Source organism: Taudactylus pleione, unplaced genomic scaffold (assembly GCF_031769625.1).
Source record: "Taudactylus pleione unplaced genomic scaffold, aTauple2 ptg000037l, whole genome shotgun sequence".
NCBI classification, from domain to species: Eukaryota; Metazoa; Chordata; class Amphibia; order Anura; family Myobatrachidae; genus Taudactylus; species Taudactylus pleione.
Genome location: NW_028284439.1, coordinates 10,268,059 through 10,412,237, shown reverse-complemented (window position 1 = coordinate 10,412,237; position 144,179 = coordinate 10,268,059). Strand labels below are relative to the sequence as shown.

The following is a 144,179-nucleotide window of genomic DNA, read 5'->3' as shown; positions in this document are numbered from 1 at the left end:
AATGTTGCTTATTGTATATTTTGTAACCGTTCGTGTTGTTTCTTCCCCCTCCCCACTGTTTCCCACATAACTCTTAAATAAAACATAATTAAAAAAAAATTTAGGATAATACAAAAATCAGTTTTACCAAAAAGTTTAAAAAATATATGAAGGACATCTAGGAAAATTGGTAGCAATTGTGCACATATCACTGCACCAAAAAGTGCTACTATTCATAGCAACCAAATAGATATTTAAATGTATTTCCTACAAATAAAAATACAGAGCTGGACTGGTGGGTACAGATTACTGCAGTGTTGTGCAATTACCAGTGCTCTGTACTTCACATCGCACCTCTGATGCAGACAACCAGGAGATGAGATACAGCATAAATCAACAATGATTAGGAGTTACATAAACCATCTCTATCTGTGGCTGTTACAGCGACATTACTGCTAATGAGAAGTAGAATTGTCATAATTCCCTATTATATTATTAAATATAATCATGATATGAATTTTGTCATTATCATTAACCCTTATTGCCTTATAAGTATCATATATTGGAGCTTTCAGCTTAAATTAAACTAGGGTGGGTCAATAAATTACACCATGTTGGGAAAAGCAGCTGTTTATCAAGTTGATTGCAATCACTGGATGACCCTCGGCTGACGTACAAGGAAAATTAAAGACATTGCATATGCTGTGCACAAATTTACAGCAACATCATTTATTACATGCCAAGATCACTCTTCTTCCGCACACAGATTAATTTCATTCTAGGCCCTACTGCCAAGATCCAAATTAGAAAATGAAGACGAGTGACTCCATACGGAGACTTTGTGGTTTGCATTCATTTCTGTAACACAATAAACCCTAATTGCCAGCAACATAGTTATTGCATGTTAGCCTGCGAAAGCTCAGGTCTTGTTTTCAGGACAGAACTGGTAGAAAATCAAGATTAATGTGGTTTATAGTTTTCTCTTCTCATTAGCAAATTGTTTTAGGGGTTCTTAACATGCACAATAATGCAAATATCATCTGTTCTTAAGGTATTATTTTGATTGTGCCATGCAAAGAAAAATCTAATTGAATTTTGCAAATGAAAAAATATTTTTCAGTACTGTTATGATATTGGCCCTGATTCAGAGCCGGACGCTCTGACCAGAGCGCTCGCTCTGAATCAGGGCCCACCTCCGTAATTATGGAGTGTCCTCCTGGACGCTCATATAGCTGTGGGTCACCACCTACAGCCTATACGAGCGTGCAGGATGATGGTCGCGATGGTCTTGACCATCGCGACCATCGCCAGTGTGAGCAGAAGCCTGCGGTTGAGTTTCTCAACCGCAAGGCCAGGAGTGATTTTTGCTCTATCAGAGCCAAAATCACTCCCACTGACATCACTAGTGATGTCAGTGGGGTCGGCTTCTGACGGTAGGCGTTCCCTTGGGAACGCCTACGTCTGGCAGGCACGCCCCCGGCACGCCCACCAAAGGGGGCGTGCTGTCAATCAACATCGACAGCACGCCCCCTTTGATCAGACACTACGAGCGAAGGAAAGTCCTTCGCTCGTAGTGTCTAGCGCATGCGTACGACGGAGCTCCCTCCGTCGTGCGCATGCGCAGTGCACACCATCGACCCACTTGCGAGCGGACAGCCGCTCGTGAGTGGGTCTGAATCAGGCCCATTGTCCCTTATGTTTGCTGTAGTTAGTAGTGCTTTCTAATAGCACTAACACATCACTGTTGCCAAATATGTATAAATGACGGTAGTAACAGTGACACCTGCAGACTATAAAAAGGTACAGCACCCTATAAAATAAATTGGTCAAGTTTTGATTATAATCTTTCAATAATTTATCACTAAGCAATAAAAGTAATAATAGTAATATATATGTAATATTGCTCTTTATTACTATGTAATGACTGTAAGATTAAGGGTAAGTTAAAAGTCTTTTTTAGTACCATTTTATATAAATGTAAACATTTTACTTATTATGTTTTAAGTTTGTGGTTTAATCTATAATTCTCTATGTTTTCTACACAGGTGTGTGCTATGCTGAATTTGGAGTGCGTGTCCCTAAAACCACAGGATCTGCCTACACATACAGTTATGTCACTGTTGGTGAATTTGTGGCGTTCTTCATTGGATGGAATTTAATCCTAGAGTATCTTATTGGTACAGCGGCAGGAGCAAGCGCCCTTAGTAGCATGTTCGATTCCCTTGCAAATCACACCATCAGCCACTGGATGATTGAGAGCGTGGGGACTTTAAATGGATTGGGTAATTTGTTATCTACTGTACAAATGCATTTGTATATGATCAAGAAACTTGAATAATATTTACACTAAATGTTGTATTTATTAGCATCACTTTTAAACATAGTTTTTTTTTCCACAGGTTACATATTATTTGTTGCTTATGTCTGCTTGGAATGGAAATCATTTTCACCTTATTTTCCTGTAAATATACGTTTCAAGGACACAATCATTAAGCTATAAGTACTAGCTACCATATTGCTTTCTTGACCAAAATTAAATTAAACATATTTAGACTTCAATATCGGCAAGCAGAACATAACAGAAGATTTTGATCCAATACTAGTGTGTGTGTGTTTGTGTGCGTATATCAGTGACGTGCGGTGAGGTCAATGGCTGGGGGGGCACACATGGAGATGGTGATGGGAGCCTGTCTCACCTCTACTCACTGTAACTCTCTCCTCACTACACTAAGCTTCAGGGGGGGATTCAATTGTTTTATCACAGTGTTTTTTCCCGTGATAAACGTGTTTAGTTGTGATAAAATTTAGTCGCTATTCAATTGAACATTTTTTGGTCGTGATAATTGTGATTTATCACGCCTAAATTTCAGCCGATTATTATTATTATTATCATTTATTTATATGGCACCACAAGTGTTCTGCAGCGCCTTACAAAGTACATAGGCAAATAGGTTGACTTACAGTACCATACAATACAGGATATGGATAATATACATTGCTACATTCGCGACCATAACACCCAGATAAGCAACAATGCAAAGCAACCAAGTGTTAGGTGCCCTAGTGGGGAGTAAGAAGTAGATGAAAGTAGAGTTAGGAGAAGCACAAGAGGGTAGAGGGCCCTGCTCATAGGAGCTTACATTATAAAGGGGAAGGGCAGACAAACAGGGATGACACAGATGGGGTAGGCAGGTAGGAAGGAGTATGTAGCAGCAAGTTAAGATGAGAGCCTATCTGTAACATGGCCAGGGCTATTCATTTGTTGTAAGTTAGGCGTGATAAAAAATATTGGTCGACCTATTTTTCACTTTATCTCCTGTCAGTTCTCACCACCCCTAGAGGGTGTTAGTCTTGAATAAAAAGTATGTGAATATTAGAATTTTATTACTAAGCAAGGGACAGTTTGCAAACTAGTTGTCGCTATCAGCTGCAGCAGCCGTGAGCAGTCTTGCACTGAAACACAGCACAAGCTGTGTGCTGAGCTGCTTTGAGGGAGGGGGGCGATGCCGGACCCGGGCCCTACCGGGCCCCTCTAGCAAGCCTGGGCCCAGGTAAACTGTACCCGCTCCCCCCCCTCTCGGCACCCATGGATTCACTTGTAAAGTGGCAAGTAGTTTACAAGCTGTCCCTTGCTCCCAGAATGAGACCTCACAGACAGGGAGAGACCTTAGACTGCAGAGTGGAGCCAAAGAAGTAATCCATCCCTGCGGTGGTACAGATTGTTTTAAACAGGTTTTCTGCAGATAGAGCGACCCTGTATCCCTATTGGACACACCACCGGGCAGTCCCCCCCCCACCCACCCCCACCAATGGCACCCCACTTACTATATTTCACTACCACTGGATTATTACAATTGCTAGTTCTGAGTTTCTCTACTATGTTTCAGTGTTTGGGGGTCCTATTTATTACTAGAGGCGATACATTTATGTGCATATGCAAGCAGGCCACTCATCTGCATGGCCGTGAAAGTGCAAGCATAGGCTATGAGAGAGTGATCCCAAGGACTTTTTAGCCCATTTGTAATAATGACTAATGCCAACTATCGGGGAATCAAGTCAGTCTTTAGTAAATTGCAGTGATAAATAAATCACAAAACTTCTGTTTTTCAGGGGTGAGACCTTTAGCAAATAGACCACTTAGTCATTAATTTCCTTACTTAATACAGGTTGGAAAATGAAAGCAAACATCTGATCGTCTAACGTTTTTCATTGAGCCAGTTCCACAAATGTCCACCAATACTGTTTTTAAAATAATGATTCATTGCCCCACCATGAAATGACTCAGGCTGTCACTGCCAACTTAAGTTGTTCAGCTTTTCTGAAAATCCCTCTCATCATGTAACTGGTGTCATCTGTCACAATGCGATAGATAAATGTAATAAAATATATAATAGAAGCTGACAAAAGGGCAAGCAGTTATTTTCTGACATCAGTATGTGTTTGCAAATGTGCACATTTTAGTACAGAGGGATGATACATGGGCTGTAGAGAAACAGTGTCTGCAAACTGAAGGTCTGAATCACCAAATGATATTACTCACTCTTGTGACTCATAATAAGAAGCTCTTTGCTGGCACAACCATCCTTCATTATTTCATCAAATGAGCAGAGCGTTCAACAATATGAGGCTCATTTTCCTTACATCTTGGTTTCCATACATCATAAAAGTCTGCACACTTTAGTTTCCCTATGTATTTTTTAATCTGCTGTTATAATTCTTTCAGGCAAAGGAGAAGAATCCTATCCAGACCTTCTCGCCCTGGTCATTGCAGTGATTGTGACAATAATTGTGGCCCTGGGAGTAAAGAATTCGGTTGGATTTAATAATGTGCTGAATGTAATTAATTTTGCAGTGTGGATCTTTATTATGATTGCTGGTTTTTTCTTCGTCAATGGGAATAACTGGTCACAAGGGAATTTTCTACCCTATGGATGGTCAGGGGTAGGTGGTTCCAGATATTTTATTAGTTACCTTGTGTATGCTTATGGTAAAGAAATAATATATTAGACTAACAAAGTCATTTAGAAACAATGTATCATCTGCCTGTGTGTTGTGGTCATCTGTATGGTCCTGTTGTTCAGCCTGAGTGCAGATCTTTCCAATCAGGCTTCTCAAATGTGCTCGGAGCAAATGAAAGGATGAGTTTCTGTATGAACAACATTAAGCAATGTAAAGAATCAGTGGACATAGAGTATACAATTCAGCCCTAAACCTTAATTGTTTACATTAGCGTGGCTTATTGTGGTTTGCTTTATCAAACCTCTCAGATTTATTTATATTTAATATATGATTACTCCCCTACCTTCTCCTCTTTTACTTGTTTCCTCTATTCAGGCTCACATTAGTTCTTAGTATGTTTTTCCCATTCTCCCCACTTCCCTCAATTCTTTTTCCCCCCCTCTGCCCATCTCCCTCACTCATTTAATCTTACCACAGTAAACCCCTAACCCATAAATCTTTCTTCCACATTCTCCTTCTCATCTTGTTTCCTCACCTGACATATCATTCAACACTTGGCTCTGTTTTATCCCCAAGCTGCACTCCTGACCGCCCTTCCTTCCAAATTCTCACTCCTCTCGTACCTACAATCCTACAAACCTTATCCACGTGTCCCCACTTTCCTCTCTCCCCAGCTTGCCATCACCAAAACCTGTTTCTCCCTCTCTGACCCCACTTCTCGAGCAGTCTCTGTCCTATAGGACACTCTTCAACAACACTATCAGATTAATTTATCAACGAGTTTTATCACTCACAACGGGTGATAAAACTCGTTGCGTATGATAAATGGTGCTCCAGCCAGTCAGCTCCCAACTGTTATTTTTCAAACAGATGACAGTTGGGAGCTGATTGGCTGGAGCACCATTATCATACACAAAGAGTTTTATCACCCATTACGAGTGATAAAACTCATTGATAAATGAGGCCCTAAAGGTGCGTATCCACTAGGCGATTAAAAAGGCAGATTGAACGATAATGACATCGTTACCGTTCAATCGTTTGCTAATCGTCCGCAAATCGGCCATGTAAATGTCAAAAACGACCAGTGATGCGTGTGCCCGCTGGTCGTTTTTGACATCTATCATCGCCCGTACATGCTGCTCAACCTGACGATCACGTCAGGTTCAGCATGTACGGGGATGATGGATGTGCCTACACTGAACGACTGAATGTTCAGTGTAGGCACATCACAGACTGTGAAACTACAGCATGATTACAATGTCGTAATCGTGCTCTTGTTTCACAGTCAGGAAGTGGATACGCATCATAAGAGTCAGAAAAGGAAGCAGCATACATATCCTACTGTTTTTCTGCTGCACTTTGTAGATATGTCCCCCTGTGCCATTTCTCTTCCCCTTCAAAATCCACTCTTTCTCAAATCCTCCTTCATTTCTTCTTCGGGTTCCATAGGGTCCACAGGAATTACCTTGGGATATATAGTTGAACCACGTCCATTGCACCAAACAGCAAAGCTTTGGAGCTCCCAGCATGCACTGGTCCTCCTCCCTATATCCCCCGCCCCCAGCCACAGGCATTCAGTTTTTCATTTGGTGCGCGACAAGACGCATCTGTTATACAGTGGGACTGCTAAGCAGTCCTTAGCTTTCTTTTATGTTTTCTTACCTTTTATGTTTTCTTACCTTAAAGTTATGAGACTTCATGAGTTTAGCGGTAATGGTGCCAGGTTGGATGCTATACTGCAACGCCATCTACCTCCATCGATGGCCGATACACCAGTTCGCTGTATTGCCCTGAGTGTTTTCGGCCGGCCTCAGCATGGCTTAGCTGGCGGCTGGAAGACGCTGAGGTCCTGGACTGCGGTCGGGCAAATGGTTTTGTCAGGTAAGGATTCCCCTCGGGGAATCGTGCGAACAGTCCCCAGCCTTGGGTGTTGAGACGCATCACAGGCCACTGCCTGTGAGAGTTGTACTCGTAACACAGACGATTCCTCACCACGGCGGTCGGGGCCTTATTGACTGTTGCCGGGGATGGGTAGCAGGACGCACTAGTGCGCACTGGTCGGCGTCTTGCCACTTTGTAGTGCAGCGTACACGGCCATCAATAGACGCAGCTTAGGGGAGATTGGCGCTCCCCCGGCCACTCCTCCCCCCCAGACGCTAACTTCCGGCTAAAGGATTCCAGTGTCTCATATAAATTACCTCCTCGTGCATGAGAAGCGCGCAGTTTAGCATTTGCTCAGCGGCTGCAGCAGAGTTCTCAGAGGTTTGGGTCAGTTTCTCTGTATACCTCTCCCTTGGGTTTGGTATATAGCATACTCTATATCCTGCCGTCCCCCACCGGGGGTTGGTTTAATTGATTGAGTACACATTGCTGACGCAGTTGCGCATCTTTTATGCATTGAATGTGACTGTGTGCCAGCTGTTGTATGTACACTGCCTGTGTTTCATAAACTGTCAGGTATTACTATTCCTGTGCTTCCCCTTGTCCTTTTGAAGGTAGGGTGCGTCACTCATAGTAAAAAGACAAATTACTTTGTATTGCATTGTTCTTTCAATTATGTCAGTTGATAAAGAACTAAGGACCTCATTCAGAGTCGGTCAGAGCGGCCGCACGGTCGTACGCCACCGATGTTTGCTATACTGCGCATGCGTAAAGTTCGCAATGCGTGCGCAAACTAGCCACTACGATCAGAAATTTCTCTCTCCTTGAACACAGCCAGGTCGGTAGTTTGAGTGACAGATTGAAGCGTTTGTGGGTGGTAACAGGGGAAGGTGCTTGAAAACGGGGGAGTGGAGATCCGAACGCAGGCGTGCCTAATTATGCGAACGGTGTTTTATGGGAGTGCATACAGTTTATGGGAGTGCATAATTAACAAAGTAGCGTCATGGCACATGTGACATGGGAGGTTTTTACACTGACATGATCGTAGAGCTTAAGAGAGGGTATGGTCAACCTTAAGTTCCGATGGTTCCCGATGGTCTCGATTAATCCTTATATGCCCGGAGATGACGTGCAATGCGTACGAGAAGGGGGCGTATTTTTTATCCCCTTGGTCGGCCAGCTACCGATCCGAACTTAGGGACGCAACTTGCGAGGGAATCATTTGCATATCCGGTCCCTTTTCCCGTATGACCGTCCGGCCGCTTCGACCGACTCTGAATGAGGTCCTAAGTGCTTCAGTGCTGGTGTTTTGTAAGTTCTGTGCTACAGGCGTATCAGAACAGGATATGAATCTAGAAGGGTTCTGTAAAAATTGCAGTAAACAGGTGCCTTGTGGGTCTGTTACTACTGCAAATCCTGTAACAGCGACGGAACCTTCTTGGGTGGCTGTCACTCCAGAGGCACTGTCGTCCCTAATAAACAAGTTGCAGAGGGGCGGACTCCAGCTATGGAGTTACCTCAGGCTATGGGATTCCCACAACGCGTTCTCCCTATGGGGATACCCCCTATGAATGTTGTTTGGCCTGGGGCGGGAGGCCCCAGTCAAGGGGTTTGGACCTCCCCTCAAGGGCCTAAAAAAAGAGGGCATAAGAGTCATCATATGTCTCCTCCAGAATCACACCCGGTTGATTCATCAGAAGAGGAGGCTCAGGTTTCTGAGTCAGGCTGATTGAATGATAATTACCAATCCTTGGTGGATGTTCCTGCCATGGTGAGGGCAGTGAGGTCTGTCCTCAATATACAGGAGAAGGAGGTCCTACCAGCATCTACAGAACTTTTGCCAGTGTCATCAGACACTGGCAAAAGATTATTTTCCACACTCAGGGCAGCTAACAAATCTTTTTTCTGAGGCATGAGAGACCCCTTGCAAGTCTTTTTCGTCTACTAAAAAGATTGCTGCTAGGTACCCATTTGCACCGGGAGCGTGTAGCAAATGGGAGGTTCCCCCCACAATAGACGCTCATATTACTAGAGTGGTTAGGACCATTACATTGCCTATCCCTACGGCATGTTCCCTAAAGGACAATGTGGATAGGAGATTGGATAATTATCTCAAGATGATTTTTTCCCTGTCAGGGGCAATTACCAGACCATCCATGTCGATAGCCTGGGTGGCTAAAGCAATGGAAGATTGGACCAAAGCTTTGGCTGAGATGATTGTAGACCCAACAAGAGAACAAAGGTTTTTGCTGGGTCAGATACAGGAGGCTTCTGTATACTTGGGGGAAGCAGGCATCGATGCGGGTATAATGGCATCGAGAGTGTCGGCTAACTCAGTGGCAGCCCGTATTACCATATGGTTGAAACCCTGGTCCTACAGGGCCCAAGAAAGCGTTAGAATCCTTGCCATTCACAGGTAAGGTGCGTTTTGGTCCAGGTTTAGATGAGATTATGGCATCTCTGGCTACACCAGGGTCGGCAGAATTACCGTCTACCTCTACGACCAGAAGACAGTGGCCGTCTCGGTCCTTTCGGGCGCAAGAGACAAAGAAACAGTCCTCAGCTAAGAGACAGCAGTCTCAGAGAAAGGGACCACCCAGGAAGTCTTGGGCAAACAAGCGTCCAACAGCCAAACCAGACAGTAGGCTGATGGGGCGGGCCTCCCCCTGGAGGATGTCAGGGTCGGAGGCCGACTGCTACAGTTCTCCCGGGCCTGGATTCAGACGACCACGGATACTTGCGTACGGGAGATGGTAGTTTGCGGCTTTGCCATTTCTTTAAGAAGCCGCCCCCCTTGGAGATTCATGGTTACGGATTTGCCAGGGGACCCAGTCAAGTTTGGACCTTCTAAAAGCAGGGGTAGTCGTCCCAGTCCCTTTGATGGAACAGGGAAGGGGTTACTACTCAACCTTATTCTTTATCCAAAAGCCAAATGGATCGTACAGACCCATTTTAAATCTGAAAACTTTCAACAAGTTTGTCAGGACGCCAAAATTTCACATGGAGACTTTACGGTCAATGATGTTGGCAATGGAACCAGGGTACTTCGTGGTTTCACTCGATATGCAAGATGCATACCTGCATGTCTCAATCACAAAATCCCACCAGAGATGTATCAGATTTTCAGTAAACCAACGACATTTTCAGTTCCAGGCTCTACCTTTTGGGCTAGCCACAGCTAGAAGGGTGTTTACGAAAGTAATGGCGGTCATGACGGCCTATCTCAGGCATCAGGGAATCAGAATCCTGCCATAACTGGACGACCTTATACTTGCTCAGTTGCAGGAGACATTACTGTGTCATCTACGGATAACGGTAACTTGCCTACAGGAGCACAGGCGGGTGATCAACTGGAAGAAATCCTCTCTATCAACAACCCAGCAGAAGATACACCTGGGGGCAATACTAGACTCTCAGCAACAGAGGATCTTTCTGCCGGAGGACAAAATTGGGATGCTCCAGGCACGAGTACTCAATCTATTGAGCAGTCAGGTAGTGTCGGTCTACTGGCCATGCAGTTGCTAGGCTCAATAGTAGCCATGTTCGACATGGTGGCTTATGCGCAGTTCCACTCCAGAGTCCTACAACGGTGGATCTTGGTGCAGTGGGACGGTCAGCATCATCAACAGATGATTCTGATCGTGCCGGAGGTTCATCTCTCCTTAGCCTGGTGGCTGGAGCTGACTCATCTAAACAGGGGTCGTCTGTTGTGGATCCCAGAATGGGTACTTCTCACCACAGACTCATGTCTCAGAGGGTGGGGAGCAGTCATAGGTCAGCACACTTTTCAGGGAAGGTGTGCAGACCTGGAAAGTCATCTGCCAATAAATGTGTTAGAGCTCCGGGCAGTGCACAGGGCGCTCCTTCAAGCACAGGACCTTCTTCAGGGCAGACATGTCCAAATTCAGTCCGACAATGCGATGAAAGTGGCCTATATAAACCATCATGAAGCCCAGCGGCGAAGAGAGAGGTGGCATCTTCCGGGGATAACAGCTGTGTTCATCCCAGGAGTGCTCAATTGGGAAGCAGACTTCCTAAGTTGCCAGGATATACACGCCGGAGAATGGGCCCTTCATCCGGGTATGGGTCCAGGAGACAAGAGACCCCTCAGCAGCCTTCGTGGACGCTCTATTGGTAAGATGGGACTTCAAACTGGCATTCCTGTTTCCTCCGAACTCCCTCCTCGCAAGGGTGGTCAGGAAGTTCAAACAGGAAGGTGGCAGGGTGGTGCTAATAGCTCCTGCCTGGCCCAGGAGGCATTAGTTTGCAGACCTGAAGCGTCTGTCAGTAGACAGTCCATTTCCCCTGCCTCTACGACAAGACCTGCTAATCCTGGATCCATGTCGTTACCAGGATTTACCACGACCGGCTTTAATGACTTGGCTCTTGAGTCTTCCGTGTTAAAAGCCAGGGGGTTTTCTTTGTCGGTGATACAGACAATGCTCAGGGCACGGAAGCCAGCCTCTGCGCACATATATCACCGGGTTTGTTTTTTTTCTGTGGTTTCATAACAGGAAATATGACCCTAAAATATTTAAGGTGGCTAGAGTGCTGGAGTTTCTCCAGGCCGGAATGGATTTGGGTCTCCGCTTGGCCACCTTGAGAGTTCAGGTGTCAGTGTGGTACCAGTGTAAAATTGCTTCTTTGCCGGATGTCAGAACATTCATGCAGGGGGTGCTGCGCCTGCAACCTCCTTTTCTCCCACTGGTAGCACCGTGGGATTTGGCTCTGGTTCTCAGGGCACTTAAAACACATTCCTTTGAACCTTTGGATAAAGTAGAGTTGAGGTGGCTGACGGCGAAAACACTGTTTCTGCTGGCCATCTCATCAGTTCGTAGGTTGTCTGATCTGGTAGCTTTGTCATGTCGCTCCCCGTACTTGGTGTTTCATCCGAATAGAGCTGTCCTCAGGACCAAGGCGGGTTATCTCCAGAAGGTAGTTTCTCATTTTCATATTAATGAGGAAATTGTGGGGATGGCCTTCCAGTCTTCACGCCTGTCTACAGGCGAAGCTTTACTTGATGTGGTCCGAGCTCTCAGGATTTATGTGAACCGAACAAAGGCCATCAGGAGAACAGACTCATTGTTTGTCTTATATGGATTCCACAAGAGAGGCTGGCCAGCCAACAAGCAGACATTGTCTCACTGGCTTCATATGACCATCTCACAGGTCTATACGCAGACGGGTTTGCCTGTACCTAACAGGGTGACAGCCCATTTAACTCAGTCAGTAGGACCGTCATGGGCAATAAGACAGGGCGCCTCTGCTGAACAACTGTGCAAGGTGGCCACCTGGTCTTCTGTGAGTACGTTTATAAAGTTCTACGCTTTTGACACGTACACCTCCCAAGATGCTTCCTTTGGGCGGCGGATTTTCCTATCTTCTCAGGAGCATCCCAACCCCTAAGGACTGCTTTAGGATATCCCAAGGTAATTCCTGTGGACCCTATGGAACCCAAAGAAGAAATACAGAATTATGGTATGAACGTACCTATTGATAATTCTTTATCTTCGAGATCCATAGGGTCCACAGGGCACCCTCCCTGACACACCTGGCCTTAGAGGGACCCTATTCTTAAGATTATATATCATAAAATTCCCTCTTCGTATGTAGAGTGTTTCTGGTGAAATGTTTCTTCCTTCTTCATTCTCTGTCTCCTTGCCGCGAGGCTTAGTCACATACTGAATGCCTGTGGCTGGGTGTGGGTGATATAGAGAGGACGACCAGTGCATGCTGGGAGCTCCAAAGCTTTGCTTTTGGTGCAATGGACGTCGTCCAACTATATTTCCCAAGGTAATTCCTGTGGACCCTATGGAACTCAAAGAAAAATAATTATCGACAGGTATGTTCATACCATAATTCTGTATGTTGCAGTCAACTGTCATCTTCCCAGTCACTTTGCTGCCCTCTTGCTTGCTTGTCACCCTCCCGCACCCTGTTTGATTTCTATTTCACCATTTATAACCCCACTGACTAGGTCACCGCCAAACTCCTTTCCCTTTCTTCTCTTTTGGCATCTGTCAGCTTCCACTCCCACCCATTGCTGAAGTAATTTCCTTGATCTCATCTTACTCGCCTCTCTGATTTTTCAAACTTACCCTTTCTGCTTTTCTCACTCCTTGTACGGCTTTTGTAATCCATATCCACATGCTCCCAGTGACATCTTGTTACTTTTAACCCTGCTTTCTTTTCTTCCACACTTGAAACACTTTTGTCAAAATCTGTCTGTTCCTTATATCTGCATTCTTTACTTGACACAACTGCACCTGCCACCACTAAACCCCAGCCATGATACCCCAAAATAACCTGTCACTTACTAAAGTCCTCCTTTGATTGCTGCTAGAAGTCTTCCTTCAAAATGTATTTCTCCCACTTTGTTTTATCTTACAGCTGTGCCATTTTGGTCACTAAACAAATCTTCAAGTCTTTTATTTTAACCCCATTTGCTACCTTCAATCCTTTTCTGCTGAGCCCCTCCTCCTTTTCTATCCTGCCTTAAGACCCTAGACTTTGTCACCGACCACTCTCCTCCTACTAGGCCCAATTACTTTACTCATGTCCTTCCCCTCTACCAACTGTCTGTTCTTTCACCATTCTTGGGGAGAAGGCACATAATCCTTTGTCAACTCCGTCCCCCTCTTCCTGCCCCAATTAACCCTATCCACTGTCATCTTCTTTTCTCCCTTTCTTCAAAAGCTTGCCTGCACCTAGCCTGCCTCCACTAACACACTTCACTTGTCTTTTGCACATGCTCTTGTCACTTTGTCCCATGTATAGTAGGCTGTCATGTCTCATGTATTCTCTTCATGGATCTCCCAACAGTACCAAAATCTCAGCAAAAACTGAATTCATCCTCTTCCCTCCTAGAGTTTCCAAATGACCACATATCTTTCACTGTGGACAACTCAGCTCTGTTATTAATGTCCACTGCCTGGGTGTCAATTTCACCCTGTCCTCTCTCTCCCACCCCATATTTAATCTCTCTCTCTCTGTCACGTTAACCTTCGAAACATAAACATAACCAGGTTAATATCTGTTCTCACCTTTAACACTACAAAAATGCGTCATCCACTCTCTTGTTATCTCTCCCCTCAACTACTGCAATCGCCTCCTGTTTGTCTCTCTTCCCTTCCATACATCTGCAATGCAACACCACCCAGGAACACCCATCACTTTACCGCTCGATTTCTGATGCTGTCTGAGCCAATTGCAAAAGCAACTTTGTGTGTGTGTGTGCACGCAGGATAACTCATTCGCCGTCAGGGGAGAGTCTGAATTTTTGCGCAGTAGTAAATAATTGCTCAACTAGATGAACATTGACATTGCGTGCAGTGTGCGTCCAACTCAGAATCAGGCCCTACGTCTTCTGATTCATTTTACTCCACAATCCCCCCTGTGCTCTAACAACTGCCCCCCCTCCCACTGATCGTCGTCCCCCAGTTATCCCAAACGGTTCTGTATTACTGTTAGACATTTACAATGACAACATTCATTATGTCGACATGAGAATGTAGAATGTGAGAATGTAGAAATGGTCATAATGGCGACATTGAACATGTCAACATGTTGATAATGTTGAAATTGACATTTAGCATATCGACTCTGATTTTATATTGACAAACTGTCATTCTATCACTAACCCTAAGGGTAAACCCTAATGCTCACCTTTACCCTAACAGTAACCCCAATGTCACCCCTAACTCCAACGCCACTCCTAATAGTAACCCCAATCCTAATGGCAACTCTAACCCTAATTGCAACCCAAAGCCTCATGGAAATGTCGACATTCTGTCAATATTGACATTTTGCAGGTGGCGACATAATCCCATAATTTTAACAATGTCAGCATCATCAAGGTAGACCTTCTGCTGTCAACATTGTGAATGGTGACATCTTGACTGCATACCCCCAAACCCACTTCCAAGAGATCTACTGTGCAACTCCCTGCATATGATAGACATTTCCAAGCCAATCAGACCCTTCACCAGTTTCCAAAGTTTAAAACACTCTTTAATAACCTATCAGTCTCCCACGTACCTCTATTTTCTCTGTCCAAACCTGCCTCTGCTCACATTCCCACTTGGTGTAACACCCTCTTCTTGTGTCACCCTCATTCTTCCCTGTCACAGTGTAAACCATAACAAGCAGGGCCCTCTCTCCTCCTCCTATTCTTGTCTGCTCCATTTTGTCTAATTGTGCATCCTTATATCTTATTCTTTGCATATTCTGTACAACACTTGTTTAACTATTATGTATTATGCTAAATCTCATGCAAATCTTACATTTATGCTTCTTGAGTGTTCTGTATTTTTGCCTTTGCTTGTAGTATATTTTGCTTGTTGGTCCATTTTGACTTTGTACTATGCTGTATGACCCCACTGTGTAGCAGTGCAGAATTTTGTGTCATATAAACAAACAATAATAATAGTAATAAATATCTATGGATATAGTAGGAAAATTTTAAGTTAACATTAAATAAAATGAAAACTTTTTTTACATTGTGATCTCTGGGAATTCAGGGCAAATTAACTATAATTCCTACACCAGCACCTTATCATAGTGCATTCCCTGTACATATACATTCATAGTTACATAATTATGTAGTTAATAGGGTTGAAAAACACAAAAGTCCATCCAGTTTACCTGTTTTTTTAATACATATTAAGAATGTTGATTCAGATGAAAGCAAAACAAAACCTGATGTGTGACAGTTAACAATTTAACCTCAAAGGAGGAAAAAAGCGTCCACCCTTATCCAAAAAGAGACAGCAGGATAGGTTCATGGGCCAGTCACCCCCATAATGCACTAATTGTAACTACATACTGTATTCCATTTATTGCAACAAAGGCATCCAGTCCAGTTTTAAATAAAACTATGTTAGTGAATTTAGAATCATCACATCATTGACCTAATTTAATATTGTATCCAAAGCAAAACCAAATAACCACTTCCTACCTATGCTGATAGTGAAACCATCAATATTCCCTTTGCAAATGATGACACCTTATAAAAAAGTTTATTACACAAGTGTAACCCTTCAATTTTGTTTATTAATGGTGCTGCCCACCTCTGACCACTCTTCATTCATAAAAACATTGCAAATGACAGGGCCTAATTCTGATATCTGGTACACCACTTGAAGCATTAGCCCAATCTGCATATGTTCCATTTAAAACTACACCTTTTTCTTCTATATTTCATATAGTTCTTTACCCATATGCATATTTTTTTTCTTTAGACCTAGTACTCCATCTTCTCTACCAGCCTGTTATGTGGAAGAGTATTGGACACCTTAGCAAAATCCAAATATATCACATTAATTGGGTGACATATAGCCACATACTCCTATATATCAAGTGCTGGCTGTCTTTTGACATATATTTTGCCTTTATCAAGGGCCATGAATAAACCATGCATACAGGTTTGTGTTTATGTTGTTCTATTAGACACTGGATGGAGAAAGCAAGATGTGTTTTATGTCACATCAGCATTTGGCAGTTACTGGGATACAGTTAAACAAGCTTTATTTTGAAAGTCATTTGCTGGGAAATTTATTGCAGGTGTTCCGGTAATTCGGTGTTGGGTCATGCTGGGTGGTGCGATTACATTTACAGTAGAAAGTAAAAGAATAAAACCATAACCACAAACTCCAATGCTAACACTGAATTTAAACACTCATTCTTTGTCAGTGTCTTACTGGGGAACAAATATAATATATATATATTTTATGCTATCCTCAACCCCAGCTACTCCAGGATGTGCCCACTTTATTAGTCCATCATTGGAATATTCACAGCAGCACATAGAATTTTAAGAGGAGAACGTGTTGATCTTCTAAGAGGCAATGCCCATTCGTTATGTTAGTGGGGGCAGGGGTGCATGTGACAGAGGCTGTAGCATTTATGTTTGAAGAAGGGGAATGAAGGTGAGCAGGAATCCACAGAATGAGAGTTGGGTAGTTTATGGTAGAGGGTTGTTATAAGACTACAACCTCAACAGAGTAATAGTGTGAGATTCCTTTAAAGCTGGGTACACATTAGACAATATTTTGGACGATCCGACCGATCGTTCAGATATATTGTCAATATTGTCTAATGTGTACCCACTATATTGGGCCATAGGTGCTCCCATTTGGTCATAAGTCGCATTGTCAGCTCTGCCCTACATGCAGCTCAATCTGGCGTTGCGACTGTCCACCCCATGCAGCGGGATGTGGCAGGGGACGACATATCGGGCGGTCGGGCACCGGATTGTCTAATTGTCTAATGTGTACCGACAGCCCGATATGTCACCCATCTCCCGTGCAGTTACCCAGCTTAAGTTCAATGTAGGACGATTGTGGTGTTAAACACATTTCTAGATGAAATACAATTCATGCATCCAACGTGTGTAAAAAAATGCTGCGGGGCTCATGATTAGGTAACTGGTGGCTCCCCTGCAAACTTACAGCTTGTTTTTTATAGACACATTTGCACTCTCTGAGAGGAGCATCCAATTAGCCGCGATAATGATAAGTTTTCACCGATAAAAACTTTTCGGACCCATCGCACGAATTTGCCGCTTATCGCATGTATGCGCGCTTCCATTTATTGTGCAATCCAATTACAAAACCGGCGAAAACACATTCGCACGATAATTCTTGCAGGGATGACAGATGAAAAGTACAGGTGAAAATGGGGAAATCAGCCTATACCCTAAAAATTTGTAAACTAAAATTGGGTTACAGTATAGAAGTATTTTACTGGCCATAATCAAAGGGTTTTGAGATCTTAAATAGTGTCAAATGGCTGTTATATGCATTTTTCTATAATAGTAAAAAAAGCTAGAAATGATTTTTTTTGGCCAAAGGTAATACTCTAAATAAATTAGGGGTGCATAAAATGGGGGTAAGTATATTTTTGAGTAATTTAAAGAAAAAAATACACCTGCTACAATGCAATATTTAAAACACCTGCCCCATCCATACAGCCCCCCAAAATACCTAACCCACTAATTTGTATCCATTTTCCTGCACTTTTTACTTTTTCACACCAAAAATGTCATGTCGTTATTGGCCCAAATAATCGAATTAAAAATATATTTTTGTATAATTAGTCATTAAGGGGGGTGTCCAAGGAGTTCTGCACCAAGTCCCAACATTTTAGACCAAAAATGGGGACTTTGCACAACTTTTCACCTACTCAGAGATGGTGAAAACTATTCGCGAAAAGAAGACTTCGGACCACGGCTAATTGGATAGCACGATAACCATTTTTGGAGAAAAGTTTTCACAAGTGAAGACTTTTCGTCGAAAAACGGGTTATTGCAGCTAATTGGATACCCCTAAATATCCTTAAGCTTTCATATCTGTTAACAAAAACAAAAATCTACTAACTTAAAAACTTAAAGATAGACCTGATGAAAAAAGTCTGTGGCAGTAAAACAAAACCATGAACATAAATGCAAGTTTATTCGCTCTGCACTCAGTTTTCATGATACATATGCACCGTTTTGAAGAAAATAAATTGATAACTTATTTATTTGACATTAAGACACTTTCAGGGGTATTCAATATGGGAGCGATAACATCGTTTTTGCGTTAATATCGCACTTTTGACTTCATTATCGCAGGTTTGACTTTTACACCGTATTCAATTTCAAAGACTTATCGCGGTTTTGAAAAGTCTTTGATAAAAAACAGGGATAACTTTTCACCATTGAATAGGTGTCGAAAAAAAGTGCAGAATTGGGGTTTAGGGGTGCAGGCTTAAAAAAAATAGCCTGCACCCCTAGGAATGACATTTAAAAAAGAGCTGTGTCAAAAAAAGTAAAAAAAAAAAAATAGGGACACCCTAAAAAATTATTTTAAACATTGGGGTGAAAAAAAAAAATGGGAAAAAATTGTTTAACAATAGGGAAATAGGTTCAGGGCTATTCTGCAAGTATGCGGCAGATGTTTTCTAGAATAGAATTATAGCGGCAGGTGCACAAATGCAGAATTTTTAAAAAATTACTTTAGGGACTTAAAAATATGCTAGTACCCATTTTCATGTACCCCAAATTTGATGGGACCACTTAAAAAAACGAAAAAAATAACCTAAGTGCTCTTCTGCATCACTTATTCAATGTCGGGAAAAAAACACCTGCTGCGGCTATTTAAATCCCCGACTTTCAATTAAAGGCAAAAACAGGGGTACCCATAGTGCTCCCCCATGTTTTTACAATTTTAGGGGGGTCTTACAATTATTTTAAGGAAAAATTCGTAACTTTCCGCAAATCCAACTTCGGAGTTTCCCGTTTTCGTTAATTTTATATTGAATACGGGGATAAGCGGGAGCGCGCACCATACCTTAACACAGAAAAAAACTCCGATATGAAACGTTAACTTCGACAGTGAAGTTAACGTTTCATATTGAATACCCCTCTTTGTGCTTTACAGCCTAGATACACAATAATAAAATACACATTTTATGATTTATTTACACATTCATTTCATGTATTGCAGGTGCTGCAAGGGGCGGCCACGTGCTTCTATGCCTTCATTGGCTTTGACATCATAGCCACCACTGGAGAGGAAGCAAAGAGCCCTAATACCTCTATTCCATATGCCATCACTGCTTCACTGATTACCTGTCTTGTGGCGTATGTATCTGTAAGTATTACACAGTACTCTTATTACTCTGTACTCTTGTAGTGCCTTTAAGAACAGAAATTGTATGGCTATAATGCCTTGTGGAGAAGTTACTAATCTACAAAACACTGAAGTTGTCGTAAAGCCAATAATCAAAATAAGGCTCATTTACCAATTTCAGAAGTACAGGTCTGTACTGCTCCTTTATTGGTGCAGATATGCCAACCTTACTGCCTAGTGCATTTCAAGCTGCACGTCCTCTTACCAGTTCTAGGGACTCCCTCGCACAAAAATCAGTCTGTACCTAGCTTGGCGGGTTTGTAGACCACTAGAAAATGTGCATTGTGGGAAAAGTTTGTCTCCTAATATTGTAGGACCACACCCTTTGTTTACTATAAACGTTCAGGGGGGGGTTTGTTTTCATTCATGTTTTAAAGTAGTTATGATATGTAATAAAGTAAATATCTAGGGTTTTCTGGATACGATTGTTTTTGTCTTTCACCACACTCCCATTGTATTCCCTTCTTCAATTCATTGTTTAGCAGTGCTCCACACAGTGACTGTAGAAAGAAGTGCTTTGTAATAATGTGTGTAACTGTGTGACATTCTCACAGAGCCACAGCAGTCATTTACTGTTTTCTGTCTTGTCTTTGTAACTAGACATCGATTTTCAATTAAGCTGTGACTTTATATTATTAGGCAGAGTATATCATTTTTGTTGCCTGGGATACGACTCAAAGCTATTTTCTGGATACTACTGAATAGAATGCACTCAGTATTGTGTCGTACATGCGAAAACTGAAGTGACTGATCCTGATAAAAATAGATGGCTGATAGCTACAAAGACAGACAAAAATATAAAACAATCTATTTAGCAAAGTTGCAGTGGGGTCATCAAAGAAGATAATTATACCTCCCAAATGTGCCTGTTACGGTTTGTTACATTGCCTGTGATTTCAGACCCTATATATTACATATGTATTAGTGGCTGTATTGTTTGTAAGTAATAATATGTATCAAACGGAAATTTTGATATTCCAGAATACAGTATGTTTAATTAAGCAGTGATTTATTTGTCCTAATTACACTGTCATTTGTCTTTTTTTAGGTAAGTGTTATGTTAACATTAATGGTACCATACGCTATGATTGATACAGAATCACCACTGATGGAGATGTTTGTACTACATGGGTTCTATGCTGCTAAATATATTGTAGCCATTGGATCTGTAGCTGGGCTCACTGTAAGCCTGTTTGGGTCTCTGTTTCCTATGCCCAGAGTCATTTATGCAATGGCTGGTGATGGGCTATTATTCAGGTTAGTAATTAAAACCTGTCTGCTTACAATGTATCTATTCCGACATTCACCCTAAAGTTTGTCTTTGGTATTTGTAGGTTTTTGTCGCATGTCAGCTCCTACACAGAGACTCCAGTGGTGGCTTGTATTGTCTCTGGATTCATGGCAGCCCTGCTCTCATTGCTGGTCAGTCTTCGGGATCTAATAGAAATGATGTCTATTGGGACTCTTTTAGCATACACCCTTGTGTCTGTGTGTGTGTTGCTATTGCGATACCAGCCTGAGAGTGACATTGACGGCTTTGTTAAATTTATTTCTGAAGAGCACTCTAAGAAGAAGGAAGGGATCCTTGCTGACTGCGAGAAGGACGCCTGCTCTCCCATAAGTGATGGAGAGGAGTTCACTGGTCCTGCTTCAAACACATGTGGAGCAAAGAATTTGCCATCACTTGGAGACAATGAAATGCTGATTGGTAAATCTGACAAGTCTACCTATAATATAAACCATCCAAACTATGGAACAGTTGACATGACATCAGGTATAGAGGCGGATGGTTCTGAAAACATTTATCTTTTTAAGCTGAAGAAGTTTATAGGTCCAAGATATTATACAATGAGAATACGTCTTGGCTTGCCTGGAAAAATGGACCGTCCAACTCTGACCACTGGTCGCACGGTGACAATCTGTGTCATATTCCTTTTCATCCTGATATTCATCTTCTGCTCCTTCATAATATTTGCTGCAGATTATGTGTCTGATCACGTGTGGTGGGCTGTCCTCTTAGTCATTTTAATGGTACTACTAATCTTTGCATTGGTATTTGTTATCCTACAGCAACCAGAGAACCCCAAAAAACTACCCTACATGGCACCATGTGTCCCATTTGTTCCCGCATTTGCCATGCTTGTCAACATTTATCTTATGCTGAAGCTGTCATCTGTTACGTGGATTCGGTTTGCTGTCTGGTGCTTTGTAGGTAAGACTTTTAGTGCATTCATTTTTATATCAATGCAGTAATCCAATTCCAGCATTGTTCTATCTTAAATCATGCATGTTATTGACCTGATGAGCCAAATAATAAACTTGATGGTTGGACAGTATGTCTTTTGCATGGCTAACCGAGTAGCCACACTAAGCAAAGGTGCACATACATGGTGCGATACAGCAGCCAATCCGACGGATTGGTACGATTTGGCTGATATATCGTAACATGTATGGGAATAATATCGGATAGTGCGCGCACCTGTGGGATCATACATCGCACCCTCAGATCTTACTGCAGGTTCAGTCGATCTGGGGATGCAATGTGCGATCCCATTCAGCGATATGCGGGTGGGGGAGGGGGGAGCTGGCATATCGGGTCCTTGGCCACCCAATCACACTGTGTGTGGGTATCGCCCGATATGTCGGACGTCGGATCCCCCATCGCGTCGCATGGTGCATATCGCACTGTGTATGGCCAGCTTAGAGCATTAGTATCAGTAATATGAGAAAATGCTATGATAGTATTGATAACGCAATGTATTCTAGATTTATATATGAACCTTACTTGTTATAAGAAGAAATGAAATAATCACACCTATACAGATTCTAAAATAAATGACAATGCTTACCTAAAGACAGCGTAATTATACATGTATTTTGCCAGTGCAGACTTACAACAAAAGATATAGATTATATTAGCAGCAGTAAGAAATACTTATAAAATAAACTTGTGACACCCAGTGCAGCATACCAGTCAGCCAATTTCATACATACGTACGGCAACGGCACCAGCACCTCCAGACTCTCATTGTGTGCTCCCTCTCTCCTCTGTCTCCGACTGCTCTAAACATTTTTTTTTTTATTGACTACCCTCGTAACTCTTGGCAACTCACTTGATGCCATACACAAGAAATGTCTTTCTGTTTTCTTTTCTCTCTGCTGCAAAAGTAAAACTCCTTTTTTTTTTCTCACCTTCATCCAAACAATCATTACCATCCAGGTGCTTCACGCACCATTCCCCTGTACTCTGTAGTATATTGCAGGCTACAATCAACCTCTGCACATTCAAATCCCTTGCTCATACCCTCTATATCACTTACATGAACTATCTTCAATCCCATACAAGTACTTAGACAATGTTGGCCTTTCAAAAAACAAATAAGACAAACTTTTTTTTCTCTTTCAAAATTGTGACATGTCTGTCAAAATAAAACCCTAAAAAAACTACCCTATTCATGTTACCTGTCTTTTCGTTATCAGGTCAAACACCTTTCATGTACAATCTGACCTAGTTAACAAATTTGTACCTATACTGTGCTTATCTGCCCTTCGTTATCAGATTTAGCACTTTCACATCAATATTATCTGGTTATCAGATATCTGCAGATTGATTTTACATTATCTAGCCACGTGGACGTCTCTTCTTTGGCTATAATATTACCCATACAACTTCCACATAAACAAATTCACGTCTCTCTACACACACCTTTCAAAAAAGACAATAAAGAAAATCCCCAAAAAAACACTTATGTCACCAATGCCTATTCCCTCGACCCCTAAACATATATCTGACACATAAATCTTAAACAATATTTCAAATTATGGAATAAACACCTCAAGTTTACAATATATCATAACACATCATCAGAAACTGATCTATGTTAATCAAACTGTCTGCTAAATCTAACACAGCAAAATACATACAATTAAAACACATATACTTTAACCACCTAATCAGGGTTTTTTTTTATTAATAATTTCAGAAATCAATATCTCAACAAAAAGAATAATGCAAAGACAATCATTTAACTTGCAAATTTAAAGACTGCCAATATTTTATTCTTTAACATATTTCAGTGCATGGGAAGGAAAAAAAAAAACACAGCAGATACCATTTACTTTCCTTATCTACTCGGCACACTTCCCAGACTGAGAAGGAGGGGAGAATCTTCTGCTCCCAGCGCCATTTTCTAACTGGCTGTACTCTACACTTATTATCATACTATTAAAATAACGGGGAAAAAACTTCTAACAAGAATAAATAAATCCAAAACACTCATTTAATACAGCACAGTTAACTTACCACCATTCAAAGACTGAGGGAGAAAGGGGAGGAAAAAACAATACTGTACGATTTATAATAATAATAATAATAATAATAAATAAAATAAAAATATTTTATGAGAAAAATAACTCACTCTCTCCCTCCCTCACTCACCCCCAGCGGGCGTTAACTGGTGTATCTTGCTGGGGCCTCCAAAATTGATAACGCAATGTGTTCTAGATTTATTTATAAGCCTTACTTGTTATAAGAAGAAATTAAATAATTCACACCAATACAGATTCTAAAATAAATGACAATGTTTTTACTTAAAGACAGCGTAATTATACATGTATTTTGCCAGTGAAGACTTACAACAAAAGACATAGATTATATTAGCAGCAGTAAGGAATACTTATAAAATAAATTTGTGACACCCAGTGCAGCATACCAGTCAGCCAATTTCATACATACGCACGGCAACGGCACCAGCACCCCCAGACTCTAATTGTGTCCTCCCTCTCTCCTCTGTCTCTGACTGCTTCCCCTCCCTCTTTCTCTCATGAGCTTTATACTATACTTTCTACTTCAGGGTCCATAGGGTATCCACAGGATACCTTGGGGTATAGGTGTGACGTCAGTCGCAGGGCACCAAAGAGTTAAGCTTTCAGCCTCCCAGGATGCACTAGGTCCCCCTCCTATACCCCGCCCCCGGGCCAAGGCACCTCAGTTTAGTTTGGTGCCCGGCCGGAGTCGGGTGCACCTGTTGGAGTGGGGGCTAGAAGAGCCCCTGAAGCTTTTTCTTCATGCAGCTGTGGCTGCACATCTGGATGAACAGCATGGACAGTCAGTCCTGACGTCCATGCTGTCTTCCCTACACCCCGCCGGTACCAGAACGCCGGTACTGATCCGGGGATGCTGGTGGGCGTCTGGGGTCACAGCTAGCGGTGACCCCAGATGCTCCGGACCATGGCCGGATTCAAGGGGGACAGAGGTAAGCAGCGGGGTCCCGCGGTGGGTCCCCGCTGATCACATGGTCCTAAGTCCCCAGGCAGGGGGCTCCCTGGGGACTGGCTGCAGCGTGGAGCCAGGCGACCAACCTGCGCTTCCACTACCCCCTGGGACAGCGGACCGCAGCAGAGCGGTAGCGCTGCGGCGTCCCAGGGGTTAAATGCATGCCAGGGGAGCGCGCCTTCCCTGTCTCACAGCCGGCGCCTCCCCCGCTGCACACAGCCCTCTCTGCATGCTGCCGACTGGTCCTGTGGCAGCGCTCCTCCCCCAGGCCAGCCTCCTCTCTGCTCCTCGGCGGCCATCTTCTCCAGAACGCATGGTGAACGCTGCTGGAAGCGCTGGACGGAAGCATCGTGGTCTGGGTCCCCCCGCATACCTCTCCTCCACTGTGGCTCAGGTCTGTGTATGCAGCGCTGTGTCCTACCAGGCCCTGTGTCTGTGTAGTTGAGTAATCAGCGCTGTTAGTGCAGGAATTGTTATTTCTCTGCATTGTATGTGACTGTGCTAGCGCTGCCTGTAACTTTTCTTCTCTAAACTGTCAGCTTTATTACTGTCCCTGTTCTTCTGCTAAAGCCCTTGCGGTGCGGTGCTGCAGGGTGGTCTCTCGCCTATTTAATACTTAATTGGTGAGAGAGGTCACATACGTGGTGCCATCATGTCTGAAAGTGATTTTCCCCTCCGGCTACAGTGTACCACGTGCAAAGTACCATTAGCGGAGGGGGAGGGTAGCGCGGAGGGCCTTTGCCGGCGGTGTTTGTCCATGGCGCGGCCTATTACGGTTACAGCACCGGTACAGGAGCCGTCCTGGGCTTGTTTCGCTCAGGCGTTAACAGCTTTAGTGGGCCAGTTAGCTCCGCAGCCCGCGTTTACTCCGATGGGTTTGTCCCAGCAGTCTGTGGTGTCGTCACCCATGCAGGGGTTCCCACGACAATTGGTGGTACCCCACAGTCTCCCTATTTCCCCGCTCCCGGGTTCTCAGGAGCCAGCGTGGGTTAACTCCCTGACGAGTTCTGTACAGCACTTGTCGGATGTGTTGCAAGGGGAGTCTGTGATGCGGCCTCATAAAAGGCCGGTGGCGTCTCTGTCCGCTCCTTATGAGGATGACGAAGGGACGTCTGATGATGGGGAGATTCTGGATCCTTACGATCAGGAACCTCTCCATACTAAGGACGCTGATGCTAAGTCCAAAGTATATATTCCTGGACTTATTCGGGCGGTCCGCACAGCCTTGGTGATTGATGACGAAGTTCCCCCAGCGGCTAAATCTAAGTATGCCTTTTTCAAAGATGTGAAGGGCGATGCCACAGTCTTTCCTCTTTCGGGTCAGTTGGTGGACCATTTAGAGGAGGCGTGGAAACAACCTGGCAAAAGATACCAGCCGCAGAGACGCCTGGCGGTGGCTTATCCGTTCGCGGATAATTATTTTGCTAAGTGGGAATCCCCTCCACAGGTGGATTCTCACGTGACCCGTCTTGTCCGTAGTGCCACATTGCCGATGCCATCCATGTCCTCCCTTAAGGATGCTACGGACCGCAAGGTAGAAATCTGCCTGAAGTCCGCTTATTCCCTTGCAGGGGGGGCAGCACGGCCGGCTATGGCCATTTGCTGGGTTGCCAGAGCGATGGAGCGCTGGGCGGATTCATTAGAGGCTTCTTTTGAATCCGACTGTCCGGCCGAACAGGCGGAGTTGATTGGCAATCTCCGTGATTTGGCCACCTACATCAACGAGGCGGCTCTAGACATTAGTACTCTGGTGTCTAGAATTTCTTCAGCAGCGGTAGCTGCTCGTCGCACCTTGTGGCTGCGATCCTGGAAGGCGGACGCAGATTCCAAGAAAGGTCTGGAAGCGTTGCCGTTTACCGGAGAAGTTCTCTTCGGTCCGGATCTGGATAAGATTGTGGCCACGCTGGCGGCAGCCAAATCTGCTTGTCTCCCGTCGGCCGCTGCTCCTTCTGGTTCGGGACCATCGTCCTTTCGGTCATCTAGGCCCAAACCACAGTCGTTTCCTCGACAGGCTGGCCCTAAGAAATCGGTCAAGCCCCGGAAGCAGGCATGGAGTACCAGACGTCCGGCCCCCAAGCCAGATGACAAGCCTGCGGCCTGACGGTCCGGGCCTCCCTTTGGGGGATCCCAGGGTGGGAGGCCGCCTGCTACAGTTCGCCCAGTGTTGGTCAACCACTACGACAGACACTTGGGTTCTGGAGGTAGTTTCCCACGGATACGCCCTCTCCTTCCGGCACAGACCCCCGGCTCGCTTCTTCACCACGGGTCTCCCATCAGACCGGAACAAGGCTACGGAGCTGCGGAAGGTATTGCACACTATGCTCCAGGCTGGAGTTATAGTGCCTGTTCCATTCTCCCAGAGGGGCCAGGGTTTCTATTCAAATCTATTTTTGGTACAGAAACCCAATGGGTCATATCATCCGATTCTCAACCTCAAAGCACTCAACAAGTCTTTGCGGGTCCCGAAGTTTCGGATGGAGACCCTACGGTCCATCATTCTGGCGCTGGAACCTGGGGACTACTTGGTGTCATTGGACATACAGGACGCTTACCTGCATGTCCCTATTCTTTTGCGCCATCAACAGTTCCTCAGGTTTGCAATCCGCAGCGACCACTTCCAGTTTCGGGCGTTACCTTTTGGCCTGGCAACAGCACCACGTGTTTTCACCAAGGTGATGGCGGTCATGGCGGCTTCTCTGCGGCTGCAGGGAGTCCGCATGTTGCCGTATTTGGACGACCTGTTATTGGTGGCAGGATCTCCAGAGCTCCTGTTACGCCACTTGGACCTGACCATTGCACTGCTGCAACGGCACGGCTGGCTAATCAACTGGCAGAAGTCCACTCTAATCCTGTCTCGGAGGATTCTGCATCTTGGAGCCTTATTGGACTCGGGACAGCAAAGGATCTTCGTGACGGAGGACAAGATCTCTGCTTTACAGTCAAGGGTGCGCAGTTGCCTGCACAGCCGCCGGGTGTCCTTACACTCGGCGATGAGGTTACTGGGCTCCATGGTGTCGGTGTTCGACATGGTGGAATACGCCCAGTTTCACTCCAGACCTCTGCAGCACCTGATCCTGTCCAAGTGGAACGGGCTGACTCAGTCTCTGAAGTCCCAGACGATTGTGCTCACCCAGGAGGTTCGCCTGTCCCTTGCGTGGTGGTTACAGACAACCCACCTCAACAAGGGACGTCCGTTCTGGGTTCCAAATTGGGTCCTGTTGACAACGGACGCCAGTCTTCGGGGCTGGGGAGCAGTTTCGGGTCCACACTTGTTCCAGGGCAGGTGGACGCCGACAGAAGCGGAGCTTCCAATAAATATCTTGGAACTCCGTGCGGTCTTCAATGCTCTCCAGCAGGCACAACGGTTTCTCCAGGGTCGCCCGGTGCAGGTCCAGTCGGACAACGCTACCACCGTGGCCTACATAAACAGGCAAGGAGGAACTCGCAGTCGGGCGGCTCTCGTAGAGGTCTCTCGGATCCTGGTTTGGGCGGAGCGCAATCTTCCGGCCATATCAGCGGTCTTCATCCCGGGAGTGCTAAATTGGGAGGCGGACTTTCTAAGTCGCCAGGACGTTCATCCGGGGGAGTGGTCCCTGCACCCGGACGTTTTTCAACTACTGGTGGACAGGTGGGTTCTTCCAGAAATCGACCTCATGGCGTCCCGGCACAACAACAAGTTGCCGGTGTACGGGTCTCGCACAAGAGACGAAGGGGCGTCTCTGGTGGATGCTCTGTCCGTCCGGTGGATGTTCCGGTTCGCATACCTGTTCCCTCCGGTCTCCCTTCTTCCACGGGTAATCCGGAAATTCAAACAGGAAGGAGGGACGCTCCTGTTGATAGCTCCCGCGTGGCCCAGACGGCACTGGTTCTCAGACCTTCAGGGTCTGTCCGTGGACAGTCCTCTGCGGTTGCTGCTACGACCGGACCTTCTGTCTCAGGGTCCTTGCCTTCACCCGGACCTGACTCGGCTGTCTTTGACGGCGTGGCTGTTGAGACGGCCATGCTGAGGTCCCGGGGGTTTTCCAGCTCTGTGGTGCGAGCTCGGAAACCGTCTTCCGCGAGGATATACCATCGCGTGTGGCATACGTTCTTCCAGTGATGTCGACCGAGAGGTTATGCACCGTGGGAGTTTCGTCTGTCTCGGATTCTCGCCTTCCTGCAAGCGGGACTAGATCATGGGCTTCGCCTTGCTTCTTTGAAGGTACAGGTTTCGGCCCTATCTGTCTGGATTCACCGTAGGATTGCTACAATCCCGGATGTGCGCACCTTTATGCAGGGTGTTCTCCGCATTCAGCCGCCCTTTGTTCCACCTGTGGCGCCTTGGGATTTGGCTGTGGTCCTGAGGGCTCTCCAAGGACCGCCGTTTGAACCACTGGGCTCAGTGGATCTTAAATGGCTAACAGCTAAGACTGTTTTCCTTCTGGCCATTGCTTCGGCCAGATGTGTTTCTGAGTTAGGGGCTCTTTCTTGTAGACCCCCTTTCTTGGTTTTTTATGGGAACAGGGCAGTACTCCGCACTCGGCCCGAGTTTCTTCCCAAAGTTGTTTCCCAGTTTCATGTTAACGAGGAAATAGTTGTTCCGGCCTTTAACTCACCGGGTCTTTCCGTGGGTGAGGCCTCTTTGGATGTTGTGCGGGCCTTAAGGACTTATGTTGACCGCACTTCTTCGTTTAGGAAGTCGGACGCTTTGTTTGTCCTCTATGGCTTCCGTAAAAAGGGTTGGCCTGCTTCAAAGCAAACTTTGGCAGCCTGGATCCGTATGGCTATTTCTGAAGCTTATCTTCATGAAGGCCTACCGGTCCCTCCTTCTCTGAAGGCTCATTCCACTAGGTCTGTGGGTCCTTCGTGGGCAGCTCGACGTGGTGCCTCGGCAGTTCAGATCTGCAAGGCTGCTACGTGGTCTTCTGTCCATACCTTCGTGAGGTACTACAGGTTTGACACCTTCGCCTCTCAGGATGCTTCCTTCAGGCGGCGGATTCTCCTTTCTGCACAGGAGCGTCCCCACCCTTAAAGGATACTGCTTTGGGACATCCCCAAGGTATCCTGTGGATACCCTATGGACCCTGAAGTAGAAAATATGAGATATGGTAAGAACTTACCCTTGTTATCTCTATTTCTACGAAGTCCATAGGGTTCCACAGGACTCCCGCCCTGTCGCACCTGTGCTGCAGATGGGCTTTGCTCTGGTCACCGGTTTTCCGTCTCCCTCTGGTGAGAATGTGATTCTTGTATGTGTACAGATCTTTGTTCTCTCTCTTCCTTCTCCTCCTCCGGCCTATGGCTTGGTAACTAACTGAGGTGCCTTGGCCCGGGGGCGGGGTATAGGAGGGGGACCTAGTGCATCCTGGGAGGCTGAAAGCTTAACTCTTTGGTGCCCTGCGACTGACGTCACACCTATACCCCAAGGTATCCTGTGGAACCCTATGGACTTCGTAGAAATAGAGATAACAAGGGTAAGTTCTTACCATATCTCATATTTTTTGGCTATATCTCCAATTATCCCCAACATTTTGAATATTAATTTATTACGTACTAGACCCTAATTGTTTATATGTCCTAACCAAAATATTGACAATATAATATGTTATCTTCTCTTTCTGTTCTCATTTAGCCTTCAGCTCCTGCTTCTTGTAGACCAAGGCTATCTGATTTAACTCTTTTTATTTATAAAATCTGAGACTTGCTGCCTCCTCGTCTGTACACGCTAAATACTGACATTTTAAAGCTACAATTCTTATTGCTAACCACTAAACAAGATGGCTGCTGCATCAGACACAGGATTTGCCTACTTTAAGGGGATAGACAAGGCCCTATACGCTCTAGGCTGAAGCCATTCGACAAATACGGTCTTCTGCAACTCACACAACTAATTTATATATTCTCAATTATTTCTATACATTCTTAATTGCAATAAAAGTAATAATGATATACATAAGCATGCATATACTGTATTTGTGAATTGCTGACGAGATGTGTACAGTCCGCATATTCCTGTGTTATCAGTATAAAAAGTCTGGTCTTCTAGTTTTGGAACGACTAGGAGGCTGCTGTAATGTGTGTGTGGGTGGGTGTGGGGTAAAATTGTTTAGAAAGGTTTAGTTAAATACTGTTTAAATGCTTTTTGTTTTTTAGTGATTTTGTTATTTCATTTTGCTCTGTATTTTACACTGTAGCTTATTTATTTCCAATAGCATTGGACTGTCATTTCTTCATCTTAAAAACTATTCACAGCATCCAATCTTCGGATGTCATGAAGCAGCATGAGCTATACAGCTCAATGTGGGATCACTGCTGTCCTTCATACAGCTATCTGTTGTATAGAAAGTCAGTGCTAATGAGGCAGGAAAGGAAGTGTCGGCTGTATATCACACAAAGGAAGACAGAGCAGTTTGTGTTATGCGCATTAACAATGTAAGAAAAGGGGAATAACCTACTGCCAGTGATATGTATGACTAGAGTTGAGTCATTGATAGAGTAAATAAATAAGTTATGGTGGAAGGGTAGGCCTGTATGAGAGGTCAATTTGGCAATAATAAATAGAATCCAGATAGAAAATGTTTTTATTGACAAATACAATTTATAATACATGTCATAGAAGATTGGTAGATTGATAACGGTATATTTCATCTCTCTGTAATAGATACTTGAGGAGCAAGGTGAATGCAATAGAATATAACAATACATATAGGCATAATGCAGGCACTACAGTGTTTACACCTTGTTACATGGTAATGCAGGATGTCTGTAGTAGTGCTCTGCTAAATTCTAATGTGGATGGGAGCAGATCAGCACGTGAGTCGCCCACTCTCACCAATTTATATGTACTAATAGGATCATCAACCTTATCAAGTACCCCTTCTGGGACCAGGGTATTGGTTGGAGTTTGGACAACTGAGACATCAGGTACCCTGCTGTGGTTTGGACATTGGTCATACTTTCTGAAACCACAGTCGAGGTCAAGACATCGATTTCGTTATCTGAGGTTTATCCGGCAATAGAAAAAACTGAACCCTTGTGTTAGGGTACGGGTATATCTTTTGAAAGTATAGTACAGCAACAGCCTTGAGGACTGGATCACTTGGCTAGCTGCGGCTATGAGGGCTAGTAAGTCTTTGCTTGTTGGGGCCTGTGGGCAGTAGAACAAGATGCGGCCTTTGGGCCGTGTAGCAGCCTTGGCAGGCTGTGGCCTGTGGGCCGTAGAAGAAAATGTGGCCTTTGGGCCATGTAGCAGCCTTGACTGGCTGTGGCCTGTGGGCCGTAGAACAAGATGCGGCCTTTGGACCGTGTAGCAGCCTTGGCAAGCTGGTAAGCCTGTCCTTGTTGGGGCCTATGGGCCATAGAACAAGATGCAGCATTTGTGTCGTGTAACAGCTTTGGCAGGCTGTGGCCTGTGGGCCATAGAACTAGATGCAGTCGTTGGGCCGTGTAACAGCCTTGGCTGGCTGGTAAGCCTGTGCTTGTTGGGGCCTATGGGCCGTAGAACAAGATGCAGCATTTGGGCCGTGTAGCAGCTTTGGCAGGCTGTGGCCTGTGGGCCGTAGAACAAGGTGCGGTCGTTGGGCCGTGTAACGGCCTTGGCTGGCTGTGGCCTGTGGGCCGTAGAACAAGATGCGGCCTTTGGGCCATGTAGCAGCTTTGGCAGGCTGGTAAGCCTTGGCTTGTTGAGGCCTGTGGGCCATAGAACAAGATGCGACCTATGGGCCGTGTAGCAGCCTTGGCAGGCTGTGGCCTGTGGGCCGTAGAACAAGATGCAGCCTTTGGGCCAAGTAGCAGCCTTGGGTTGACACAGGCGGTGGTACACAGGATTGCATACTTAGGACGCTGGATTGTGGCCTGTGCCGCCGGGATGACACAAGCGGTGGTACGCTGGATTGCGTACATTGGCCGCTGGTTTGCGGCCTGTGCCACCGGGTTGACACAAGCAACTGGACGCTGGATTGCGTACTTTGGACCCTGGATTGCTGTCTGTGCCGCCCAGTTGACACAAGCAACTGGACGCTGGAGTGCGGCCTGTGCCACCGGGTTGATACAAGCTGCTGGATGCTGAACTGTGCACTCTGGACACTGAGTGCTGTTTGTGCCATCTGGATGACACAAACGGCAGAGCGTGGATATGCGGACCGTGCCGCCTAGATGACACAAACAGCAGGTAGTAGATATGCGGACCGTGCCGCCTAGATGACACAAACGGCAGGTAACAAAAGTAGACAGGAGAACTGGGTACTCGACTGGATAACAAGAGACAACACCAAAACTGGAAACACGTGAAACGCTATCGGCATCAGAGCAGCGTTCGCGCCAGAAGGAAATAGCCTCAGGAACCAATCCAGAACAGAGCAGGGATGATGAACAGTTGATGGGAGGAGTTCAGCGAACGGTCCCTCGGCGTTTGCATGAGTGGCTTGTGACACCTTGCTGGTATGAAGAGAGTTTTTATTAAACCGATTCCCCAATTTGAGATTGGGTCCTCTAGTAACGGGACCCCAATTATAAATAACTGGCTCCTTTTGGGAAACCTCAGCACCTTTGTTGGGAGTAAGTCTGTGGCATTAAGAAGCATACTAGGCGAGTTGCTGATTTGAGGCCTAGGACTTTGAGGCTAGTCATCTTTTCTGGACTTGCATAAGGAACAGTCTCCAATATAATGATCAGCACTCCCACAGTATAAACAAAGGTGATATTCCCTACGCCGCTGCCGCTCAGCTTCACAGAACCGGGGTTCTCCTTCCTTCTGAACAGAGGATGGCATTGCAGAAGTAGGGGGAACAGAGTCCATCACCTTTTTAGTTTCTACTGAGAAGGATGGAGTATTTTCATAGTCTGGTAATCTCCCTAAAAAATTTGTACCAACAAACTTGTACTATTCAACAATTTCTGCAACTGTTCTGTCTCCCAATGAAATTCCTGCAGCAACTCAGGATTCGTCACTTTAAAAGATTGAAGGAGTCTTGAACAGTTTAATATTGGGGTGCCATAAAAAAAATTTCTCCCGAGGCGGACTGTTGCTCTGAGTAGCTGTGTGCAATGAATCCTGGGAGGCTTGAATTATCTGCTGCTGCAGCACATCCACGTAATGACAATCCGAGAAAGTCCTGTAGCAGCAACGTTTGCATACTCCCAAGGTTCAGGGTTTTATTTGCTGGTCCCAGATATGGATTCATAACTGACTGGGCAAGACCTGGATGGATTAGACGGGACTGAGACCATACTGAAAGCACTCCAGTAGCGTCTGTTTGGCCGGTGATAATGTTATGGTCCTCGCACGGTTGTGTAAGACCTCTCAAGCCAACGAGTGGATCTTCCACCAATAACAGCCACCCGTTGTTCCCTTAGTGTTTTATACTCACACTGATACTTAGGTGGCCGCCTGGATATAAGCCTCCAGCAGTAGAGGCTTACACAACTGACAAGAAACCGCAGGACTGCTGACTACAAACAAGGCAGAACTGAGAAGTGTCAGTCCTTCCACTACTGGATCTAGCTGGAGTGAGGCTGCAGGCAGATGATTATTAGTACAGATGTAAAGGACAAGGTGCACAAGCAGCAACATATGGTGTTGATCTCAGATATGTCTTGGGACTATGGTGCAGCTAGTCTGCCAGCAAGGAGCAGCTAGACAATGAATACAAGCTGTGGAGCAGGAGTGACATGGACTGTGATATTGCAGGATTTACAGACAAGGACTAGACAGGTAAAATAACTGATGCGGCAGGGCTGCGTTACAATCAACGATAGGACAGACAAGAAATGCACTATAATGTGGCTGGGCCACTGTCTGAAGTAACTGACTAGGTCCAAGGTGCGAAAAGAACAACACAGTGCAGCCTTGAGGGCCGAGGTGTGACAGGAACAACATGGTGTGGCCTTGAGGGCCGAGGTACGACAAGAACAACACAGTGCGGCCTTGAGGGCCGAGGTGTGGCCTTGAGGGCTGAGGTGTGACAAAAGCAACGTGGTTCGGCCTTGAGGGCCAAGGTATGACAGGTAGAACACAGTATGGCTTTGAGGGCTGAGGTGCGTCAGGAATAACACAGTGCGACCTTGAGGGCCGAGGTGCGGCCCTGAGGGCAGAGGTATGACAAGCCACTGACTGAGCAGACAGGTGAACTCAGGAGAGGTTGGAACACAGGCTGTAGGCAGCGAGGTAGAGAACCAATGCGGCAGGGCCGCATTACAGTCAACGTCAGGACAGACAAGAAATGCACTATAATGTGGCTGAAGCAATGGCTGAAGTAACAGACTAGGTTCAAGATGCGGACTTGCGGGCCAAGGTGCGACAAGAACAACACGGTTCAGTCTTGAGGGCCGAGGTGCGACAAGAGCAACACGGTGTGGCCTTTAGGGCCGAGGTATGACAAGAACAACACAGTATGGCCTTGAGGGCCAAGCTGTGACAGGAACAACACGGTGCTGCCTTGAAGGCCGAGGTGTGGCCCTGAGGGCAGGTACGACAAGCCACTGACGGAGCAGACAGGTGAACACAGGCACAGCTGGAACACAGGCTGGAGGCAGCGAGGTAGAGAACATTGCTGGCTTGAATCGGCTTGACACAGACTGACGTAGCTAGACTGAACTGCAGTTTGGAAATGCCCCGAGCTGTGGAGATGTAGGCTGTGGTTGCAGAAGTCACTGCTCCGGGAAGTCCCACCAGCAAAGACGTGAGCAGATGGAATCACAGCAGATGACCTCAACTTCTAATCTGGCAGACAGACACAGGAGAAACACTCTCAGCATGCAGGAACTGCAGAACAAGGTGAGACCAACTAGAAATCAGGCTTCTGAGCACAGGACAAATACATACTCTGGAAGTCAGACTATATCACCTGCAGGAAGTGTAGGTCTGGCTGTAATTTATCAGAAGCAGGGACTAATTAGCACAATCCTTGCAGAAAGCCTCCCTAATCACAGGATAGTATGCAGCTGATCTCTGCACACAAACTGACAGGCAGGAATGCAGCAATGAGCTGCACACAGACACAGAGTTCGGGCTACCTGTAAGAACCAGAACTGGAATCAAGGCATGATGCAGTGTCCCAGTCACCTAATATGGCCGGAATCTGCCACCAAGATGATCCTCTGCCACGGATTATAACAGCGTGATGAACACGGATTTAAAACTTTGATTCATCCATAAGACCATCTTCCAGTCTTCAGTAGTTAATGTTTCATGGCCCAGGTAAGCTTCTTTTTCATTGCTGCAGATCAGCTGTAAGTTCTTATCCCATTAGTTGTTACCTGAAAAAGCCCTTTTTGAAATTTACATTATTTTCAGTTTTTGCTAATCTAAATTTTTTAATTAACTTTGTACTATTTCAGGTTTTTCACTGGACATGAATTGCTTAACATGCAATAATAACTGGAAAAAGTAAGGTTTTATAAAACATTTTATTGGTAATCTCTTTTGAACATTTATATTATATAGCAACACTAACCTCATACCCCATAGACAAAGTGTACGACCAGCACTCACAGTTTCAGTAAATAATGGAAGGCTTTATTCAGTATAGCATCATAATACAGGCAATGACAGGGGGACAGATGCCCAAAACCAGTTTCAACTGATATCTGTACGTCTTCCCCAAGGGCCTATCCAAACAGTAAACAAAGAAGCCAGTATATATAGTCAAAAAGGGCACTAAAATAATTCAATTACCAACAAATTGCCCACAAGTTGGGAATCTCCAGCCAAACCTGCCACAATCTTATTGGCTGCTGGGCTGTCAGCGGGGTGGTCGGGACCAAAAGAGCAGAGGCTCCAGTGCAGGGGTAGCCAGACTTTTGGACTCTGTGATCTACTTTCAAAACAAAACCTTTCGTGATCTTCCATGCCCGAAAAATGGGCAAAATAAGGGGGCGTGGCCTCGCAGCAAGGATGTGGGGTCTGTCCTGCTGAAATCACACATAGTATTCCCAATTCAAATTACTCCACACAGCAGCACAATCTTATTCACATTACACCACATAATAGTGTCCCTTATTCACGTTACAACACACAGTAGTGCCTCTTATACACAGTGCCCACTGTAGTGCCCCTTATACAATGACCACTGTTTTAGAGCCCCTTATGCAATGCCCCTGTTTTAGAGCCCTTAATACAATGCCCCCAGTATTAGAGCCCCCTTACGCAGTGCTGCCAGTAGTGCCCCTTATGCAGTGCCCCCAGTACTGGTGCCTCCTCCCAGTGTAGAACAGGCCACACTCCCCTGTGCAGTACTTACCTGTCTTTACGCTTGACACCGCTCTACGTTGTCAGCGCTCCCGCTTTCACTCCCGCAGCCGCTGACTGGATCTAACTAGATCCAGCAGGCGCGCAGGCTCCTCACATCGCAGGTGACGCGGGTGACGTCATGACGTCACCCACGCACTGCGTCACTGGGATTGCTGGCCTCTGAAGCTTCAGAGACCAACGTTCCCAGTTGCTGTAGCAAGTTGGTCACGATCTACCAGCAGGAGCTCCACGAGCTACCGGTAGATCGCAAATGACGTCTTGCCCGGGCCTGCTCCAGTGTGTAAAGCCCCAGGGAATCCCAGTCAGTGAACTGTTTGCAACCTGCCGTCAGTCACAACAGGGGAGCAGCTGACATGCAACACATAGCACAGCAAAAACCCTGCAAGGCTGAAGGTGTCTACGATGAAAAACAGAACATATAGCAATCATCATAAAAAAAAAACATGATGGAACAATGCAGAATCAGTGGGAAATGGAAAAAAGGCAGAAAACATGGCATGAAAATGCACATGGTAGAAAACATGTATGCAAAAACAGCAAGAAACAGCGAGGTCAGTGGATGGGCTGGACACATAGGATAGAAAACACAGCAAGCAATTGTATCTGGCAGAAAACAAGCTAGAAAACATGGAATGCAAAAACATCAAAAAACAATGTGGTCAGTGGATGGGCTCGGCAGCCACATAACCTTACTATATATATATATCTATATATATATATATATATACAGTCGAGTCAAAATTTTATGACCACCTCCTACATTTGATGCCGGCAGAGCGTAGCCCATGAATTACATCACGTACCGTGCGTTGGTATGCGATAGGCAGTCTGCACCCATATCACTCATTGCTGTGATGGGTAAGAGGGGCAATTTATCTGAGTTGAAAAAATGGATGATTTTTGACTTTCTGAAACTGCGCAGTTTGTGAGCTGCTTGCGTGCTGATGTGGTGAAGGTGTATCATGACTGGACAAATGGCACCATTGCGAATAACCGATGTGGAACTGTGGAGCACCACATGCCATTGATGTGAGAGGTGAATGTCGTCTACGAAGGTGCGTGAGGGCCAACCAACACACTACATTGGAGCAGCTCACCAGCAAAATGAACGACAGTTCAGTGAACCCTGTTGCATATGGGGCTCCGAAGCAAATGGATGGTAACTGCACCTATGCTAACTAAGGTGCATGGGCGGAAAAGGCTTAAATTTTCACGCCTGTATCAGAATTGGTTCTCCGCTGATTGGCGAAGGGTTGCCTTCTCCGAAGGGTCATGTTTTCTGCTACATCAAACGGATGGACGTTGGCGTGTCATTGCTGGAAGAACACATGCTGGTGGTGGCAGCGTTATGATCTGGGGAATGGGAATGGGATCTTCCAGCAAGACAATGAAATGTCCGACAGTGGTTGGACGAGCACGACCAATACTTCCAAGTACTTCCCTGGCCACCTAATTCCCTGGACTAGAACCTAATTGAGCATCTGTGGGACCACCTTGATCGCTGTGTTCTCTCTATGGATACTCCACCACGCACCCTACAGCAGCTGTGGGATGCACTGCAGCCAGCATGGATCCAGATACCTGTGCCAACCTACCAGCACTTTCTTAAGTCACTCTCTAGCTGCTGTCCATACCGGTTACTCTGGCTATTAGCTGGTGGTCATAATAATGTGACTCAACTGTATAATATATAATATAAAATAAAACTATTATGTTATTTACAGTTTTTTACCAGGCAATACCTATGTATTCATTCAAGTCTAGTATAAACAAGACTACAGAGTTTAAATTTAGCTGCTCCTTGTACCCCGTGGAGCACAGGCTACCTTGTAAAGGGCATGGATGTCTCTTTTACATCTCTTCCAATGTGTTCAATTCAAGTTCACAGGTGTACATAGCAATTAAATATGCAGTTCTCTTCTGTAAGCATTTCATCTCTTTAATACTTTGGCTTGCAGCTGTGAGTAATGAATTTTGCATGTATAATGTTACATAAAAGAGCAATGCAAGTAAATTAAGCAGTTAATACATTATTTTTCTTTAGTTACTAATACTCTTCTTGTTAGATCATTTACTCACAAAACAGGGACCATCATAGCAGATAGTTGCAGTTATAATTGGGCTGATGCAGTCAGCACTCACCATGACTTGGGTGAGATAGAACTTCATTAAATTTCTATGAGCAGAACCTTGCTCATACCATCTGGAGCTGCTAGACCCGAGGCTTCTCTGCTCCACACATAAAGAGATTTCTCCAGTATTTGTCATGCATAATTAATTTGTGCAGCTATCAGTGATACAATAATTTAACTTTACAATCAACATATAATCCCCCTGATGTGGCCAAATATTATGATAGCTGTTTGTCATCAACAGGCAGATGTATGTGCTTCTAAACCAAACTCTACTTTTGTACAATGAAAGAAAACATGAGAAGGGAAATGAGACACAGAGGGTTCTTCAGGTTAATCTGCTCTTGTACTTGCACAGCTCAGAGTCTGGATATCTTCCAAAGGTTCATTCATTTAACATGCATGCAGTAACCAGAGACGAAATTAATTTACTTGCACATAACATCAGACAGTGGAGCAGGCAGCTCATAATAAGGTTGTTTTATTGGGTCAAGTTTTTTGTCCCATTCACATTCTTAGACAATATAAATGACTGCACTTTATTTATATAGCACTATCATATTACGCATATTGCAGAGAAAGTATTCATTCAGATTGTTCCCTGTCCCAGAGAGCTTACAATTATATTTTGCTATGACATGCACACACATACATAACGTGGACGATTTTTTAGGAATGAGATTCAGGGGGTATGGGCAGCGCCAAAGGGCACCCTGTAACTATAGCCTAAGGAGATACAAGGGTTTTCCCAACCCGTAGGGTACAAACTGAAATACAAGAGGACTCTCTGGCGCTGCGAGGGTACAAACATATAACGTGTGTCTATTTTACAGTACTGTAGGCATTCCCTTACTCACCTATCTAGGGAGAACACATATGTATCTGGGAGGGGCCACAAGGATGTCACAGATTAATAAAGTAGAACTGGTAAACTCAGAATAATAACCAGATGTTTATAGTGTGATGCGGTCAATATCCCGACCATTGGGATTCCGGCGGCCAGAATGCCGACGACGGAATCCCGACAGTAGTCAGAATACTGGTGCCAGGATCCCGAAGGTAAGTACTTGGGTTAGGGGGAGGATTATGTTTAGGGTTAGTCACTAGGGGGACGGTTAGGGTTAGGCACTAGGGGAAGGGTTAGGGTTAGGCACCAATGGGGGAGGGGGAGGTTAGGTTTAGGCCCTTGGGGGGGGGGTTGGTTAGGTTCAGGCACCGGAAGGATTAGGGTAGGGACAGGGGGAGGGTTAGGATACCAACCAACAAAGTGTCGGTATTCTAACCCTCTCAGGATGTCGCCGTCAGGATTCTGACTGCAGGATCCCAAACGTCGGCATCCCATATATCTTCCGTTTATAGTATAGGAATAACCCATACAGGTTTAAAAATTATTTATTTATTTATTTAATAATGGCATTTTTAGAGTACATTAATGTTCTGTACTGGACAAACATGCTATTATAATAACAACAGCTTTACTATAACAGGCAGTCAGGGTGCAGATAAGCATAATGTTTATGAAAAATCATACAGCATCAAAAAATAACATATAGGCATAAAATCATATAGAGCAAAAAATAAATTGAAACATCAGAGTAAGATTATTTTTCTCACTCATAGGTGAAAGTGGTTGCCTTTCACATCTCCTGGCCAATTCCTCATTCAGTCTTTTACTGCTTGAGGAAGCGGACAGGAGCCGTGAAATGTGTTCAGGACAGAACAGTAATGTATTATAAAAATGCCATTTATTAATAAATAAATAATACATTTTTAAATCTGTTTGAGTTATTCCTATGTTAGAAACATCTGGTTATTATTTCCGAGGTTGCCAGTTCTACGTTATTAATCTGTGACATCCTTGTGTCTCCTCCCAGATACATACGTGTTCTCCCTAGATGGGTGAGTAAGGCAATGCCTAGTTACAACTCTGTGTCATAGACACATGTTTTATGTTTGTGCCCTCCCTGCTCCAGAGAGTCCTCTCGTGTTTCATTTTCATAGAAAGCCAGTTAACCTGCCAATATGTTTTTGGTCTGTGGGAGGAAACCTACATAAGCATAAGGAGAACCTTATAAATTACATTTCTATGCTGGAACACATAACAAAAATGAGGCAGATAAAGAAATGAGGAACAAACTATGGATTAGCATTGGGTTCAATTTGTTCTTTTTCTTAATATGTTTCAGATAAGACTTTTGATGACCCGTTTCAGTCAGGACACAGTGTAAACATTTCTAAAAACTGGTGGACAAGTATCTGTGCAAAGATGGTCTATAATCCACAACGGACTGTCCAATATTAGTTTTAATTTTGTAAGCTGTACTAGACAAACAGCTGTTAAAACCTGATTGGTTGTTACAGGTTAAATTACCTTTTTGGCTCAGTGACCTGTGCCAAAGGTTTAATAAATGTGTCTGCTGTGTGAGATTCAGATGCTACCCTGGATAAAATGGCAAAAGTCTGATACAAGTGAGCTGTACCATGCGTAACGCCGCACAGTGTTCTGCGAACCCACCCCACAGTGACAAAAATATTAATGCTAAGTGCCCAGTACACTATAAGAGACTTTGCGCTCAGCTAAGGTGCGACAAAGATGTTAAATTCATAAATATGTATTAAAGTCTGGCTTTGCTACACGTGGCATAACATTTAAGTCGTCCTATGTGTATTCCGCCACATGATGCCAAAAGGATAGGTGTATCAGGACACATCTGTATTTTCCATTTGGGTAAGACACACTTAAAACTAAATAATTGATGCAATAGTTTAATTTAATGAATTCATATCCAATGTTTAATAAATGGGAAAAAGTAAGAGAAAAACAAATATATCCAAGGTGAATTGGGTCATGTGAGAGACCTGCAATTTGTAGTTTCTTGAAGGCAGTGAGTAAGTTCAGCAACCTCAATTACATGTCAATATACACTATTATAGATTGTACTTCACCTGTGTGACATCTGAGTAAATGTCTGCATGTATAAGTGTATAGACTGATAACAGTGTACCTTACAACAATAGAAAAATAATGCATACTGAAAGCAGAAAGTAGAGGAAATTATCCCTTCCCATAGAGCTTAGTAGATGATGGGAGACACAATAATACAAAAGGCAAGACAACTAGTGCTGCAGTTAGTACTATGGCTAATATAGTCACAACGGAGTGGTTATAAGCAAGAGACTGCCAGTTTTGATGCATGTATTTCCAGAGATGGCTTAACAGAGATTTGCAGAAATTCTAAGTGGTTTTACAACTATTTATGTCATATGTATAAATGTTCTAATCAGCATACCACCATTAGCCTCATCACATCCTCCTAAGCCCCTCTCTCTGTGGTTATTTAGGTTTGCTGATATATTTTGGCTACGGTATGTGGAACAGCACCTTGGAAATTAGTGCAAGAGAAGAAGTTCTCCATCAGAGCACGTACCAGCGGTATGATGTTGATGACACATTTTCAGTAGATGATGGCTTCTCGTACCCTCCAGAAGAAGAAAAATCCCAGGACTGGGGAAGTGCAGAAACAAAAGGCACCTACTATCAGCAGACGTCGGAGGCACAGGACAACAGCCGAACAAACAGCAGATCCAAATCTAAAGGGAAGCATAAGCAGGACATTGATGCGCTGATTGCCAATGAGGAATTAGACTACCCAGAATAAAAGTAATGCATTGTGATTGCAATCCATCTGAGCTGTGGCCTAGAAGACGACAGCTTCCAGGCCCTGCGTAGGGGACTCCCTTCTCTCTCACACAGTGTGCTCTGCTGCTTACTAAGTTGTAAACAAGTGTTTAACGTTTTGCCGATTTTCATTTTCATACAAGTTTGGCTTAAATTATTTTACTATATATTTTTAAGTCATTACAATGAACTTAATACAACACATCACAGATTAAAATGTTCTATTTTTGTTCTCATGTATTCTCTAGCGGCTGCATTCAGGATTTAGATATATAGTTAAAAAGTTTTGATGGCAATATGGTAGTGACATATTAATATTTATACAGAAGTATTTGTATAGTTAATAAACAAAGAGGTTCAGTATCATCTATTGCAACAAGAAGTGAAAAGACAAGGTGCGGCAGACACAGAAGTACAGATAGGCACCAGGATAGCAAAAATTATATTATACGATTATGTGTAAAGTATATACACAGATACACAGTAGAAGCACCAAAGAAGGAAGCCATGCAAAAAACACTAATATAAGGTTATTCATTAAGCTGTTACAGAAAAATGTTGGATAGAATGGGGATTGGAGCTTTTTACATCCACATTAAAGAGTTGTGGGGACAGTAAATTATAATGGGTAATATTAATAGGCAGGAAATGTATAACTGAAGGTTCCATGGAAAGCAGGTGGTGCACAAAGAATTTAGGATCTACATAATTGCTAACTGTGACAAACACAGGATTTGAGACAGGAACATTCCAAAATGTACTTTATATTTGGTAAAAATAAATTGGATTTTCATGGGCATCAAAACCCATGGAAAATTTCTGTATATGCTTAGCATTATGTATGCTATTTATACAGTATGAAGCCATCCTAGTATAGTATGGTTTGAATGGAAGGGGCTTTGCATACCAGTATTTCTATATGGTATAGTACTGCATCTTTCTATTTGTTCCTTACTTACTGACTTCTGCACAAAAGTTTTTGATTTGGGGGATAACATCCCTTAAATCTCCCAAATAAATATATATTTCCCAAATAATGATAAAGCCACCAGTGCTCGGCATAAGTAAATAAGCAGCCTTCAGGTAGATCTAAAAATAATACATCATGTCCTTTATCTTATATAACTATATACATGTATAAATTAGATAGATTATAGTTGTCACTGCTTTATTGCCACCATAACTACATAGAAACAAATCATGAATGTCATAGGACACAAAAAACTCTGTGTGCCAAATAGTTAAAACTTAACATACACAGTGTTTTTTATTATCATTACATTTCAAAATCCATTCTATTTAAACAAGAGGAAACTATAACATTGTATATAAATATTTTAGGTAAATATATTGGGCAGTGGCACCATATATTCTTGCTGCACTTTGATATGAATAGTAATGTTCTTTTGGGTTCCAGTATCTCTACAGGAGGTATGTTATTACATGAATTTGGTAAGAGAGTAGTTATAAAAGTAATCTGATGATTACCCTTACAAGGAATGTTTCCCTCAGGTTTGTAATATAGGATTTATTGATGATATCCCTGAAACGTAACATCTCAGTAGCTGTGCAGTTTTAGATTGTTATTGTCACCCATTATTAAGCCAGTACTTAATTATTATATTTATTAAACTGGAAACAAGCCAGTGTAAATGGAAGGAACCTGGTCTTTTACTATTTTCTGCATCCAGATAAAGTTGCAACATGCCCCTCATCACTCATGGCTACCCAAATTCTAAAAGCAGCTTAAAGCAATTCTAAAATATTTTTACATGGCAGAAAGTTTTTTGTTATCTTTTTAAACAAGGACATTGTATTTAGATTTTTCAGTTTTCTTTTCAAAAATTGCTTGTTTCTATACTTTTTATTTTCACAATCAAACCTATTTAATGCTGTTAATATTACTAGAATGTTTGTGGATATTGTGTTATTTTCACCCCATTATTATGTAGTGTCTGTAGTGATTAATACCTAAATACACTATTAAAGGATGAAAGTGTTATAGGCAAGACAGAGTGTACAAAATTGTAACCTTGCCCACGGTCTATTCTATATTGAGATGAACATACAGTATATATGCTATATAGTCAGAGTTATTTTGTGTCACTTCTTACTGTATGAGAAATAATGCATTTAAATGAATAGGTTTTAAGCAGCTGCCAGTCAGATCATTGGTCATTGAATAGCATATAACATCTTTGTATGATTTATTTTTCATAGCGACAATGTGCTTAAGGTGTACTCATCCATAAGCATATTTTGTGGTCTGCACCAATATCGAGCCTATTGTCCAATCACACGACTCCTGCCTTAGTGATGCCACTTTGCCAGAGTATGGATTGGCTGCATTCCCTAAAAAACAGGTTAAGCCAACAAGATACATTAGTTGCCTATGCTGTGCAGGTGTGACAGGTAACATCAATGTTGTATTTCTGGGGCTAAATCACACATTTAATAACCAAGGCAAAAATTGTCTGTTAGTAAATGTGTAATTTAGCCCAAGAAACACAACATCAATTTAGATCAATTTGAGATTGCTTAAAATCGATAAAAATCCATTGAAATTGACATTTTGTAAATTTACCCCTAAGAGCTGAATTCAATGAGCCGCGAAAAGTGCCGTTTGGAGAAAAGTTTTCGTCGATTTGCGCTTTTCGCCTGTTTTCTACTTTTTTCCATAAATTCCAGAATGTTTTCACCTACACGAAAACTTTACATGGAAAAATAGGTGAAAAAGTTTCTCCATATATAGGCAGGTGAATTGGAAGTGCAAAATCGCTATTTTGGGGTGCAAATGTGGGGATTTGATCCAGAACCCTTTGGACACAACTCTAATGAATAATCAGTTAAAAAAACGTAAATTTTTTTTTAAAATGTAAAAAGTGTTGGAAAATGGGTAAATAAGTGGGGGGGCCTGGTATTTTGGGGGGCTAAATGGGTGAGACAGGTGTTTTTGAGATTGCAGGAGGCTGCAGCAGGTGTATTTTTAAGGTTTTTTAAATCTTAATTTTAGAGACATCAAAATATACTAGTACCCATTTTTATGTACCAAACAAATTTAACTACGGTAGTTATTTTTCAGAAAAAACATTGCTTTCGATCATTTTTCCACACATATGCAAATATGCTTATAACATCCCTTTGTCTCAAAATAAGTTCACTAAATATCTGTTATTAGGGCTACTACTACTATTCTATATTGATTCCCAGGGTCACTAAAGCTTTTTATGGGGTACAGGCTGATTTCCCCCCAAAAAAGATGTCTTTTTCGCTAGTTTCGCTTTGTAAAACAGTCGTCTGTCCGCGCTTTCATGTGTTTTACAATTGAATAGAGTGAAAAGCGGGGACACACATTGAGAAAACATTGCGTCAAAACAGGCGAATGAGGCAAATTCATTCCGCTTTTCGCCAGACGGCACTTTTCGCAGCTACTTGAATTCGGCCCTGAGTGTAAGGAAGAGGTTTACTTAGCAATTAGCACATTTTTTATTTCCCAGACTGTAGTAAAATAGGGCAAAGAGTAGAGATGAGTAAACTTTTTATAACTTTTTGGCCAAATATTTGCCTATTTCCAAATGTGCCGCAAAATTTCTCAGGTTTCACCAATGGAATATGTCCTTAAGTGTCTCAAGTCCTTTCTCAAACACCCCACACAGCAGAATGGATGACTGTTCATCCCAGCTTTATCCATGAGCCAAAAAACTCAAAATTCTACCCCAAGACTCAATTTACCAAATGTCTACTTATATTTCGCTCTGTAGCGCAATGTGAAATTATACAAAAGCTTTATTGCATATATTATGTATACCTATGTGTGTAACACCTGTACTTTTATTTTAAGAATTATCCTTAAGGGTATATGGGTACAATATGATAGGCTATGTGCAGCATGACATGTCTATGCATTTATCTTCATCTTTAATTGTCCTATTTATTTTTCATGGGAACCTTTGACATAGAGGAAGATTGGTTGCGTATAGTGATGTCTGGTGATAAAGAACAGTTTTTTAGAAGGGGAGATGTTGCCCATAGCAACCAATCAGATTCTAGCTATTATCTTCTAGAAGGTGCTAGATAAATGTTAAATCTAATCTGATTGGTTGCTATGGGCAACATCTCCACTTTTAAAAACTCTCACTTTAGTAAATATACCCCTTAGAACCACTGTGCTAGAGCACCTATAGGTGAAGTTATGTTTAACAAATAGCGAGTATGCATTCTATCAATACATGCTCACTCTACAATTCACAACTACGTAAATCACAGATGTGGGAGAAGAGAGAAATATATATACATGCATTAATCTTATATAATAGAACAATATTTACATTGTACTTTCCTCTACATCACTACGCATTAATTAAGCCTAATCCTAGGAAAATCAGACTGTATAGAATAATAAGTAAGATATTTAATAGATTAATTCACAGAACGCAGATTGATCCTTGCTCCATTTTATCAGTAATATGATATGTAAACCCTCTTCTAATGTTTAAAAGATGGGAACTGTCACCTGAAAATATGTTTCTAACAATACGTATTGAACTAATAACCATGTGTGCACTATTTTGTTAGGCTGTGTGCTATTCTGGCTTTTCTTTTAGTCTTAGGCAACGTGTATTGCTCCTTTCCTGTGGTACCTTCTGTATACTGTAGAGCCAGTGTGATCACTGTACGCGTATCTGCTAAAGACATATTGCCATCTGCCTTGCTTCTACACTTACATCTGCTTTGTGGATGTCAAGATGTTAAATTATATTTTCATACTTAAGGATCAATCCAATTGTTCGCGAAGGGTGCGAGTCAGGCTGCCGTCCAGTGCGGTTATTGTCGCGATGACTTGCACCCACGAGATCATCGCAGACAGCTGGTTTGAGCCAATAAAACACTAGGATAAAACACTTGGGTTAGATTTACAAAAAAAATCTAAAAATTAAAAGTGGAGGTGTTCCCAGTGGCAACCAATCAGATTATAGCTGTCATTTTTCTGGTACTGAAATATGATCACTAGAATCTCATTGGTTGAATTGAACACCTCCACTTTTCCTTTTTGGAAGATTTAGTGAATATCTCCCTAGGCCTTTATTTTCTAACATACAGTAAAAGTTCAAACACATTTCCAGAGTTTCTCCTAGTTTTTAATAAATATGTTGCAAGTGAAAAGCCAGTCAATAAAGTATTATCTGATATTCCATTTACATTAAAATACTAAATTAAGAATCAGTATGTTTGATGTTTCCCTGCTGCCATGAATGGAGTATGGATTATTTAATGTCCTTTTCCAGGAAACAGGAAATCAAGAGAAACATAAAAAGAATGTTCCATAGCAAGATAATACATATTTCCATCCAGTCTCTTAAATTGTAAATAAATGGGCATTAAAATGCATGTATACCTATTTTGTTTATACTTGTAAGTGTGTCTTTATCAGTACTCCTTTAACAATTACAAGGGATGATTAGCAACTAGTGATAGAGGATAACTGCCAACCTAAAAAGCAGAGGACCAACAACGTGTAGCTCGAAGAGAGTAAATATAAGTATTTGTCCCATGGTACAGTGGTCCAAATACATGTTTATAGTGATAGGTCAATATGTGAAGAGATGCAGAGGAAGCCAGTCATGATGGATATGTCTACCTGCAAGATCTAATTATAACCATTGCCTTTTTCAAATCTGTTGTATGGTGTTCCATATGGGCCAGTGATAGCCACACAGATTCCATATACATAATCCATGCATCATCTCCAAGCGACAGTGAGTCGGCTGTACCTATGCTGTAAACGGGACCTGGGTCGGATGATTGACCTGGGTACAACCTTGCTCGCTACTGGTTTGGATCGCTGGGTCACTGGACCCAGGTTATTTTTCGAGGACCTTTTTCCACTGATACCTAACCCGGGTTGAAACGGCAATAACCTGGGTTATTTGGCCAGTGTAAAAATGGTATAAGTTGCCATTGACACCCTTCAAGTATCTTCATGTAATCATGATGGTGCTGCTCTACTACAGGTCACGAGAAAAACAATACACAGTATAAATAATTAAACCCGCTCTGTCCAACTCATCCAACTTCATTATTTTACTGTAGGTAGATGGTAAAGGCCATTAAATAAAGAGAAAATAAACAAATGTACATAAATCCATGTCTATGTTACATCATACACAATGGTTACCTTGGCCTATGGCTAGGTTGGCTATATAAATAAATACAGCTGTTTATGAGTTGTCAATTTTAACTGTAAGATATGATACAATTAATATTCACATTTTTACTTACAGAACAACAAAACAAAATGCACATTTCATGGCAACTTTTTTTATAGTCACACTGTATATTATAAATGTAATTTAGAGTACATATTATAAGAACTGAGAACTAAGACATACATGTGCCACATCATGCACACACAAATAACCAACATATTATCTGCCTTATCTTGCTATTGGCTAAAATATGTAAATTATTAATCATGTTCACTGAACCCTGCTCACAATAAACTATTTGTTTCCTGTACTAAAATGATTTGTCACATTGCATTATTAGATGGTGAAGTTAAAGTCTCTTCTAAGAGCCAATGCTTCTAAAGGTGGCGAGTGGTGGTGCTGCCCATAGCAACCAATCAAAGTCTGTGTATCATTTTCTAGAATGCATATTAACATCTGATTGATTGCTATGGGCAACACTACCACCACTTGTCTGTTTTAGAACATTTAGTAAATCTGCCCCTAGGTATTTAAAGAGCTCTTCTACTTGCAATTAGGGTGGTGGGGGTGAGTGGAAGAAACTATTAATCTCAACACATTCTATTGCAGTGAACAAGAGTATATATATTAGACAGTGTTAGTACAAATTATAGTGGGTATGTGGTTATTGGATACAATAAGACCTATTTCCATACCCATTTATATGCTTTTAATAAAGGTTAAATCTAGTAATCGTATGCCTAAGAGAAATGGAGCCATGGCTGCTGGACATATGGCACCAGTTTGGAGGTGGTTAGGTCATGATTAAGGGGTCTATATACTAAGCCTTTACTATTTACTAAGCCTTGGATGGAGATAAAGTGAACAGAGATAAAGTTCCAGCCAATCAGCTCCAAACTGCCATGTCACAGGCTGTGTTTGAAAAATTACAGTTAGGAGCTGTTGTTTGGTACTTTACCTCTGTACACTTTATCTCCATCAAGGCTTAGTAAGTAGACGGGGGTCCTGCAGTTGCATTTGCTCCAATAGGTATAGAATTGTCATCCGCAATGTCAATTGTGACTAATCTGTCACCTCCATATTCTCCTTCAGCTGATCTGTAGCATTCTTCTCCAGCCTCCAGGAACCTGTAACAAGCACTATCATTGTGATTGAGCATGTGTATAGGGGAGAGCACAGACTAGTGACAGTGGTGTAAGCATTGGAGGTCTGAGTGTTAGCAGTGAGGTATTGGAAGATGCTGTTTTTGACATGGTATAGACAGTTCAGAATGGAGTGAGGGTTTACGTTACTGGCAATGGAGGTAGAGTCTGCTTTCTATAGGTCTGCTAGTCAGTTATGTGTTTACTGTCCACTTTTAATTACTGTCCTGGCGGGGACCCAGCAGTGCCTGGAAAGCTTCACTGAAGCCGGAAAGGCTGCTGCCAGGGCCACATTGCTGGTAATGAGGGCCGTATCGCTCTCGCCATGACAAACAGTGGTAGTCTTAGATTACAGCTCTTTATTAAATATTGAAAAGATAACAACCCCTTTAGAGAGTGCTAAAGGGGTTATGTAGGGCCCTTAGGTTCTTCCTTGTTACGTCATTTTGATCTTATTTGGGGTGGACAGTATAGAGGCCAGTACTGTTATGTAGGAAATAGCACTTATGAAGAACTGACATATGATAGTATGGAAGGTTGTGGTTAGAGCTTATGGGCCTGACTCCGAGGTATCTCAGATGCGGCTGCAGCTGTGTCTTTTGCCAGTGTATGTCTGTGACTTATGCAAATGATGCTGCAAAGCCTTTCCTTGGTTCACATCTGTGAGTATGAATATGCAAGGACTGAGGTGCTCACTATGAGCGTCTGTAAGATGCTGTAATACCGCATGGTGCATCTTAGGACACCAACATCAGCCACGTCATCGAAAACTTGCACCAGCCTTATGGCATGTGCAGATCTTCCGCCTAAGTATGGCCTTTGGTTGTGTTTATTTGGTTGTTTATTGGATGATTTTTTTTTCTAATTGTCTTGTCATGTAGTGTTCTTGACACAGAAGAGAGACAGAAGGAGCTGGGCCAGGGGCGTATCTATAATGGGTTCAGGGGGGCCCACACTGCACCCATAGTCTTATACTTACCTCTCCATAGTGTTGCTTTGCATGTCGAACCGGCCATCTTGCCAGTGTCCTGTGCATGCGCAGTACTAATGTCCCCGGGAAAATGGCGCCTGCACTAAGCCAAAATCTACAGTGCACTGCGGGACCACCTTAGAGAGAGGAGGGGGCCCGCACTGTCTGCAAGCGGGCCCCCTCCTCTCTTAAAATGCCCTGGAGCTGGGCAAATTCTGTGGTATTACGGTACATCCTTTTCACAAGGTATTTGTTTGCCTCAGGAATGGTCAACACTCATTATTATTTTGGTTACCCTGGAATGCTAAGTTGAATGAATTGCAATCATTGCTGGGTCAGCTGCTTGTTAGGTAATGCCTGTGGGAAGGGCTTTCTGTAGTCCCTGGTCACAGTGAAAGTCAAAGATCCTAATCATTACATTCGAGTATGCAGGCAGACTGTGTAGCTTTAAATTCTTTATATTTCTTGATTATTTGCAATACTTGTGTTGGCTGCAAAGTAAGTATTCAATTCTATGTGCTAACTGGGCAGCTGGTACACTAGGTTTCAGTGCCTTCTTTCTGGGTGAATGGTGTGTGGGTGCTTGGTCCAGCTTGATTTGCTTAAGCTGAACTTTGTTAGAATTGTTACAAATTGTTGTCGATGATATGTTCTTCCAGTGTGTTTTTTTTTCTCGACTGGGTGAACGCAAAAGTAGTTACCACCCTTACTAAGGTCACCAGTGTCTCTATTTTTGTCCTACTCAATCTATCTTCTGCCTTTGATACTGTCGCTCACCTGATCCATTCTATTAGTGCCCATGACTGTGTCCTATCGTGGTTCACCTTCTTTGGTCCATCGTCATCTCACTTTATACCTCTTTCCTTGGAAAACTCTTCAGTTCCTTCAATACCCCATGAACACCACCTTTATAGAGATTGCACTCACATTTAACTATCGTCTTGTGAGCTCTCCCTGAGGGCTTGCCTGAGACGGGATCGTTATGTAATACCGCCAGCTGCATGGTTCAAATCCCGACAGTGCATTCTTAGCAGGGGTGAAGATCCCGACTGCTGCTAAAGGTAAGCAACCCTAATCTTCCCCTAAGTGCCTAACCCTAAATCCCACTCTAAGTGTGTAAACCAAACCCCTCCTTAGGGGTGCCTAACCCTAACCTCCCCCCAAGTGCCTAACCCTAAATCCCCCTCTAAGTGTGTAAACCTAACCCCTCCTTCCCCACTACCTAAACTTAAGTCTCCCGGGAGGGTGCCTAACTCTAACCTCCCCCGGGGGTGCCTAACCCCCCCTTTCCCTAGCTTAAACCTAACCCTCCCATGGGGGGTGTCCCAGGGAGTCCTAAACCTAACCTTTCCCCCCCTCAGCGACTGTCCGCCCCCGGCTTACCTTCGATGCTGGGCTCCGGGCGTAGGTAAAATGACTGGTGTCGGGATTTCGATGCCCGTCATTTGTATCTTGCCGGGATTAGACAGGCGGGAAGCCGGCGGTCGGGATTGCGTCCGTTGGCTTCCCGACTGCTTCCTCCTGAGTCTCTTCCTGCTTCATCCTGGATGTTTCGTGCCATAAGTCATAGAGTGTAGCCCGGGTAATCCTGAAAACATGCAGTGTATGCCAAAAAATGGATTATGCAGCAGGACTTAACTGAATCGTTGTTTAAGAGGGAAATTCCAAACAGTCAGTACCAAGGACTTGGATATCCAATATGAGTATGCCAGCATGCATATATATATAGTCCTTCTTACGGTATAAACTGCTTGGTAAATGTGCCTGCTTCTGATGAAAATAAGTCAAGCGTGCACCACCTGGCATTAGCCGTGTGCCAACTCAAGTTACTGCGGTCTTGAAATGTCTGGACCCTCCATCTGAGCGTCCTCGGAATCTGCAATAGAGGTCCTCCTGATGGATGGTTGCTAGTCCCCGGGTGAAAGCACAATGGGAGAGTTAATGCCGCTTAGTTCTTGCCGTGATAAGATGAATTGATGTTGGATCCTTGGCTCGCAATCCCCTTCAGGCTCCAGTTCAAACTCCTGACACTCACTTGCAAAGGACACATGAGGGCAGATGTATTAAGCTGTGAAAATGATAAAGTGGAGAGTGATAAACATCCAACCACTCCTCCCAACTGTCATGTTACAGGCTGTGTTTGAAAAATGACAGGAGCTGATTGGTTGGTCATTTATCGCTCTCCAATTTATCACTTTCCAGAGCTCAATACATCTACCCCTAACTACACCCAATCCTACATCTCCAACTTTATTTCTGAATCACTTCTACCCTCCTGCTCAACTCTTTCTCTGATTGTCGCCTCTACTTCACCTTGGTTACCTTCTCTCATGCCCCCTTCCACTGGAACTTTCTCCCTCACCAAGTCAGACTTGCAATTACTTTCACCAGTTTTAAACACTCACTTTTCATCAAATGCACATTTTCATCAAGGCCTACTATACCTTCTCCTAAACCTCCAATCTCCTCCGCTGGCCTTCTCTCTTCCCTAGTCCAATTGATCAGTCCTCCTCTTAGCATATAAACTTTCACAGGCATGGCCCTCAATTCTCAGGTTCACCCCTAGCACTATTCTTGCATCCCCTGATCCTTGTCTTTGTCTCTTAAGGGGAGATGTATCAAGCCTTGGATAGAGATAAAGTGGAGATGTCAACTTCAATGACTCTATCTTTGTGTGCTCACCCTTCACTGGGTACAGTCTCTTTGAGTGCAGAACTGATTTTCCCTCCTACTGACTCAAACTCCAGTAAGATCCAGCCCTCACACCTTGTCCGCATCCTACCTAACTTGTGGGTTTATTGACTCTGTTTGTTCGAACGATATGTCAACTTACATTTACAGTTGACATGTCAAATGTTACTGTTACTTGCTATATGTCCTGTATAATGGTGTGGAAACTACGTGGCACCTTAGAAATAACATATAATAATAATGCTAAATAAAAAGTTGCCAGGATATACAAATACATTGCAGATGCCGTATCTCATGAGCACATTTATCATCTGGATCTGCCGTCAGAGAGGTTTTGCCATATTCTCTATATTTATGGACCCTTTTTTCAGAGATTTGCATTTGAGAGCTTCAATGTCTTCTTTGTTTTTGCCTATGTATACCAGGATGTGTTGTGAATGTTTTTTTCCCATTAAGATACTGTACCATTTTATTTCTGATTGCTTTTCCTTAGGCATTTTTAGAACTAATGAGCTGCATTCTCATTATTCTAGGAAGCTTGTAATTTGAGATGTACGCATGGTAAATGGTAAAGTGTCAAAATCCAAGATGGACCAATTGGGTCAGGATGAACAAACACATATTCAGGTGTGAGATCTAGGTCCATCTGACTGCATAGAGCTTCTGGCAGGGCAGGTTGCTAAGGCTCTGGTATATGGGTATGCTCGGGCTGGCTGGCATTTGTATGATTGGCTACACTCACTGCTACATATAATTCAATAAGCTTTGTTATATTAGTAAAAGCTGTGGCCTTGCCCTTATTCAAATGTAGCCATGTTTCTTGAGTCTTTGATTATGTTGCCTATAATTTCTCATTAGTCATATACATAGTACTAGATCTATAAATCAGTAGAAGTTGAGCAATGTAATACTGCCTAATTTTTATGTAACATGTAGACTTGTACATAGAATATATATTGGAGTAATGCATTCTATACCTGAGATGGTTTTTTATTTTGCCAATTGACATAATAGGGTATGTATTTCCTTATTTATTTAACCTAAATTTATTTGGACTATTTAGAATATTTAAAAATTTAGTACAAAACAATATATTTGTATTTAACTTTATCAGCTAAACATAGGTAAGAAATAGTGCGGAGGTTAATAAAAATCCTGATAGCTACCATAAATTGTCACTACAATCAAAATTGAAATAAATGTAAGGCTTCTGCTATACAGGGGTGAGGGGTGTCTATAGTAAGGCAACATTAGGCCACAAATGTAGGGATTTAATTTGAAAATGCATTTTTTCTAGATGTAAAGTCTAAATTAGTAGTATCCACTATGTTGTCAAATGTAATGCTACTTTACGTACAAACAACTTTGTGTACGGAATTGGAAGTGCGCCAATGCCTTTGCAAATATATATATATCTAGATCTAGATATACTGTATATATATAAATATATATATATATATGTACTCAAAATTGCTGGTGGCGACACTCAAGGGCCCTTGAGTGCCACCGCTAGCATTTGTCAGTATTCTGATTATATGAGGAAGGCACCCTGGCACTTTATATACACTATTTCTGAGAGTGCTGGTCTTTGACCTTTCATAATATATACACAGTGACCTCTATTTCCACCTAGTATATAAATATATAATAGAAGCAATGGTCGTCACTCAATCCCTCATAGAGACAGCTTGCCTGGGTGCCCTCATCAAAAAGGTAGATTATGTAGTGGTCGATATGCCGTTGCACTCACAGGACTTCTGAATCCAGGTGCAAATAGGTGATTGACACCTAAGTCTCAGTCAACGTTTCAGTTTTATTATCAAAACTTTTGTCAGACCTGATGAAAGTTTTGATAATAAAACTGAAAACTGGTGTCAATCACCGTTTTGCACCTGGAGTAAGAAGTTTGTGAGTGCCACGGCATCTCTTTATTTCTCTCCTTCATAAACCAAGGTGCATGATTTATTCTTTTAATTCCATACTTTAGTCAAGTCAGTCAATGTTTCGAACCTTTGTAATTACCAAAAATTCATATATAGTATACCAGCAATCAGGCAACGCTACATCCATAACAAAGTGAAGTTGAGTATAACTTGTAGATTATACATATGAAGACAAAAGACAAATGTAGAATTCCCTTTTTAAAAATTCTGTTCTGCTCACAATGTGTGTCCTCCAATCTAACACTGGTATTTTGAAAAGTCTGTTTTATGTTGCAATGTCTTTTACATTAGTTTTAGTCTGTGCTGCATCTCATGTTTTGTTACTGTCTGTGTTATATTTAGCACATGGCCTCTTTGTTGTGTTATTTCCGCAACTGACAATGCTGTATTTGTTAGTGTTTGTTATTTTTTGTGGATTTAAAGTCCCATTGGTGCATTGGACAATGGGTTGTTATTGTGTAAACTAAGGAGAGAAACTAAATATATGCATATATATTATGGAGTGACTTATTTGCAAACAATTGTGTGTTAAATTATTGATCTGACGTTATTATCTGAAAATACAATTGACCAAATTGTGTATATTTTAATAAATGCTTAAAGCTTTTATGTGTGCCTTTTTTAATTAAAGCAACAATGTTTATTCTCATACAAGTATACAAGAATACAAGTAACATCTTCATTTATGCCTCAATAGAATAAACGCCATACATTATTTTAAAAAGCTATCCTTTCAATATTTTGATCATTTTGAATGCATAGAAACTAGAGATGTGCAGGTCCAGTTCTCAGAAAACCGACAACAACTGAATTAGGGGATCCGAGTCGAACAGAGTCCGAGTTCGAAATCACTTTGGGGTACCGAGTCGAACTGAAACCCAGTTCGGATATTCCTGTGGGTAGGGACTCGGATTTAAAAACCAAACTCGGGTTTTGGATTGTATGTTAACAAGTCAAAATGACGTATTTAGCTGTTTTTTTAATTTTATTTTATTTAAAAAAAATACAGATCCAAAACACGAAGATGAATCCGAATCCAAAACCAAAACATGGGGTTCAGCGCACATCTCTAATAGAATCAGTTTTGTTGTGTTACAATGTATTAAACACCAAGGGGACAAATGTAATACATTTTGCCCCAGGATTTAAATCGTCATTTAAAAAAAAACAAAAAAAACAACGAAAGGTTGGTTTTGTCTTCAAAAGAAATTTACCAAAATATTGGCACTTTTTCTAACTTGCACCCTATGTTATATGGCCATTGATGTTGCTTTATACACCAAAGGGCTGATGCAGAATGAGAAGTAAATCGGGCATACATTAGAACACTAGAGAAAAGAAAAAGCTATGTTACTTTGCAAAATGTCAACATTATGACTATATCATCAACATTGTACATGTCAACATTCTGAATGTCAACAAAACTCCCTTCATCACAGTGAGTGCTTGTATCTTACCTAATCTAGGTGCAAAACATATGGTATGTCTCCTAGCACATGTATATTCACATGTCTTAATGTGAGCTTTGCCGATGAGAACGCCCCTCAGTGCCGGTACTCACCAAAAGCTGATACAAGATTTAGGGGTCTATTTACTAAGAGGGTAAAAAAACAAAGCAATGGGCGCTGTAATGAAGAGTCAAGAAATAAGGATGTACGTAAATTGCAGCTCAACCAAAAAAGAGGTGGCTAGCCTCAAAAATTATGGAAACAAATAAAACAAATTTTGGGAGCGCAATGTGATTCAAATAAAAATCATATTTATTCATATCAAATTTGCTCTAAATTGTTCCTCTAAACTATGTATAAATTTATATAATCATGTTAAACCGGCAACATGTTAATTAACACAGTACATTCTTTAAAAATATGACATGACAATAAAAAACTGATTATAAAAATAGACAATACATATAGGATGAAAACCAAATTAAAAAGTCACTTGTATATTCATGGTAACCCTTAATGAACCTCCTGTGGTTCTGGGTAAAAACAAATCTGGAGCATCCGATGTGCATTAGCGCTGTGAATCTCCTGAATAAATGAACCAGTAAGGTGAAGCTAACGCGTTTCTCGGCCTTTGTAGGTCTGGCCGTTCCTCACAGGTAATAGACCTTACTTCAAAAGAGATTCAAGTTATACCATGAACAATTAGTATAATTAAAGGTGGGTGCGTTCTTTCATTTGTCTTAATTTATTGAGACACAACCCCTTTATTGGTTTATTATGTCTTAAACCATAAATAATTACTATAAAATTCATCTTAATAAGTAACACACAAAAATGAATACATATACAGTATATGATATGATATAACAGTATAAAATATTAATGAATTAAATAAAGAGACAGAGAGAGACCGCAACAAGTATTTAATTAATATATAAGTGTATATTTCTGTAGAGTTGTGAAATTATTAATTTAGTGAATTCATTAATTAGTTAAACGATATATACAATATATTATACTTATATACAACATTTAGTGAGAAATTAAAATGAGACACAGTATACATATGTCATTAATATATGGATTATTATAATTGATTGATAGACATTCACTAATTATGGGGATGTTTCTATATCGTATATGGTTTCTTAATCCAGCAATAGAGGACAACATATTTGTAACCTAGTGTAATTAGCTCTAAATTGACTAACCATAAAGTATTAAGTTATATAAAACGACTATAACAGAATATACAGTATATGAGCCGTATGATATAAGAATATAACAGAGTATATATGAGCCGTATGATATAAGACGTAAGTGACGAAGAGCTGTTCTTCGTCACTTACGTCTTATATCATACAGCCCATGATGTGTCCTCTCTTTCGATTTATCATCATCAGTTAGCTTAATAGTATTATCCACCACATTTCAACATACTTATATTCTGTTATAGTCGCTTATATTCTGTCGCTTATATTCTGTTATAGTCTACTTTACCCAGAACCAAAGGAAGTTCATCAAGGGTTAACTTATACGAATATACAATTGACTTTATAATTTCCTATTTACTAAGATTCCACATATCGTGGAGGTAATGCCACTACTGCTTTGCCTGCTACCGCTGTGAAGCAGGAGCTGGCTAACGCAGCTGTTACTAAAAATAGACCAGCCGAGGAGGGGGAACGTTAGGTCACCCCCTCGGCAGTAACAGCTGAGACCCCTTTCCCCTGACAGCCCTGTGTGACTCACCATCTCCGGCGGCAGCAGCAGCAGCAGCAGCAGTGACGATTTTTTTTTTCAACAAACTTTATTTACAAACGGCCAAACTGACACAGCTCAAGTTCTGCTTCACCAGTGAGGAGAAGCAGATATCGGCAGCTACAGGAGGCGGTATCAGCGCTGGAGAAGTCACCAGACTGTAAGTGACCTCTCCCCTTAGTAATACCTGGGACACTTAGCGCTGCCATAGGTGTCTATGGCAGCGCTACGTGCCCCAGGGGCAGTGTGATGTTGTAGCCTGCACTTAGCACTGGCAGGCTGCAGGCAGAGAAAATCCCTTTAGTAAATACTGAGAAGCGCTATGTGCAGGTATTTTCTCTGCCTTTAGCGTTTTTCCCCCTTTTCTCCCCTTAGTAAATAGACCACTTATAGCTGTTTCAGGAGCTAACTTTATTCATTACTTTTAATGATATCACTGATTTCTTCCTGTTTTTGGACTCGTCATAAGAATTAAAACTTACACCCAAAAAAAGGTGCTGATACTTTCTACCGCTGAGTACCCACACAAAAAGCACTAACACGCCTTAACACACCGCTCTGCCTCTCCAGTAAGTGTGTGACTCTGCAGAGCCGTATTTGCGTGAAGCAGTTTTCAGAGCACATGCAGTGCAAATATACATATAATACAGCTCCAAGCGCTATTTACATAGAATCACTTTTAGGGTTCCAAGCGATGTGAATTAACCATTAATAGACACTATTGGCGTAAATTTACTAAGATGGGAGTTCTATTAAGAAGTGATGTTGCCCATAGCAACCAATCAGATTCCAGGTATTATATTCTAGAAGGTGCTAGATAAATGTTAAGTAGAATCTGGTTGCTATGGGCAACATCACTTCTTAATAAAACTCCCATCTTAGTAAATTTACCCCTATCTCTTGATCCTGTCTTATCTGGCCATGGAACAGTGCTGTATAGTAACTGTAGGTGTATATGTTAAACTAGAAGTAATTATACAGGGCTATATTTTTTACATATCTATTGGAGTGGATAATATGCACTTAGATGTGCAGATGTAATTGTGTTTACATGATCTCCCTTCCTGAGCAATATGTTGCCCTTTATTGGATAACACTCTAAAGTAACAATGTGAAATGTATTGAGGAAGAGACTGCACTCACGTTGTAACATTATCTATGGTCATGATTCAGAGATGTACGCAATGCTGATATTTTCGTAGTTGAGAGATTATCGGTAAACTGCATGCATCTAAATCGCACTGCGTTTGTGTCAAGGTACATTACCATAGTCACTCACAGCGACTTTTTACTAGCAGTGTGATTGACAGGGAGCGTTTCTGGGAGGTAATGGGGAGTGGCGGCATAGAACAACTGTTTTTGGGGAGTGTCAGAGCTTGTGTCGGCGATCCTGTACACAGTTACCATGGACATTTTCTTTTTTTTTTTTTAATCTATTTATTGAATTTTTGCAATTTTATGCAGTATACAGATAAACAGTTCAAAATAGAATGAACAATATAAGAAATTAGAAATAATATGTAAATATTTTGGCAAATAGAGATAGTACAGTATAATAACAAATAAACTGTTTTTAACAAGAAAAACTAGGAGTATTGGGGAAGGGAGGGAAAAAGGAAAAAAGGAGAGAAAAAGAAAAAGGGGGAATGCAATGGAGAGAAGCAGTCGGTGCATGTCATTCAAAAAACATGAGAAGTGAGCAAAACTAAATTGTAGATAAAGGAGGTTTGGCCTCAAAATGATTTGTCCAAATTGTAATAAAAGTAACAGGTAAAAGTAACAGGGGTGTCATGTAGGAACGATGTGATTCTTTCCATTCTATAGACGGACCATACAGCATTAATTGTAGCTGAAATAGAAGGAGGTGTAGCTGATTTCCATTGCGACACTTGGCTGCGTTTAATATATGCTTGACCAACTTCTGTGTTTGAAATGGGAAAGATGGAATAGGTCTAATTAGAGAGGGGTATCTGGCATTTGCAGTCCAGTTATAGATTTGATTAAATCGTGGACCTCTTTCCAATAAGGTTGGATGCAGGGGCATGTCCACCAGATGTGCAACAGGGTTCCCTGTTGGCCGCATTGCCGCCAGCAGAGGCTGGAACCAGTAGGATATATCAAGTGGAGATGGGTGGGAACTATGGGCCTGATTCAGAGCCGGACGTAATTAGCGCTCGCTCGTCCAGAAAATAGGGCTGGCTATTCAAATGAACCGTTCGCTCTTTGCGGTCTGTTCACGCCTCTAGGTCTGAACGAGCGAACTAAACTTGCAGTCATTTTTTGGGAACCTACGCCCCCTGGCCGCTCGCATCCTACGTCATGTCTGCTATTTATTAGATTAATCGAGTACATCGAACAGGGTATGAACTGCTCGCTATTCTTGTGGTTGGTTTTTCCTACCGCAATCTTGCGAGCAGTTCTGGCTATAAAATAACCCAGTGACGTGGTCAATGACGCTGCTGTTTTAATTATGCACACCCTTAAAACGCCCGTTTTGACGTTTAAGCACGCCTGCTTTCGGATCTCCACTCCCCGTTTTCAAGCACCTTCCCTTGTTACCACCCACATACGCCTCCTCCTGTCACTCAAAATAGCAGGCATTCGCTATTTAGCGAACAAACGAATTTCGGCCGCACTGACTGGTTCGCGCATGCATATTACTATCCATACGCATGCGCAGTTGTGCAAACCGCTCGGAACGAACGAGCGGCCGCTTACGAGCGGCTCTGAATCAGGCCCTATGTACCAGCGGAAATAGAATTTATTGGAATTTCTTTCATTCTAAGGGAAATGGAGCTTTTGGTGACTGCCAGTCTGATTTCAGACCACTTCTCGGGGGTCAGAGCCTCACCCACATCGCGTTCCCATGACAATTCATGTGCCTCTTTTTGGGGCTGATTGTGGGAGAGAAACAATTGATATATGGTAGAGATAAGCCCCTTAGTATTCTGAGAATGTCTGCATAATGATTCTATGGGGGAACTAGAGGTGGGAAGAGAGCCCTGTGGGAGTGTTTGATTAAAGTGTTGTATTTGTAGAAATTGATAGAAAACTCTGTGGGAGAGAATAACGAGGTTGTAAATGAACAAAATCAGGGAAAGAACGTAAAGGTGCAATATCTAATGGAAAAATTATATTCTGGAGGGTCCGAAAATTAAATACTCCGTGGTCCGTACCTGGTGCAAAGGCAGGGTTATTCCAAAGAGGAGTTAGTAAGGGATGGAAAGACCTTACTAACAAAAATCCTGCATGGTCAGTGTGAAACAAACAGTCGGTAACGAGGATACGGTGGTAGGGCGGCTAACAGGAGGACAGCAGAGAAGACTAGATGGCGAGTAAAATAATAAGATATTGGCTTCTATATGTGTCTAGACTCTTTGCTTCGGGGGGGGGGGGGCATGCCATTGTATACATGGTGCAAGGTGTATTGCCTGATAGCACTTGAGGAGATCTGGCATTCCCACACCTACCGAGGTATGGCATTCTGTAGTAAGCGCATCTTAACCCTGGGTTTCCTACCCTCCCAAATGAAGTCAGAAAATTCACCTTGAAGGTGTTTTACGGGTTACGGTATAAAGACGTAATACCCTTATAGAATGGACCTGTAAACCCCTATAAATTGAGGTGTTTGATGCATGAAAGGCCAGGGACCCTGTCAAAGGCCTTTTTCTGCGTCGAAAGCTACTACCAGGGCTGACAAAAAACGTTGCTGTGCAATATGAATAAGGTTTATAAGTCGTCTTGTATTGTCTGCAGCTTGTCTATTTGTGATGAAACCCACTTGGTCTGGCTGAACAAGAAACGGCAACAATGGGGCCAATCGGTTAGCAAGAATCTGGGGTGTCAAACTGGGGCCACCCTGCTGCAGTGGAATCCCAGCATGCCTTGCCACAGTTTTAGCTTGCCCTAATAGCAAAACTGTGACAGTGCATGCTGGGATGTGTAGTTCCATTGCAGCTGGATGGCCCGAGTTTGACACCACTGATTAGATCAACATTTAAAAGGAATATTGGTCTATAGTTACCCATAGATAGTGTCTCGCAATCTGGTTTAGAGATAACAACTATGTTAGCCCTGGTGGTGGCGTCATAGAGTCAGTTATCCTCAAACAAGGAATTAAACAGTAACCGAAGCATAGGTAGGAGAAGGCCGGAATTTTTTTTATAGTACAGGGCTTTGAATCTGTCGGGTCCTGGGGCAGCAGATCGCCAAAGCTGTTTAATTGCCCCGGAGATTTCCTCTTCAGTAATATAGGAATTAAGAGCAGTTATTTGGGCTATAGTAAGTTTTGGAAGGGAGCAGTAGTTTAAGTACTGAATGATAGCAGCTGTCAAGGAAGGTTTAGCTAAGGCTATAGAGGGTATCAGAAATGGAGTCTTGGACAATGAGAGGAAGATCGCGGTGGAGCATGATAGCAGTACCCCGGCGTTTAGCTGACAGAGAAGAATAATAGACGTGGGGATATCTTTTACAGGCTAGCGAAGGATGTGGGTCCTTGAGATGAGTCTCTTGCAGCATAATGATGTCAAGTTCTCGTGGTCATTTTTAGTAGCCTTAGGGATACTCAGAACTGTGATAATCAAATGATCTGTGACCAATGCAGCATCTTTGTCTACGCAGATGCTTGGATTTGGAAACTGTGACATTTGCATATTTTCACACAGCAGCTGCATATGGGACTGCATCTGCAGGGGGAGGTGGATTAGACTAGGCACTAAGGGGGGAGAGTTAGAATTGGGGTGCAGGAAAGAAGAGTTAGGGGGTGAATAGGGCGGGGGAACAGTACTTACTTATCCCCTGTCGGTAGGGCCGGCCCTAGCCCAAATTTTTTGGTAAGCGAGTAGATTTTTTGGCGCCCCCCTATGCAGTTCCCCTTTTACAGTGCCCCCGGTAGTGGTCCCCCCTGTGCAGTGCCCCTTGTGCCCCCAGTAGTATGCCCCTTATATAGTGCCCCCAGTAGTAGTCCCCCCCATGCAGTGCCCCCAATAGTGGTACCCCTTATGCAGTGCCCTTTAAACAGTGCCTGCAGTTGTAGTTCCTACCCCTATGCAGTACCCCCAGTATTCCCTTTATATAGTGCCCCCCAGTAGTGGTCCCGCCCCTTGTAGTGCCCCTAGTAGTAGTCCCCCCTCTTGTAGTGCCCCTAGTAGTAGTCCCCCCATTGTTGTGCCCCCAGTGGAGGTCCCCCCCTATGCAGTGCCCCCAGTAGTAGCCCCCTCTTGTAGTGCCCCCAGTAGTAATCCCCCCTTGTAGTGCCCCCAGTAGTAGCCCTCCTTGTAGTGCCCCCAGTAGTAGCCCCCCTTGTAGTGCCCCCAGTAGTAATCCCCCCTTGTAGTGCCCCCAGTAGTAGCCCCCCTTGTAGTGCCCCCAGTAGTAGCCCCCCTTGTAGTGCCCCAGTAGTAGTCCCCCCCCAGTAGAGACACACGTAATATAAAAAAAAAAAAACCACTTACCTGAAACCCTGCTCCTGGTCCCGTCGCCGCTATCAGCTCCTCCGTCTGTCCTCCCGGGCCGCTTTGCATTATAGGAGAGACGTCATGACGTCTCTCCCATTACCCACTACGGGAGCCGGAAGATGACTCCGGCAGTGGGCGCAGCAGTCAATGAGAGTCTGACAGATTCTCATTGGCTGCTAATTACAACAAACACACAGCTGCTGGCGCCGGTGGCTGTGTGTTTGGCACTGTGTAGTGCTGACCAAACTCCGTCTGGTCAGCGCTACACACGCGGTGCAGCTGTGTCACAGAGACACAGTCTGCCTGCGGCCCGCTTGGTACGCAGCTGAGGTGCCCTCCACTATGTGGCGCCCTACTCAGTTGTGTACCATGCGTAATGGTAGAACTGGCCCTGCCTGTCGGGATTGTAGGCATCGGGATGCCGCTGTCAGTCTATTGGCAGCCGGCATACCGACTGTTGGGATGTCATACCCAACACCTTATGGGTGGTGCTAGATCAACAGAATCCTGCACCAGAACCCAGGATAAGCGACCAGGTGGAGCAGAGGATTAGTACATTGTTACAGAGGCACAGCAAGTTAGGTATCATTTACAGATGACTGGTGCTTCCAAATTAATCAGCCTCCAGGCAGTCCATGGAGTCGTGTATGCAGAAACTTCCTTGTGATCTCTGTTACCTGTAATAAATCAACCTGGAGAGAAGAGTGTTGTTAGTGTGGCTGGCAGATGTTCACATTTCCTGCATTGTAGGGGTTTATGCTATGTGACTATTTTTATTTCAGTGAAGACTGCTTACGCTGACATAGAAAATTAGATTAACCATGTTCTGGTGCTTAAAAGTAGTTCAGTTGTTAATGGCACCCAGAGGACGTGTGCTACCATCAGAGGGAAAATATACTTTGAAAATAGAGTTTACATTTACTTATCTGGTATTCTGTCATACAGCAATGCACCATATTTGCGTTTATCAATAAGTCACATCAGTCATACTGCTAACACAGCCAAGGTAAGAGTAAATGTCTTCCATAAACGCCACACATGTGAGAGAGTCCCCAGAGGTTAAGGTATCTTGAGGTGATGACAGGGCTGGATTACGAGCCACTGGGAACTGGGGCTGAAAAAGTTCAAGGGCCTATACTGCAGAATGATGTTATATAACTATAAAACTATTTGAACACGTATGTTTTATGGCAGGCTGTGTGGCAGCTGGTCATCGTCATGCTGCCATGATGATGGGCCTATTTTTATGTGGAGGCCTCGAGCTGTAGCTCAATCTGCCCCATTGTTAATCAGGCCCTGGGTGGTGAGGTTCCATTGTATTAACACACAATGGGGTAGATTTATCAAGTCATGGAGAGAGATAAAGTACCAACCAACCAGCTTTTAACTGTAATTTTACAGGCTGTGCTAGAAACAATGACAGAAGCTAAATGGTTGGTACTTTATCTCTTTACAAGTTTTGATAAGTCTTTACCCAACATATTTTTAATATTCATGGAAGATAACATTGTTGTACACAATGCTAAAAAAAAAAAAGGTATCTTGTTCCAAAACAAATTAATTTTCAATCTGATTTTCCATTTGTCTACTTGCCTTCCCCTAAACTATAACCTAACCCAGAACCACCACTATTTGCCAAAACAGCTGTGTCTGATCTTCACTGTATCAGAAAGTTGAAAGAAAGCAGAAGGAGCTACCGGAGAGCATTGTGTATTATAGCAAGGAAAATAAGACTCATGCTTGAGATGGCACCTCGAATCCTAGAAATCATGGGGCCCAGTACAACTATTTTTTTAGGGGCTCTCTATCCCCAGGTCCCTGGCAGGTACATGCCAGTCACTTAATAGTCTGCCTTACCTATATGTGAAGAAATTTTTCCTCCCGGGCAAATGGTGACTCAAGTCAGTATACATGTATGAGATCACATTGTCCAGAAGTCGCCTGTTTGCGTAGGAATATAACCAATGTCATCATGATAGAGCAGAGCTTCAACCAGCTAATACATATGTTCCCAAACGCAATCCTCAACTGTCCAGGTTTTATAGATATCCATGGTTGATCACAGGTGGTTAAATCAAATTGACTGAGGTTCTAATCAAGTCACCTTTGCTCAACCATGGATATCTCTAAAACATGAACTGTTGGGAGCCTTGAGTACCGCATTTGGGAATTTCTGAGCTAATACATAGTAGTGATGAGCGGTTCGGATTCTGAACAGGTTGAATCCGAGTCCACCCGAACGCAAGTTCAGGTGTTCCCACCTGACTCGGATTCCACCTCGAGGCCGAACGTCACCCGTCCGGCGTCGGATTCTCGCGAGACCTTGCGAGAGCTGGGTGATGTTCGGCCTCTATAAAAGGCGCGGCACCCGGCTGTCGGCGCCATTTCGCGTGACTGTATCCAGACGGAACAGTCACGCTTAGTTAGGTAGTGATAGAGAGGGGAAAAGCGAGACTAGAGTTAGATTAGTTAGAGAGAGTAGTTCTACTTCTTACCACTGTGTGCTCCATGACTGGGCTTAGCCCACTGTGTGTATATTATACAAGCTCTGTGACTGGACTTAGCCAACTGTGTGCACGGTGTATTATACAAGCTCTGTGACTGGACTTAGCCCACTGAGTGTATTATACAAGCTCCGTGACTGGACTTAGCCCAATGAGTGTATTATTTATATTATACAAGCTCCGTGACTGGACTTTGCCCACTGAGTGTATTATTTATATTATACAAGCTCCGTGACTGGGCTTAGCCCACTGAGTGTATTATACAAACTCCGTGACTGGGCTTAGCCCACTGTGTGTATATTATACGAGCTCCGTGACTGGACTTAGCCAACTGTGTACACTGTGTATTATACAAGCTCCGTGACTGGTCTTAGCCCACTGAGTGTATTATTTATATTATACAAGCTCCGTGACTGGACTTAGCCCACTGAGTGTATTATTTATATTATACAAGCTCCGTGACTGGGCTTAGCCCACTGTGTGTATTATACAAATTCCGTGACTGGACTTAGCCCACTGTGTGTATTATACAAGCTCCGTGACAGGGCATAAGCCCAGTGAGTGCATACAAGCTCCGTGAAAGGGCATAAACCCACTGTGTGTATACAAGCTCCGTGACTTTACTGGACATAAGCCCACTGTGTGTATACAAGCTTCATGACTGCTTGGGCCTTAGCCCACTGTATACAAAGCTCTGTGACTCCATGGGCCTTAGCCCTCTGTATACAAGCACTGTGACTTCTTGGGCATAAGCTCTGTGTATACAAGCTCTGTGACTGCATGGACCTTAGCCCACTGTATACAAGCTCTGTGACTGCATGGGCCTTAGCCCACTGTATACAAGCTCTGTGACTGCTTCAGCCTTAGCCCACTGTATAAAAGCTCTGTGACTCTTTGGGCCTTAGTCCTCTGTGTATACAAGCACCATGAGTCATTGGGCAGTATCCCTCTGTGTATAAATCAAAAGCACTGTGACTCCTTTGGGCACTAGCCCTCTATGTATAAAAGCACTGTGACTCTGCATGTCCTTTTTAATATCCAACATAAGGGTGGGTGGGAGGGCCCAAGGACAATTCCATCTTGAACTACCTTTCATTTCTGCCACTGCTATGTGGCAATGTTTCATAGATGTGCTTTAAACTGTGGTGTCTGTGCCACTGCGCCGCTGCTCTGACGCTTGGTAACCAGTCAGCTCACTGCAACCTTTGGCCAATAATGGTGAAAACTATAATTTAAGCTGTGAGGTGGTCTAAATTGACTGTAAATGACTGGAAATTAATGTTATTGAGGTTAATAACACTCTAGGAAGAAAAAAAAGCCAGATTTATGTGATTTTAGCTTTTTTTGCCAATTTTTGTAAAAAATCCAAATCCAAAGCCACTCACCGCAGTTTGGCAAATCCAAATCCAAATCCGGATGATGAATTAGAAGCAAATCCGTCAAAAATGGTCCGGCGCACATCCCTAATATATAGTAACAAAAAGTTTTGGTGCAGGTTAAAATATGTACTTTCCTGATCAAACTATTTTATATCATTAAACTGTATTTGCAAATATGGTACCAATTGTATCAGTAATGTTTCTTTAGAATGAAGATTACCCAAGCCTTTTTATTCTAATGCCAATTGTGGATAATCTCAGTCACTTCACCCCAGTTCTCTTTAACCTCATCCACCTTGTGTCTCTCCAGGCCCTTGTCTCTCCAGCCCTAGCATCCTTCTGTCTCTGTATCCCTAGACCCCTGTAACAATTATTCTCTGTGCCCACTACTGCAGCGGCCACATCTGTATAGCAGCACAACCGCATATAGGGCAGCGAAAGAGAGAAGACTGCTTCTGCTCAGCGGCAGCAGTCTCCTCTCTCTCACTGCTGAATGTGCCACTGCAACTGTTATGTACTCAGAGACCCTCTTGGTGCCTCTGAGTACATAGGATCATAGTGTTCTCATAAGCTTCTCTTACTACCACCCTATACAGTTTAATCACGAAAATACTTGAGGAGAGAGTGGTCACTTAAATAATATTTTTTTTTTTTTTAAATGCCACGAGCTAAGATCCTACATGAAATCAGCACGTGTGATGTAAATGCATACCTCCGAACTGTCCTGCTTTTGGAGGGACAGTCCCGCTATTCAGGGACTGTCCCGCTGTCCCCCCAGCCATGGGGGGAAGTTGGGAGAGAACATTCTCACCTCTACTCTGCGTAATAGAGCAGCGGGTGAATAGATGCCATGCGCATGAGCACAGCATCTCTTTACTGTGAGTGGAGAGCCTGGGGGCAGCCCAGCATCTCCGGGAGTGATGTGACAAGGGACGTGCCATAAGATCACACCCCTTTATGAATAGACCACACCCCCTATTTGGACGCACGTGTCCCAACTACTGAATTACCAATGTTGGGAGTTATGTAAATGTAATATTTATATGAAAAATTTAAGAACTGACCAATGAAAGGAGATCATACTGTAAGTTCAAGGTACTTTATTCGATTTTAATCTGAATTATTACAATAATTGTACATTTTACAAGTAATTATTTGTATATTAATAATGTGAAGAAAAGACCTAACATTTTAGGAAAACAGATATAGGGAGTTAATTTATAGGGTCCGAGTTTAAAGAAGCAGCTCGAGTGCGGCAATCTCAGCTGCAGATTTAAAGCGGCAATAATTTAAAAATGTTCAAATTATTTCAACTTTAAATTTGCAGCCAAGATCCATACTGCGTCTGAAGACTTGGACCCTATTACATAAATCCCATAGTAGTATTTACAGTAATGAACTTGTTCTTTACTATAAAATTATACTCATCACAGTCAAATCCTTGTCTCATTGGTTAATAACAGGCAATGCATTCTCCAATACTTCAGAATTATGGGTCATCCCTTAACGTGACCTGCAGTTCCCTCAAAGCACAATGTCATGCAGTCAGTCATTCTGGAAACAAGCATTATATTGCTTCTTCCGTATAGCTAATAACTCACGTGAACAAGAACCAGCCATGGAATTGAGGTAAGTTGTAAAACAAATATGTTGCTACCAGTCCCTGGACTAAGCATACTGCAATTTTGTGTAGTTAAGGTGAAAAATTTTAATAAAAAAAGTGCTACCACATCAATTGTAGCAGATCTACTGGATCACAAGCGAGCCACTGGTATTGTTGGATCAATCAGTATTGACACATGGGTATAATTGCAGCCCATTACTACTGGATTTGGACATGTTTTTCAGAACTACTATGGGATTACAAAGTACTGAGATAATACCATACAATTTTAGTCAACCCAAATGTAAAGCGCTGCAGAGTATGTCAGCACTACAGGAACCACATGGTAATAATAATAATAATAATCACACATGAACACATGTAGTAGTGTAGTATACAAAAGTGAACGTCTGTTAAAAGAACAATATTAAATTGATTTGTTTAACTTATCACATGTAAATGTGCTAAGGGAATCCTACCTATGGGAAAAGCCAGATTTACACTTTGATAGTGTCAGATACAATGATGGTCCAGTTGGCTTAGAAAAGCTATTTACATGAATATGTGCAGTGCTGTAGATGGTCTGTTGCCGAATTAATCACATTTTGTTTGTCCTGTTACAATACCTGAAACCGTTTGTTTTTGTGGCTCATACATAGATATATACTCTGATGGAAATCAGAATGCATTCTTTAAATAGGACAGCGGACAAGAAACACCACAAACCCCACAGAGTAAACATATAGATCTGCTAAAGAAATTGTGAATCCTTAGAATTTAATCACTGCTCTGAAAATATAGATACTTGTGGGCATCTTTTCATAGCAGCTCCGTAGTGTGTGTAGAAAATAAATACATTTCAAAAGGGAGCTAAACCTAAATGTCTATTTTGATATGTCAAGTTACTGCTATTTACTCAGAAATTCATGTATTAAAGTTATTTATGAGACACTGCCATATTCTGCTAAAGGCAATCACACGAGTCATATCCCAGAACATAGATCAATACACAAATTCTCCAGGTGTTTAGGTTGGACATGTTCAGCCACAAATCCAATGACAAGATGTTATTGATGAGCCCAAATTAACAGTTATATCAATAGAAGTGACTTAATGGCACACAATTAATCAGCAAATCCCTGACACCTGCCTTGTTTTTGCATTAACATATTTTATTAACAAAATGTTTATCCATGCCCTTAAAGTTATTTACAAAAAAAGAGTACTAAAGGAGATTTGCGAAATGTCATTTTACATTTTAGTATAAAAAAATAACTGGCAGGAAACAAAGTTATCTTTACCGTTTCAATGTATGACAGACTACATTGAAAGTGATGCTGACATTAAGGAAGGTAAAAGTAATAAAAATACTATGAATTCCCAATGTTCTTCTTCTAAACATCCTACACCGAGCACCAATATTTAAACACTGTATGCAAAATTGTCCATTATATGCCATTCCCATTGCAGACCAGCATACACAGGTATAAGTAAAGGCACACAAGTTATTATAGTCCAACAATGTTGTACTGAAAGCTTAGGAACATCAGTCATGTCTGACCACTTCATCCCTACACATTGGCACTCTTAGCATGGGTTGGGGAACCAGATCCTTGAGACGAATAATAAAAGTGGTTTTCCATGAATGCCTGAGATTCTCCTGAGCAGCATACAATAACTGTTCCTCCAAACAAGCAGAACGCTGCCCCTATCCATCCGGCGTACAGGGAGTATCCAAAAGTCACAATCGTAGTCTCCTTGTGAGTAGAAACTGGGAACCATATGGTGGCCATGACGGCACTCAGTGCTAGAAAAGAGAGAAGAAGCAAACAGAGCAGAATAAGAATCATAAATGTAGACAACTGGTAATGTTACAGATAATCACACAGAAATGCCATCATCCCATTATCAAGCTCTCACTAAAAACATATTTAACTTTTAATACTTGTGTTCACATTACCTGCAGAGTTTGAATCATACGATCATGTAAAGTCAAATTGCCCTAAACATGTTGTAACATTGAAATGAGGAGTGACACACGCACACACACACACACACACACACAGATACTAATTATTCTCTGACGTGGTTAGCAATTTCTGAGTAAGGTCAGACCTATTGTAATTGTGCGTGAGGGGCCAATGTTACTCAATGTTCCCGATGTATACGCAGGACTGCAAGGTATTACGGATGTGAGATAGCTGTAGCGGGCGTCTCTATGCTGGCTGTGCGACGGCTTTGCAGTAGTATACATTACCATATTTTCGCAGAGGGTCTGCGTGCGTCATCGCAGTTGCGATCCATAGTGAATCAGCCCCATTGTATGGTAAAGTAGAATGATCACCACTTTGCACAGATAGTAAATATTCTCAACATTACACCTAGTGGATGTGATCACGGAGAAGCTGGCAAAAACCTACAAATCCATCTAGTCCGTCCTTTCTCTGTGTACTTTTGTATTTATCTTATATATTTTAGAAAAACAGAGATTATTCCATCGACCTTTCTGAGAGTAGCTATAAGAAGAACCTTTAGCTTTATAGCCATTTACTCAGCAACAAAGAGCTCTGCGAACCACCAGCCCCATTTTTACTTTAACAAATATATATATTTGTGACATATAATTAATATTCCGCTATGACCTCATATTGCATTGTATCTATAATGGGAGTCTAGGGTCTGCACTCAGAACAAGGTCTGATTGGGCAGCCGTTTACAGCACATTGCTGAAGAAATCGCCAGAAATATGGCGTGAGCGCTGAAGACTGCAAAGTATTTTCAGGGGAGATGGCCGAGGGAAAACAATCTATATACCTACCATCTAATTTCTTATATCATCTCTGTCTCATATATCAACGCAAATCTTAAAGGACAATAGATTGAAGAGATTTCATCATAAACAGTGAGTTTTACATTGGTCATTTATCTTATCTTAAATAAAAATGAATAGTAATTTCCAAATCAGGTAGGACTAATACAAATGTCATAGCTTTGCTTTGTATAAGTGATAACAATTTTCCTTGTTTCAGACAACAGACATAAAACTATGTCTAATGTATAGATCCTCATCAGTATTTGTACCGGGAAGTGACGTGAAGTGAGGGCAGAAGTGCGGTTCCATGCCCAAATAGGCCACCAAAAGAAGAAATTTGTTTGCTCTCCACACTTTGGCCACAGGTTTATATCCCCCCTCTATGAACACATGGATAGTAGGGAATGACGTTGGACAGTAACTGATGCATACTTGCCTACCCTCCCGATTTGGTCGGGAGCCGCCCGAAAATCGGGTGCCGCTCCCGACCTCCCGGGAAGGCAGGCAAGTCTCCCGGCGGCTGCAAACCCCTCCTGCCTCCCACCGCAATTACAGTAAAATCCTCGGCAGCGGGGGGCCTGTGACGCGATTCACGTAGAATCGCGTCATTTTGGCCCCACCCCCTGCTTCACGCTGCCTGTAAAATCGGCAGTGTGTAGCGGGGGCGGGGCCAAAGTGACGCGATCACGTGGCTCCGCCCCCGCTCGGCCCACGTGCTCTTTTAGTCTGGCTGGCCCCGCCCTGTTTGCTGGCCACGCCCCCCAATATAGCCGGTCTGGCTGCTCCCTTCCGGAACGGGCAGCCAGATAGTCGGCAAGCATGAACTGATGACGTCAGGGTACAAACACTAAAGTGGATCTATCCACTTCCATAAAACTACTGACTTTCTTAAATCTTTAAAAAGTAGACAGTAACTCATGCATTGAAAATCCAATCTAAATGTATTTCAATAAACCTTAGGGTATTGAAATGCTGGCTGTGTCTAAGAGTGAGTCACTCAATAGAGAGTTATTTAAATAATAATGCATCAGAGGGGAATGTATTCCACTTACTAACACATGTTGAACAGAATCTTTGAACAAATATTGGATGTAGTCACTCTTCTCTAACAAGAGAGCAGAAATACTGTACAGCTTTACAAAGTCAATCAACTTGGAAATAAAACAATGAATTTTTGAGTTTGTGTTATTAGACCATACATGAGGTTCCAATACTACGAAGTAATTTTGGGCTGTGCAGTCGATACCCCAAACCTTCAACTCAGATTTCTCTATTTACTATTATCTGACTCCTTCATAAATGGTAAATGTATATTAATGTATATTAATTAATAATAACAAATTTATTGTAGTAAAATAGTAGCACAAGGCATTTTCATCTTCACCAGGTCAGGACAGGGGCAATAATACCTGGAGGGGTTACTGAGATGGGGAGTAGCTAGGGTAAGATTGGTGGGGAGCACTTGGTTAAGTTGGTCCAGCCAGTGCCACTGAAGGGGGCCTGGGTGACAGCAGTGTGGATTTGGTGTTTACAGCTGGAGCACTGGCAGGCAACTGCAGCCCTTGAAAGACCGTGCCACCATCATTTGACTCTGCCACCAGTCGCGAGCCAAATGGATTTCATGGCCGACAGCCTATCAGCAGCAGCTGCCATTCCACGAGCTCCGATTGGCTCATGACTGGTGCCAGATTTGAAATGCTGGCAGCACTGTCTCTCCAGGGCTGAGGCTGCCTGCCAGTGGTTTTCACTATTCTATACAGCATTGGTAGAGGAAGGTTTAGGTGTATGAACCATTCATATGTGAGAAAAGTGAGCCGAGCAGTGACAATTTTACTGAAGCAAGTCACAGAAAAAACTGTTGTGCTGTGTGAGTGACTGACTGCTGCTGCAGAGGCGATGACTGCACTCACTTTGATTGGCTCTGACTTTCTCAGAGAGCCAATCAGAGCTAGCAATGTGTCATGTTACTTAGCATCAGCCTAGGGAGGGAAGGGAGTCAGGGACTGAGCAGGGTCACGTCTGAGAGACAGAGTGAGACACGATCACATAAAGATGTGCAGTGCTCTGGGCTTCCACCTCAAACTTGAATTAACCCCTTAACTAGCAATGTCGCGTGTGATACGTCAGCAGCCAGCAGTACTTCAGCTGGCAAGGTCGCATCACATGCTACCGCACTGCTGCTTCCCCTGACTGTTGCAGAGGATCTCCTCTGACTCCCCAAACCCCCTGGAAGTGATGTGTCGGTCTGTGACCACTGACATCACTTCTGGAACCAGAGCCCTGAATGCTATGCAAATGGTCCTCTGGCACTATTTGGCTGACCTCTGCAAGTGCAGAGATCAGCTTAAGCAGAGGGGAATGATTATATGTTCCCCCTGACACATGTTCCGCTGTGCCCTGCATATGGGGGGTGGGTGCATGTCTATGAAGTTTGGGGGAGATCTAGCATCAGTGGGGTGTTGGGGGGTATTGTCTTTAGAGGCTAGGAAGTTATTTTACAACAGTACTCTCCACCGCATCTCCCATAACTCATAAACCCTGCACCCTCCCTTTTCTCCAAGTTACACCTCTTCTTCTCAACCCACACTACACTAAACCTCCACCTTGCCCACCACCTGCTGTCACCCTTCCTCGCTCAGAAGCCCACCAGATACCCACACTCTCTTTATCCCCTGCTCTAAATCAATCTCAACCCCACACTACAGCAACCCTAACAATCTCCTTCTCTCTCCTCTCAACTCTTTCCCTCTCCCCTGTCTCCTCTGGAATGCCAGTCCTGTCTATAATCAACTGGTCCCTGTCCACTATGGCTTCATATTCAACTCCTTCAATTTCCTAGCCATCACCAAATCCTGGACTTAGCCATTTGACACCACTTCTCCTGCAGCTACAGTCAGGTGCATAAATATTGGGACATTGACAGAATTCTCATATTTTGGCCTATATTTACCACCACAATGGCTTTGAAATGAAACAACCAAGATGTGCTTTAACTGAGGACTTTCAGATTTAATTTGAGGGTAATTACATCCAAATTAGGTGAACGGTGTATTTATTTATTTATTTATTAACAGTTATTTGTATAGCGCACACATATTCCGCAGCGCTTTACAAAGAATATTCGGCCATTCACATCCGTCCCTGCCCCAGTGGAGCTTACAATCTATATTCCCTATCACATGCACACACACATGGGGTAATTTTGTTAGGAGCCAATTAACCTACCAGTATATTTTTGGAATGTGGGAGGAAACCGGAGTACCCGGGGGAAACCCACGCAAGCACAGGGAGATTATACAAACTCCACACAGTTAGGGCCGTAGTGGGTATCGAACCAACGACCTCAGTGCTGTGAGGCAGTAATGCTACCATTACACCGTCTGTGTAGGAATTACAACGATTTCTATATATGCCTCCCACTTTTTAAGGGGCCAAAAGTAATGGGACAAACTAAACAATCCTAAATCTAAATTTCACTTTTTAATACTTTGTTGCAAATCCTTTGCAGGTAATTACAGCCTGAAGTCTGGAACGCATAGACATCACCAGATGCTGGGTTTCATCCCTGGTGATGCTCTGCCAGGCCTCTACTGCAAATGTCTTCCGTTCCTGCTTGTTCTTGGGGCATTTTCCCTTCAGTTTTGTCTTCATCAAGTGAAATGCATGCTCAATTAGATTCAGGTCAGGGGATTGACTTGGCCATTGCATAACATTGCACTTTTTTGCCTTAAAAAACTCTTTGGTTGCTTTTGCAGTATGCTTCGGGTCATTGTCCATCTGCACTGTGAAGCGATGTCCAAAGAGTTCTGAAGCATTTGACTGAATATGAGCTTATAATATTGCCCAAAACACTTCAGAATTCATTCAGCTGCTTTTGTCAGCAGCCACATCATCAATAAATACAAGGGAACCAGTTCCATTGGCAGCCATACATGCCCACGCCATGACACTACCATCACCATGCTTCACTGATGAGGTGGTATGTTTTGGATTATGAGCAGTTCCTTTCCTTCTCCATACTCTTCTCTTCCCATCACTCTGGTACAAGTTGATCTTTGTCTCATCTGTCCATAGGATGTTGTTCCAGAACTGTAATGGCTTTTTTAGATGTTGTTTGGCAAACTCTAATCTGGTCTTCCTTTTTTTGTGGCTCACCAATGGTCTACATCTTGTGGTGAACCCTCTATTATTCACTCTTGTGAAGTCTTCTCTTGATTGTTGACTTTGACACATGACACATATACACCTACCTCCTGGAGAATGTTCTTGATTTGGCCAACTGTTGTGAAGGGGTTTTTCTTCACCAGGGAAATAATTCTTCTGTCATCCACCACAGTTGTTTTCCGTGATCTTCCGGGTCTTTTGGTGTTGCTGAGCTCTCCGGTGCGTTCTTCTTTTTAAAAAAGTTCCAAACAGTTGATTTGGCCACACCTAATGTTTTTGCTAACTCTCTGATGGGTTTGTTATGATTTTTCAGCCTAAAGATGGTTTGCTTCACTGATAGTGACAGCTCTTTGGATCTCATATTGCGATTCGACAGCAACTGATTCCAAATGCAAATGTCACACCTAGAATCAACTCCAGACCTTTTACCTGCTTAATTGATAATGAAATAATGAGGAAATAGCCCACACCTGTCCATGAAATAGCTTTTGAGTTGATAGTCCCATTACTTTTGGACCCTTAAAAAGTGGGACGCACATATAGAAACCGTTGTAATTCCCACACCATTCACCTGATTTGGATGTAATTACCCTCAAATTAAATCTGAAAGTCTGCAGTTAAAGCACATCTTGTTTGTTTCATTTCAAAGCCATTGTGGTGGTGAATAGAGGCCAAAATATGAAAATTCTGTCAATGTCCCAATATTTATGCACCTGACTGTATCTCCTTTGAGAGCCTCACATTCTTTCACACTCCCTGGCCTGGAGGTTGCCACAGTGTTGGTGTTGGGATACTTCTATCATCTGGTCACTCCCACCAACTCTTACCTTCTAAACTCTCTACTTCATTATTTGCATTCAATGCTCATATCAGTTGCCTTTTCCAACTTCCTCGAGTAGCTGACTTTCCTCGTCCCCCTGGCCTTAGCTCAAAATTCCATGTTAACTTTGCTTCTTGGCTCCTAACCTTGAAATGGGCTCTCAAGACCCCTTTCTTCCTCAAAGCTTTCCAGCTCTCATCCTAACCCACTACTCCATGTTCCTTCCCCACAATCTGTGATGTTATTGCATTAGATATGCCTAATGTTTGTAGACACTCCCCAACTTGTATGTGAAAGCCAGGATCTTCAGTGACGGTCCCTAGGACCATGGGGAATGCTGGGAGGTGGGTGTGGTCTGGTGTACAGTATGTCTATAGTTTGCAAATGGCTGAATAAAGATGGAGAGCAGTTGTAACCCATGCATCAGTGCCCATATGAATGCATATACAAGCATGCAAACAAAACACAATCCAGCCCATCTGTGTCACCCCTGTTTGTCTGCCCCCTCCCCTTTAGAATATAAGCTCTCACAAGCAGGGCCCTCTGCCCTCATGTGCTTCACCCTTACTTACTCCTACATTAATTTACAACAGCACCTAACCCTTAGTTGCTGACACCATGCTGCTTATTTAAGTGTTATGCAGCAATATATAAATCGTGTATTTGTCCTGCATTGTTTGTACTGTTAATAACTGTTTTTCTTGTGTGCTCATTTGTCTACGTACTTCGTAAGGCGCTGTGGAACCCTTGTGGTGCCATATAAATAAAGGATAATAATAATAATAACGGGGGTAAGGATATGGGGGAATGGGGGGTTGCAAAACACCCCATATATATATATATATATATATATATATATATATATATTTATATTTATTTATTTTTCAAATAAAATATATATATACATTTTTTAAAAAAAATTCAAATCTATTAAATAATTAAAAAAACGACCATTACTAAGCAGTTGTCTGGGACAAAAAATTGTCAGTTAAATGGTTAAACAACAATAAAAAAAAACTGTATTTGCCATAGATAGCAGTTACATCATGTGTCACATGCAATGGTTAATGAACACCTTTCTTGGACTTCCACTGACAGGGCTGTAAATAAGGTGGTGCGGCCGGTGCACCCGTACAGAGCGTACATGCCTTGAGGGTGGAACCGGCCGCCTTCACCCGCGATCACGGCCACTATCTATTCTAACGACCACTACAATCTATAATAGTAGCAGTGTTCCCAGCACTTTATCTGCTGGGCACACCGCTACACATTACAGCAGGCTGGGCAGCGCTGCAGCTGCCTGCTCCTGTGGTCCACCCCTCCCTATTTCCTGTAGTGACACTGTCTTCAGAGATCGACTGGGAGAGACAGCATGACGTCTCTCCCAGTCCAGTCCCACAATCCCCTGCGCAGAGGAGCCGCAGTGCTGCCATTCCTCTGGCATTGGGCTGAAAGCCTGCAACTGCCGGATACAGAGACTTCAGCTTCCCTCCCGGCTCCCACAGTGACCTGCTGTGGTAACTAAGTGCTGTTTTTGGAGAGAGACCCAGTGGGGAGGGAGGGATTTGTACTGTGTGACATAATGTGTAAGTATGGGGGGGTGGGAGATTTGCACTAAGTGGCATAATGTGTATGCAGCATTACAATTTACAACTATGAGCGTAATGTATAAGGGGCATTACTACTGTGTGGTCATAATGTGTAATGGGCATAACTACTGTGTGGCGTAATCTGTAAGGAGAATTACTAATGTGTGGTCATAATGTGTAATAGGCATTACTATTGTGGGCATAATGTGTAAGGGGCATAACAACTGTGGGCATAATGTGTAATAGGCATTACTACTGTGAGCATAATGTGTAATTGGCATTACTACTGTATGGCGTAATCTGCAAGGGGCATTACTGTGTGGTCATAATGTGTAAAGGGCATTACTACTAAGAAGCGTAACATGTATAAGGGACACTACTATGTAGTGTAATGTGAATAAGGGGCACTACTGTGTCTCGTAATGTTAATTGGGGGTACTATAGTGTGGCCACACCTTTTCCCTATGAGACCACGCCCTTTTTTGGCCGTGCGCCTCTGACGTGCATTGTCTCTGTTTACAATATGGGAGGGGGGCACCAATGCACTTTCTTGCACAGGGCACCAAAATGTCTTGTTACGGCTCTGTCCACTGAAACCTATGGGCCATATCCCCATACTTGTTTACTACCACAAAGATAGACTAGAAGATAACATATTTGACACCAGAAGAGGTGACAAATATGTCATAAAAGAGGTCCTCTATGCATTTATTTACAACAAAAATCACTGAAGAGAGTCTAAGCCATCTTGAACTAAGTAGAATGAGTCACCGGGGCAAGCCTGCGCCACCTCAGCATCTGCTGTGCTGTCCCTCACAATGAGAGCCATTATCACACATAATGCCTGTTTGTAACAATCGATGGAGCAATGTGCCAAGAACTGACTCATGCCAATAAACACAGATGAACATGTTACAGCCTTGTCACTTTCCATCACTTGTCACAATGAAGGCAACATCAAAAATGTATCTTTTTTTTTTTTCTTGTTGCAATTCAGGGATGCAAACAAAACAGTCAATGGCAATACCCATTTAACAAATTAAGGCCTCCATACATCAGCCATCGACTGTGGCAAATCTGCAATTTGCAGATGATTGTGTATAAAAATCTGCAATGTATGGGCTTCACAGATCGCAGATTTCAACCAAAAAGTGATTGGAATTGTTAAATCAGATTGTCCAACATGTTGGATTTCACAAATGGATTGGGGCTGTAGATTGCTAGTGTATGGAGATGATCAGCAGATTTGCAGACCGTTACTAGTAAAATGATGGGCCTTTTAAGATTGACAGATCTGTGTTTGCTGAAAATGATCTGCAAATCACTGAAAAAGATCTGTAATGTATGGGCGCAGATTGCTAGATTGGGAAATCCTAACATCGGGCAATAAATCTTCAAATTGTTCAACTGTGGTTTTCAGATTTCTGATGTATGGGGGCCTTTACTATTTAAGAAGCAATCAATCAGTTATTGGTAATGCAATGGATCTGAAAACAGCTGGGCACATTTACTGTATATTAAGTTGTGTGAATTAATTTTGTTTCACTTAAATAAAAAAAATAAATCAATTAAATAAAACAGGATGTGATTAATGTAAGCGATGTAATCATCTGTAACATCTTGTCTATCTGTTTTCCTATTCATTTTGCACTATTTTGTTTCCTTCCTTGAAACTTTCCTGCTGTTCATTTCCTCATTGCAGTCTTGTCGGATGTGGGTCTTTGTAGTACCCTCTATCAGCTAGAGCCCAGCTTAATCTTTATCTCTTCCACATTATCCTATCAACCGATACTACTATGTTTATAATTAGTATAATTCTATCATTGTGTCTGAGAACAAGGGAAATAAATAACAGCGCCTATTCATAGAAGACATGGCTAAAGACAAAAAAAGGGATCTAAAAATAAAAGCAAATTAGTTAGTAAATTTTTCAGCAGGGCAGGTACAAGACTAGATTAGTTAAAATCATCAGACGGCGTACATCACATAGGGAGGGGCAATGTTAAAGACAGTGTTGATGAAGAAGAAACTAATTTCGTTAGGCAACTCCTAGCAGCTGAGGTTCTGTGGACACTTATGATAGCCAATGATGTGGAGCTTTCCAGAAAAGCATTACAGAAACAGAGGTACATAACGATTTCTCATGACATTACTGATCAGCAGTCAACAGGTGCATTTATTTGGGTGGTGAGGGAGTCATGTTCAACAGATAAGAAAGGATTAGCTCTCTGGCAGTGTGGTGGTGACTCACTCATGACTCACTCATCATTTTACCTTGGACATTATTCATCTGTTTCCCAAACCCATCACTGATCCTCAGCTGGATGGTAGCTCGTCATAAACAGAGGCATAGAAGTCACAGATAAGTCAACGTCAAAATGGGAGTAGTGTGATTTATTGTGAGAGGTCATTATTCCCAACACAATACTAAATGGAACAAGTCAGTGCCCTTGCTGAAAACATTTTTGAAATTAGTTTCTAAAAGATTTCCCATGGTTCACTGCTTTGTGTGGGTGATCTGTATACAAGGATGATGAAGTGGATAGATATTTAAAATGATAGTGTGAAAGTAGCAGTATTAGATCTAGGATGTGAATGGTGCTGCTACAGAGAAAATAATCTGTTGCTTGGTTAGTTAGTCACAGAACTGCTAGTGGGAAATGTAAAGCACTGCTGTCTACTTTTCATTTCTAGGTGCAAACATAAAACCAGCAGTGTCAGCGCAGAAGGACAGGAGAGCGCGGCCAGCAATATCCGTCATGTAAATTCAATGGTCATGTTTCTCTCTCTGACTAACCACCTATTACTTACATGTAAAGGCAGCAGCAGCTGTGTGGACCTTACCATTCTGAAAGTATTTTTATTTTACAGAGCACTAATAACTGGAAAGAATATGTCGATTCCATTTCTATATAGGGCCTCAATAAAGAGTATGGAGCAAATCCAGATAAAGGGACTGATTCAAAGTAGCACATACAGTAAGTCTTTCTTGTGGATGGATCTTGTCATTTTTGTTGTGTTGCAAGTGCCCGAGCTAAGCATGTACCACTTTGAGCAATCACAGGCGATTCAGAGTCGTATGCATCTCAGCCACATCTCTTGTTGCAGCTGAATGGGTATAACTGGTCATATCAGGGCCGAATTTCCCACTATGGATCCTAGGTGCTCGCCTAGGGCCTAGCAGCACCCAAGGGGTCCGTGGACGGACCCTTTGTCCGAAGTAATCATCACCAGGCCGTTCACAACTTCACAGCGCTCCCAGAGGAGAGCGTGAGTCCCACGCGGCTGAGAGAGACAGAGAGACTGTGTGTTGTGTTGTATGCAGCCGCCAGCCATTCTGCGCACGGCAGTGGCACACTGTGACTGCAGACTCGAGTAACTCACCGGCAGGGACCCGCCGCCCTGTCCCTCCCAGTCCCAGGCAGCTGATCTATCATCCAGGCCAGCTAGCCCCGCCGCGACCCACCACAGCAGCCACTCTGCCAGTGCCAGCCTTAAGTTCCAAGCCTTCCATGGCCACCGCCCATCAGCAGCAGTGCTACAGGTAGGGTCCGGGACCTGTATTAATTACCCTGTCATATACACACTATAAATATATATATATATATATATATATATATAGTCCAAATAGGCCCACACTCTCGTCTTCAATAATAAATTGCTGGGGTGACACACCCATATGTGTAATATAATCATGCAAAAGTAGAAAAAAAGGGGGGGGGGGGTAGCACTCACCAGTCTTCTTAAAAACATTTCTTTATTACATCTCAGTAAAAAAAAATTTATATATATATATATATATATATATATATATATATACTGTCTATGTGTGTATATATATATTCAGAAAAATAGTGCACTCACCAGGCTATTTAAAAATTTGAAGATATACTCATCATTTTATTGTAACATCCATGTAGATAGCATCAGCCTTTGGTCGACGTTTCAGTCCATACACGGACTTTTCTCAAGACCAGCTCCTACCATATCACCAGACAATCACGAGGCGTGACCACAACCCCTTGGGAAAAAAAAATATTTGCAGCACCACTTCACCGACAAAGGGGGTGCTGTGAGCCCCTCACCCAGGGACAAATCCAGGGGAGGCGCGATCAGTGTGATCGCTCCCCCCCTCCCACCCCCTCAGACAGAGTAGAGGAGACTACTGTTGCTTCCTTGGTCCAACTGCAGCCCAGCATACAGCATAGTGTGCTTGGCTGCTGACAGGTAAGAGGGAGAAGGGAGGTGGACCAAGGGTCCCCGCCAGGCCCCTCCAATAAGCCTGGGCCTGGGTAATTAGTATCCACTCCCCCCCTCCTCTCTGCACCTCTGATAGCTGGTGCAAACATGTACTGATAGTGATGACTACCATTTTGACAAACTGATGGATGGCGGCAGGCCCATAGAGAGCTGGGCCGAGCCCCAATACTTTTAGGGGGCATGGCCTAATCAAGGAAAGTGTGGCCACACTGCATGTAGAAAAAACTAGAAAAAAATATTTGCAGCGATGCACACAAACCAATAAATAATATATTAATATAGTAAGTTATGCTATTACATTATTTAACTTACTAGGATAGCCCACATGCAACATACCTATATAATAGATAGCGGCCACTATGGTTTTAATAGAGGTCTTATCAAAAGATTCTAAAAAAAAGATTATATACATACAAAACAATAATAATAAAACTCAACCAGTATATATATATATATATATATATATATATATATATAGATGTACTGGCTAATCATTCAAATAGATAAAAAAATATATATATACATAAATAATAAATGAACACAAGAAGAAAAGAGGGGGACCAAGCTATAATAAAGCCAGGGGAAAGTCAATAAGAAAAGAAAAAAGAAAAAAACAAAAAGGAAGAAAAACCATTCTCAAATTATATTATAGCGTTTAATTCTAATGCTTCGTTAAGTCCACTGGGAAACAAAGAATTGAGTTGGAAAATCCAATAAATCTCTTGTTAACATAATTTCCTGAACCTATCACCCCCACAGTGTCTAGGGGAACAAATTCCAGATTTGTCATGTTCAAAGAACTAAGGTCATTCTAAAATATGTTTAGGTATACTATGGCTTTGTACCTTTTTCAAGATATTCCTGCAATGTTACATAAATCGCACCTTTTATGCCACCACACTTAAAAAAGCCTATAGGTTTGGGGGCTAACCAAGTTTTAGCCATCAATTTTATGGTGCTAGAATTGTTTTTTTCTAAAGATAAAGTCCGGATTAGCTGGGAGGCACTCCCTGAGAAAAGGGTCACTTTTTAACATATGATAATTAGATTTAATGATTTGTTTAATTTCATTTGATTGTTTATTACACTTTGAAATAAAGGACAATTCATTGGTTTTAGTTTCTTGTTGTTCAGGCTTAATGCTTGGGACTAATAGAGAATCCCTATCAGTCCTTAATACTTCTTTAAATGCTTTGTCAATAATATATTTGGCGTAACCCCTACTCTCAAAGTCCTCCAACATTCTCTTAGCTTGTTCTTTAAACACCTTTTCTGTTTAACTATTTCTCCTAAATCGTAAAAGTTGGCCTTTTGGAATACTCATCATCCAGGACGGGCAGAGCAGACTGCTGCTGCTGTGTGTTGCTGGGCTGGGGAGAGAGGCTGCTGACAGGTAAGAGGGAGGGGGCGGCGGACCTGGACTCTCGCAGGGCCCCTCCAACAGACCTCGGCAATTAGTACCCGCCCCCCTTCAGCGCCCCGGGATGGTGGCGGTGGAACAGCTGCCTAGATACAGTGAAGATACAGATTTATTTCCCGAGCATGCATTTCAGCCACAATTGCATGCAATTCTGAATCAGGCCCAAAGGGTGAAAATTTACATCTGGACAAATCATGTTTGTAAGGCACAGAGTGCAGTCGTGAATTTATGTTGAAGGACTAGGCAGCTCTATTGTTAGGTTGTTCTTACCTTCCAATGCTAAAACTGGCTACACAATTTACATGGCGCAGATTGCTACATCCTATCAATGGCTGTGAGTTAAGTCACAAGAAATTACAAGGTTTCTTTTCGTTCTCTTTGCTGTTTAATCATCTGACTTCCTCACAGAGAAATGAGTTACAGACAACGCTAGAAATAGATTTTTCTGAAAAAAGGAGGAGGACATTTCATATCCACATTTTCATTTTAAGTACCATTTTTGATTAATACATTTTTTAATTATGCAGTTTGATTACTAATACAGAACTCATATAAAAGATTAGAAAAGACTGCAAGACAGTTCAGATGACTCAGCAAAAGACATTATGCCCAAAAGACAATGATAAGATAACGATTTAAGCCCTTTACTAATTAGGGCAAGTAGGATTCAGCATACAGTATACCCCAAAAGCATTAAGGACTAGTCCCACTCATCCTCAATACTGAAGGAGTACAAAGTAATAAAAATCCTACGAGACCCCCATGGTAATTACTGCTGGTTGGGGACAGTAGATGAGGTGGGCAATGATGATGTCATGGATGGATGCAAAATCAGAACCACAAAAGTATTTCTTGGTGGTAGTTGAGAAAAATAATATCTCTCATTCGTACTATTTCAATGAAAAAAAAAAATCAATAGCTTTTATTTGCTATGGCAGGAACTATAAGCAAACCTATGGTATTTTCTGAAAAATCAAGTGTTGTAAAAAAAAAAAAAACAAGACAAACCTGAGTTGATATTACATCATCAAATTACTAATATTGATAATGGAATGTGACCACACTGAAAGGTGCCAAAATAGACTCAGAACAGGGGTATAAAAATCCTCAGTTGCAGAATGGCTAAACTTGGCTTTTACCAGATATTGAGGGCATTTATGTAAACTGACATAAAGGAATAAAATGGTGTTGTCCATAGCAACCACATTATGTCATTTTCTAGTGCAGTCTAAAATTAAAGCAAACATTGCATTGGTTGCTATGAGCAACACAACTAATTTTTATTAATGTCACCCATTTTCTGTCACCTGATGGAACTACACCAGGGTCATAAATGCAGAAGTGAAGGTATCGCCGGGACAGCTGGGTCCTTCTCACCACTGCAGCACAGCACACAGCAGCATATGCTGGGCTGCTGACAGCGAAGCGGGATGGGGGGGCCTCTGCCCGGGCCATCAGGTTAGCCAGGGCCGCTGCAAGGTTTCAGGGTGCCCTAGGCAAAGGTTCATAATGCCGCCCCTGTTTTCCCCCAAACCCTCCACCCAGCTCACAGACACATACACAGTGCCCTAATAATATTCACATGACGCGAATTAAAGGGATGATTTCCCCTGCAATTACCGCAGTAGTAAGGGCCCCTGTAGTGCCCCCAGTTGTAATGCCCTTGTAGTGCCCCTAGTAGTAATGCTCTCTGCAGTGCCCCAGTAGTAATTCCCTTGTAGTGCCCCCAGTAGTAATGCTCCCTGCAGTGCCCCCAGTAGTAATGTTCCCTGCAGCCCCCAGTAGTAATGCCCTTGTAATGCCCTTGTGTAAGCCGTCGGGCTCCGTAGCAACCGCACCCTCCGTAGTTAGGTGGACTCAGAAGCGCCCTCTAGTGGCCAGCGCCCCTAGGTAGCTGCCTAAGCTCGCCTAGTGGTAGCGCCTGCCCTGAGGTTAGCATACATCTCTGAATCTCCTTCAACTCTTTTGTCATGTTCCTTAAACCATTCCTAAATAATGTTTGCAGTGTGGCAGGGCACATTATCCTGCTGAAAGAGGCCATTACCATCAGGGAATACCATTGCCATGAAGGGGTGTACTTGTTCTGCAACAATGTTTAGATAAATGGTACACATCAAAGTAACATCCACATGAATGGCAGGACCCAAGGTTTCTCAGCAGAACATTGCCCAGAGCATCACACAGCCTCCGCCGGCTTCCCTTCTTCCAGTTCTGATGCTCATGTGCCCATTGTAGGCACTTTTTACAGTGAACAGGAGTCACCAAGGACACTCTGACCAGTCTGCGGTTATGCAGCCCCATACGCAGCAGGCTGTGATGCACTGTGTGCCCTGACACCTTTCAATCATAGCAATAACTTTTTTAGCAATTTGTGCTACAGTAGCCCTTCTGTGGTATAAGACCAGACGGGCTTTGCTTCCCACACGCATTAATGAGACTTAGGAGCCTGTTATCTTGTTGCCGGTTCGTCGGTTGTCCTTCCTTGGACCACTATTGGTAGGTACTAAGCACTGCATACCGGTAACACAGCACAATACCAGCTGTTTCATATATGCCCTTACCCAATCGTCTAGCTAATACAATTTGGCCCTTGTCAAAGTCGCTCAGATCCTTACGCTTGCCCATATGTCCTGCTTCCAAGACATCCATTTCAAGAACATGACCTGCTGGTGCCATTTTAACAATATAATTAATGTTATTCACTTAAACCTGTCAGTGGTTTTAATGTTATGTCTGATAGATGTGTTATTATTATCAGTTATTTATATAGCGCACACATATTCCGCAGTGCTTTACAGAGCATATTTGGCCACTCACATCAGTCCCTGCCCCAGTGGAGCTTACAATCTATATTCCCTACCACATGCTCACACATATACATAGGGTTAATTTTTGGTAGGAGCCAATTAACCTACCAGTATATTTTTAGAGTGTGGGAGGAAACCGGAGTACCTGGAGGAAACCCATGCAAGTACAGGGAGAATATACAAACTCCATACACATTTAAGGCCATGGTGGGAATCGAACCCAAGACCTCAGTGCTGTGAGGCAGTAATGCTAACCATTACACCGTCTGTGTTGCCCCAACTGGGGGCCATTTACAACGGCAAAGATACAATGCAAAATCAACTTTATGGATATCTTGTGTGGGTGTTTTCGGTGGTGTTTTTGTACATTTGGTGGTAGTATATGTGATCCAAAAATCAGAACAATACTCATAAAATGGCAATGAACATATCTAAAGCAATTTATAGCACCATGCTGTATTATGGGTAATGGCAAGGCTTGGTAGCTACCATTGCTAAAAGTCGCCAATGGCAACCAAAACACACATGTGACAAGTTTTTATGTCTTCAAACGGTGAAGATTTCTTTTATGTTGCACATTATCTACTCTAATCTATACTTTAATTGCTAAATGTAAAGTAATTATTTGTTTTGAAACCAAGGGCCAAATGTAATAGGGTGAGAGTTTAGAAAATGTGAGAGTTTTCTTACACTTTTTAATCTCGGACAATGTAATAGAGTCCGAGAACAAAGCAACAGAGCAAACTCCCATGTTTTCCAGACTCAAAAAAACTCACAATTTAATATCTCATTCAGATATTTTCCCATTTTGAAGATAAAACTCGACCAATGTGAGAGTTTACTGCTAAACTCTCACATTTTCTAAACTCTCACCCTAATACATTTGGCCCCAAGATATTGAATATGTAGATTGTGACAAATACAGATTTTTACTTTATTTTTTTCAGTGATTTGTTATTTGTACCAAAATCAATGATAGTGTAGTTCAGTGGTTCCCAAACTGATCGCCGTGGCTTCTTGGGGTGCCGCAGGGTGTCCTAAAGAGGCCAACCAGTCTATTTATTTATTTTTGTGTAATTTTTTTTTGCACGGGTGGGAGAAGGAGTGGCGGTGGAGGGGGTGTGATGAGCAGGGTGAGAGCTATTACTATAAAGCAGCAGGCTGTGAATCCTGAGGCTGCCTGTTGCTAAATGGGGTCTTACAACGCAATGCATTGTGGGAGAGCAGGCAGGAAGGGCCAAATGTACTAGGGTGAGAGATTAGAAAATGTGAGAGTTTAGCAGTAAACTCTCAACTCAACTTTGTTGAGTTTTATCTTCAAAATGGGAAACATCTGGATAAGATTTTAAGTTGTGAGACTTTTTTGAGTTTGAAAAACATGCAAGTTTTCTCTGTTGCTTTGTTCTTGGACTCTATTACATTAGCCGATTTTAAAAAGTGGGAGAAAACTCTCACATTATGTAAACTCTCACCCTGTTGCATTTGGTCCGAAGTGTCTGATCTGAGGAGCGATGCTGCAGAATGGTACTGGCGATCACAACTAAAGGTAAGTAAGGGGGAGGCATGGAGGGGACAAAGGGAGAAATATGGAGGGGTCAAAGGGAGAGATATGGAGGGTTCAAAGGGAGAGACATGGAGGGGCAAAGGAGAGAGACTAAGGGAGTAGTAGGAGAGTGACCGAGGGAGTAGTAGGAGAGAGACCGAGGGAGTAGTAGTAGAGTGACCGAGGGAGTAGTAGTAGAGTGACCGAGGGAGTAATAGGAGAGTGACCGAAGGAGTAATAGGAGAGTGACCGAGGGAGTAGTAGGAGAGTGACCGAAGGAGTAGTAGGAGAGTGACCGAGGGAGTAGTAGGAGAGTGACCGAGGGAGTAGTAGGAGAGTGACCGAGGGAGTAGTAGGAGAGTGACCCAGGGAGTAATAGGAGAGTGACCGAGGGAGTAATAGGAGAGTGACCGAGGGAATAGTAGGAGAGTGACCGAAGGAGTTGTAGGAGAGTGACCGAGGGAGTAATAGGAGAGTGACCGAGGGAGTAATAGGAGAGTGACCGAGGGAGTAATAGGAGAGTGACCGAGGGAGTAATAGGAGAGTGACCGAGGGAGTAATAGGAGAGTGACCGAGGGAGTAGTAGGAGAGTGACCGAGGAAGTAGTAGGAGAGAGACCGAGGGAGTAGTAGGAGAGAGACCGAGGGAGTAGTAGGAAAGTGACCGAGGGAGTAACAGGAGAGAGACTAAGGGGGCAATGGGTAAAACTAGCACGGTTTTTATCTTTCTTTTTTAAATACTTACTACGTTAGTTTGACCCAACTACTCACAAAAATAGGACTGCTTAGCAATTATTTTGGCTTAGGAGTGCCTTGAAAATATTATGGAGACCCGAAGAGTGCCTCGAACTGAGATAGTTTGGGAACCGCTGGTGTAGTTATTGGAGATTTTCTTCAGGACAAAAAGATAAAAAAAATATATCAAGAAAATCCATTCAGAGAGACTTTGACATACATTTCCTATGGTTATACTTAATATGCAGTTCTATAAACGGTGTCCAAGCATGCTCTGACTCTGCTGAATTACATAACACAAATCTGCCTTTATAAAGCGAGAACCACTGACAACCTGCTCTCCCCTGAAAGAACTAGATGAGTAGGCTGTTGATCCTAACACGTGACTAGTAGCCATAAGTGCCTGGGGAGACATTAGCATATAGTGCAAATAGCAAAGGATTGAAAAAAAAAGAAAAAAGGACAGCACACTCATCTGCATATAGCAATGTTTGGGGGCGGACTTTCCCAAACTCCAGCATTACAGTCCAGGTATGAAGCATATCCATGCTTAAGTCCAGTTGGTTAAATCAAATTGACTGAGGTACCGATTAAGGACCTCATTCAGAGCCGGACGCTATTTGCGCTCGCTCGTTCAGAAAAAAGGGGTGGCTATTCAAATGAACCGTTCGCTCTTTGCGGTCTGTTCACGCCTCTAGGTCTGAACGAGCGAACCAAACATGCGGTCGTTTTTTGGAAAACTACGCCCCCTGGCCGCACGCATCCTACGTCATGTCCGCTATTTATTAGATTAATCGAGTACATCGTCCAGCGTATGAACTGCTCACTATTCTTGTGGTTGGTTTTTCCTACCGCAATTTTGCGAGCAGTTCTGACTATAAAATAACCCAGTGACGTGGTCAATGACGCTGCTGTATTAATTATGCACACCCATAAAACGCCCGTTTTGACCTTTAAGCACGCCTGCGTTCGGATTTCCACTCCCCGTTTTCAAGCACCTTCCCCTGTTACCACCCACATACGCCTCCTCCTGTCACTCAAAATAGCAGGCATTCGCTATTTAGCGAACAAACGAATTTCGGCCGCACTGACTTTTTTGCGCATGCGTATTATGCAGACATCGCTCGGAACGAACGAGCGGCCGCTTACGAGCGGCTCTAAATCAGGCCTTAAGTGCTTAAGCATGGATATCCTTGCCTGGGGAGACATTAGCATATAGTGCAAATAGCAAAAGATTGAAGAAAAAAAAAAAAAGGACAGCACAGGTAAACACTCATCAGCATATAGCAATGTCTGGGCGGAGTTTCCCAAACTCCAGCATTACAGTCCAGGTATGAAGCATTTCCATGCTTAAGTCCAGTTAGTTAAATCAAATTGACTGAGGTACCGATTAAGTCACCTGTGCTTAAGCATGGATATCCTTAAAACCCAGGCTGTACTGGCGGAGCTTGGGAACTCCTGTCTTAATGTCTTTACAGACATTCTGCAGACTCTCCTTTATATAGCCATTACTGGATATTGTAATCCTCATAAATAACTACAATATATTATCACATTTCCAATTCAGACTCTACAAGAAATTGTAGTGATTTAAATCTACATTACCCTCATTGGGAAAATCACTTTCTCACTAGTCATACAGTAAATGTCCTAGTTATTGACACTTATCCAGGCTATACTACTTTTCATATATTATCAAAAATATATAATGTTATTTTGTGATGATCTGTTTATTGTTACCCACTCTTTATAAACACATTATGTTATCAGAATATTCCTATCCAGCCATCACTGCTATCATCACAATGGGTGCCAGATGCTGCTCAAGCTAAAGGAAACAGTTGCAAAACATACCCTCTTTGGGCATTTCCTTTTTGTCTTACCCAAAATGACGATTAGCACTCCACCCAGCAGAAAGCGCTTGTGTTTCTCAGTCCCAGGGTCATGGCCCATTCGGATGCAGGGCATAGCAGAGAGCAGCAGGAAGACAGCAGGAAGTCCCAGCAATGAACCTGTTATCATCAAAGCGCGGGTTGCCTGGATGTGACCTGTCAACAGCAACAGGATACATTTTATTAAGTGATAAGCAACATATCAATAAGCACAGACACCCAACTGTCAGCTCTTCCCTGGGAATGACGTTAAAGGACCTAACAATTATTATTAACCAATAACAAATCAATACATTTATTTTCACATTCATTGAACACATGGCTACACCCATTGAAATAAGATTGTTTGGTTCTAATGCTCAGACTTTCAATGTCTTTCTATTTCTGCTGTAGAGGTTATGCTCGATATACGAGAGGTCTGGGGATATAAATAGCACACATACTGAGGGAATGAGGGAAAGGCCTAGAACACCATTATGTGCGTACAGGCTGCAATGAAATAAACCTGCCACTATCATTTGACAAGGCTTAGGGCCTCGCAGGTGAGGTACCTACAGGCTCCAACTATGTGAATCTACCTCTGGCTTTGATAATAACTAAACACCTACATTAGTTGAAAACTTGTACTTACATATAAGGCAATAGAATGTTTTAGCATGTAAAGGGGAATAGAGAACAAGGGCATGATGCAGGGTGGTTGATACACCCATAGGTGTAAAGTGCCTTGAGTCAATTTGTGATACGCATGCTGAAAACGGGCGCACACAAATATGGCTGTGGAGACTCATATGCAGGTTGGATGCACTGACCCTTAGGATTGAAAGGCGTTACTGGGGTGGGATTAGGCATTCTCACGTAGGCAAAGTTAATTGAGGCCATGTTCAAGCAAATGCGTGTCATGAGACTTGAAGCTATTTGCAAATGCAGTATTCCATGTACCTGCTATAGTGAGGTGCAAGCAGTGCCATATTAATGTCCACATGGGCCTGGAGCTGAAATTAATGAAGGGCCTAATGTGTGTCGCTGCAGCGGTATACCAGTATTGTGGGGGTGTGACCAGTGTTGCAGGAGTGTGACCAGTGTTGTGTGGGTGTGGCCTACACAGGTGGTATGGCCTGTGCTCCTGACTACCGCCTTTGTTTGCCTCATGTATGTGTATATATATTATATATATATATATATATATCTGGAATTGAGAGCAAGAAAGAAGGGGCGCCACATAGTGCATGAAACTGTAAAACAGATTTTATTGCAGACAGCGGACATAAAACTCGTTCAATGAATATGCATACCACAATCAGCGGTCAGATACCATCGCAAGTAATAAAATTGAAGAAGCCTGAACATCACCCGAACGTCTCCGGGGACTCCGTCGGCTATTCGACCAGTAATGGAAAGCAACGCCAAACCACGCCCCAACGCGTTTCGTCATCGACTTCGTCAGGAGGCTGGTTTGGCGTGAATAACAGGCATGCTCTTATACTAGTCATCCCATCTACTTCCACAAGTGTTTTATAATTAGATACTTAAACTAATAATGTATTGGAAACACTATAGGGAAATAGTAGCAGATGTTACAATGTGGGTACTTTAAATCCTAATGCATACATTGCATATTGCATAACATTTATAATTAAACATAATAAATTAAAAAGTCAGCATTTAAATAAATGTAAAAAATACAAAAAATTAATTGTAAACATAATGAAATGCTTTTCCTTAAAAATACAAACATAATAGTACAATAAATATGTGCAAAATGCATGAGATAAAATTCATGAGTTAAAATTAAAATAAGAAATACTGGGATATAAAGGAATATGGAATAAAAAACAAGAGATAAACAGCAAAAGATAAGCAATAGATCTACAACAGCAGGCCAATTAGTCTCTTAAAAAAGGTGTGATATCATATCCCTCATTTAACCCATTAGGTTGCAAAGTATTCAAAGTTATAATCCAAAAGGATTCTCTCTTTGCCAATAAATTATCTCTATTGCCTCCTTTTATATCAATCAACACATGTTCTAAACCCATAAATCTCAAAGTAGTGGGGTTACTACCATGACACTTTTTAAAATGTCTGGGGACACTATGATTATCCACACCATTTTTATATTCCGCAGGTGTTCTAAAATTCTGATTTTCAGCACCCTTTTTGTTTTTCCTACATACATTTTACCGCAGCCACAAACCAATAAATATATAACATAAGTGGTCAAACAATTTATAATATGTTTGACCTTGAATTCTTTCCCTGTACTGCTGGTAAAATTTTTTGCCTTGTTCAAACCATGAGGGCAGACTTTACACCTGCCACATGTATAGAAGCCTGCCAGTCTCATAAACTGACAGGATTTCTCTAATTTTTCTTCATCTAACAATGGTAATAGGCTGGGTGAAAGGGCTGTTTTTAAAGTGCGGGCTCTTCTAAATACAATTTCAGCGGTAAAATGTATGTAGGAAAAACAAAAAGGGTGCTGAAAATCAGAATTTTAGAACACCTGCGGAATATAAAAAATGGTGTGGATAATCATAGTGTCCCCAGACATTTTAAAAAGTGTCATGGTAGTAACCCCACTACTTTGAGATTTATGGGTTTAGAACATGTGTTGATTGATATAAAAGGAGGCAATAGAGATAATTTATTGGCAAAGAGAGAATCCTTTTGGATTATAACTTTGAATACTTTGCAACCTAATGGGTTAAAATGAGGGATATAATATCACACCTTTTTTAAGAGACTAATTGGCCTGCTGTTGTAGATCTATTGCTTATCTTTTGCTGTTTATCTCTTGTTTTTTATTCCATATTCCTTTATATCCCAGTATTTCTTATTTTAATTTTAACTCATGAATTTTATCTCATGCATTTTGCACATATTTATTGTACTATTATGTTTGTATTTTTAAGGAAAAGCATTTCATTATGTTTACAATAAATTTTTTGTATTTTTTACATTTATTTAAATGCTGACTTTTTAATTTATTATGTTTAATTATAAATGTTATGCAATATGCAATGTATGCATTAGGATTTAAAGTACCCACATTGTAACATCTGCTACTATTTCCCTATAGTGTTTCCAATACATTATTAGTTTAAGTATCTAATTATAAAACACTTGTGGAAGTAGATGGGATGACTAGTATAAGAGCATGCCTGTTATTCACGCCAAACCAGCCTCCTGACGAAGTCGATGACGAAACGCGGTGGGGCGTGGTTTGGCGTTGCTTTCCATTACTGGTCGAATAGCCGACGGAGTCCCCGGAGACGTTCGGGTGATATTCAGGCTTCTTCATTTTTATTACTTGTGATGGTATCTGACCGCTGATTGTGGTACGCATATTCATTGAACGAGTTTTATGTCCGCTGTCTGCAATAAAATCTGTTTTACAGTTTCATGCACTATGTGGCGCCCCTTCTTTCTTGCTCTCAATTCCAGATAAACCAATACCCGCTTGGATCCGGGTTTTAACGTGGGGAAGACGCCTGCCTGTGTGGTACCTGTGGCCTGTGCTATATCTGGCGTCTGTGACACAGATTTACTTTGTTCCAAAAATCCATCTATTTATTGGATTCTAAAAAACTTTTCACAGTATTATATGTGTTTATGCATTGATTGATTGATTGATTTGCGCACTGAATTTACTGTATTTATATATATATATATATATATATATATATATAAATATATATATATATATATATATATATATAAAAATAAACCAATGTGATGGCTATGGCGCCAGCCAATAACAGAATGTAAATAAATTATATAAAAATTAAACAATTATGAATAATTTAGTGAAGAATAATATAACAGGACGCTCTACCTAAAGGTGTCAGCTGGATACCAGTGATAAGGATTGGGGCATAGATCCCAAACAGAAATATGGAAACGGTGAAAGATACAGCGACAGGCGTCTCTAATAATAAAAGTGCACAGTGCAATAAATATATAAAATAAAAACAATTTATTAAAAATTCATAAGGACATAATATAAATAAATAAAGTGCACAGAATAGTAAAAACATACGAATTGATCCTTTAAAAGTGTCAAACTAGTTGGTATAATACAAAGGAGCAAAGAAAAACATTTTTTTCATAAGCTATGTTAAAAATGCAGATCAACAAATCTCAGCACCATGATATTTGAATAAAGTGCATATAGACAATAGTATATATTGCACAGGCCCAATAATATATACTAAAAACAAATAAGCGGAGAATTAGGTTCTAAAAACAGCAGTAAATTAAAAGTGCTTATCTTGGTAACTCAAAGGCAAGAGTGCAGCTTACCAACGCGTTTCATCCAATGGGACTTTGAAAAAGTGACAGCAATCTCACTCTGTGAGAGTTCTGAATCTGCAGTTAACCACATGGTGTCATGGCATACCATATCTTTATTACACAAGGAACACGGCCTTTAAGGCGTCAGCCTTCATGATCGTAATTTCATTGCTTTTTGAAGTTTTAGTGTGATAAATTCAATAGGTTTTGTGAAATTTCAGATCATGTCTAAGAAGCCTAAATGGGACATGTGAAACCGTAAGATTTTTTGTCTATGGAATATAGTTAAGTGTAAAACCAATAATGTCAGAGGGCACTAGAGCAGTATTGAAATTTATTATATTTTTCTTTGTACACCATGTTTAGTCCATAACATCACAGTGTGGGTTGCTTAATTCTCTTGATACCATCAATCAATTCCAGAAGGATGAGTTTGATTACTTCACGGGCATCTGTAATTATACCCACTCACCAAAAATAATTACCCAGAAAATTAGGCCAAATGGCCAAATATTAATAAACGCCAATAAACCTTCTTGCAGTGTAAAATATTTTTAATATAACAATAATTGTTCTTACATAAAATGATGTCAAGCTTAATGTCACTTTGTAGATTATCGAAATTTGTGATTCTTTGGACTTGACACTTTTTTAAAACGTAGCCATTAGCTACCCTGCCGGGATGCGGCGCATCAGGATGCCGCTGTGGGCATTTTAACAACAGGCATCCCGACTGACGGTATTTCATACCCAAACCGTATTATGAGCATGTCCTGTAGTGATCTGATAAAATCAAATTATTACTGAGCATTGCATTAATATTGGGGCCATACACAATGGAATATCAGGCCATAACATACGTCTGAAAATCTGAGTTAATAAAACACATGTAAGGAAAAGAGAAAGGAGCATCACACTTGTACATATGACAGACCATCCATTAATAAAATATATCAAAAGAAAAAAGCAAAGTGCATCAGCTGCCATAAGAGAATGAACAGCAACAGTTCTAATTTGCAAAAAGCAAAAGTATACAGAGTCTGGTGCTACTGCAGGAAAACAAGTTACGAATATTCAATGAAAATGGTGATATCCTGGCAATTAACTAGTTAAGTTCATAATACAGAGTGGCATATGGGAAGTATACATTTTTGTAGATATTCAGCGATAACAGTTTCAACCACAAAGTGTGTTCAGTAAACAATATGTACTGTATATGCTATAACACACTCCCTGTCCTAACAGATGTCAGCTTGTCCTTAATGTACCAGATGGTGTGTCCAGATAGCAAAAGTGGAAGTAGACAAGCATCTTATAGTGAATTATTTCTGTATATTAAATAAATATCCCAATTCGCCGACGGAGTGTCAATCATCAATGGTCGGCGGATCAGATCGGCAGAACAAGGAATGGGGGACGTGATATATGTCACACTATAAAGTACCAACCAATCAGCTTCTAACTGTCTTTTTAAAGTGCTTGAAAAATAAGAAAAGCTAATTGGTTGGTACTTTATCTCTCTCCACTTTATTTCTCTCCAAGGTTTGATACATCTTTACCAGGGTAAGATGTATTAAACCTTCTAAAGAGGATAGGTGTAGAAGTTGCCCATAGCAACAAATCAACTTCTAGCTATCATTTTATATAATGTACTTTATATAAATAGCTACAGTAGGCACTGACTAGTTGCTATAGGCAACTTCTCCACTTGTCCTCCTTAGAAGGTTTAATACATCTCCCCCTCATTTCTCATCCTAATATTTTTTTTTAGTCGATAATTTTCTGGAGCCCCTGATTATAGCATGGGGAATTATGGTAGTGGGGAGGGTGGAGCATGGGGAATTATGGTAGTGGGAGGATGGAGCATGGGGAATTATGGCAGTGGGGAGGATGGAGCATGGGGAATTATGGCAGTGGGGAAGTGGCACCATAGGAAATGATGACAGTGAGGAGGTGGAAGCATTGGGAATGATGGCATTGGGGAAGTGGGAGCATGCAGTGATACAGAAAAAGTGGCTTAGTTGGATAAAGAGTATGGGACTGTCTAAAAAAAAGTGATCCAGTCATCCTGTGTAAAGTGATTCGATCCATCTACAGGTTGAGTCTCCCATATCCAAATATTCCGAAATACGGAATATTCAGAAAAACTTAATTTTTTTAGCATGACTAAGAGAGCGAAACCTTTGCTTTTTGATGGTTCAATGTACATAAACCTTGTTTAAAGCACACATTATTAAAAATATTGTATACAATTACCTTCAGGCTGTGTGTATAAGGTGTATATGAATATGAAACATAAATGAATTTCATGTATGTACATAAACTTTGTTTGAGCCACAGAATTATTGAAAATATTGTATAAAATGAACTGCAGGCTGTGTGTATAAGGTGTATATAACACATAAAAGCATACTATGCTTAGATTTGGGTCCCTTTCCCAAGATATTTCATTATATTATGCAAATATTCCAAAATAGTGAATATTCCGATATCCAAAATACCCCTGGTCCCAAGCATTTTGGATATGGGAGACTCAACCTGTAGTATGAAAAAACTTCAGGGTTTTTGCAGCATACACCTTTACCTGTGTTCCAATGCCTTTCAAACAACACATTGTGGAAATCACATTTCATTGAGTTGCCCCTTAGTATGAAACCATCTTGACACTAATTTGTTTAAGAATTCTATTCCTCGTCATGGAGCCAGTTGGGTCAAACATTCTGCCTAGTAGAGGAATTCTTGTTTATCACACTGACCCAACGGTATAACCTAAGTGTGATCCAACAGGATGGTGACTCACTGCTACTCTGCTATTGCCTGCCTTTATCACCCTTGTCTGTGTTGGGTAAGTATATAAGTTATACTGATTATTGCCTCCTGCCTGAGCATTAAGAACTGTCACTTACATTAACCAATCAGTTCAACAAAGAGATGGTGTTTTATAATCCCTCCTTGCTGCTACAGCCCCATGGTATTCCAAGGCTACAGTGGTGACAGTATCTTTTGTAATATATTCTTTCCTTTAAATATTATTTTATAAAATGTTTAAGTTGTATTGAAAAGGGACAGGAGAGGGGAGATAACAGACATTGTAGACCAATAACAATACATCTGCTGGTAATTACATTAGATAATACTGTGCCCCCCATTATAACACCACTGATCTTTACTTTCAGGAGCCTAAAGTATTTTAATTTGTATTAAGTCCATTATATACTACCTTACATGCGTTTTAAAGGGTTGCTGGTATAAAGAGGGAGCACTGTAGTATAAGAAGATAATATAGTATAATGTTAGTGGTATTCTCTCAGAGTAGAAGATAGGTAAATGTCCCATATACAAGTTTATTTTATACAATGGTGATGGTCTGTAAATGGATTTTGATGGTTCTTTTTTTTGTGATCAGCATATTTGGATTTATCCACTTGTGCATAATACTGAGTTATGTCTCTGTCATACTAATCTGGGGTCAGCAGGCATCATTGTTCATTTCTGCCTCATGTATAGCAAGCAGTGTCCATGATGACTGTCTGTAAGGTGGATTCTTGTAATGCATCAGATACCTATTAAGCAGTGACGTGCGGTCAGTGGCTGGGAAGCAGGGGCGTATCTACCCATTGGCCAGGATGGCACTCGCCAGGGGCGCCGGTCGAGGGGGGGCGCCATGTGGTGGTGCCACCCGTGGACAAGGGGTAGATGTTTAGGACCCCTTCTGCTCTTTCCCACCACCCAGCCCCCGCAGCCCACACAGATATTTAGCATGTGGCTGTGGCAGGCTCCTCAGTAAGAGCAGCAATGTGGCGTGCGTGACATCATGACTTTATGAATCATTTGCTCATACAACTGGCAGCCGCCGGCAATCACCAGTGGTATGAGCAAATGATTCATAATTTTTTTTTTACACAAGGCGGGTGTGATGTCATGACGTCATGTGCGCCGCATTGCTGCTCTTACCAAGGAGCCTGCCGCAGCCTCATGACAGTGGGAAGATACAGCGGCACAGCGGGAGCCAGCCAGAGAGGGAGCCAGCGTGGTGATGAGGTAAGTACTGGGCGCGGGGGGGCACTGCATAATGGGCACTACTTTAAGGGGCCATGCGTATGGGGCACTGCTACTTTAGGGGACCTGCATATGGGTCAAAACTACAGGGGGCACTGCATAAGGGGCGCTGTATATGGGTCAAAACTACTGGGGGCACTACTTTAGGGGCACTGCATAAGGGGCTCTACTTTAGGGGGACCTGCATAAGGGATGCTGTATATGGGTCAAAACGACAGGGGGCACTGCATAAGGGGCGCTGTATATGGGGCAAAGGCCCTGCATAAGGAGCACTACTTTAGGGGGACCTGCATATGGGGCAAAACTACTGGGGGCACTGTAGAAGGGGCACTACTTTAGGGACACTGCATATGGGGCACAAATATAGGGGGCACTGCATAAGGGTCACAATACAGATACACATAACTAAAAATGGGAGTGTATATCACATATATATATATATATATATATATATATATATATATGTGTGTGTGTGTGTGTGTGTGTATATATAGGGAGAGAGATATTTGGAAACCCCCCTAAAAATCCTGTGTTTGCCCCTATCTGGGGACAAAGAAGGGGGATGGCAGGGGACACAGAAAGGGAAAGGCTAATGACTGGGGAGGCAGAAGAGGAATGTCTGGGGAGACAGAAAGGGGATGGCTGGGGAGACAGAAAGGGGATGACTGGGGAGACAGAAAGGGGATGACTGGGGAGACAGAAGGGGGATGGCTGGGGAGACACAAGGGGGATGGCTGGGGAGACACAAGGGGGATGGCTAGGGAGACACAAGGGGGATGGCTGGGGAGACAGAAGAGTTATGGCTGGGGAGACAGAAGAGGGATGGCTGGGGAGACACAAGGGAGATGGCTGGGGAGACACAAGGAGGATGGCTGGGGAGACACAAGGGGGATGACTGGGGAGACAGAAGAGGGATGGCTGGGGAGACACAAGAGGGATGGCTGGGAGACAGAAGGGGGATGGCTGGGGAGACAGAAGGGGGGTGGCTGGGGAGACAGAAGGGGGATGGCTGGGGAGACAGAATGTAATTATTCAGAAAATATGGAGGGAGGGGTGGTGCCAGTCCATTACTTTGCCAGGGGTGCACAGACCCCTAGATACACCCCTGCTGGGAAGGCACACATGCAGGGCTGGCGCTTCCATTAGGCAGCTGCAGTGCCTAGGGCGCCGGCCACTAGAGGGCGCCTCTGAGTCCACCTACCATGTATGTCTTTGATGAAGACATACAATTCATCTTCATGAGGCTGGTGACAGCAATGGGTGCTAGCAGGCGCAGTCGCTGCTTTCACCTGCTCTGCTCCCTGGGCTAGTCACACACATGTGCTGTGCTGTCTCTCAGTTTGTACACAGGCAGCCCAGCAAGCTCCCGTACCCTGCTGTTTCCTTCCCCCCCTCACTCCCAGCCAGGCACAGAGAAGCTCCGCCCCCTAGCTTACACAGACTGAGCCGAGGAGCTGGTCTGTGCTGTGATGGTAGTCCGCGAAGTTACAACTTTCTTCTTTAAGTGGGGACAACATAATTGAGCTGGCCTTCACGGGCAGGAACTGTACATCCGCCCTCACTCACGTCACTTCCAGGTCCCTAGCATGAAGGGGAAATAAGCTCTACCGTGCTGTGATGGGAGCAGCAGCTGCATGCTTAGAGTGACTGTCTGAAGGTGAGTACTGTGTTGTGTCCACCCAAGAGTTCAGCACCTGCAAAATGTTTACTTTTGTTTGCTGAGTTTTGCAAACACATCTGTATCCCTCCCTCCCTCCCCCCTCCCTGCTGCTGGAGACTGAGAGGTGAGGGCTCCCAAACACTATACATGTGCAGGGCCGTATCTAGGGCATACTTGCCTACTTTTGAAAAAGCATTTCAGGGAGATCGTGAAAGCAGCACCTATGAGCACGTGTTACAGTCAGTAGGCGTGTACTGATAAATCTGAGAGGTATGTCCTAAACCTGACTTACATCCAAATGTAAACCAGCCCAAAAGCAGTTAGTAAGATCTGTTTGTTGATGAAAACACACTAATACTTTGCAAAAATTCATAGGGATCATTGTGCCTTATAATAACCAATGCAAGGAAATAACACTAATGACCATATTGGAATGTATATATCTCTGTTTTTTAATATAACAGCTTCATCATGGGAGTAAGGATGAAATGAGGGAGATTGCTAGACTCTTCAGGGAAACAGGGAGATTGCTACTATTTCAGGGAGTCTCCCTGACAATGAGAGAGAGTTGGCAAGTATGATCTAGGGTAGTGCGGCTGGTGCCATCGCACAGGGCACCACAGATCAGGGGGCGCAGTTTAAGCCTGTCAAATTTCTGTTTATTATCATTCTTGCTTGTAGCTTCCTCTTATTTCATCCCCAGCATCTCCTGGCCTCCCCTATCTCTTCCCTGGCCCTTCCCCATGAAGCCATGGCCCTTTTTTGGGTGCATTTTGTCCCTTTGAAGGATATGGTACATACAGTATGTAGGTTCTTGCATCTATACTACTCTGCATCTCTCCTGCTGTCGGAGGCCTTGGTAAAAGGACACACAGCTGAAATGTCAGCCTCCTTGTAGGTGAGAAGTTGCTCAGCTAAACAATTGCAGTATGCTGTATTACTTAAAAGCTATATTGTCAAGTTTTAAAAATACACTAATTTCATTTTTGCAAATCGTCTGCGTTTGTTATTCATAACATGGTCTTTTATCCTAATAAATAAATATATATATTTATTTTTTTGCTATCTTTATGAAAATATGTTTTATTGTTAAACAGACGTATTATTACATAACATGGACATGTCCGTTATATATTTTTTTTTAAACTTAAAAGTCCTTAGAATCAGATGTAAATTGAATATGCGTCTTTTCTTACTGTAATTTGCATTTTTTTCAGTGCACATGCGCATCTTTTTGCAACTGCAGTCTGACTGGCGTCTGTGTACAACTATGGGGCTGGAGTAAATGAGGAAGTGTATGTAAAGGGCTGGTCAGAGTGTTTAGGTGAAACAGGGGTGGCATTGTGAACCTTTGCCTAGTGCTGGGAGCATGTCTCACCCCCTACTCACTGTAACTCTCCCCTCACTACACTGAAGCTTCAGTGTCCATTGATTCTCCTACCTGCATCACTGGGTCTTCCCTTGCTGCTGCTATCTCAGCTCTAATCTGTAAACCTTGCAGGGCACTTCCAGGTTATCCATCAGTGCTCAAGGCACGCCCCCTCCCCTATACTCAGAGGCATGCCTCTATTAGCTCTCTTTCTGTGCAGCTTACTGCCCGTGGTGTGGCCCCATCCCCAGCTCTGCAAGCAGTGTCTGACTATACAGAAGCGAGGCTGAGCTATTGCTGCCTCGTCTCTCATCTCCCTGCAGTCCCAGGGATCTCCACAAATCTGGTGAGTATTAACTATAAAAATTATTACAATAAACAAAGATGATGTTTATAAGTTATAAATATCTTCTTTGTATTATTCTAATAATTTTTATATAAAATCTCAGGAGTATGACGGGGAGGCTCTGCTATTAACCACTTGCCTGGCACGGTCTATTAGATACGATCATGCCAAACTGGGCTTTACCTGACATGGTCGTATCTGATACGACCAGTCAGAAATGGCCACTGGGTGGCTGCGGGAAGCTAAATCTTCCCATAGCCGCCTATATCAGAGGGATTTCCTGGTCCCTCAGCATCACAGGATTCTCCTCCTGTGTGTCCCGATCACTGTGGCCAGCAGTGATCGGGCAGCTAGCCTGACCCCCTCCCAGAGTGGCTGCCCTGCTGTGTCCCAGGCCTGGGCAGCCGGCGGGACCCCCTCCCCCTTGTCCCCGCCGGTGTGGCTTTGACTTCTAGGAGCAGCAATAGCGGCGGCTTGTTAGCCGTGGCTGCTGCTCTGTTTCTGGGGAGCCTGCGGCTCTCCCTCCCCTTCACTGGTGCTGGCTGCCGGTGACATCAAACTACAAGCAGCAGCTGCGGCTCCTGTCAGCCGTGGCTGCCGCTCTGTCCCGGGGGAGTGGGCGGTTTAACCCACCCTTCCTTCACTGGCGTTGGTTGCCGGTGACATCAAACTACAGGAGCAGCAGCTGCGGCTCTTGTCAGCCGCAGCTGCTGCTGCTCTATACCTGGGGAGCCGGCTGCTAGCCCACCCCTACCTTCAGCGGTGTGGCTGCTTCTAACAAAGCCGCAGCATCGTCGGCAGCTGCTGCTCTGTTCCCATCTCGCACAGCCGGCAGCACCGCATGCTCTCCTCTCCTCCCCCGGCCAGGCGATTATATGGTGCCCAGTCCCCGGCACCTCCTTCTGCCCCGGCACCTCCTGCTGGACACAGTGATCGGGCATTGTACATGTCCCCTCAAAAAATCATACAATCTATATACATTATATATAATAAAGCAAGCCATCATTAGGCTGAAAAATCAAAACAAACCCATCAGAGAGAGAGCAAAAACATTAGGTGTGGCCAAATCAACTGTTTGGAACATTCTTAAAAAGAAAGAACGCACTGGAGAGCTCAGCAACACCAAAAGACCCGGAAGACCACGGAAAACAACTGTGGTGGATGACAGAAGAATTATTTCCCTGGTGAAGAAAAACCCCTTCACAACAGTTGGCCAAATCAAGAACACTCTCCAGAAGGTAGGTGTATATGTGTCAAAGTCAACAATCAAGAGAAGACTTCACAAGAGTTAATATAGAGGGTTCACCACAAGATGTAGACCATTGGTGAGCCACAAAAAAAGGAAGACCAGATTAGAGTTTGCCAAACAACATCTAAAAAAGCCATTACAGTTCTGGAACAACATCCTATGGACAGATGAGACAAAGATCAACTTGTACCAGAGTGATGGGAAGAGAAGAGTATGGAGAAGGAAAGGAACTGCTCATGATCCAAAACATACCACCTCATCAGTGAAGCATGGTGGTGGTACTGTCATGGCGTGGGCATGTATGGCTGCCAATGGAACTGGTTCCCTTGTATTTATTGATGATGTGACTGCTGACAAAAGCAGCAGAATGAATTCTGAAGTGTTTCAGGCAATATTATATGCTCATATTCAGTCAAATGCTTCAGAACTCATTGGATGGCGGTTCACAGTGCAGATGGACAATGACCCGAAGCATACTGCAAAAGCAACCCGTTTTTTAAGGCTAAAAAGTGGAATGTTATGCAATGGCCAAGTCAATGCCCTGACCTGAACCCGATTGAGCATGCATTTCACTTGATGAAGACAAAACTGAAGGGAAAATGCCCCAAGAACAAGCAGGAACTGAAGACATTTGCAGTAGAGGCCTGGCAGAGCATCACCAGGGATGAAACTCAGCATCTGGTGATGTCTATGCGTTCCAGACTTCAGGCTGTAATTGCCTGCAAAGGATTTGCAACAAATTATTAAAAAGTGAAAGCTATGGTTCATACACACGGTCAGATTTTTCCTTCAGATCTGAACGATAACGATTTAAAAATCGTTGAGTCGTTCATATCTGAAGGAAAATCTGACATGCCTGAACGATGGACGATGAACAATGCGCGTTCCCGTTTGTCAGATAACGATATCTGACATCTGATGTGTTTGCAGTCAGACTTGGACGATTCCATTCATTTTAATGCAGTCAAAAATCGTTCAATCGTTCAAAACTTTGGTAAAATTGTTCAAATCGTTCATCTGATAAATCTGACAAATCTGTCCGTGTGTATGCTCCATTAGATTTAGGATTGTTTAGGTTGTCCCATTACTTATGGACCCTTAAAAAGTAGGAGGCACATATAGAAACCGTTGTAATTTCTACACCGTTCACCTAATTTGGATGTAATTACTCTCAAATTAAATCTGAAAGTCTGCAGTTAAAGCACATCTTGTTTGTTTCATTTCAAAGCCATTGTGGTGGTGAATAGAGGTCAAAATATGAAAATTCTGTCAATGTCCCAATATTTATGCACCTGACTGTATGTGTGTATATATATATATATATATATATATGTAGCTATAGAGATATATATATAGTTATTATATATACGCACACACACACACATGTGTATGTGTATATATATATATATATATATATGTAGCATGTAGATCAGGCGGCACTCAATGCAGACATATCACAGGAGACAAATCTTGCAAGATTTGTCTCCTGTGATATGTCTGCATTGAGTGCCGCCTGATCTACATGCTGTACAAACGTATCCCAACGTGCTTGGTTTATGTGAGGAAGGCACCTGCGTTGTTCTCAACAAGTATTAGTGAGGAGTGCTGCAAGAGTGAATTATTTATATATATACATATATATATATATATATATATATACATATTCACACATAGACTATGTGTGTATATATATATATATATATATATATATATATAGTATATAGATTGTGTGTGTGCAGCCCCCCAACCTGCAGCTGTGGTCTCAAACAATCGATGGGTTTTTTTAGAAAAAAAAAAAAAGTGTTGGAATAGTTTTAAAAAGATGTTCTTGACCTAATTCAATCATAAAAAAACCCGACAATTTCTGAGTGGTTTTTGGAAAAAGAATTAGTCAGTTAAGTGGTTAATAAGCATGTCCATTTTGCTAAATATTATCTGTTTCCACATCTTTGAGTATTGTCAACAAGTGATTTTATGTGATAGGTACAATTAGGAAGTGATTTCTAGATTTCATATAATAGATTATTGTATTTTTACTCTATCACTTGGGTGTTTTATATACTTTTAAAAAATCACTTTATTTTTCTCAAATGTGCCCATCCTGGTTAACTTTGCTACATTCTTCCCTAGGGTCAGGCTCATTTTTTGTCTTGTCCTAGAAAGATATAAATTACTATACAAGGTAATATCACAGGTTGAATTCATAATAAAAATACATAAATTATGATTAATGCTAGGTTAAATTTGCCTACTTAGTTGTGATGTCAGCGTCAGCAGTCCCTGCAGCAAGTGTACGGGCAGTCTGCCGAACACATGCAGATGTGTGTACCCAGCATAAAACAAGTATGTACCCAGAATAAGACTGAAGCAACAAGAAACATTGCATTTACTTAATGCTTGCAATGATAAATATGGAAAATCGAATATTAAACCTATGGTCTAGTTTGCGGACATTTTCTGAATCCCATCCTAGCTTCCCCAGTATCCTCCAAAACATTAATGCATTCCTGCATACTGAACACCAATCCCTGGTCTAACTTATCCCTAATCAATGGAGTCATACTCAAACCTAACCTCTAACCCTAAAACCTTGCATCGTTATGTTGTCAGCATTTGTATATATCACTTGTAAGCAACAACACTACAGAGCAATTGGCCTGATGCAGAGTTGAACACAATGTTTTTGCACTTCATATGTTCCAGAACCAATCGTATGCAACTATAGGCGACAAGGAGCTGTTTTGTAAGCTACAGTGACTATCACAACATCACACAAACAGGACAGCTTGAAGACTGCATAAATAAATAGCATCTACCAGCCTTGATATTATTTAATACAATTAATGGTATAAGAAGCCAGCCAGACATTCATATTCTGTGCACATAAACACATCTGTGCACAACAGAAGGTTTCTCTTTTGCTGCTGGGAACAGATTATTTATTGCGCCTGAGAATGATCTGTTTCTTTTTGGTATCAATATCAGTAATGAGACAGGAAAATAAATACACTAGATTAACACTGTGGAAATCTTAAGGGATATTGCCTTTGTAATCCTGCTCATTTCAGTACATGCGCCAGGAGGGTACACAGCATCAAACAGAGATGTCACCCTATAGGGACAACATCTTGTCTCACACAATCAGAAGAAAGGAGTCACTTGTATTTCTGATCTCTGTATAGAGCTCCACATTAGTAATGCTACTGTTCCATGCAAGCTGATAACATCAGCCCTAGCTACAACTAATGACTTTCTTTGTTATGCTTCTACGGAACTGAACACTGATGCACAGAGGGTATATGATGCAATGCAAATCTGTAACACCAATAGGAGAGAACTTGGATCTGGTTTCCTACTACCAGGACAATATTGACAAAATCTGATATGAAACGATACAATCATCCCCCCAAAAAACAACCTATTTTCTGGCACCTGTTCTCCTTGGGCCTCACTCAGAAGTGCAGGCAGTTCACGTGTGGCTGAGATTTCTCACGGATTCGCAAGTGCAAAAATATGCAAATGTCAGCTCGAGCATTCCTCTTGTGTACGTCCGTGTGACTGGCTGAGCTAGCCCTGTAACAGCCACTTTGCATATGTGAGCAAAGCTCAACCGCGCTGGTGGATCCGATCTCTCCACCATTGACGCACCAGCGGTCACAAAATTGTCTACCCGAGCAGCACCTGCCTGATGCACAGCCTCCCCTGTAAGTTTCTCAAAATTTGCCCACTTTGGCTGTGGTGATACGAAAGAGAATGCAGCCACATCCCGAAACATGCCCATGCCATCTTATCTTATTGCAACTAGCGCACCTTCTAGTCTCTACCCTGTCCCTCCCATGGATTGCAGATGCCATTCCAAGTCATAGCAATGTATGCAAATGCGTACATCATCATAACACACATTGGTTCGCAAGTGCGCAGTAAGGGTTTTGTAGATTCTTTACACATGCTCAGTACAAAAACATCACTCAACTGCGCAAAACATCAACACTGCCAGCACCTCTGAATCAGATTGTAAATGTAATCCCACAAATGAATATTAACTTTCTACCCTCTTCTTCCCTCCCAATCCCATCCCACTATCTGTGCACTCAGGGCCTGCTTCAGCATGGATCGCAACAGCTAAAGCATATACACAGACGGGCGTTTGTTGCGTACTGCGTATGCGTATGCAGAACAGCGCAGTACGTGTGCCAGAAGGCATCACTGCATACTTTCCTACTTTTGAAACATAATTTCAGGGAGACTATAGCTTGTAATAGAAAGCGCCAGCGTGAGCGTGTCATGCTCTGCCCAAAAGGCGTCTATCTCCACTCATTGGTGTATCAATTGCCACTAGGGTGTGTTCTGTGTCTAGTGAAAACTAAAGTACTACGCACAGTACTGGCTACACTCTACCTGTACTGGATGTACCTCCCGAGTCCCCTCCTTCGTCCTCAGCCTTCGAACACTGCTCAGTGTGCACTGTGCAGCTGCGCCACCTCCATGACGTCATGCAGCTGCATTACCAATTGTGGGTCTGGCTAGGGTTACCACCCTTTTATTTTCAGATTCCCGGGCAGACATATATAAAATACATACACAAATTATTAAATTGCCAATCATCATAGGGCATGTGTCTCAACTTGTTTAATTTACATACAATAAATATAGAATTATATAAATACTATACAAATGGACCCATAAAATTCACAAACTCCCAATATTTGATATTGGAAAATCTGCAGGTCAGATTATATTCAGTTGAATGGCTCCTGAACATATATTTAGTGGTAACCCAACAAAACTACTGGTAAGCTGTAGGATCCAGATGTTGTGAACTGTGTTTGTCCATTGTATAAGAGACTACTTAGGTACAACCCCCTCCTTTATATGCAATCAGAGCCCCCCGGGCCCCTCACCCTTGGTTTAGCTTACCATTTTGAAGACAGACTGGGTATGTAATTCCAGCTGTCGGGATGCCTCCTGTCACAATACTGGCAGTGGCATCCCGATAGTTGATATACTGGCAGGGGTCAGGTAAGTATACTTACCCTCCCCCCTTCTCCCCCTAACCCTCCCTTCTTGTAGCCTAACCCTCCCCACTCCGCACCCTAACCCTCCCCATTAGTTCCTAAACCTAAGTCTTCCCCCCTTCGTACCTAACCCTAACCCCCCCAGTTGTGCCTAACCCCAACCTCCCCCCTCAAAACCTAACGCTAACTGACCTAAACCTAACCCTCCCCCCCCGCGGCTAACACTATGGGCGCCCCGGCTTGCCTTCATTCAGGTGCGCGTCCTCCTGGATTCCGGCGTCAGGATTAAGATAGGCATCTGTATTTCTACACTTATTTTAACTCCCTTGTAGGGATTCCAGCGTCGGCATAGAGACCGCCAATCTCTCAACTACAAGATCACTCGGCAGCGAAATGCTCCGCAGCCAGGATCTGGTCAGGTGCGGAGGCTGAAGCAGCCCAAGAGAACAGTCTGGGGGTGGGAGAAATCCAAGTACATACAGCAGGCTCAGGGTTGTGGCTGACTCGTCCTCTCGTTCAGGCCCGGATTCAGACTTGACAGGGGAATTCAGGGTTTCCTATTCACAATGCGAGGTAGCGGGAGACTCCACAGTGATGCGGGAGGGTAGGCAACCATGCATCGCAGAGACCACGGAGAGCCATCGCAAAATGATTGACAGGCAGTGAGTGTGTGGGGGTGGTGACGGGGGGGGGGGGCGGCGAAACGCAGACGTGCCTGTCCATTTGAAGCTGTTGCATGGGCATGCATAAATTATTCACTGCAACAGCATACGCAGCATGAGTACTCACTGCATACAACGTGGTTAGCAATTTCTGACTAAGGCCAGACCTGCTGTATTTGTGCGTGAAGGGCCGATGTTACTCAATGTTACCGATGTATACACAGGACTGCAAGGTATTACGGATGTGACATAGCATTAGCGGGCGTCTCTATGCTGGCTGTGTGACTGCATTGCAATAGCATTCATTAGCATATTTTCGCAGTGGGCTGCGTGCGTAATCGCAGCTGCGATCGCAATAGTGATCCGTAGTGAATCAGGCCCTCAGTCGTATCCCCCCACATATTACTGATGATTGTTTTCTCTGCTCATTCCAGTCTTAGCAGCCTTAAGAGGCCCATACATCAACAATCATTTGGGCCATTTCTGCGTTTTGATAATGTTTTTGTTAAAAATAAAAATTGCTAATTTTGTTGACCTTTTGTGCATCAGAGATTCGTTAAATCAGGGCAAATAACATGGGATAGGGAAATTAGGCCTATGTATCATGGCACTGATAATTAATCCAGTTTACAACAGATATTTTAATTTTGCATTAAAATAATATCACTATGTGGCAATAACCGCTGTAAATGCGACTTACTTCCCGGAATATTTGAGGAGTCTTTCATGTCTGTGACAGACTGCTCCGGGAAATCTGACACTTTGCATATGCACAGTGACAGTTTACAGAGCTGGCCGGAGGCTGAGGTAGAGGGATCGCTAAAAGCCTCCATAGGCATAAATCGGTTTACATACTCTGTGGATGGTGTAAACCAAAGGGCCCAAACTCCAAATGGTACATAGGGGTCAGATCGTAGTCCCCATTGATAATAATTGGGACTGCGATATGCAACGCTAATAAACCTTCTGCAGGAGATTTCTGTATTAGGCTATTAGTACATAGCAATAATTCAGCAGGCAGGTGCAAGTGACAATGGTGGATGTGATGGTGCACTGATGGTGGACTGCCTGGAAACACCGCCGACGATACTGTGCACAGGGGTGCAGACAGTGGGCATCTTAGGACTTGCACTTTCTGGTGCACGTATCCGCACCGGGGAAAGGCTGAAACTAGCATTGACATGGTAATCGCTGGCACGACTCCACAGTCAAACTTAAGTGCGGACACAGCAGCGTCCACCTCTAAATCAGGCCCAATATATTTGTTCCCTTTTTTTTTTTCCCTTTTCCAAATTGGACTGCCACATCTGAAGGAAGAATTTTTGAAGATACTTATTTAATATTCCTAGAAGTAAACAGTGGACTCTTACACCATAAGTGGACTATATGGATGGAATCCGATTGCGGACGGAAAATGTAAAAAACCCTGCAGCATGGCTTACCTTCGTTCAGGTGCGCGTTCTCCTGGATTCCAGCGTCAGGATTAAGATAGGCATCGGTATTTCTACACTTATTTTAATTCCCTTGTAGGGATTCCAGCGTCGGCATAGAGACCGCCAATCTCTTAACTACAGGATCACTCGGCAGCAGACGTAAGCAGCGAAGTGCTCCGCAGCCAGGATCCGGTCAGGTGAGGAGCCTGAAGCAGCCCAAGAGAACAGTCTGGGGGTGGGAGAAGTCCAAGTACATACAGCGGGCTCACGGTTGGGGCTGACTAGGCCTCTCGTTCAGGCCCGGATTCGGACTTGACAGGGGTTTTTTTCTGCAGCCACTGGGTTTTGCCATTCATTTAGGGGACTGAAAATGGGACGCAGTGATTATCAAAAGCAGCCGTCTGACGAAACACGCGTTGGCTTTTCCCGATTAACTGCTGGTCACTACTTATTATATATTCGTTATTCATGTTATTACGATGCATATACTAACCTGATCCAGAAAGGATGGACAGCTTGAGCCTCGTGGTTATATAAACGGATCCTGTGAGAAAGTACCAACAATGGTAACATATTAGTCTGAAATCAGACACTGTGTATATTATGGATATGAAGTTGGAGGATTTGGAATGAAATCTGCAACGTGATCTAAATATCCACAGCCACGAATACATTGTTTTCTCCCTAAAAACTGCGAATGATTTATTAAATCGCATTATGCTAATATTAATATCACACTGAACAAATAGCTGTATAGCACAACAGGATACTAGTGTCATATACAATTATAGTCACTGAGGAAATATAATAAACAGCTAAATATACTATTCAGGAATAGCGCTAGTCTTATATCTTGAGAAATAACATATTACATATGACCAGCAGTGAAAGGAATTTTAAAACACTTATTTCTTACTATTTATTCACATTCTAACTATAAGCACTATCACATTTTTTCATTTGAACACATTATTTTTTAATGATGAAATTAATAAAGATTGATGTATTTTAGACATTTGTTGACAGAGAAATTGCTGAATATTGATCCTAAGAGTGCACCGTATAATATATTCTGCTTTTCTTCTACTATATATTATAGCTCCAACATCAATCTGCAGTAAATGTCGGCACTCAGAGTCTCTGGTGAGTGCCACCATTTACTGCAGCTAAATATATATACAGTGCCTTGCAAAAGTATTCACTCCCCTTGGCTTTTTACCTTTTTTGTTACATTACAACCTGTAATTTATTTTTTTAATCTGAATTTTATGTGATGGATCTGCACAAAATATTCTAATTTGGTGAAGTGAAATGAGAAAAAAAATATATATAAAAAACAATCTTCATAAATAAAATTCAGAAAATTGGCATGTGCATACAGTATGTAATCACCCCCTTTGGTATGAAGCCCCTCAAAAGTTCTGGTGCAACCAATTGCCTTCAGAACTCACAATTAGTGAAATGAAGTCCACCTGTGTGAAATCTAAGTGTCACATGATCTGTCAGTATAAACACACCTTTTCTGAAAGGCCCCAGAGGCTGCAACACCACTAAGCAAGAGGCATCACATCATGAAGACCAAGTAGCTCCCCAAACAAGTCAGGGACAAAGTTGTTGAGAAGTACAATTCTGGGTTGGGTTATAAAAAAAATATCCTAATCTTTGATGATCCCCCAGAGCACCAACAAATCCATCATCATCATATGGAAAGAACATGGTACCACAACAAACCTGCCAAGAGAGGGCCACCCACCAAAACTCACAGACCGGGCAAGGAGGGTATTAATCAGAGAGGCAGTACAGAGACCAAAGGTACCCCTGAAGGAGCTGCAGAGTTCCACAGCAGAGACTGGTGTATCTGTGCATGTGACCACAATAAGCCGTACACTCCATAGAGCTGGGCTTCATGGAAGAGTGGCCAGAAAAAAGCCATTACTTAGTGATAAAAATAAGAAGACACAATTTGAGTTTGCCAAAAGGCATGTGGGTGACTCCCTAAATGTATGGAGCAAGGTGCTCTGTTCAGATGAGACTAAAATTTTACTTTTCGGCCACCAAGGAAAACGCTATGTCTGGCACAAACCCAACACATCCCATCACCCCAAGAACACCATCCCCACAGCGAAACATGGTGGTGGCAGCATTATGCTGTGGGGATGTTTCAGCAGCAGGGACTGGGAAACTGATTCTGGTCGAGGGAAAGATGGATGGTGCTAAATACAGGGATATTCTTGAGCAAAACCTGTATCAGTCTGCCTGTGATTTGAGACTGGGACCTTCCAGCAGGACAATGACCGGAAGCATACTACTAAAGCAACACTCGAGTGGTTTAAGGGGATACATTTAAATGTGTTGGAATGGCCTAGTCAAAGCCCAGATCTCAATCCAAGTGAGCATCTGTGCTCAGACTTGAAGATTGCTGTTCACAAGAGGAAACCATCCAACATGAAGGAGCTGGAGCAGTTTTGCCTTAAGGAATGGGCAAATATCCCAGGGGTAAGATGTGGCAAGCTCATAGGGGCACATTCAATTGTGTGCGAAAATAGCAAAAAACCCGCACCTGCGAGGTTTTTCTTGCAGGTGCGGGTTTTTTGCTATTCTAATAGGTGCGTGTTTTTTTTTTAAGAAAAACACGCACCGGGAGGTTTTTTTCCACGCACCTCCTAAGCAAGCGTGATTTTTCCTAAAATCGATGATTTAAGGAAAAATCACTTGCTCTGACACCCCCACGGCACCCCCCCCTGAGGACTAATTAAGCAATTGGAAGTATCCAATTAGCTTAATTAGTCCTTAATTACTCACCTTCCTCAGCGCTGTCTTCTGTATCCTCTTCTGCATCCAGCGTCGGGAGCCGGATCTTCTGCAGCAGGGTGAGTATGTCAGTGTGTGTGCTGTATGTAAGTGTGTATGAGTGAGGTGAGTGTGTGTGTGTGGCCCCACCAGAATGGGCGTTGGGAGAACTATACATCTCCCAGCAGGCCTTGCTCCTCCCATCAGCCCCCGGGACTCCCAGCAGCCCCCTCTCTAGTAAGAAGAGAGAGGGGAAGCCACTGGGAGCCGTGGAGACCCCCTGCCAGGTAGGTGTTTTTTTTTCATTTTTATATTTTACGCGGCGCAGGGTTTTCAGAGCTGAAAACCCCACGACCACTATTTTTTTTAATTGAATACCACGGGTAGCGGGAGCGCAGTATTCCGGAATTGGGCGCGAGGTGCGCAAGGTTTTTAACTAGCTAAACCTCGCGCCCAATTGTATATGCCCCATAGAGACTTATCCAAAGCGACTTGCAGCTGTAATTGCCGAAAAAGGTGGCTCGACAAAGTGCTGACTTTAGGGGGGTGAATAATTATGCACGCTGAAGTTTTTTGTTATGTTGTCCTAAATGTTGTTTGATTCACAATATAAAAAAAAAACAAAAACACAACTTCACAGACAGGTCGGCACTGCAGGGGACATGGTGGTGGTAATGGTGGGAGGTGCAGGGGCATGGCAGCGCGATCAACTCATCGCGGCCCCCCACTATACAATGCAGAGATTTCAGCCATTGTAAAGCAGGTGGCGGGCTCCGATGACGCAATTCAGCGTGAATCGCATCATTAGACCCCTCCGGACCGCCCACTTTTGACAGGTAAGTGCGGGGGGTGGCAGGCCAGTCTGGAAGTCCCACCCGATTTTTGGGAGCCTCCCGGCCATTGCGGGGGAGTCGGCAAGCATGCTAGTATATTATATTTTTGTTAGTTTATATATATATATATATATATAAATAAAATAAAGTATTTTTGGGTTAAGCAACACCAGGCATCATTATTATATTAATTGCTAAATATTTATTATACTGAAAACCTCCATAAAAGGATGAGCTGTTACATATGGGCAAGTGCTCTAGACTTGTCCCCAAGCTAAAAGATGCCTGGCCTGAACCCTTTAACCTGGCTGGCTGCCTGGACTGTACCATATATGACATATAGATCAGCTTCAGCTGGCACCCTGTGCCCCATGGGCATCCCCAGGCTGCAGGGCCGGATTGAGGGCAACATGGGCCTGGAGCTGAAAATGACCAAGGGCCTAGTATGAGAAGCAGAGGAGGTGTAACCAGTGCTGTGTGGGTGTGGCCAGTGCCATGTGGGCTTGTACATCCCTATACTCTCAGCCCCAATGTCTCCCTAAATATGTAAAGGAAAAACAATGCTTCATTTTGTGAGGTAAACATAAATACCATTTCACTACTTATGATTTATGTGGAGAGCAGATGGCCAGTCATCATCATGTTGTCATGACAATGGGCCTATTTTTATGTGGAGGCCTGGAGCTGTAGCTCCATCCGCCCCCATTGTTAATCTGGCCCTGCCAGGCTGCACCCACAAAACCCTGCATTCGCCCAAGCCCAGAGTCCCCTACCCTATTCCGCACACTAAGACTACAGCCCCACATAAATACAGTCCACACCCTGTACCCCCAATTATTTTTTGATACAAATGGAAAGAAGATAATCTTTTTGTCTCAAATGAGCAATATAAGTGCATAAGTGCATAAGTGCACAGCTGTATTAATGTTGGATAAGCTCTATAAAGGCTGGATGTCTAATTCACTATAAAAAATGACAGTATGACTGAATACACTGTAAGGACGGTCTGCCTCATTACTATGCAAGAAGAACTGGCTAGGTGACGTGTCACTCTAGAACTACATGTCCCAGCCTATCATATTTGAGTCCTTTTTGAGAAAGATGCTATATAAACAAACATTATCTTATTCACCTTCTCATTGTATTTTTTGCGAAAAATACAGTGAAAAGCGTTTGAAGTGAATGCGCAGGGACAGAGCTTTATCGCAGTCCCTGCATGCGATTTTTGATAGATCTTTATGATGTATTAAAAAATAGCATTGCGATATTGGGGCAAATTTATCACAGCCAATCCGCATCTGAGATGTGGATTGTGATAAATATGCCCCTAAACCAGTAGTAAAAATAACAAATAATAAAAATTCCTGTAACCAAAGAGTGAGATTTATATATTTATCACACAAAGCAAGATCTTAATTTTTTTTTGCATTAAACCACAATATACAGTATCCCTAAACAATACAGACCTCTGCCCAAGTCACCATCCCCCACATTAACTCGGGTCCAAGGAGCAGCGCCCTGTGCTAAAACTGGACAGCGGCCGTCACCCCCGAAAAGTGGAATGAACTCATTCCCATAGTCCACGCCCTAGATGACGTTACTTGGGGGGGGGGGCGTTTCCGTATAGCATGTCTCCCACTCAGGGCCGGATTAAGACTTGTGGAGGCCCCATCAATAAAATTGCCAGGGGGATTAGGGGAAGGGAGAGAGCGACAGAGAGGGAGGGAGGGACAGGGAGATAGAGAGAGAGAGGGACGGAGTGAGACACATAGGGGTCTATTCAACGTCACTTAATTTTTACAAAAGCAGAGGAAAATTAACATTTTCACCTGCAACTGTAGAAATTAAGTTATCGGGCCATTCATCAAGAAGGTAAAACAGGAGATATCACAGATATCTCCTACTTACCTTCCTCTCGTGGAATGGCCCGCTGTCCCCATACACTAGTATCACAGATATCTCCTATTTACCTTCCTCTTGCGGAATGGCCTGCTGTCCCCATACACTAGTATCACAGATATCTCCTACTTACCTTCCTCTTGCGGAATGGCCCGCTGTCCCCATACACTAGTATCACAGATATCTCCTACTTACCTTCCCTCTCGCGGAATGGCCCGCTGTCCCCATACACTAGTATCACAGATATCTCCTACTTACCTTCCCTCTCGCGGAATGGCCCGCTGTCCCCATACACTAATATTGGGGCAGAATTCATCAAGCTCCAAAAATACAATATTTTCAAAGCTTGAGTGCGGCAGCATTCGCCATCTTCAGATGGCGATTGCTCCCGCTTGGGGCTCACAACTCGTTCCTTCCCTATGAGTGGAGTCCCGGGTTGTGAAGAGTACCTGTAGGTCACGCATGCGCACTTGTCTCACTGCTCTGAAAGGAGCAGTGAAACACTTTGGGGAGACAGCTGATGTTCGGATCAGCTGTCTCCACGTTGGAGCAATGATGAATTGCTCCGGCGCTCACGTAGAGTTAGAATGTTAATTATCGGGGTCTGTTCGGACCCCGATAATTAACATCATGAATTGACCCCTAAGACAGGGATAGAGAGGGAAAGGGGGAGGGAGGGGGAGAGAGGGAGGAAGGGATAGGGAGAGAGAAGGGGGAGAATAGGAAAGAGAGAGACAGAGAGTGAGATAAAGGAAGAGAGAGGGAGGTGGACAGGCAAGGCCGGATATACCGCTACGAAACCTAGGCCGCCGCCTAGGGCCCCCCCCTGACATCTGGCCCTAGAGAACCTGCTGCGCTGTCTGTGATATGATCTGTTGGTTCTAGCAGCACCAGCCGGGGGGGGGGAGGTTTCGTGGCTCAGGACAAACATACTGGCAGTGTTGTTGTAGCAGGATGTCCGAGGCCCTGCCCCTGGGGGAGGAGGAGGCATAGTTGAAAGACCGTGCCTGCCCTATCATCAGGCAGGATGGGGAAGCTGCCAGTGCTGAATGGAGCGCCGCGGTGAGGAGGGTGCCGCTGCGCCCGCAGTCAGTGACAGTGATTCACTGTCACTTACTTGGTCTCCTGCTGTGCCGCTGTTAAAGAGGCAGGACCGCTGGAGCCTGGAGACACTTGAAGAACAATGAAGGTCCGCGGTGTCCCAGGCAGGTAAGTTTTCCCGAGCTGGCAGGGACGGGGGTCTATGCTGAAAGGGATCATTTGTGTGAGGGGAAAGGGGCTATATGCTAAGAGGGGTCTGTGAGGACATGGGGGTCTGTGCTGTGAGAGGGGTTGCCTGTGCTGTAAGGGGAGAGGGTCTATGCCGTAAGGGGTCTGTGAGCGGAGGTGGGGTCCGTGCTGTGACGGTAGAGGGGGTCTATGCTGTGAGAGGAAAGAGGTCTCTATAGGTGGTGATGATATTAAAATGAACCTCTATATACCCCTACCTGTACCTTCTAAAATCCTTCCTATAAACCTCTAAGGATGACGCTAATTTGCGTACGCAGTCATACAATAAATAGAGACTCCAGACTCAGAACATGTGGTTCCGAAGCACAAAGTATTATTCAAGTAAAAATACAGTCAGTTACACGCTATGATCTGTGTACAATTTAGTGCAAAGGAATTATACAGACCCCAAGTACAGTACACATACGCATGCGCTCTGGACCAGATCCCGGCATTCAGAAAGAAAACCTCCGTCAATCAGCATTCAGCAAGAAGACTAAAGACCCAGTGTTTGAGCACACATGTTTATACCCCCCAGAATAGACAGGACAATAGAGAAGTTTCTTGCTTATGCCATTGGTTCCCATAGGGGGACCATCTGTTACAGAGCGTTTAACAGGCTGCTTCAAATAGACTCAACCCAGCCTCCAACCAACAACTGGGGGTCTCTGCCCACCCGCCCCCTAAGAGTCATCCTAACAGTTGTTCAGAAAATATACATTTTGTTGTTTGAAGTCTCTGTGATCCATAACTCGAGAATGCATGATGCTATCTCCCCACCGATTACACCGGAATACTGTGGAAAGAGTACGCATCAATACAAAACCAAACACGGCTGTCTTAACATGTATAAAACCTTAGTTATCAAATATCTTTATTTCTCAGCATTTAAACTAACTGACCCAACTTAAATCATATACTTTAAAGCTTATTAAACCTTATGTGTGAATATGTCATGTGTGAGTATTCTGGGTTTGATATAAAGACGTATTAATGTGTGTATGAGGAAGGGTGCACTTAACTCTCACTAAGTGAACATCTTAGCAGTGTGACATGCTGAGCCAGATAGTTCCACATGCCCACTCTGCCAGCAGTCGGGGGGGCTTCAAAAGAAAAATTCTTTATTCTCCCAGTCTCTTGTGTGAAATGCAAATAGCCCAGCTACAAGAGACAGACCTAAGATGACACTCTAGTCTTTGAAGTCATGTCATTGCAGGAAGCTTGCTAATGTAGGTGTGTATTCTAGCCAGACCACCTGTAGTGAAGGCAGACACTGTCCAGGAAGCTTATCTACACAAGCTAGTTGTCACGTAGTCATTTGCTTTATTCATCTAATGCAATCAATTTTGGCATACTGTAAAATGGCGTCTTGCGGCCAGTCGCAAGATGGTGTCGCTGCGATTCAATTTTAAACTGATCTTGTCTCAGCCAATAATCTAGTTTCGACAGGGGGTCTGTGCTGTGAGGGGTGAGGGAAGAAAGGCACTTAGCGGTGAGGGTCTGTGCTGTGGGTGGAGGGTGGTCTGTGCGGGGGATGGTTAGGTCTAAAATAAAGTGGGCTGCAGGATCTCTGACCGCAACAAAAGGGAGGAGCAAGGTTCAGAACATTGGGCCCAGAGTGTACCCCTGAGGTCTAAATCCGGCTCTGTGGACAGGATTAGGGGACAGAGAGAAAGAGCAGTGGAGGGAGTGAGGAAGGGAGAGAGATTGAGAGGACCTAAAGGAGTGTGTGCACGGCGCACGCTCTCTCAGTAGCATACACTTACCTGTTTAGACTTGTAGTATCACTACAAGCTTTTCTAAAAGGGGCGGACACTTCACGGAATTAGGCCCCGCCCCCTACTCACCCGCGAATCGCGGCATTAGTTTATCAAAGGGGGCGGGGCTTCTACAGTCAGCCACAGTCATCAGGGTTGCTGCTGCATTGACTGACTGCTGCTGTGCTCTGTGATGCTGCTGGGAGGCGGAACGCGGGACGCGGGAGCCAGTCAGTGAGATTTTACAGTGGCCAGGTTCCGGCTAATGTTTGCAGCATTGCAGGGGCCCCCAAAGTGTGGGGGCCCCTGGACGACCGCCCCGTACGCCCCGCCTATAATCCAGCCCTGCTCCCATTCACTTCAGTAGCTGGGCTGCCCCCAGCCCTCCCCCTGCACTGAATGGATGCGGCGCACACGCGTGCTGCATCCATTCGGCTTCACCGCCTCTGCCACATTTTGAGCTGCAGAAGTAGGGGTCCCCAACCTCCTGACCGCTTGCGGGGCACTTCAGCCCACGGGTGAAGCATCAGGACAGTGCCCAAAAAACGGGACTGTCCCACAAAAATCCAGATGGTTGGGAGGGGCACCCCTATTCGACCGCACTGGTCAATTGCCCCAAGAGCCAGCCCAATGGGATATCAGCAGCCTGGCCAGAAGTATTTACCAGGGTACGTAATCATCATATAGAGGGCGAGAAAAAATTTCAGCCCAGGGCCGTAGAGAGCTCTACTAGCCCGGGGACAGGAGGTGAGGCCTAATTGTGGGAGGCGTGACTATACCTTCTGAGAAAAACAGAAAACCTATTTGCGGAACAGCGCGCTGGGGAGGGGAACACTGTGAGATCACTCCCCTCCACAGGCAGAGGAGCATGCTGCTGTCTCCCACTGCAGCCCAGCACACAACAGTGTGTGCTGAGCTGCTGACAAGTAAGACGGAAGGGGGGCAGTGTCAGACTCGGGCCTCTGCCGGGCCCCTCCAACAAGCCCGAGCCTTGGTAATAAGTACCCGCTCCCCCCTCAGCGCCCTTGTCTTAGCCAGAAACATTTACCAATGTGTACTAATAATTATTGTTATACAAAGAAGCCATCTTATCATACAGTAACCACCGGGGTCACAAACATCACACTTTACTGCAGCAAAGTTCTGTTAAAGGTCTGGTGGGTCAGAGGAGACCACGTACTTGGAGGAGGAGGGGGACCATCCTCATGTATATGAAAGATGGGTGGCTGACGTCTAGGATACAGGTAAATACAACATATCAGGGAGAGCTGGTAACATACAGTTAGATACTGTACAATGTATCAGTTAGAGCTGGTAATGGCTATATAAAGGAGGTGGCGTGGGATGGATGAGCATAATGGGTAATCTCTGCTCTACCCACATGCAGTATCAGTCGGCCAGCCTGCCCACCAGGCCTGAGGCAACAGCCCCCAAACTGCAGTATACTAAGGGATTTGAACTGACAGTCCCATATACAGGGGTAAGGGAGTACCTACACTGACACCCCTATAAACAAGAGGAAGGGAAGTAACAACACCCATTTGCACTGACAGCCCCATACACAGGGGCTTGCCGCATACTCCCGAACTTGCTCAAATGATCTGGAATGGAGCCCACATCTAAAATACAAACATTTAGCTCAGGCAGGATGGCCCTACTTCTGCATATAATAGCATACTGCGATCTCTGTATCAGACATGTATTGGAAATGTTTTGGGCATTCCTGGGCGGTGGCTATTCAGGCGCACTGAGATGGCTCGTTTTATTAGCGTGTTATGGGAATATTACAGACATGACGCTGAAGTGTTTCTGTATACAGATGCTTAATTGTTTACATTGTATGCAATACTCAAAAGGAAAGTCTGCACCTACCGTAGTTCTTGAGAAAATTTTGATGATGCACCTAAAGAAGCACCAAGCAGTATTAGATCTTCTATAGAAGCTAGAACAGGACGTCTCTGTCCTTGCACATTTATATTCACGGATGAACACTGGGGAAAGGCTTTGTATCAGCATTTGCATAAAGTCGCAGATATGAAACCTCCAAAAGACGCAAACATGGACGCAGCTGGGTCCAACTCATAATCGGGTTCATAATCTCTCCCTTTCCACTGGATTCTTTCCAGAATTATTAAAGAACCAATATTTTGGTTCCATTATATGCCGGGTAATAAGCACAGACATGCATAAAAACCATATGAGAACCCGACCTGGCACGGCTTTATTTTTCCTCTCTTACTCTCCCCCTCTTCCCACAATCTCTCACCTTCTCCCTCTTCTTATTCCATCTATCCCCCCTTTTTCCCATCTCTCTCTCACCCTGTCCTCCTTGCTCATTTTTTTCCTGTTTCTACCCCCCTTTCTAAACTGGACACACAGGAGCAGTGGCCAAATGTTTCAGGAAGGGGGGAAGATGGGTGAGTGAGCTGTCAAAGATGTCCTGGGAAGGAGACTAATGTGAATGTTCTGCATCTTGTGCATTTTTCCTGGCAGTGCAACATACGACTTTCATTGCGCATGTCATAGATACACTGATTAGTAGGATTTTATAGTAAGAAGTGTTGTAGCTATCAAACAGAGGATTCCTCAGTTGTGTAACCATCACACGCAGGGGCAGAACTATAGGAGACAATGGAGGCGCCAGCACCGAAGGGGCACCTCCTCCATTGCCCACAATATATTCACCCCACTTAGGGCTGTAACTATGTAGCCGAAGTGTGCCGTCACGGCCGCCCAATACATGGCACCTGTTCCCGGAACCTGAGAAGCCACCATACACTAGTGGACAGCTCTATGTCAGACCATCAGCTGTCGCCTTCGTCTATCTATAGCCTGTCCCTACTCATTTGTGTCACTGCTCCTCAGATTGTATCAGTGTGACACATCCGGCATTACAATGTCAGCGGCTGTGACGGGGGGCACCAAATCATATCTTGCCTCCGGGCGTCTGGGATGAACTTACTCCACTTATCACACCTAATGCTCCCCCTCCTTTTAGTTCATGTCGCATACTGGCACTGTCACTTCATATCCATAGCGGTCATGCACAAGCTGACACTCCTCCCTTCTCTAGCTGTCACACTCAATGTCATCCTTCTTGACTCACATACCCCCGTCTTATCCATCACCCAAATTCATCCCAACTTCTCTAGTAAATACCCATTCCATTGATGTTACTCTTCACTTTAGTGGTGGTTCAAGAGAAGGCCTGTGTACAGCAGGCTCCGTGTGCCTCCCCCTCCCCCCGACTGGTGAATATGCTCAATAGACTCTGGGACTCTGACAGACTCTACTGCAAAACATGGCACCTGCGCAATGTTCCCGGAGATATCTGTAGCGCAGATGGAGAGGTAGGTATTGTGAATGAGTGTAGAACAGGGGTGGGGAACCTTTTTTCTGTCGAGAGCCATTTTGATAGATAGATAGATAGATATATCTATCATGGAGGCCACGCCCCTCCATGTGATATCAAATGGGGTGGGCCCACAATCGCCGGTCATTACAGTAATGCCCGGAGCATCCTGAGGATGCTCCGGGGAGCTGTAAGGGCAGCAGTGTGACAGTCTGAAACATCCTAAGGACGCTCCAGGCGGCACTGCTGCATAGATTCTGGCTGCAAGGTGCCATTCTAGGCACCCTGCTAACCAGATGAGGCTAACAGAAAAAAGGTCAGTGGGCCAGACCAAATGATTCCACGGGCCTTATATGGCCCCCGGGCCTGAGGTTCCCCATCCCTGGTGTAGAGTGTGCAGTGCACACTCTGCACCCATTGTAGATACACCCATGCTGCTAGCACATATCCAAGATTTTAAGCTGCAGCTTGGCTGATTAGCTCCATATGTATTCTGCAGCAGGACAACGACCCAAACATTCAGCCAATGTCATTAAGAACCATCTTCACCATAAAGAAGAAAAAGGAGTCCTGTAAGTGATGATATGGCTCCTACAGAGCCCATCAAGTCTGTCTGGCATTACATGGAGACAGGAAAATTTGAGCAAGCCTACATCCACAGAAGATCTGTGGTCAGTTCTCCAAGATGTTTTGAATGATATGCAGTTGGAATGCCGACCGTCGGCATCCCGACTGTCTAATCCCGGGAAGTGACTAATGACAGGCGTTGAAATCCCGATGCCTGTCATTAGACCTACGCCAGGAGCCCGACATTACCGATCGAAGGCAAGCCGGGTGCAGACAGCCGCGTGGGAGAGAGGGTTAGGTTAGGAGCTCCCGGGGGTGTGGGGGGGACGACGACTTAGGGTTAGGCACCCACAGGGGGAGACCGGGTTAGGTTTAGGCACTTAGAGGGGGGTTAGGGTTAGGGGGAGGAGGTTAGGTTAGTGAATAGAAATATTACTCACCTGTCGGGATCTTCACTGCCGGGCTTCCGCTGTCGGGATTTTAAATCATACTGATTCCGTTTTGAACAACCTCCCTGCTGAGTTCCTTCAAAAACTGTGTGCAAGTGTACCTAGAAAAATTGATGCTGTTTTGAAGGCAAAGGGTTGTCACACCAAATATTGCTTTGATTTAGATTTCTTTTCATTCACTTTGCATTTTGTTAATTGATAAAAAATGAACTATTAACACTTCTATTTTTGAAAGCATTCTTACTTTGCAGCATTTTTTCCACACCTGCCTAAAACTTTTGCTCAGTACTGTATATATACACACATGCTGTCTAGAAACACTGCCCGATCACTGTGGCCAGCAGTGATCGGGCACATGGGGGGCAGAGGTGGAGATGGTGTCTGCTTCTAGTGCAGACACAGCAACAGAGCAGGCGGAAGGAAGGGAAGAGAGAGGAGGGAGATCCCGTGGGCAGGACACAGCACAGCAGCCGCTGCAGCGGATACTAGGGCCTGTGGCTGTTGCCTTCATTGAAGTGATGGCTGTTCTTGCAGCTGTGCTGGAAGGGGGGTGTGGCAGCTCAGCAGCCTTCATTGAAGCTGCGCCGGGAGGAGGTGAAGTCTGCTTCCATAATCACTGCTGGCCACAGTGTTCGGGACACAGCAACAACCATGGCTACCAGGAGCCGCGGCTTCTATGGAACACATGGCTGCCCTTGCAGCCCCACTAGGGAAGGGGTGCTGCTTGGTGCAGGGGGACCAAAAGCAGGGGGAGCCACGAGTGCAGGGGGACCAGCAGGTCCCTCTGATATAGGAGGCTGCGGGGAGACTAGCTTCCCGCAGCCGCCTAGTGGGCGTTTCTAACTGGTCGCATCAGATGCGGCAATGTCAGTTAAAGCCCAGTCTGGTGTGGTCACATCTGATGCGACCACGTCAGGCAAGTGGTTAATGAGGGCACTGTACAATACAATATCTTCTATAATTCTATAAGACATGTGTCTACAGGGGACGCATGCTACCATCCAACTCTCACTGTGCATGTCATATACAGTCAGGTGCATAAATATTGGGACATTGACAGAATTTTCATATTTTGGCCTCTATTCACCACCACAATGGCTTTGAAATGAAACAAACAAGATGTGCTTTAACTGCAGACTTTCAGATTTAATTTGAGGGTAATTACATCCAAATCAGGTGAACGGTGTAGGAATTACAATGGTTTCTATATGTGCCTCCCACTTTTTAAGGGGCCAAAAGTAATGGGACTATCAACTCAAAAGCTATTTCATAGACAGGTGTGGGCTATTCCGTTATTTCATTATCAATTAAGCAGGTAAAAGGTCTGGAGTTGATTCTAGATGTGACATTTGCATTTGGAATAAGTTGCTGTCGACTCTCAATATGAGATCCAAAGAGCTGTCACTGTCAGTGAAGCAAGCTGCAGGGCCCCAACAGAGATTGACATCTCAACTGGGCAGGCAAATTCAAATGCCCACCCAGTTGTGATGTCAGTGCCAAGAGCACAGGCACATTGGTATAACTATTAGTAAGTGTATAGAAAGTACGTATGGGCGCCCACCCATCGATGGCTGAACGTAACAGGCAGCTCTCCTAGGGGTCTCCCAACACCCTAATTCAAATTGAATACAATGAGATAGATAGATATGGATAGTGCCACAGTGTCTGTCCCAGACCAAAAGACACACAAACCAAATAGTTTCAATAATGTTTTAATAGTTCAATATTCAATAGTCAGATATATAAAACAAACATATAAAATAATATCATTTATGGTTCCATAATACAATACAGTGAATCTACACATATGAAGATAAATCTTCTGAACTGACATCTGTAAAACCTGATAATGTAAAAAGCACCAGCTGTGTGCTCTGTTTGCAAACAGTGTTACTAAATGTCCATGAATTCCCACAATAAGAGAGAAAGTATCTCTTCCGTAACTGAACAATATAGGTTACCAGTGTGAAACGAATTCTATCTTAGTTCAGATACCTAATTGTGTGGTCAGTATGGTAACACATCCACATGAATCTCCGCATATATAATTCAATAAAGTCAACCAGCGTGGAATAGTCTTAAGTGGGCTGTATGTAGTAATTTAGGAGCACAAAATGTTGCTATGACTTCCTCATGTTTCTCATAGACCAAGGTATGTCTGTGTCACATTTCACTTACTTATGTCAATTACTTTAAAAGTTATAAGAAAAACCTTGGGGCCAATAGCGAGTGAAACACCCTGTATGTTTATTTGCATCATGAACCAACAATGTACAATGCTATATAATACGATGGTGCCCTAGAAGCAGGGCCGGCAACAGAAATCATGGGGCCCTGTACACACTTTATGGGCCCCCCATCCCCAGTTCCATCCTCCCGTGTGTATGCACCTATAGGGTGATGGGGAGAAGCATTGGATGACAGGGAAAGGGTGACAAACAGAGGGTAATTGGGAGAAACAGAGGGAGATATGGTAAGGGTAAAAGGGAGAGCGTGACGGGTAGGGGCAGAGTTAAGGGAACCTGTGGGGGGAGGAGGGAGAGGGAGATATTAAGTATGGGAGGGAGAGAGAGGGCAGAGTGAAAGTTGACACCCAGGCAGTGGACATGAATAACAGAGCTGAGTGTAGAATTGTCCACAGTGAGAGATATGTGGTCATTTGGAAACTCTAGGAGGGAAGAGGATGAATTCAGTTTTTACTGAGCTTTTGGTACTGTTGGGACATCCATTAAGAGAATACATGAGAAATGAGAGCCTACTATACATGAGACAAGAGCAGAATAGACAAGTGAAATATGCTAGTGGAGGCGGGCTAGGTGCAGGCAAGCTTTTGAAGAAAGGGAGAAAAGAAGAGGACAGTGGATAGGGTCAATTGGGGCAGGAGAGAGAGAGAAAAGAGAGTGAGACTGACACTCTCTCTTTCTTACCTTTCACCTAGTTTTTCTGCAGAGACGCTGAAGGGAACTTTTCCTGGCTGACACAGCAGGGAGCATGATGCCTGGCTGCATACAGGAAGTGGAACGCTGATTTTTACGCCGGGGCCAGTCACTAGAGTGTGACGTTAGGCCCCGGCAACAGCAGTCAGTGTGAGAGAGTAGGTAAGAGGAGGGACGGAGCAGAGGGGAGGTGAAAAGAGAGGAGGAGGGCAGTCAGACTGCCTCCTCATTCTGTGTTATGCACTGCCACCGGACATTCATTCAACTACTGATGTAGTGTGCACTGCAGGCATGTTCGGGGCCCAGTCTGCCTGTGATGCGCCATGCAGTGACGGGGCCCGAACATGCCTGCAGTGCACCCTGCAGTAGCAGAGCTGGCAGCAGTTTCATTAGGTTTGTCTGTGGGCCCCTAGAATCTTGGGGCTCGGTACGGCTGTGCAGGGCCGTAACTAGGGTAGTGTGACCAGTGCCATGGCACAGCAGGGCAGGGGGCGCTGTTTGGGCTTTTCAAGTTTCCTGCTTATTATCATTCCTACTTGTAGCTTCCTCTTATTTTATCCCCAGCATCTCCTGACCTCCCCTATCTCTTCCCTGGCCCTTCCGCATGAGGTCAGTGCCCTTTTTCAGGTGCACTATCTTATGTCCCTATTTAAAAAGTGTGGGGGGGGGGCACACAGTGGCGGAACTAGAGAGTGGTGGGCCCAGGTGCAAGAATATGCTTTGGGCCCCCCCCACACCCCGCCCATTCCTGGCACCCCACACCCCAACATTTTTTCACCACCCCTCACCCCCCCCAGTAATTCAATCCAGTGTCTGTCCTGCTGCCCAGCCTTGTTTTTTCACCACACCTCACTGCCCCCCCAGTCAGTAAATCCAGTAAATCCAGTCTATCCAGCCCCAGTTCTCCCCCCAAGCCCCAATGTGTCAGCCTCATTCTCCCTCCATCTCCAGCATGTCAGCCTCATTCTTCCCCCCAAGCCCCAGCGTGTGCATCAGCCTCTTCCCCCCTGCCCCAACGTGTCAACCTCTTCCCCCCAACCCCAGCGTGTGTCAGCCTCTCCCCCCCCCCAGCCCCAGTGTGTCAGCCTCTTTCCCCCATCCCCAGCCCCATCGTGTGTCAGCCTCTCCCCAGCCCCAGCGTGTGTGTCAGCCTCTTTCCCCCCAGCCCCAGCATGTGTTTCAGCCTCTCCCCCCCCAGCCCCAGTGTGTGTCAGCCTCTTTCCCCCCCAGCCCCAGTGTGTCTCAGCCTCTTTCCCCCACAGCCCCAGCGTGTCTCAGCCTCTTTCCCCCCAGCGTGTCTCAGCCTCTTCCCCCCCAGTGGGAGTGTGTCAGCCTCCCCCTCCCCAGCCCAGCGTGTGTCACAGCCTCTTTCTCACATAGCCCATACCACCGCCAACTAACTTACCTTATTTCCTTCTTCCTCTTCTGCCCCTCTCGATCCGCGGCTCCTCTCGATCCTCTTACTCCAGCAGCCCGGCCCCTTGTTATGACATGGCGCACGTGACGTCACACGCGCCGTGTCATAACAAGGGGCTGGACCGTGGCAGGTGTCTTTCTCTCATGTTGGCGCCAGAGCGGCCGAAGAGGGACCGCTCCGGCTCCAACCATTTACTTAATGGGGACAAGGTCGGGGGGCAGCGGCGCTGTTGGATGCAGGTGGCCATGGGCCCCTGCACCACAGCGGGCCCTGGTGCAAGGCACCGGCTGCACCGACACTAGTTCCGGCCCTGGGGGCGCCAATTCTCTATCTGGCACAGGGAACAAAAAGTCTAGTTACGGCTCTGCGGCTGTGTCCCTAGTCCCCCCCTGTTGCCTGGCTGCCTAGAAGCAGACTACTACTACTAATACTACTCCCTATTTCTTTGCACATCATTACACACACTATCCCCTTAAGTCCGTTGCCATCCTTAAAATATCCATTGGTTCACAAATATAATTATCGGTCTTCAATTTCTTTGTATACATCATATGCTGGGTACAGACTGGACAATATATTGTTCATACAGCCGATGAACGATATAAATCGCCCCACCCATCTGGCAAAGTGTACACACAATATATCTGTAAATGATGTCTTTCACAGATATGCCGCATGGCCAGACATCGTGCAGCCGATTGGCAAGTGTATTTGCACAATAACCTTACCAGATCGGTATATCAGTTGGCCGGCCAATCCATTGTTCCAGTGTGTTCCCCACAAGAATCTACAGAAAATTCACATATCTCACACAAAATAATGCAAAAACTTTCATACACTCATAACCTCCTGCATTAACTACTGCAATGTCCTTTTCCATGTTCTAATGTACAGTAAAGCTTGAGAGCAGGTATTAAGAGCCACATGGGCCTGGGGCTGAAAATATTCAAGGGCCTATACTGAGAAGAGGAGGAGCTGTAACCACTGCTCAGTGGGTGTGGCCAGAGCCATGTGGGTGTGTACACCCTATACACTATCAGCCCCACTTTCTCCCTAAATACATAAAAAAATTAAATGTGAGAAATCTAGAACAACAATTTTAATGCTTCTATTTTATGGCTGACTGTGTGACCAGCTAGACAGCCTGGTCGTCCTCATCATGCTGATGATAGGCCTATTTTTATGTGGAGGTCTGGTCATGGCTGTAGCTCCATCCACCCCATTGTTAATCTGGCCCTGGCAGGAGATCCTGTCATCTCTATATCTATTTGGTAATAAAAGTCTTGTTTCATAACTTTGTTACAAGTTGCAGAGTGCTATGAAGTACACTGGTGCTATATAAATATAATGATACTGGAATATTGTGTGTGTCATTCTCCAATAGGAATAGTTGCAAACCACAGCATATGTTTGGCCTACAGAAGATTACAATAAACAGGTTAGTGTAAACCCATCTTCATAAATATGGATTTTATTTAGATGATTGTGAAGAAAGTTTGTGTGCGCTAGAATCACTGTACAGCAGATAATTCCCACCCTTAAAGATCTGTTATACGTTAGTAAAACTCATATGATAGGATTCAGCCAAAGACTCCATCATTTTACAAAGCCAAAATTCAAATTAAGCGAAATTAACTTAAATGATAACATTGTTGCTGTGAATTATTGGAATCAATAATTCTCTCCTACACATTAAAATGACAGGTACATTATAATTAAGTTTTTTTTTTTAGGTAAACTAGAGATTTGGTCAGCCCAAATCATTGTAAAAGCTTTAGTATTCTGTCAAATCCCAAATTAGATTTCTTAAGTAAAAGGCAAAAAACATGCAGATTACCAGAAAATGATGCTGATGAACAGAACACCCCACAGAGAACCTGGCAGCAGATGATACGAGAGCAATATCTGGTTTTACCTTTAACAGACTAGAAACTCTGTTAAGCACTGCAGAATATGTGCGCACTGTATAAATAACAGGTAACAAATAAAAATAAAAGACTTTGGAGTCTATGTATGAATAATCGTGGCACTGCCGTGGATATTATGTATCCATCTCGCAGGGAATATTTTCCATTCTTAATGAAAATATCCCTGCTATGTACAAAGAGCAACTCGCAGGGACAGCGCTTGCAGTAACCACTGTCCCTGCGAATTATAGAGAAGTATTTCACAGAAGTGAAAGACTTTTCCAGGGGAAGCAGACACTGAGCATATGCACGATGTCAACTTCTGGGGTCGGCCAGGGGCTGCGGGGAGAGCTCAAAAGATCTCTCTCCTGCCCCTGGAGCCTCCATAGGCTTATAGTAGTTTACACTATTTAAAGATGGTGTAAACTACCGGTGCTAATCTCCGAAAAGCTTAACTTTTTGGAGTTTATAACATAGGGGGGTTAGATCGTAGTCCCCAATGACAATAATGGGGACTGCGATATGAAGTGCTAATTAGCACTTTGCCGGCGATTTCTGTGGCTTCAGTTTCAGCATAATTTTATGTATTGTTGCTACTGGCTTCAGTTTCTGCATAATTTTATGTATTGTTGCTACTGGCTTCAGTTTCTGCATAATTTTATGTATTTTTGCGAATAGCAACAATACATAAAATTATGCAGAAACAGAAGCTAATAGCATTATACTAATATTGTTGTGGAATCATATAGTGCTGGGATTTCCATAACAACCTTTCAAGACAGAGCAGCAGAGTAAGAGGTCTGACATTAAACAGAACTGAGTCACTTCATAAACAGTCACCTAGAAAATAGGACTTGAAAGGCGTTTTGAGCTTTTTGGTTTCAGATTGTCACCAAACACGTTACTGCTGAAAATAACGCCTGAGCCTAAGATATTGAGAAAATGGTTTTCAGACTCAGTCACCTTATTTGTGTAAACAATTTTCAGGACTTTGTTTAAAAAAAAGAACTCTGCTACCACACTGGATACACATGACGAGACCATTACAACTTTTCATAGACTATAAGTCAAATCACATAACTACAAAATGCATCTATAATTGCAGTCGTGGTATCCAGTCAAATGGTTGACAATAAAAAGGCAGACATTCAGAATGTTGACAGAACAAAAAATGAACTAGTGTGTACAGTATGTCTATATGAAAGTAAACAGATTAGAAGATCTACTGGGGCAGGAACAGTTATGAATGAAATACTCTGTAATTCGCTGTGGAATATGTGTGCACTATATAGATGTTACTAAATAAATTGTTTTGCATAAATTGTGCAAAGACGTGGTAAATGGGTACAATAGACTAAGGAGGTTAAGAAGGTGGTTTGGGAATTTGATAAGCGTCCCTAAATGGGTGATTCATAAGAAAATAGCCTGAATTTAATAAACATTTTTATCTATTAGTTTATTTAGATAAACATTCTTAAAAAATAGTACAAAATGGCTCAAAGCATAAAACCTGCATTCATTCATTTTTTAAATAATTCAAGCAACCCACTGCTATAGTTTTACATAACTTGTCAAATTTCCTTGGCAGTTCTGCTTCTTACAATATATTATAATTGTTGTTTTGTCTATGACATTAACCCATTCTTTAATGCAAGAAATATGCTATTTTAACTACAGAAATCACATTCATCTTGGTGGCAAGTACTATGGTCAGATAGTTATACATTGAGAAGTTTTAAAAATATATCTTAAAAGTGATTTTGGTTCACAATGAACATGATTTAAAATGTATTTCTTTGGTACAAGTCAAGGTTGTCCTTTTAGATAAATGTGTGACAATCCCAGCTGCAATGTGTATCAGCAGTAGTCCTTGAGTTATGATGAAATCTTGCTTCATGTGCACTTGTTACCAAATCAGAAACACATGATGGGACTCAACAGAAGTTTCTAATTAAAGGCATTTAAAATCTACAAATCCTTTCACCTTGCACTAATTCTGCCCACCCAGTAAGTAAAATTGTCAAATCCAAGATTCACATATTGGTGATTTAATAAGTGGTTTCCCAGAGTCTAATGCAGTTCTAGTTACATACCATAACATTGTGCAGAAAAATACTTTTTTTATATCATAATAAACACTACATTGCCTACAGAAAAGGGAGCTGATGGCTGAAGAATCTGCTCCATAAACAAAGTTTGTAATAAGCTCTGACTTCAGACAGGACAGATGATGGAGATTACACAGAGCTCCTATAGGATCATTCAGCTATTTACCTTACAATAGCAAAATAAAACAAAATGGAAACAAGTGACAAAAACTTGAACTTGTGCTGCAAAGATGAGTGACAAAGACTGGGTTTGTAATCTTTCATATTAAATAGTGAAGGTGAGGAACAGCCTAATTACCCTGGTACTGGGAAAGAAGAGAGGCTATAAGGACACTTACCGGGCAAGGTGAGGATGTCAGCCAGGGGCTTGCAGTGGTACAGCCCTACGGAGATCACGCAGTCTGCCCACAGTCCTCTGGAGCCAAGCTCATCCAGCTTCCTGCAGGTGTTGATGCTGTAGTCGCAGGTCAGCACCCAGTCATTCGTCGTGGTGGCCACTACCACGCCGATCCAGCCGATGAAGCTGGAGACAAAGCCAAAAAACTGTAGGCATGTGCCCGCCATGGCAGAGAGTGCCCTGTGCTGGGATGGAGCAGAGCGGAGGCTGCGGGGAGGATGCTGCGCCCTGTGTGTACGGATAATGAGAATACTCCGGGATCACCCACTGACCAGGCTCTCAGTCTCTCCTCTACCCACTCCCACCACTACTACACGAGGGGGACCCAAACCCACATCCAGCCAATTACAGAGTCACAGGGGCATGGGTGGCTGCCTCTAGCCCAATTACACGGAGACAAGGGAAGAGGGGGGAGGTATTTGGCAACCCGAACCCCATAACAGTCTAATCATCGTGACTTTTTGGAGACAATCAGTCGCTACATAACTACTGTACAAAGTATATATTCCACTCATTAACCACATTAGCAACTTTTCACCTGACTTTGGGGTAACCTAGGACGGCTAATAATCATTATTTAGCCCATGTGGGGTCTCACATTTTAAGTATTATGTTTAGTACATAATGCTTATTTGCATAGCCCATTCCACACAATTTAGAGCATTTTTCTATGTACTCGTTTTCTTTCAGTTTTTCAAACCACACACAAAAAATAAATCACTGTTTTCCTTCATAACTTTGTTCCTCAGCACAGCAATGTATACGGCTCACTGACTAATTACAGATTACTCTCACTATGCGAACGTATATGCGAGGCTGGGGAATGAGATTTCCCTTCCAATTACCGGTCAAGTGGAGACAACTAGTGGCCGATGTCAGTAATGCAGTGTCTACAAACAATAGATGATAGAGTAATATGAAGTGTGGCCCACAATTAAGTGGCGATTGTTCCTCAGAGATTAGTTAAAATTCGAAAACCACTGCATATATGTTAACATAGACATCCAGGTCACCTAGTAGAAGCACAGGAGTATTAATTACTCAATGACTCATTCCACTAAGATCCACAGGTGGAGTCAATATCTCACTTGTGATTCTGTGAAGAGACCTGGAAAACATGCACTATGTGGGGTACTGAGGACAGAGTTTGAGAACCTGTGGTTTAGACAGTTCATGGGTCATTTCTGAACATTAAGCTGGGTACACACTAAATGATGTGTGTACCCAGTGATGTGACACCACCCGGCTGCTGACAGGCAGACATATCGGGCAGTCAATACACAATGGGCAATCTGGTGCCCGACCGTCCGATATGCTGGCCCCTGCCGCATAGCGCTGCATCGCCTGATTTTACTGCATTTACAAAAGATCAGGCGATGTGGCTGACGAACCCAGGGGAGCGCGCACTACACAATGTAGTGCGTACACACTGCACAATATTAATGATTTGTCATTCTTATGCGTCGGAATCGACCAAATTATTAATTATATCGTATAATGTGTACCCAGCATTAGAGAAGAAAAAAGCAAAATACCATCACAGAGCATTTGCCATATGGTGATGTGATATGTCTATTTTGAACAACTGCAGAAATTACACCTGCTGGGCATATACAAACCTCAGAACCCTCTCTGCATGAGGAGTTGGGCATGTACGAGTGCTGTGGCTTCTAGCTGTATGCAGGCTGGGCACACATGCACTTCACACTGTGCCCACATACAAATAACAGATTTATTTTTGTGCATGAGATATTTACATTATATTCTAAAAGTATAGAGTGATTTTTTTTAATTAATACAGATATTTCCTCATACACCTAGCTTCTATACAACATAAAAGACACAAGACGCCAATCCGAGTGGTGCAGCGTACCGCCATTTTCTTGCATTTTGGGTCTTATTCGCAACACAGATGCAGCAAAACACCACTGACAGTGTACAAGAAATGCTGGGCTCCAACTGAAACCACACAGGAATTACTTTTACACACATACAGAGTCATAGATGAAGCATTGCGGAACTTGGTGCAAGAAAAACCAGGACCTGGCACGTCTGAAGCCTCAGTGTATGAGGACACATGTCTATGTACATGAACAAATAACCATGTTATAATAAACTGAAGAAAAAAAAAAAAAAAAAGACATTTAATGGCAACCCTGATGTTCCTGTTATCTATAGCGGCTGGATATTCATACTGAATGCCTGAAAATGAGATCTAACAAGGTCATTAAGATCGCTTTAATACAGCTCAATATAAACAGCTTCCATAGCACTTCATAGCAGAGCTATGAAGATTTTGGTCTCTGCAGCACAGAGAACAGAGGTCGGAGACCAGCTGCTAGATACAGGTAACAGAGGGGGTCCCAAGGGACTTCATTTTGTTACCTTTGTATAGCAAAAGGAGGAGAAAAAATAAGCAGGAATACACAGGTTTTTACTAGAGCAGTTCTTCTAAAAATATAGAATGTGGGTGTGCACTTATGTATGACACTAAGCAGGCACATTTGTGCTAACAGAAATGTATTGCAAAGGGCAAGTTTTTGCACATAACTCGAGGTCTATCTCTTTCTCTATGAATGCTTTCCCCATTGTGAGACTTTATCCACACAGACACCTTCTCAAATTCCATCCCAGTGTAACTGACCATGGTCCGGCTCTACTTCACTTACGATTTGCCGATCATAGTTGAACCTTTTGGACCAACTATAATAATAATCACTTCTTTGGATACAATATGTAATCTTGAAACACCAGTTGTTTTCATACAATTGTCAGTTCAAATGACATCTATCTGATTCTATTTTTGATGTACCCATTTCATTGCATATTACTTCACAAACCATTACATGGTAACAGCAAGGATCTGTGCCTTTGAATGCATTTAGCAGTCTATGGGGCTGATTCAGAGCCGCTGCTGGGAATGTATATGCCGCTGCAATGTGAAAATATGCCTATGTAGCAGCCACCAGGACATGTACTGAGATGCCCACCTGCGTCTTTGTAAAAGATCATTCTATTGTCCCAGTCCTAAGTCAGCCCAATGTTGCGCAGAATAGCCGCGGGAAATGAGACGCCGAAGCCGTATTTCTTATGTAAGGGATTACAGTCGCAGGAAGTAATAAGCCCCTGAAATGGTGGTGACACACCTGCGTTCTTTACCAACGCCTCCCCCAAACGCTCCCCGTCAATCACAGAGTTGCGATCGACTACGGTAATGTACCTCGACACATGCGCTTTGCGACTTAGCTGCATGCTGATTGCCGATTATCACTCAACTGCATTTGAATGACTGTTTGCTCTTCTTACAAATCACAGTGCAGGTGAAAGGTGCACTATAATCTGACTGACATATTCCATATCTTAGGATGGCTTCCCTGTATCCAACATCCAAAAAGAACTACAACAATAGAAAAAGTCACCACATCATATTTTATTAAGATTTAAATCCACCATTGGTTTTTTATATTTACAAAGGAATGACAATGGAGAACAGCACAAAAATACATTTTGAGGTATAAGCAGAAAGCACAGTATGCAATGTTGCAATATATATATATATTTTCCCACATTTTGTAAACTGATTGACCAGATAAATGTATATTGTCTTGTTTCAAACCATATAAAAGACCTGTTAATTTCTTGTGAGGTAGAGGACAGTTTTGATTTATTTAATTCACAATCACAGTTACTTAAAGCATGATCTTTATATACATCATTGGCAAATATTCTAATCCGGAGAATTGCACTGCCTGCAAGCAGCTTTCTTCGTTTTAGACATTTTGCAGTTATCACAAAGTCTGCAATGTTTTATACATGCTCTTTATTCAATATTTCACATTTTATATATGTTAACATGCAACATAAATACTTTCTGAAGAGTATGCATGAAAACTTAATATAGCTTTACTGAAAAATAACATCTTTCTTCATTTTCACCCTGAAATAGATCGCTTTTCCTAAAAGGCATACACATTGAAATAATACATGATGAGCTACAAAGTTCCCATATGTGTGCCAACTACTTGTGCAAATGTGCATAAATTGCAGGTAAAATGGGTCTTTAAATGCAAGAAAGCAGCAGTATACACATTTTATCTTAGGTGTTCAAAAAACTAACCGAGCAGGGGATAAATCACTGCATTTCACTGCACATTGCATATCTATGAATAAGCACAGGTTCAAATTTCTACAATACTATCCAATAAATCAAAATGACTGCATGAGTAGAAATTAGGCTAACCTGCCTTGCTTTTCTAAATAAAAATTATTAAAAAAATTCATGACCCAAAAACTTTAACATGAAATAGTTAGTTTTACACACTCAAAAACAATCTCATTTAAATAAGAAAAAACAAAAAACATACTGTACCACACCGAAAGTCATGCTATATTTTGCAATATGGCTTTTAATTTAGAGAACACTGCTAAAATTCCTATGTTCTACATTCAATAAGGAGGATCTCACCATCATTTTAAAGAACTACTCCGCTCAAAGATACAATGGTACGCAACCAACCTGCCCAATCAACAGAATCACAGAGACAGGAATAGTGGAATGCCCACCATTTGTGAGGTTCTTACCATCAGACACCCAGTCAATATGAAATTCTTCAGAACTAGTTTAATTGCCCTTCCACTCCTTGTCTCGAAAGTGCTGATTTGATAACTGTCCAGCCAATCAGGCTGCTCTTTGAACTCGAAATGCATTGAGCTCTAGAAGTGCTAGACTTTCAGACACTCTTTCTCCTGTATCAGGAATATTGGCCATTGAAAATGCTATGAGTGATTGGGGGAGGGGATAAGAGTTACGAAGTACAAGCAGTGACCAGAGTGAAGGATGTTTCGGTTTATATTTTTATTTTATATACAAAAAAAAACCTCTGCTGCATATTGTCTGCCAGGGGTTGCATTAGGGGGATATAGATTATATTCCAGCTGTAGGTATGCCGGCGCCGGAATCCCGACTTTAGTCAGAATCCCGATGCCAGCAACCTGATGGTAAGTATTGGGTTCAGGCACTAAAGGGTGGGTTAGGGTTATGCTGCAGGGGTTAACAACATGTGCCGGTAACCTAACCCTGTTGGGATGATGACGTCGGGATTCTAATTGCTGGGATCCTGAGCGCCGGCATCCCGTACTCAACCTGGATTAGGGACAAGAAAGAGCTGGGAGACCAAGGTGATATTTCAATGCATACTAAGATATTTGGGTCCAGTTCTCCTTTTAGTCTGTAATCACTACAGAACTATGATGTAAAGTTACCCTTCCTAATAAATTATATTAACATACATGAGATGGTGTGATATAACTTCAGAATAAATTATGGTTGCATACCTATTGGCATTTGCATGTGAACAGCAAATATACATATTGTATTTTTGCAGGGAATTAATATAGGTTTAGTACACATCAGAATACGGTTCACACCATGCAATCCTCATCCAGAGATTCAATGTCTAATGTGGAAAAATTTCAGAGGCCAATAAAATGAAGCCAAAATAATAGTAAGTACAGTCTGGCACACTAGTACACCTTTAACGTGGTCTCCCACTCAGAAGACGAGCACCATAATATGAATGAGCTAGATGAGAAATACACTGACAGTTCGTTAAAAAAATCAAAAAAATCTTTGTCTTTAGTGATTTCATTTAGAGATGGTAAACAAAGTCAGCACCCTATTTGTCTCAGTGGCAAATTTGTGTAAAAGAGCTGCTAGTAATAGATTATTATATATTACGTAGTGGTTCCCATGCACCACAGATTTCCAGCTTTTAGGCTCACACATGTCAAGCTCACATAAACCTCCAAATCATTGTAAATTAGGACAAGCTTAGGTGGTACACGATTAGAGTGTTCCAAAACTACAAAGCAGCTTCCTGCTACAAAAAGGGGATTTTCAGTTCCCCAAATAGTAAATTAATTAGTATGTTCCTCTAAAAATACCTATTCATTGTACCAAATAAGACCATTTTATTTTATATGCATTTAATTTGTGTTGCCCCATTGTGCATATTTTGAGCGCTTCTAAAATCTATTTTAGGGAGTCTTATGTGCATTAAAGCAGTTGAAGAGTTACATTCATTTGAAAGGGAGTGAACTGTAAACACAGGAGGATGGGGTACGTATCTATATACGCTTCTCCCCAAACATTTGGCTGTTTTGTCACAGACATGCAGACTGAACACACTTGTAATATGTTTTAAGAATGCTTTGCAAACACCAGTGTGCATGTAGCCATTTAAAAGGGACCTACAGCTTGCTGCAAGATATCAGGCATTTAACTACACATCAAATATTTAATACCCAAAATATGAAATTCAGACTATGAATTGTGATTGACAAATATTAAAGATGCCTTTTCATATTGTATCATCTTGTAATTTAGGTTTACAGGTTGCTATTTAGTCAAGTCTCTATAATGAATTAGTATGTCTCTAGTACTCCCTGGATTTTGGGTCTATGCCTACACATTTCCAGAAGCTTAAATGACACATATTAACCATTGGCAAACAAAAACAAAATAAAAAAAATTACCACAATTAGAAAGCACTATAATATAGAGAAATCAAATCACAGCAGAAGATAAATTTTTTACATATCAACACAGAACACTTTCATATCACAATAGGTTTAAAAGGAAGCAAAGCATTATAAACAAAAATTGCTAGCAAACTTAGGGCCTCATTTATCAACAAGTTTTATCATTCACAACTAGTGATAAAACGTTGCGTATGATAAATGGTGCTCCAGCCAATCAGCTCCTGTCATTTTTCAAACAGATGACGGTTAGGAGCTGATTGGCTGGAGCACCATTATCATACGTAACGAGTTTGATGACTCGTGAATGATAAAACTCATTGATAAACGAGGCCCTAAATCTTTCCTACTCTCAGCAGCATGGACATACCTTTACGGTGGAGTGGTTGTTATCCATAGTATCTTCTTTATATTCAGACTATTTGGCAGTATACAAATAAAATAATTTTTTACGTATCCTATAAATCAATATTTATAAAATTCATATCATATGCATTTACCTGGAATCTGTGTATAATTATTTACTTGTGTTTTTGTTTTTTTTAGAATACAGAAATATTTATTAAAAAAAAAAAAAAAAAAATCATGTTCACTGTTCAATCTACTGGGATTGCTAGCAACGTCCAGGTGCTGGTGTACATGCACAGAAACCACACCAATGCAACTTTTGCAAGCTATCCGAGATTAATTGTTACATTTGATTATACACAGATAATTTGCAGAACAAGGCCTGTTCACGTCTATTGCAAGTGTATAAAATGTATACAAAAAAGTATCTCTAAAAAGAAAACATTCTTACAGAATTGTTATGGATAAAATTTGAGCATTTCCACAAAGCATCCCATAAATTCAAAATGTTACAGCCGGTCACCCTAATATCACTGTTTAAAATTACATGGCTATCAAGTTATCTAGTGGCAGTCAAGAAGGTTCAGCACCTGTACAGGTGCCAATATACAGTATAGTGAACATATAAATTGCTCTGCATATAGCTTATATTTCAGTTTAGGTTACAATTTTCACTTTAAGGGGGAAGTTATAAAAATAAGTCTGTCTATTGCCCCATTCTTTCTAGCGTGCATAGATGCAGTTCTGTAAAATTTGTTAGCAAACTTATCAAGTCTTGGGGTAGTAGTAATTTACCTGCCTGTAGACTTCAGCTGAAGGTCACTTGTAAAATAACTTACAGGTAAAAAGGTAAGCAGCACAATATGAGACACCTGCATAATATATTTAGAATTATACGATCATTTTCTGTCTTAAATGGCCAAAGTTCTAAGGATAATCCATTGTTTATACCATCCTTAAAAGGCAGGTTAAAATTATTTAGGGCTCTGCAGCTGCCTTGGAACTAGAAGTCACAGCATGATGGGCACTCATCACCAAAAAACAGAATGTTGCCTATTTCTCCTGCAAGTATTAGCCAATCAGAGCAGATACTCATAAAGATGTTGAAACTTCTGGAAACAATAACATGAAACCAGATAACAAATGGTTAATAGCAGGAGCTATCTTTATTTTAGGCTTATTTACATTAAGCCCAATTGAAATGGATGAATTGAGGAAAGTATATATGGCAAGTTTCCATAAGGGCAGCTTTAGAGGGAGTTTTTACAAATAGAAAATAAAAATCCACTTACAATAAATAATAAAACCTAAAAGCTGCATGACTCGCTCTTCTTTATTTTTCTCACTGTGAAGAAGTGTTGCCATATTGCCATAACATGGTCCAGATTTCAAATTAGATAAACCTTTATATAACCTAACACAATCACAAACTCTGACTTAAGATTTGTGCTGAACAATTTAGCCATCATGAAATAATCCAGCAAGGCGTCAGTCATTTAGCTGCAAATTCTGTAGGACTCCCTTCCAGCAGGGGGAGCTGCAAGAAGAGATGTGGGAATCAAACTCATCATTGCAACCCCATGCTGATTAAAGAATGCTGTGATTTGCAGTGAGAGGGAGTGCCATAATGACCCGCATAAGCTCATCATCATCTTGCCTACTTAACTAAAGTAGTAAACGGGATGTGGGATGGTTGACAAGACCCTGGGTGTGGTCCACAAATAGAGGTGTCAGGAATAGCAGACAAGTATGGTCATAACCCGAATTTAACATTAGCACATTAATGTGTTGTTTTGAGGTTTTTATATCTTTGTCATATTATTTCTATTAATCCAATCAGTCTCACATTTAATTAAAATGGATCTATACATATTTAAAACACTCAAGGACAAAATAAATTATGCTCATATTTGATTTAAAAACCTAGCAGATTATGGATTTCTCCTGAATCATTATTTGAACCCTTGAAAGGTCTGTATTTAGGATTTTGGGACCCCTCAAATTGCTCATCTCTTGCTTCCCTGAGTAACAAGCCAGTCCCTATGCACTACAAAGCCACTGGTCACCCCACACTGTAGTGTATTATTGCCATGACTAGTAACGGTAACATCGCTTCTGCTACATGCCTTCAAGATCTACGTGCAAAAGGGCTTTTGGGACATGACCAGAAGGGGACAGGCAAGAAATCATTATAACCCCCTATTAATAGAAATGACCATATTTTGCTAATTTGTCTCAATAACATCAGTCACTTTCAGAAACAAAACCTGGGAGCTGATTGCCCTAATACACCCAGAAAGGACATCACACCTAAAAGACGTATGTAGCCACGGTCTACAAAAATGACTATTTGTATCCATAACAGTTAACCGAGGAGTCAATGATGATTGTTATGTATTTCTGCATATTACCCAATGGCGTCAACACCTTAAGTATTCACAAACATGAGAATGGTTTGCACAGTGTTAATAGTGTATTTCAAAAAGCGTCAGTCATAGGTGTCAATAAATCATACTTATATGTAGGACTAGTATTAAAATGTAAAATATGTATGCTTTTTAATTTCTACCTAGTCACTCATTAAAACATAACACAAATCATGTTCACATTTTAAGCCTCTTCATAAATTGGGCTTGGTAAATCAAATCTCTAAATGATATATTCTGTCTTTAAAAATAGAAATCAAATTACTCACAGAATTGTGCATCAGTATCAAAAATGCTGAACCAAACATCACTTTACACAAATATACAAAATAGGCATGCTGTACCAAATACACCACATAATATAGAAGATATTGTCTCTACAGTGACCTTAGAAATGTGTATCAGACAGGTACAGACAGAAGCAATCAATGTATGGTTTGCGAAGCTTTCAGAGCCATGTGATTCCGATAAAACTTTACAATATATACAGTTTTATGGGAAAACATAAGTCACAATACAAAGAGAGGAATGAAATGGCACCCCTATCACTACAAAAAGGTTACATTATAGAAAAGATAATGAAATTAAGTTCATAGAATTTAATATGACAAAAATTATATTATTTAAATTATCATGTATTTACAAAATAGTTATAAATAGTAAAAAATATAATGCTATTTGCAAATAAAAAAAATCATATATGTAGATTATTAATATATCAGAATAGCAGTAATTAAATAGACTGTAGCAAAATGTGTGGGACATATTAATAGTGGCAACCTTAATAAAGGCAAACATTAAATAAAATGAAAAGGTAATATTAAAGTTATTAAGTCTGGAACATATACAGTATGCCCATAACATCCAATGTAAATAAATCCCCAACTAATGTGCTTAACATGGAAACTGATCCAGAGGTCTGAAAAGCATTTCCCTAATGGACGTGGGTATACAAGATAGAATATATATGGAGAGGAATCAGAGAGTTTGGTAGGCAATAAATGAAGCAACACAGTCTCAATGGGTGGGAGATTGTGTTATTTCAGGGCTGCAGGATTCCTAGACACTCAAAAGATAAAAAGGCAAAATACAGCATTTCAAACATCACAATATTTTGAAGAACGGCACCTGTTACCTACAGTGGAGGCAGCC

The 144,179-nt window shown here is 42.8% G+C and overlaps 2 protein-coding genes across 2 annotated transcripts in view; one reads left to right on the top strand and one right to left on the bottom strand.

The window, feature by feature from the left end:
- SLC7A14 (solute carrier family 7 member 14) overlaps positions 1 to 42,965 on the top strand; it is a 60,274-nt gene extending 17,309 nt beyond the window's left edge. Inside the window, exons 2-7 of the mRNA XM_088452328.1 lie at positions 2,025 to 2,261; positions 4,703 to 4,920; positions 19,305 to 19,451; positions 20,539 to 20,747; positions 20,825 to 21,702; positions 42,469 to 42,965. Of these exons, the coding sequence (XP_088308454.1) occupies positions 2,025 to 2,261; positions 4,703 to 4,920; positions 19,305 to 19,451; positions 20,539 to 20,747; positions 20,825 to 21,702; positions 42,469 to 42,785 (2,006 nt within the window). The 3' untranslated portion in view covers positions 42,786 to 42,965. The remainder of the gene's footprint in view (positions 1 to 2,024; positions 2,262 to 4,702; positions 4,921 to 19,304; positions 19,452 to 20,538; positions 20,748 to 20,824; positions 21,703 to 42,468) is intronic.
- A 26,425-nt stretch (positions 42,966 to 69,390) lies between these two features.
- On the bottom strand, positions 69,391 to 134,471 carry CLDN11 (claudin 11). The gene is made up of 3 exons (XM_088452327.1): positions 133,658 to 134,471; positions 91,941 to 92,105; positions 69,391 to 71,715 (listed from the first exon to the last, which is right to left on the bottom strand). Exons 1-3 carry the CDS (start codon positions 133,881 to 133,883, stop codon positions 71,480 to 71,482), a joined length of 627 nt encoding a protein of 208 aa, XP_088308453.1. The 5' UTR covers positions 133,884 to 134,471; the 3' UTR covers positions 69,391 to 71,479.
- Positions 134,472 to 144,179: the final 9,708 nt, after the last annotated feature.

Bases quoted from the DNA above. Each gene is read 5' to 3' on its own strand.
- CLDN11 (XM_088452327.1), bottom strand. From the start codon at position 133,883: ATGGCGGGCACATGCCTACAGTTTTTTGGCTTTGTCTCCAGCTTCATC. The intron at 92,106-133,657 runs GTAAGTGTCCTT...TGCTGTTGACAG, and splicing joins TGACATCCTCACCTTGCCCG to GTCACATCCAGGCAACCCGC. The intron at 71,716-91,940 runs GTAAGACAAAAA...TCTCTTTTCTAG, and splicing joins AGTGCTAATCGTCATTTTGG to CACTGAGTGCCGTCATGGCC.